The sequence below is a fragment of the Fundulus heteroclitus genome, chromosome 5 (assembly GCF_011125445.2).
Source record: "Fundulus heteroclitus isolate FHET01 chromosome 5, MU-UCD_Fhet_4.1, whole genome shotgun sequence".
Taxonomy (NCBI): Eukaryota; Metazoa; Chordata; class Actinopteri; order Cyprinodontiformes; family Fundulidae; genus Fundulus; species Fundulus heteroclitus.
Window position 1 is genome coordinate 16,554,786 of NC_046365.1, and position 127,712 is coordinate 16,682,497.

At 41.1% G+C, this 127,712-nt stretch overlaps 10 protein-coding genes and 1 non-coding gene across 15 annotated transcripts; 5 read left to right on the plus strand and 6 right to left on the minus strand.

Moving 5' to 3' along the window:
• Positions 1 to 2,044: 2,044 nt before the first annotated feature.
• Positions 2,045 to 20,845, minus strand: LOC105915657 (tetraspanin-5). Its single transcript, XM_012849843.3, has 10 exons — positions 20,388 to 20,845; positions 15,539 to 15,589; positions 12,742 to 12,888; positions 12,467 to 12,637; positions 12,212 to 12,337; positions 10,525 to 10,572; positions 9,571 to 9,687; positions 9,426 to 9,487; positions 2,532 to 2,577; positions 2,045 to 2,421 (listed from the first exon to the last, which is right to left on the minus strand). Exons 1-9 carry the CDS (start codon positions 20,469 to 20,471, stop codon positions 2,565 to 2,567), a joined length of 819 nt encoding a protein of 272 aa, XP_012705297.1. The 5' UTR covers positions 20,472 to 20,845; the 3' UTR covers positions 2,045 to 2,421; positions 2,532 to 2,564.
• Positions 20,846 to 26,026: 5,181 nt separating this feature from the next.
• On the minus strand, positions 26,027 to 42,740 carry acer2 (alkaline ceramidase 2). Its single transcript, XM_012849841.3, has 6 exons — positions 42,292 to 42,740; positions 41,903 to 42,017; positions 37,387 to 37,528; positions 36,289 to 36,426; positions 27,354 to 27,491; positions 26,027 to 26,306 (listed from the first exon to the last, which is right to left on the minus strand). Exons 1-6 carry the CDS (start codon positions 42,403 to 42,405, stop codon positions 26,120 to 26,122), a joined length of 834 nt encoding a protein of 277 aa, XP_012705295.1. The 5' UTR covers positions 42,406 to 42,740; the 3' UTR covers positions 26,027 to 26,119.
• A 2,198-nt stretch (positions 42,741 to 44,938) lies between these two features.
• On the plus strand, positions 44,939 to 48,822 carry rps6 (ribosomal protein S6). Its single transcript, XM_012849844.3, has 6 exons — positions 44,939 to 45,038; positions 45,595 to 45,726; positions 46,881 to 47,091; positions 47,734 to 47,880; positions 48,215 to 48,372; positions 48,690 to 48,822. Exons 1-6 carry the CDS (start codon positions 45,033 to 45,035, stop codon positions 48,783 to 48,785), a joined length of 750 nt encoding a protein of 249 aa, XP_012705298.1. The 5' UTR covers positions 44,939 to 45,032; the 3' UTR covers positions 48,786 to 48,822.
• A 1,337-nt stretch (positions 48,823 to 50,159) lies between these two features.
• On the minus strand, positions 50,160 to 53,310 carry LOC105915655 (perilipin-2). Of its 3 annotated transcripts, none has more exons than XM_021309159.2 (6): positions 53,159 to 53,308; positions 52,827 to 53,034; positions 51,882 to 51,964; positions 51,555 to 51,804; positions 51,346 to 51,482; positions 50,160 to 50,546 (listed from the first exon to the last, which is right to left on the minus strand). In XM_021309159.2, the coding sequence occupies exons 1-6, from the start codon at positions 53,219 to 53,221 to the stop codon at positions 50,217 to 50,219; spliced, it is 1,071 nt and encodes a 356-aa protein (XP_021164834.2). In that variant the 5' UTR covers positions 53,222 to 53,308; the 3' UTR covers positions 50,160 to 50,216. The 3 variants fall into 3 exon arrangements, with proteins under 3 accessions (XP_021164834.2, XP_021164835.2, XP_021164836.2); XM_021309160.2 differs by having other exon boundaries at positions 50,287 to 50,546; positions 51,339 to 51,482; positions 53,159 to 53,309; XM_021309161.2 differs by lacking the exon at positions 50,160 to 50,546 and adding an exon at positions 50,937 to 51,024 and having other exon boundaries at positions 53,159 to 53,310.
• A 1,225-nt stretch (positions 53,311 to 54,535) lies between these two features.
• LOC105923827 (WD40 repeat-containing protein SMU1) lies at positions 54,536 to 73,714 on the plus strand. The gene is made up of 12 exons (XM_036137008.1): positions 54,536 to 54,941; positions 59,526 to 59,736; positions 61,115 to 61,267; positions 61,359 to 61,475; positions 64,723 to 64,845; positions 65,304 to 65,423; positions 65,649 to 65,765; positions 65,911 to 66,038; positions 68,228 to 68,354; positions 69,774 to 69,935; positions 71,284 to 71,436; positions 71,622 to 73,714. The coding sequence occupies exons 1-12, from the start codon at positions 54,916 to 54,918 to the stop codon at positions 71,718 to 71,720; spliced, it is 1,536 nt and encodes a 511-aa protein (XP_035992901.1). The 5' UTR covers positions 54,536 to 54,915; the 3' UTR covers positions 71,721 to 73,714.
• A 248-nt stretch (positions 73,715 to 73,962) lies between these two features.
• dnaja1 (DnaJ heat shock protein family (Hsp40) member A1) lies at positions 73,963 to 87,202 on the minus strand. Its single transcript, XM_036137011.1, has 9 exons — positions 87,081 to 87,202; positions 84,884 to 85,036; positions 84,607 to 84,799; positions 82,883 to 82,987; positions 79,566 to 79,793; positions 79,360 to 79,474; positions 79,076 to 79,191; positions 78,748 to 78,848; positions 73,963 to 76,888 (listed from the first exon to the last, which is right to left on the minus strand). The coding sequence occupies exons 2-9, from the start codon at positions 85,013 to 85,015 to the stop codon at positions 76,655 to 76,657; spliced, it is 1,224 nt and encodes a 407-aa protein (XP_035992904.1). The 5' UTR covers positions 85,016 to 85,036; positions 87,081 to 87,202; the 3' UTR covers positions 73,963 to 76,654.
• A 36-nt stretch (positions 87,203 to 87,238) lies between these two features.
• Positions 87,239 to 93,948, plus strand: aptx (aprataxin). Of its 2 annotated transcripts, XM_036137012.1 has the most exons (7): positions 87,243 to 87,402; positions 88,191 to 88,237; positions 88,464 to 88,751; positions 88,871 to 88,930; positions 89,009 to 89,235; positions 93,306 to 93,409; positions 93,520 to 93,948. In XM_036137012.1, the coding sequence occupies exons 1-7, from the start codon at positions 87,273 to 87,275 to the stop codon at positions 93,675 to 93,677; spliced, it is 1,014 nt and encodes a 337-aa protein (XP_035992905.1). In that variant the 5' UTR covers positions 87,243 to 87,272; the 3' UTR covers positions 93,678 to 93,948. The 2 variants fall into 2 exon arrangements, with proteins under 2 accessions (XP_035992906.1, XP_035992905.1); XM_036137013.1 differs by lacking the exon at positions 88,191 to 88,237 and having other exon boundaries at positions 87,239 to 87,402; positions 88,581 to 88,751.
• A 434-nt stretch (positions 93,949 to 94,382) lies between these two features.
• Positions 94,383 to 94,456, minus strand: trnai-aau. The gene has a single exon. It is a non-coding gene; the product is annotated as a tRNA-Ile (tRNA).
• Positions 94,457 to 95,326: 870 nt separating this feature from the next.
• On the minus strand, positions 95,327 to 99,671 carry scpp1 (secretory calcium-binding phosphoprotein 1). Of its 2 annotated transcripts, none has more exons than XM_036137020.1 (9): positions 99,457 to 99,671; positions 99,002 to 99,056; positions 98,718 to 98,762; positions 97,689 to 97,742; positions 97,554 to 97,580; positions 97,395 to 97,436; positions 96,431 to 96,472; positions 96,286 to 96,342; positions 95,327 to 96,196 (listed from the first exon to the last, which is right to left on the minus strand). In XM_036137020.1, exons 2-9 carry the CDS (start codon positions 99,053 to 99,055, stop codon positions 95,699 to 95,701), a joined length of 819 nt encoding a protein of 272 aa, XP_035992913.1. In that variant the 5' UTR covers position 99,056; positions 99,457 to 99,671; the 3' UTR covers positions 95,327 to 95,698. The 2 variants fall into 2 exon arrangements, with proteins under 2 accessions (XP_035992913.1, XP_012705249.2); XM_012849795.3 differs by having other exon boundaries at positions 96,286 to 96,345; positions 99,457 to 99,670.
• A 4,048-nt stretch (positions 99,672 to 103,719) lies between these two features.
• On the plus strand, positions 103,720 to 116,397 carry sparcl1 (SPARC-like 1). Its single transcript, XM_012849845.3, has 11 exons — positions 103,720 to 103,857; positions 104,758 to 104,813; positions 104,899 to 104,964; positions 106,297 to 107,328; positions 108,895 to 109,003; positions 111,052 to 111,173; positions 111,251 to 111,371; positions 111,477 to 111,613; positions 114,379 to 114,527; positions 114,980 to 115,128; positions 115,384 to 116,397. The coding sequence occupies exons 2-11, from the start codon at positions 104,760 to 104,762 to the stop codon at positions 115,410 to 115,412; spliced, it is 1,968 nt and encodes a 655-aa protein (XP_012705299.2). The 5' UTR covers positions 103,720 to 103,857; positions 104,758 to 104,759; the 3' UTR covers positions 115,413 to 116,397.
• Positions 116,398 to 122,293: 5,896 nt separating this feature from the next.
• Positions 122,294 to 123,690, plus strand: scpp9 (secretory calcium-binding phosphoprotein 9). The gene is made up of 8 exons (XM_036137024.1): positions 122,294 to 122,409; positions 122,511 to 122,525; positions 122,610 to 122,732; positions 122,819 to 122,890; positions 122,978 to 123,043; positions 123,129 to 123,254; positions 123,352 to 123,402; positions 123,498 to 123,690. Exons 1-8 carry the CDS (start codon positions 122,365 to 122,367, stop codon positions 123,555 to 123,557), a joined length of 558 nt encoding a protein of 185 aa, XP_035992917.1. The 5' UTR covers positions 122,294 to 122,364; the 3' UTR covers positions 123,558 to 123,690.
• The last annotated feature ends 4,022 nt before the right edge of the window (positions 123,691 to 127,712 follow it).

The following is a 127,712-nucleotide window of genomic DNA, read 5'->3' on the forward strand; positions in this document are numbered from 1 at the left end:
AGGAAAAATACTTTAAAAATAAAATGTATTATTATTATTACCTCTATGTGATTCAATTTTTAACCATAACTTGTGAAGGTCTCAGAGCTTTCTTAGAGGACATCAGTGATCAAACAGCATCATGAAGACCGAGGAACACAGCAGACAGGGCGGGGAAGTCTAAAGCAGGGTTAAGGTTAGAAAACAATAGCCATAGCTTTGAACATGTCACAGAGTACTGTTCGATTCATAAGGTGGGACTGGAGTTGTATCAGACAATGGAAAGAGGGCGACACAACTGCAAAGCTGCCATGATATGGACACTCACCTAAACTGATCGGTCAGGCAGAGAGAGAGGTAATCAGAGAAGCCATGAAGAGGGATGTTGTTACTCTGGAGGAGTTGTAGAGAGCACAGCTCAGGTTGGAGAATCTGACAACTGTTAGTTATGCACTATGACGAGACTAAAGTCTGACTTCTGGGTCTACATGCTAGACAATAGGTTTAGGGGGAAAAGGATGAATCAAATCACAGTATACCAGGTGAAAATGGACAAAGTCCGGATGGAACGCCTATTGTAAATCTGTGTGTGACTTTATAATGCTCTGTAAAATCTAAATGAATTATCTTGACCTAGCTCATCGTCATTTATTTATTTATTTATTTTATTTTTAGATATAATGCTCTTGGTTCATTTATAAACTGTTTGTAAGCTTCCTTTATAATTTCACTCCCTCTCCATAACAGCAATAAAATTTAAACAAAACAAAAACGCATACAAGGAGACATTTATTCCGGTCTTTGTATATATTTACATCTTTCACAATGTAAAGTCACTGTAAAAAGGAAATACACCCTCTTTCAAATAACGTTCATATAAGAAATCATCTAACCCTCAAAGGCTATTCATTTTTACAGTTAGAACAACATATAGACATTTTATATTTTATGACCCAATTTGTCTATTTTTGTACCATCCCACCAACATCTGAGAGCTGAACCAGGAAGTATCTACATTTTTTATTTTTGAAAAAAAAAAAAAAAAAAAAGGATGGTCAATATTTACAAGAAGTAACATAGGAAAGAAAAACAACACACATTGAATGTGTGCAGAAATCACAAATATGGCACTAGGGTGGCGAGAAATCATGAGATTAGCAAACGCAGACAATCATAAGATTGTAGTGTGTGTGTGTGTATGTATATATATATATATATATATATATATATATATATATATATATATATATATATATATATATATATATATATATATATATATATATATATATATATATATATATATATATATATATATACACACACACTCTAAAAGAATCTTCATGACATCCAGTAAACAGGAAATAAATGTTCAAAAATGAAGTTTGAGGATGTTTCAGTTCAGCCCATCGTGATGTAGATAATTTCACAGCAGAGGGAAAGTTTTTAGGAAACCTGCGGCTCGAGCACGAAATGACTTTTGCTTGCAAACACGGAAACAACCGTTTCCCTGCACCGTCTGATTTCAACGCCCTCACCGACCAAAACTGCTGGAGGAAAAGCCGGAAGGCTCGGTGAACTTTTGCAGCGCTGCAACGTTAAGCAGGCTGTGAATTGCATCTACATGCTGTTAATTGCCACCGAGGGGAATCGACATGCGGATAATTATGGCACTTGAGAAATGGCTTTAAAACCTAAGAGGCTGAAACATTTCTATCACAACTGGCTTGATTTCATCAAAGGACCGGTGTGATTAATATTCAAAATTGCGGAAAATAAAACTAGAACATGAAGTGCAATGCTCTCCAGTTGCTCCTCCCTAATTAAAACACAAACAAAAAGCTGAAATGAACTTCTTCTCACCGTTTTTGACGATGATTAAAGTGCTTCAAGCTGAATCTGGATTACGTGCCGCGTCAGTGCATTCGGACCTTTTCGGTCACCGAGGAACTTTTTAAACTTTGCAAAGCCTCAAAAAAAAAAAAAAGACATCAGTGACATAATGCTGCAAACCCACAGAAAACTCTTCGCTAAAGTCTCAGTAGTTTAGAGCAGAGTCAAGTGAAACGATTCAATAAACACTGTAATATACTAAATCAGATCCGTTTAGGCGAGCCAGTGTCCCATCAGAAGGCAAACGGCATGCAGTGCGTTTCCAGAGCGTCTCCCATGCAGCCGTCAAGACGCTGCATCCCTTTAATTCCTGCGTGCACCGATCCTGTCCCTCTCCAGCTCCTCCATGCAGTCCTTTTACCTTTAGAGCTGCTTGTATGGGGATGAATTGGACGCAGTGTTAGCTGCTCTGCATCGGAGCTTCCCGTAGATTTCAGAAGTTGCATTTCATTTAGGACGACTCACATCGGTTCTTAATTTATTATTTACACAGGGCTGGGTGGAATCTGGGATGAAACCTGTTTATCCCTTTGCTGCTGGTGTCCAAACCTGCAGAGAAAGAACAAAGGAAAAAAAGTTCAGAGCACGCACAAAAGGACGGGAGGTGGAAACCCAGAGGCAACGGTGCAAGCAGACAGATTTATTCAGTAAGCGCGTACCTGATGCATCCTTCCTGCAACAGCGTGTAGGTGTCAGGTGAACAAACTGCACATAAACAGAGGACAGGTTGACAATCAGAACGCCTCCTTAGGTGAACAAGGCCTGATGAAGAGTACAGTTCCTTGGCCACGTCCATCACTTTGCATCCACAAACTTCAATGTTTTTTTTTATTGCAATCGTGAGTGATAGAACACCACAAAAGTAAGACATAATTGCAAAGGTTTGGGGAAAAAGGAAAATAATAGGAGCCCCGTTTTTTGTCAACATCCTTTATAAATAAAAAAAATCCAAAAATGATTCTAGGCCAGCTAATTCAGTCTCAGTCGGACTGAATGGAGAACGTCTGTCGATATGACTTTTCAAATCTAGCCACAGATTCTCAACTAGATGTAGAGCCTGGACTATGACTGGGCCATTCAAACATGTGAATATGCTTCAGTCTGAACCATTCCTTTCCCCTCTGGCTGGATGTGTCGTCCTGGGGGAAGGTGAACCTCCATCCCAGTCTTCATTGTTTTAGATTTATAGAGTGTATGACTAATAGGTGTCGGGTCGACAGGTTCTCCCGTCTGAGTCATGGATCTCAGTGTAACAACGGGCCTGGCGGTTTAGGTGGATGGCCGTGTCTCGTTTTACATGTTCAGATTATGGATTGAACTGTGCTCTGTGAGCTAGTCAAAGCTTTGAAAAAAAATGTATAACCTAATTCTTGCCATTAAGATCTCCACGAACCTTCTCCCTGATCATGATATTGGATTTATATGGGATTTACTAATAAGGAGACTTCTGAAGGGAGTGGAGATCATTTCTAGATATCAGTGCAGAAGGTGGATGAACACAAATGCACGCTGCAATTAAAAAAAAAGTTGTCAAAATTAGGAATAACGTGCATCAGTTTCTTCGACTTTACAAGTAAGCACCCCTTACTGACCCCCCAGCATGTTTTACCACTCCTGCCACGTTCGAAATGAAATACTAATGGCCACGTTCACACCGAACGCCATCTTTTCTCGTTGATCGCCTGACGTCGGTCACGTGACATTTCGCCTCTGTCAAGCAAACAATGCAGCCAGTTTTCCCTCTGCTAGCTTCACCGCGTCATCAAACAGGAGGAGCGTCTGTCCGGTTCCTCGTGTCTGATCAGCTCAGCGTGGCGGACATGGATTTTACCGAGCGAGTCACGGTGCTATATGGAAAACTGAACAATGGTGCCGCCCCACCCTGGGTCCACCAGAGACGCACCCAGTACGCGGAGTACCACCACCTTCTTAGCGGGCCTCACCCACCCGCTAACTGCGGAGACGAGATTTTTTCCAGAATTCTGATGCTAAACAAATGGCTGGAAAAAACATGCAAAGAAACAACTGTAACCTTCATAGACAACTTTAACATATTTTGGGAAAGAAGACATCTGTTCAACAGAGATTGTTTCTCTCTAAATAGGTCAGGTGCAAAACGGCTGATTTCAAACATCTTCTATTCTGTGAACCATGCGTCATCAGCTTTGTCCCAAAACAAGGAACATCCAGTGCCAAAACAAATGATAAGCCCAGTGCAGCCCGAACAAGCCAAGATAAAGATGGCCAGAAAGATGACACAGAATGAGGCGTTGTCAGAGCTACAGGACGATTCATCCCAGATCTCAGCAGGACAACGAAAGGACCAAGAACCTCCATCTTCACAAACACCGGTCCAGACTGGACCCGCCTCCCCTTCTTCTCCACAAAGCCCAGAAGTTCCTTTTCTGGAATTTTCTCATAACATGAACAAAGTATTTAAGATTGGCCTACAGATGACATCCTCTCCACATAGCCATTCTGCTGTGAATAAACCAGGATTCTCCAAAGGCCTCAGAGCCTCAGATCCTCCTCCTCCACGTATCACAGAACACTCTGGTACTGAGGAACTCCAAATTACTTCGCTGTGATACAGATTGGGCCCTGGCCACACGTTTATCAGACATGAGAGTTCCCAGCATCAGCCGGGGCCTTTCGCCGGAGATTATGGAATATCTGTGATAATACGTGGCAGAAATAAGAAAAACAAAAGGATAAACAGGAACAAATACTTAAAAATCATAAACTGTCAGATGCAACCTGTCACAGAGACATCATCAACCACTAAGTCATATAAACTGGGTTTATTAAATATTAGATCTCTGTCAGGAAAATCCCTTTTAATTAATGACTTCATTATTGACAATGATCTTGATGTAATGTTTTTAACAGAAACATGGCTGCATGAATTTAGTGAAGCAGCTATACTGATGGAGTCGACTCCTCCAAACTACAGTTTTCTTTGTGAGAGCAGACAGCAAAGGAAAGGTGGAGGAGTAGCAACATTGTTTAATGATTCACTAAAGTGTAAAAAGGTGTTTTTAGGAAAATTTGACTCTTTTGAACATTTGGCTCTCCAGGTAAAGGGCCCGGTACGAACTATGTTTCTGAATGTGTACAGGCCTCCTAAGTCCACATCAAACTTTTTTAATGATTTTAGTGACCTGCTGTCTGTGATATGTGTTGATTATGACTGTTTCATTATTGTTGGAGACTTCAACTTTCACGTTGACAACCCTGAAGACAGAAGTGCAAAAGAACTGTGTGACACACTTAGAAACTTTGGTTTAGGTCAACACGTTAAACAGCCAACACACAAACAGGGACATATTTTAGACTTGATCATCACTAAAGGTCTAAAGATTTCACAGGTCAATGTAACTGATGTTGCCTTATCCGATCACTTTTCTGTTACCTTTGAAAGCATAATTACCAGCGACTCATTTAGCCAAAGGGACATCGTAAGAAAACGCACCTTTAAGGACAATGCCGCGGAAACTTTTATTCAAGCTTACTCTGATACTTCAACCTTGGGCTGCAACTCAGTAGATGAGCTAGTAGATAACTTTCAGTCTAAAGTCTCAGACATCATTAACTGCATTGCTCCAGTCAAAGTGAAGTTTTTTCCCGGGAAGAAAAAATCTCCTTGGAGAAATGCTCCATCAGTTAGAAGTGAAAAAAGGGAATGTCGAAAAGCTGAACGCAGGTGGAGAAAGAATAGACTCCTAGTTCACTACGACATCTATAAAGAGAGACTTTACAGATATAACTTACAACTGAAAAATGCAAGAGAATCTTTCTTCTCTGAGATCATCAAGAAAAACATTAATAATGCTCATGTCTTATTTTCCACAGTTGACAGGCTAACAAATCCTCCTGTGTCCGTGACTTCCGAACTCCACTCCACCAGGGCCTGCAACGAATTTGCTAACTTCTTTACTGAAAAAATCCTAAAAATTAGAGGATCACTTTGTACTACCATATCAACACCAGAACCAATGCTTTATTCAGCTGGAACTATTTCTGACAAAATGTCCCATTTCAGCGAAATAAACCACAAAAGCTTAGAGCAGATCATTCAGCAGTTAAGTTCCTCCTCCAGCTGCCTTGATGTTCTACCCACAGCTTTCTTTAAAAAAGTTTTACCTGTAATAGCGTCTGATTTGACTCAGATAATAAACGCGTCCCTTCTGTCAGGTGTTTTCCCCCAGTCCCTAAAAACAGCAATTATCAAACCACTGCTGAAAAAGAACAATTTAGACAAACTTCTACTCCAGAACTACAGGCCCATCTCAAACCTCCCCTTTATCAGTAAGATTATTGAAAAAGTTGTATTTCAACAATTAAACACCTTCTTAACAACGACCAGCCGCTTTGATGGTTTCCAGTCAGGTTTCCGTGCTCACCACAGTACAGAGACCGCCCTTATCAAGGTTTTTAATGACATCCATATAAATACAGACTGTGGAAGAACCACCGTGCTGGTACTATTGGACCTCAGTGCAGCATTTGATACTGTTGATCACTCCATTCTGTTAGAGCGCCTGGAGAACTGGGTCGGCCTCTCTGCTACAGCTCTCCACTGGTTTAAATCTTACTTAAAGGACAGGGACTTTTTTGTATCAGTAGGTAACTTTACATCAGAGATGACAAAAATCACATGTGGGGTTCCCCAAGGGTCCATCCTGGGTCCCCTCCTCTTCAATATCTACATGCTCCCTCTAGCCCAGATAATAAAAAATAACAACATCAGCTACCATAACTATGCAGACGACACACAGCTCTACATCACCATGTCACCAGGTGACTATGAACCAATTCAAGCACTGAGTAAATGCCTAGAAGAAATCAATGCATGGATGTGTCAAAATTTTCTTCAGTTGAACAAAAACAAAACAGAAGTAATAATATTTGGACCAATAGAGGAGAGATCAAAAGTTAGCACACAGCTTCAGTCGCTTCAGCTAAAAACCACTGATCAGGCCCGAAATCTGGGAGTAGTGATGGACTCAGACCTGAACCTCCAAAAGCATCTAAAGACAATTACAAGGTCAGCTTTCTACCACCTGAAGAACATTTCTAGGATTAAAGGACTGATGTCTCAGCAGGATCTGGAAAAACTAATCCATGCGTTTATTTTTAGTAGAATTGATTACTGCAACGGTGTTTTTACAGGTCTGCCTAAAAAGTGGATCAGACAGCTGCAGCTGATCCAGAACGCTGCTGCCCGCGTTCTCACTAAGACTAAGAAAGTAGAGCACATAACCCCAGTTCTAAAGTCCTTACACTGGCTCCCTGTATCTCAGAGAATAGACTTTAAAATACTTCTGTTAGTCTATAAATCTCTAAATGGCTTAGCACCTAAATACATCACAGACTTGTTATCAGCGTATAAACCCTCCAGACCACTCAGGTCTTCTGGCTCCAGCCTACTCTGCATACCTAGAACCAGAACTAAACAAGGAGAAGCAGCATTTAGTTCCTATGCTCCACTTATCTGGAACAAACTTCCAGAAAACTGTAAAAGTGCAGAAAGCCTGAGTTCCTTTAAATCAAGATTAAAAACACATTTGTTTAGAATTGCCTTTGAATGTTCAAGTTAAAATGTTTTACTGTTTTCAAATGTTCTTTTTTGTTTCTACACTATCCCTACTTGCTTTTATTCTGTTTTATTTTCCAATATTTTAATCATGTAAAGCACTTTGCATTGTCTCTGTACTGAATTGTGCTATATAAATAAATTTGCCTTGCCTTACCAGAAGCTGCATCTAGACGATGTTAAGCCACTTAGTAGTCTATATTATCTATATTGCAGTAGCATGATTGCTTAATAGAAAAAATAATCCACATTTATTCAGTTTATTCAATCCAACATTGAGAAATAATCTTTTTTGTGTGTTTTGCAAAATCATCATGCCCAAACTTATAGACACCTCTAACAAGCCTTCTGAAATATATTTCTTTAGTTGTATACTTGCAAGAGTGGAAGGGACGTTTTTTTTTTTATATCGTCTAAGACTTTTTGTTTCCCTGCAATATAAATCTGGGGATCAGCAACTTTAAATTAAGACCATTTTGATTTAAATTTAAGATCTACTCAAATTATGAAAACTAATATATATTTAATAGCTGACATTTTTAATAATTTATAGTTAACTTAATACCATAAGCAAGTTCGATGTAACTTTGTTAAATACTTTTTGTTTCAGTTCTGGCATGTGCTTTGTGTGCTTGTACACCCACAGGACACCTTATTTAAGCAACCACCCACAGTATATTGAATCCTTCACAGGACACATCGGCTTTTAGGCAACCACTGACATCCCTGTTGTCAAGCCAAAAACTCTTTAAATATAAACCTTCCTAACACAATCGTTCTGATTTTCATTTCTATCACATAAACATGCAATTTTAGGATGACAAACTCCTTTTTGAGTGGGCTAATTGCTTCCTTTTCTTGTGGGGATTTTTTTTCCACACAGCAAAGTAGCACCCAAACCCCAAAGTCAGAGCAACAAATCACGGAAGAAACAAACGCATCTAGTCAATGGGAAAAAAAAAAAAAAGTTTCATTCAGTCAATGCTGGAGGAAGCAAGAAATGAGTAAACACGAAAAAACAACAACTATGTAATTAAAGACCCAGCATCACAAATCTGGCTGCATTTAAAATTTGTTGGGGCCTATAATTACGACGATTATGTACATCATATAATTATGGTGCGGATCAGCAGGCCATTACTCTTACCCGCTCTTCAAAATGGGAAAAACTAGAGAACGTGCTATTCAAGTAAATGCTAGTGAAGATTCTCAGTCATCCAAGTTATGGTCATTCCAAAAAAAAGTAAAAAACAAAGCAGCTGGACTTGTTTTCCATAGTTGAAGACGTTTCGCTTCCTCTCCAGGAAGCTTTCTCAATTCAAAAGGTCTAGAGTAATGATGAGTACCAAGCTTTATACTACTGCCCAAACAAAGGCCTTGTAATGGCTTAGATAACATGCAAATTCAACAATTGGGACCTGTTTCTGTTGAATTGTCTAAGCCATTACAAGGCCTTTGTTTGGCAGCAGTATAAAGCTTGGTACTCATCATTACTCTAGACCTTTTGAATTGAGAAAGCTTCCTGAAGAGGAAGCGAAACGTCTTCAACTACGGAAAACAAGTCCAGTTGCTTTGTTTTTTACTTTTTTTGGAATATTCAAGTAAATTAATTTCATTTAATTCCGGTCTGCCTGAAGAAGAGGCATATGTGGTGTCATCATCTGTAGTCGCCCACGTCCGCAGTCAGAGCTTTAAACAAGTTAAATATAGCAGGAACTGCGACCAACAAAGCTTGATCAGAAACGATCTCTATGTCGTCATTTTGCACCGTGAGAAAGATGGTAAGGGAGGTAAATATGCCATCAAAGTCTATCCTTAGAGAAAAGAAGCAACGTGTTCAGTGTCCATCTATGCTAGTTAAGTCAATTTATTTTAAGGCTTATTGCTCATCTTTACCAGCAGTGCCAATAACTGAAACTCACGGCCCGCTTGTTCTGAACGAACCACTGTCACTCACCAGCTCTCTCGCACAGCTTCAATGTCGCTCACCAGATTCTGTGCCAAGCAGATCCCGAATATCTAAAAGCAGACACAAACGGGTATAGCATTATGAAGGACGTCAGACACAGGAAGACCGTCGGGCGCGGCCGGTCCGTTCCCACCTGCAGCAGCGCGATCCCGATAAAGATGCCCGCCACCACGGTCAGGTTGTCCTGAAGCCACTTCTCAAACTGTGGCACGCAGCCTTTGATGTATATAAAGTTTCTCTGCTCAGAGTCCTAAAATAACAGGGGGGGGGGGAAGAAACATTCGTGAGTTAAATCGGTAGCCGCAGAACATGGTTCATTTTCATTTTAATAAGCAGCAGTGTTGGGATTGTTTGTGCTTTGTGATCCTTCGAGTCACGGGAGCGCACGTTCTCCCTCAGAGTGAAATCCCTGCTTGTTAACAAAAACTCAGCTCACTGTTTTCCTGCTCCGAGTCTTGTTAAAACAGCACTACTGCAGCTCACATGTGAGGCCAAGAAAACAAACAAAGCCTTTTCCTCACGATTTGCTGCCATGGAGGCCCGCCAAAGCTAATTATTGGGGCGGGGGGGGGTGCTAGGAGCTCAATTCGCATCGCATTGCTGCCGCGTGAGTAATACCACACACCGCCCCGAGTACTGATGGGGAGCCAGCTGCTGCATTCTGAGGACAGAGGAGCTGGGAGGCGTACAGAGAGAGGATTATTGTGACCAGGGTGGAGCTGCCGATGAGCTCATGGAGCCCGGGGCCAAAGAACCAAGAGCTATTCACACGCTGCTCTTTACACTCTTTACACTTTTATTCCCACAATTACCTACTGGATGAAGATCTTACAAGACTCTACACTGTTAGGCCCAAAATTACACCCCTGGCAGATTTGGATTTCAAACATACTTTCATTCCACAAGGAACTTCTGAAAGGAAATGAGGCCGGCAGCTCCCGACAGATAATGAAACTACTAAAGGGAGTACTGCTTTTTTATTTATTTTATGTTTGCTTTGGTTACTCCTTGAATCTGAATCTGCCAGGGCTTACGGATCAGGTTGGACTTCGCTGTAGATCGTAGTTTTTGCGTTTTACAAACTCACCGTTTTCGCTCGGATGTCGTATCCACACTGAGTGTTGATGACGTCCTCCTGTGAAAATAGAAAACGGTTTACTTTGTAACTCAGTCACTGCAATTTGAATAGAAATAGAGAAAATGAGGGATTTGGAAGATATTTGAAACTTTGGATTAATATTTTTCATAGTAAAAATGGGTAAATTCAGGTAAAAAGGGGTGAAAAACACAAAAGAGAAGTCCCCTTTTAAAGATTTATAGATATCCTTTGATATAATAGTATTTGTTAGGCTGTGTAATGTGTGACAGACATTATTTGCTCTTTAATTTAAAGGTTTGATTTTCTTAAAGTCATATTTTTTTTTAATGTTCCATCTACCTGCATGTCTCTCTCTCTCTCTCTCTCTGGATAGCTGATATAATTTTTCAGAAGTTTCTAAAAGTTTTATGTTAATAAAACCCGAGCTTTCATAGGGAGGCCTCTAAGTGTTGACGATGTTTACTGACTAAATTTAAGGATGCTTTTCAGGAAAATTATACAAATCTCTGCTTCACGGGTATATGTGATGAAACATAATATCCTCATAACCCTGTACATTGCTTATCCCCCAACTTTAAATGGTTTATGTTATGAAAATGTTGATTTTAGAATTTCCACTTTGGTAGCAAAACAGCAAAAAAAAAAAAAAAAAAAAAAAAAAATCAAAACATGACTCCTGAAATCAGATATTTGGTCAAATCAGCTGGCATAAATGCCTAATAATGTTCAGATATACATTTTAAGTTGGGCAGAAAGTAAAGATCTTTTTTAATTATTTTATTTTTTTTTTTATAACTTTTGAACAAGCAATCTACATGTGTGATGATAATATCCCAGAAGAGCCACTTCAAGCAGTATTGTTTTGGGTCCACTGCAGCTTTTAGAGCAGCTGGGAGTATTCTGTGGCCTGCAGTTTGCCACATTGCAGCTAGATGTCACTGCATCCTTCAAACTGGACTTTTGATTGATTTGACAACCCATTTCCTGTGGAGCTAAAACATGACATGTGGTAGCCTTTTAGTTATGGTCACAGTTGTGTGAAAAGCATTAAAAAAAGACAATCAAAGCGCTGTCTTATATAATATGACTTAATAATCAAAACGCTCGAGCAGATGTATAAAGATTTGCCGAAGTGTGACTCCTTCTTGTGCCGCGCTACCATCTTCTTCTCTCTGTGCATGTTTTTCTAAAGCGCGGCCTTGCTGGAGCGGCACGTGATCAGGCGGGCGAGTGTTGCAGCAACTTTCATTAAAGAGAGTGTTTTGCTGCAGCATTTTTCTGTCACGGCCGTGCTTACCGAGCAGCCGTAGGAGAGTGTTTCTGTCTGAAAAGGGGAAGGGGGGGGGCAGGAAAGCACCTTGGTGAATGCCTCCTCCCATCTGCTTTTGGACTCTGCTATGCTGAGTCTGAAAGAACTGAACGCTGACGCCCAAACGCCCTTCTGGAAGCTCGCCATGACCATTGACATCGTCAGGCGGCCTTCTTGAGGACACAATGAGCAAAGCTTTCCGTCACCAGGAAAGACTTTCACAACACGGTTTCAGCTACTGAGCACGTTTCAAAGAATCTAACTACACGAAAACTCTTAAAGGAAGAACAGACACATTGTAATTGTTGGTATGTCCCACTAATGAGATGAAAAAATGCTTATATATATATAAAAAAAAAGACATACAGCTGGATCTTTGGTGCAACAGGAAAAGGGCACTCCACATTTCTCGCGACTCGGGTTGGAATCGGTGCAGTTGAAGTAAATGTTCAAGTTCCAGTCGTCGGCTCCAAAGGCTCCACAGCACTCCCACTGCAAGGTCAGAGAGACATAAAGAGAGCTTTGAGATGTGTGCCGAGAGGTCCCGCAGCAGCCAACGGCCAAGGCTCCAGCAGCATCAGGGGGAAGTAAGAGAAGCGACTGCAGAGAGCCGGCGCTCACGTATTCCTGTGTGAAGTCGATCAGGTTTTGAAGATCGATGTCATCTCTGTAGGCGCGAATGTTGTTGTTGATGAAAAAGTTGAGCTGATTCTTTATCCAGTCCTTGAAGACAAACGCCAGGACTCCTGCGGTCAGCTCCAGGAAGAAGATGATACCCAGGAACACGGAGAACTGAAATAAAAAAAATAAAAACACATTCAGGATTTTTAAAGATTTAGAAGGAAGTAAAAGTTGGAGGAAAAATAAAGGTGGGAAAAAGCCAAGAGGCAACATACAAACTTAAGAAGAAAGGAGTTCTCCCGGAGCGCTCCAATGCAGCCAGCAAAACCGAGGATGAACATCACTCCCCCGACCACAAGAAAGAGCCACACGGGGTCAAACCCCCCCAGGTCGGTGATGGACGAGATGTTGGAGAGAACGCCCTGGGGAGGAAGCACAGAAACTCATCAGCGAGCGCTAGGGGTCAGCTTTTAGCAGTCATTTTAGTCAGCTCGAAGGTAGAACCTGCTCCCAAACATATGGCATCCCACTTCTACTCAAGTGGAAATCAGAATCCTGAAGGAGGACATGTTAGCAACATTATCGTTTGCCTCACGGGGTTATGTAAAGTTGTTTGAATAAATTAAAAAATACCTGAAAGTAAAGATCAATGCAATGAATTAGGCTTGTGTCATTGCCAGCTTACTATCAGGTCAATCATATAATCATATAGCTAATATTTTAGCTAATGTTGCCTTAATGTTAGTAAACTACATTAACCATAGGCTAACATTAGCTAACCCTAGCTAGTGCTAATGTTAGTAAACTACATTAACCATAGGCTACATTAGCTAACCCTAGCTAGTGCTAATGTTAGTAAACTACATTAACCATAGGCTAACATTAGCTAACCCTAGCTAGTGCTAATGTTAGTAAACTACATTAACCATAGGCTAACATTAGCTAACCCTAGCTAGTGCTAATGTTAGTAAACTACATTAACCATAGGCTAACATTAGCTAACCCTAGCTAGCGCTAATGTTAGTAAACTACATTAACCATAGGCTAACATTAGCTAACCCTAGCTAGTGCTATGTTAGTAAACTACATTAACCATAGGCTAACATTAGCTAACCCTAGCTAGTGCTAATGTATGTTATGTCATTTATAGCTAGTGATAACCATGTTTAGAGTTCAGAAAGTAACCCAGGGCTGCACAGTGGTGCAGTCGGTGGCACTGGAGCCTTGCACCAAGAAGGTCCTGGGTTTGAATCCCAGCCTAAAGTCTTTCTGGATGGCGTCTGCATGTTCTCCCTGTGCATGTGTGGGTCCTCTCCAGGTACTCCGACGTCCTCCCACAGTCCAGACACATGACTGTTAGGTTAATTGGTTTCTCTAAGTCGCCCTCGGATGTGAGTGTGAGGTTGTTCATCCTGTGTGTTTCTATGTTGGCCTGTGATGAAGTAGCAGCCTGTCCAGGGCGTACGCCGCTGGAGATAGGCACCAGCGACCCTGCACGGATGAGGGGCCACAGACAGCGGATGGATAATGTAATGTATTGTTTGGCTAATGGTAGCCACTATTATCTAATGTTAAGGCATGTAATGCTTAGAAAATTATGTCCGCTATCAGCCAACGTTAAAGAATGCAATTTACTGCTTGGCTAATCTTGCTGCATGTTGAGTCAAATGTTGTAAACGCTATTCAAATCATAATTCTGTGACTAAAGAGGGGGGGTAAAAGGTGCGCGTCGCCCCTGACTGCAGATTAAAACAAAATCCATGTTTACTGTTGGAGACTTTGTGACAGGAAAACATTCAGAAATTGCTTGTTATTCCCAAACCAGTCTGGCAAAAAAAAAATAGCAGAAAGAGGATCCTATTTTTGCTGGAAAGCAATCATCTCTGATTTTGAAGAGGAGAAAGAAAAACCTCTCTGTAAGGGAAATGCGTGGTCACTTTGCTAAGCGTAGGGCTGAAAAATGTAAGAATCAGCTCCTCGCTTTTGTCCAGGATCCTCAGGCTCTATGTGGATGTCAGTACATCTAAGAATAAGGAAGGGAAGCTTCTTTTCCGTTGCTTCATAGACTGCTGGCTTACAACTGGTTAAAAACACATTTTAGGAAATGAACCTGTATGCCCAGTGTTGTGCAGACGCTTTTAACTATCACCTATGTTCTTCATATGTAGGGTGATATAAAGTATTCTTAAATAATATCTCTTGAACCTATCTGAACGTTTTTCGGAGCTTTTCTTTGGCTGCTTTTCATTGTTGTTGCTGTTGTTTTTTTAATAAATGAACTTAATTTCGAAACGTTCGTATCTGACCTTTCTATTAATTGAGGTTTGAATAAAGAGAAAGTGGAAAAGTGAAAGAAGCAGCATAAGACCTAAAAACAAAAGCTATCGCCAGCAGATTAACAACGTCCTGATTTTAAAAAAACAGGAAACAAGCCCAGTTAAGTCCTGACAAAAAGACATGAGACAGCCATCGTTCTTTGTTCACTGTAGGCCAAGTTTACAGCTCACAATTTCTGAAGAATACACCTTTGGGGATTTAAAATGCTATTTATGTGGGTCGTGATATGACATTATTGGTTATTTTTCATAGTTCCAGCTAAAGAGGTAGAACCGATTGTCACAGCCTTTGCAAGAGACATAGCACTTAAAGATCTAGCCTAATGTGGGTTCTTTTTTTTAACCTAAAAGGCCAAATTCTTTCACATGAGAACAATATGTTTTGGTAGTAATCCACTGAGATTCATGAACAACGATTAAGAGGAAATTATCCACGAAAGTTTTCCGCATAGAGGCTGGAAATGACGGAGGGCATGAGTGGAGCACAATGAATCAATCTGTAAAACGAATCGGATCAGATCCTCTCATTGTTCTTCAGGATGTCTCGCAGGAAAACATGACATTCCTTCCTGATTCAGTAAAGCCGCGTCTACATTCCAACCCAGACATTTGGATACAAGTGAGAAATTAAAGAAAACTCATCGGCTGATTATTTGCAGATGTGGCTGGGTGTAATGACTCGGGTAGCTGAAAAGCTGCCGTTTCCCCCAACATCCTACATATGCGAAACACCCACCTTTTCACTCCATGCCCACAAGCCGATGCCAAGGAAGGCTACTCCCAGGAACTGAAAGAGAGGGGAGGTCGGAGAGAAGGGGGGGGTTATTCAATGTCGACGGTAACATGTTAGACATCACACAGAAGCACATGGAGAGAAACCACTGGAAGACTTTCCTGGCTCTGTTCCATCGCTAAATATTTCCCATCTCAGTCTGCAGAATCAGCAGGAAGCGGCCGCATTAGGAAGCATCTTTAAACAGCCTTATGATCCCAGGAACGCTTTCTGACTCCAAAGCTGGGATCACAGCATTTATGACATTATTTGCCGTATCAAGATGATAATGTCAATAAAACTAATGGTTATCGGAGCATTATACAGTATTTTAACAGTGCATGGTAATTAGTGTCCATTAAATAGTGCTGGTTTCCCTCCTGGACCTGTTGCTCCCCCCCCCCCGACCTGATCTGGCATAAGCCGAAGACGATGGGCAGAATAATTATGTGTAAGTTAAAGACATATGATTATTTGCCGTTAATTACTGAAAAGCCCTTTATTTACAGTCTGTCTGGTTTTATGTTATTCAACAGACGGTAATTGCACAATCACAGACGTTATCAAGGTATCACTGGATATCAAGCTTTCAATGTTTTTAAAATGCCTGGACCTTGATTTCTTTTAGCTTCACAAACCTTTTCGCTTTTTTTCAATTTTGAGACTTTCAGATCTTTTTTTCTAATCCTGTTTCGTAGGCATGAAATCACACATACAGATGCTGGTAACAGTTGTGTGCCATCTTGACTAGCACCCCCTTCTTTTTTTTTAAAGAAAGGTTGATCAAAATGAATAGAGTTTATTTGAAGATCAAATGATTAAGACGGAAACCTTTACAGGTTCTCTCTAAACCACAAAGCGTCCCAGGGATTCATCTTCGGATCACTACGTAAAGAGAACAAAATGCTCCAGGTTACAAAGGCGTAAACGCAACATGTCATGTTTTCATAACAGACCTGATTGACATTTCTATCTTCTTTTTCTATCTGTAGTAGGACAAACACATTTTTACAAACCAGGATTTTTAAATACATAAAAAACTACATTGCAACCATATGCTATATGTGGTATTTGAAAAGGAGATGCCCCTGTCAGAAATTGGTAATTTTTTTTAAAAAAAATCTTGTGCCCTTTATTTTTACAGTGACTGTAATTATGAAGAGTATTTGCAACATTTCTCAGCCACCTCTTCCCGCCTCTCTGCGCCAGGCGGGAGCTTCTCTGTACGGCTCTGACTGAGAGACTTCCCTGCAGAGGAGCGTTTCCTCGCTCTCGTTCAGTGAGAGTGTTTGTCGCTCTGATGAGAATGCCATTGCTGTCAGCCCCTTCCTGTTCTAACCTTAGCTCTGACAGACATACGTCCGTTCGTCCTTCATCGTTTGTGCACAACAGGCCACTGAGGAGAGCTGCTCTGACGGGTCTGCCGTGTTGGACCAGGGCAGATTTATTTGTGTAGCACTTTTCAGTACAAAGACAACGCAGAGTGCTTTACATGGTTAAAATATAGGGAAATAAAAACAGAATAAAAACAAGTTTGGAATACAATGTAGAAAAAAATGAAAGTAGAATAAAACATGGGAAAATGGAAACTAAGAGCCAGAGTAGCACACTCCCGGGTCATCCATTTGATTAACTGTTTCCTGCAGAGTCATAAACCCATCCCATAATACGATTACAGGGAGACAGTTTTATTTGGTCTATAGGAACAAAAAAAAATATGACTTACACTTCTAGGGGAATGCTTTTTTTTTTTTAGGGGATTGTGTTTACTCTTGGAGTGGGACGTGCGATGAGGCGCAATGTCAGCTGGACCCTTTTTTTTTTTTTTTTTTTTTTTTTCGATCAATGAGTGCATATGGGTCAACCAGAGCTCTGAACAAACAGGCCACATCTGCTTTCACTCAGAGGGGAAGTTGGGCCAAGCAGCGAAATGACAGAAAAGGCCAAATAATCAGTCAAGCCAGTTGTCCAAAATCGCTCCGGGTGCTGAGCGGACCAGCCAGGCGGTGTCCACTGATAACCTGGGCGTGGCTCGGAAGCCGTGAGCGAGGCAAGTTTGGCTTTATGCCGTTATGCTGTCGTTGATTTTGATCTGCTGTTAGTCTCAGAATGAAAAAGAGTTGGCCCTGAATAAAATTTCGCAACTAGTTGAAGCAAGTCCTCTCCAGTGCCCCCTCCTAGTGGTGCCATTGAACATATCTGAGTCTAACCTGTCGTAGATTCCCCGCAGCGTCTTAGATGATATTGGTGGACAATCTTAGAGCGCTAACCTCAATAGGAGAAAACGCCCCATTGCATCTTCAACACCAACTGTGGATGACTCCAAAATGAAGAGGAATGCCCTTATCTATGTCAGGGGGCGTGAAAGGGGCGGGTTGACATTCAGCTGAGCGGCTGTCTCTCGGCCTCCAGATTCACTGCCACTTGCACAAGGTCTTAGGACCCCTTCAACTTGCCTACATTTAGTCCCCCTGCAACTACAAATGGTTAAATATTTAGAGTGGATTTTATATGAGAGGACACCACGACTGAGAGGTAGGAGAAATAGTTTTCACAACTCACAATCTGAAAAGTGTGGTGTGCATTTGTACCCCCCTTTATCTGTGTTACACCTCAATGAACTGCTCAGTAAATAAGGAAAGAGAGTCTGCCGGTTTTGGTTTTTATGAATCAAGCTGTCCTGTGAGGACCTTAGATATCGGAAATCAACCAAGACGTCACCTTTTACCTAAGCTGGCAGGCTGAGCATTATTCACAGAAGGAGCAAAGAGGCCAATGAATGTGTATTCGCCATTATGCTAGTTCCTACCACACGATCCCACTTAACTCACTATTTTTTCTCCCAACTGGTTTCTGCCATTACCATTACACGATGTTCCACTCTTGACGAGCTTTACCCTCTCAGCCATGAAAAGCACAAATCACCTGCATGCCCTGATGCGTGACACTCTCACAATAAACCTTCCTATCAAATGTCGCTTTCACGCTCCCCGGATGCACCTGCAACATTGCGCGCCCTGACATTTCAGTGACGACTGCAGTTTGACGTACTGTGCAACCCTATCCAGCGTGACCACAGCCCTAAACATGCTGCCAAAGCCGCAGAGCGGATATTTATATCAAACCAGGCTCGTACGTTCGAGTGGCCTAGTCAAAGCCTGCACCTAAATTCAATTGAGCATCCGTGGCACAACTTGTTCACAGGGACTCTCAGTTCAGTCGGATCTCCAGAGGCTGGTGGAGGCTTACCTCCAGATCTGCAGCTGTAATAGGCAGTTCTATAAAAGGACTGACTCAAGGGGGCTAAAGACACAGGCACACCACACGTTTAAGACTATTATTATTATTTAGACACCATATTCCTAATTGTGCCAAGGTTACCATATAACGTAGAAAGGATTCCGGGATCAATGTGTGCTTCGGTGCTTTTCACACTGAGCCTGGTTCTCCTGGAGGTTTTCCTTACCGTTAAAGGTATACTATGCAACTGGGGTTGATTTTCCAGCGAGGTTCCCCCCAGATGGCGAAAGTAAAAGTGCACTGTCGTAAATATGCTCAGCTGTTCTCCTGGTTTGTCCGTCAAGCCAGGCGCGGTTGTTTTGAGCTTAGCAGACAAGCGAACGCAACAAAAAGTGGAAAAAACGGCAGTACAAACAATGACTAACACAGTGAAGAACAATAATAATAAAACTCGATATGCTTGCATGTTTATTTGACGTTAACACGCGGTACTTTGTTGTTGCTTTCACGCGTGCATATAGTGAATGGCAGGGCAAAAACACATGGAGTTCTCGCTGTAAAGCCGAGACTTCTGTGAGTGCGGGCCGTGAGCTCTTGCAATTGCAAGTACGGTATTTCCCCCACAGACCCCCAAGGCGGCCGAGAAAACCTTTGTTCGACCTGAAATGACTCATTTAATCATCCAAAACGGTATGGAACACATTAATTAACTGAAAAATGTTGCATAGTATGCCTTTAAAGGGGAGTTTTCCTCTCCACTGTCGCTTCGTGCTTGCTCAGTATAAGGGATTGCTGCAAAGCCATGGACAATGCAGACGACTGTCCACTGTGGCTCTACACTCTTTCTGGAGGACTGAATGCTGTTTGTGATGACAATCTGTTCCAAGTCTTGTTAAAAACAGCCCTACTGCAGCTCACATGTGAGGCCAAGAAAACAAACAAAGCCTTTTCCTTGCGATTTGCTGCCATGGAGACTCGCCAAAGCTAATTATTGTCATAAACCCATATGCTGGATTTCCTTAGATGGGAAACTTTTTGACCAACCTGTATATTCTGATTGAATTTGACTTTGTGAAGTGACTTGAGATGACATGTATCATGAATTGGCGCCGTATAAATCAAATTGAATTGAACTGAACTAGAAACAGTAAAGGCAGCTGGAAAACTGACATGTGAGTTTCTGCACACCCTCTCTGAACTGGTCTGGAGTCAGACAGTGCGTGCACTGTGCGGTCGTGGCATATTAACAAAGCCACAATGGCTCTCGCCCCCACAGCGTGCGGCCAGGTGACGCGTAAACCCCGGAGGCCCACGGTGTGGCGGCTGTGGTGTTTGTTTTTCCTCCGCAGGGGCTCCACGCGTGGAGCAGAGACTGGTGACAGGTCCGTGCGCGCCTCTCCCCGCGCAGACATCGCCGTGAGGCCGCGATTCCAACCAAAGCGAGAGGCGCGCATAAAAAAGGAGCAAGTGCGCAGGGAACAAAAAACCCACCATGTCAAAACATCACGGTGTGACAACATAGAGAGAAGTCACCGTGCGTAACAGAGAGAGAGAGGGAGGCAGGGTTACTCACCCAGAATATGATGTTGAATCCGAAAATGAAATACTTGATGCAGCAGCTCACTTCATGAGCCTTGAAATGCTTCCCGGACATCATCTGGACGGGCTTCGCTCTCAGAGGCACGTCCGCGCCGCTGGGAGGATTGGCATCGACGCCCCTCTGGTGTTTGACAACAACCTGGCGGCTTGGTCGGGAGGAGACACCCTCTGATGTTGGCGATGGCTCCGGATCTCAGCGGCTCGTCGGCGCAGGAGGAGGAGAAGGAGGAGGCGGCGGCGGCATCGCTCTGCGTCTCGGCGGAGAAAAGGCGCAGACGGGAGCTGCGGACGGGCGACACGGCGCGGAGAAGAGTCCAACGCCGGCAGCTGTCGGACGCTCGGGAGACACAAAGAGGTCAGCTTGGAGAGAGGAAGCCTCTGAGAGCCTGGTTAGTGCTGCGGGTCCTCCAGCTGACCCGTAGTTCAGACCAAAGACAGCACTGTTGTCATCTGAGGGCCATTTCTGGGAGCCAATCAAGTGGTGCTGCCGCTTTGGAGGGCGGGACTTCCTCTAGAGGCCACGGTCTAATTTGGGGATATTATTCCCAAATGTCTTCTTTTTTTTTCATTACATAATATTAATAGAGATAATGATAATACAAATGATCTAACTTGGGATCACCCCTGAAGCTGTTTTTCGTGACGTAGATTGTTGTTTTTTGAGCAAGGGACACGCTGTCCTACCGAGACAGATTACTGCGAACTCTCAGGACAGATCTGGTGATTCAAAGTGAAACTCATGGGGACGTTTTTTATCTGGTAGATCTGAGCTATTTATGGCACGAAGAGAGCTGTTTGGGTTAGTATTTGATCTGAGTTTATTATTTTCTCTTTAGTAAGATGTGCATTATTTTTGCTATTCTGTTAGGAAGCTGCTTGATGAAACCTTTACAATGTAGGTTGGAAGAATCCTGAGGCTGTGTAATGATTATGTGACTTTATCATTAGTAATAATAAAATGGTTGTTGCCTTTTTTTTTAAAACCGGAACAACGTCGCCCTCTGGTGGCATCTTCTGTAAACTGAACCAAATAGTTACAAACTCAAAATAATGGACATGGCATTACAGGACAGATATTTTAAAACACGCTCAAAATGCAACTGTCACTACCGCACATATGATCACTAACTTTTTAGTTACCAAATATTATTTAATAGCTTAAGATAAGTGTCAGTAAATTGTCCATTTGTAACTTTACAATAGTGAGTTGTGAATCTATTATTATACCTTAACACCAGTGTTGTATAAAGTACTGAAATCTCGGAGTCAAGTAAAAGTATAGGTACCAATCCAAAATATGACTCTGGTAAAAAGTCCAAGTCACTGACTGAAATGTTACTTGAGTTAAAGTCTTAATGTATCTGAAATGCCTTGTACTTAAGTATGAAAATTACTGTAAAAATAGATGTACTCAAGTAATGTAATAAAAAGTATAAGTAAAAAGTAAAACAAAGCAAATGCAGTTTGAAGGACATTTTTAGATTTTGGTAAACTTCGAAAGTCAAATTCACTTGAAATAATATAAACAACCAAGTGCAGGAGAAATTTAGACCAAGTTTAGACAGAAAATACAACCTTTTTACAAGCATTCAGTTTTCCTTCTTCAAGTAAGGTCAGTGGTAAGGTCAAGTTTAAATTGTACACAACCAAGTGCAGACAAAATTTAGACCAGGGGGTGTACTATACTAAGAATATGGTTAAGTGATAAACCAGGTCTAGTTAACCTACAGGAAACGGTAAACCCGCTAATAGATACACCTGCAGGTTATCATTTAGTTAAGAAAATTAGGACTCTCTGCTATTAGATGCTTTACCTATACCACAAGGTTAATTTAACCTGCTTTACTACTGAACCAGCTTCTTATCCTGTTGGTGGTGATGAACAAGCCCAGGCAAGTCTCGACTTTGTCGCAGTCAATCAGTAGGTGGGGTCAAAACAATTGCGTGCGTGAGTCTCTCCCTCTCACTCTTTTTGTAACAAGTAACTAAACCAAACATTGAAAATGTATTGGAGTAAAAGTATGCAATTAAGTTCGGAAATATAGTGAAGTAAAAGTAAAAGTTATCAAAAAATGTTATACTCGAGAAAAGTATAAAGTACTCCAAAACATACTTACGGACAGTAGTGTAGTATTTTTACTTTGTTACTATACAACACTGCTTAACACTTATGTTCCTTACTGCATCAGAACATCTGGATCTGTACCAACAGAAGTAGAAAAGAACATACACATGGTTTTATTTGACCCCAGCGGGAGTTTGTCAACATCTCGGGGTTCTTGGGTGACTTAGGTGTTCTTCTGGTGTCCACTGCTCGTCTCTTGCCTGTATCCGTGAAACTGTGGCATCTGAAAACAACTGACAAGTACACGGCAGTGAAAAAGTATTAACCCTTTTAAAGATTTCTCCAGTTCCTGCCATTCTGTCACTCCTAAATGTTTCAGTTCATCCAAATATGACCTCAGCAAATACAAAAAGGGCAGTTTTTAAATAATAGTTAATTTATTAATCGGAAAAAGCTGTCCAAACAAACCCTCCTGCATCAACCATACATTAAACGTTATTAACCACATTGTTTTGGTAAGCTGAGATTATTTTCACTTGCCGCCCCCAGGCCTGATTACTGCCAGATCAATAAGAAGAAAAAATAAATAAATAATAGAAGGATCCTATGATATCCCACATAGTTTAAATGACACGAAACAGCAACAAATAAGGGCCCTAGACTAAAACGATTCAAGAACGGGTGAGATTCAAAGTCATTGACATCTGCCTGGAAATATTTATAAAGCAATTCTGACGGCTTTGAGACTCCGGTGAACCACAGATAAAACCATTATCCCCACTAGGAGAAAACATGAAAACCTTTCTGAGAGCAGCCGGCCGACTGGAATTGCTCGCTTAGTTGTTTGGGAAAATACTGTACAGGACCTTTTCAGAATGTGACGTAAAACTAACACATCTCAGAAAAAGAACACGGTACCAACAATCAAACATGAGAGTGGAGCGATGCTCTGGGGATAACGTGCCGAAATGGATACAACCATGAATTCTACAGCAGAAAACCCTGAACGACAACATCTGCCATCCGTTGAAGACCTTGTCAAAATCCATCTGGGTTAGACAGCAGGACAGTGTTTTATAACACGCCAGCTAGTCCAGTTCCAGTTCTCTGAGTGATTGTTAAAAATGTAAGAAGAAAAAAAAAGACTATAAAATAAATGAAGGTTTTGGAGTAGTGCAGTAGAATGGCAGACTTAAATTCAGATCAGATACCCGCTAATGCGACCAAATAAAAAACAAAACGATTCTGCACAGAAGAGCCGGTCAAAGTTTCTCCACAGAGATGTGAAAGACCCATTTCTGCCTGATGACAGGTTTTGTCCAGAGGGGCACGAGTTGTTAGTTGCAGAAGCAATGGCTTTTTCACATTAGCCCAGGTTGGTTCGGATAGTTTTCACATTATAAAAAAAAAAACTGTGTTTATTATTTAATCGTGTTTCCTTTTATTACAATTTAATAGTATGACACAGTTAGGTGTAACACTAAAAAATGTAAAAACAGAAACATCTCTAAAGGGCTTTTCTTCTTTTGCAGCAATTTAACGTGACACTGAAAACCTTTAGCAAATCCTAAAACATACAAACTAAAAAAACATGGGAACCCAATGTAGAACCTTGAGGTTTTACCTAAAAAAAATACTTGATTTCATCACTCCGTAGGCATCAAAAGACTCTCAGCAACCGTCATGTTCATTTATCTCAATATTGAAACTTTATGACACAGAGATTCCAAGACGGACAGTGAACACAACAATCAAACAATGTCCAAAATTCGCTTTATTTATTACAGAAAAATTGAAAAACACTAATCTGCTACAAATATCTGTGTACAAAACAGGATCGTTTATGAAAATAAATATTTCTGTGCAACTTATCTGTATTAGGACCAGAGAGAGAGAGAGAGACACTCAGATTCATCCAGATTCACGCCAATAACAACCCTTAAAAGTGACGCTCTTTTTACACGGGCCGCTTCACATGACGCCTATTCGCCTCTTTCACCGTCAGCGGTTTCATTTCCACCGCGCGGCACCATTAACTCATCCTCTTCAACCAGCTGGATGATTCAGTGTGCTGTGCAGTTCACTGCAGGTACTGCTGGCATCTCTTCACGTCGTCAATCCTTCCAGAGGTTTCTCTTAAATATACATTTACAAAGAACAAAAGGCAGAATCACTGTAAAATGGAAACAATCATTCTTTCCGGGGGGATATTTATCCTCCCTCGCAAAAACAAAATAAAGAAAAAAAACAAAACTGAAATATATTTGGCTTAACAACAAAAATCTTTTTTTCTGAAAAGAAAAACACAAAACACATTGCCTCTTTTGTTTTTGTGAAATTACCACCCTTCATTCATCCTTTAATAACTGCACAGCTCGTTTAGCATGTTTAGTCACTTAAAGTCTTTGCATTAGAGGCGTCGTTTCAACATGTCAAACAAATATTAGAGAAGTAAAAGCTTAAACCATTCTCATTATTTTGGGGTTAGCATTTCATTTAGAAACAACCAAAATACATCCCTCCATTTTATATGCTGGCTATTTCTACTGATTATTTCTACTTTAGTTTTGGTTTTAGGACGAGGTAAAAAAAAAAAAAAAGAAAAGTTCATCTTTCCAACTGTTTAATATCCTCTCAGCAGACTACTTACTTATTTTCATTAGATTGTTTCACAAAACACTTAGAAGAAACTTAGTGAAACAATGCTCATTCATTTTGCAATTGGGGCTACAATTGCAATAATTTCCTATTTCCCTTGTCTTGACTGAAAGGTCTCATTTTAAGAAAAAAAAACATTAAGCAACCTGGTGAACTTTTAGCTAATGTCTGACAAAAAAAACAAAACAAAACAAAAACCTCAAATCTGTTTTTCTTTTTTGACACTTTTCAAAGTGTTCATCACAATTAAAGGTACCAGCTCCTATAGCAATACAGGAAATAAATTATTTTCTTTGGGAAATAACTGAGTATTGCATTGATGTTGAGCAAAAACGTAAATAAAATTAGTAAAAAATAATAATAAAAAAAAATGAGAAGTAAGGAACACATGAGCTAAATAAGAGCCTAAGGCTTTGTGTGAATTATGTTCTTGTAGGAACGAGCTTATAAATCCAGTCTTCTGTGATTGGCTTGATTTTAGTTACGTTTAATTCAATCGGAGCTTCGCCGTTACTAAACCTAGCAGCGACGAGTTGCTATAGTAATAATCATCGAGGCAGCACAATGCTTAATACTGAGGTTTCCCGACATTTAGAAAACGTATGAAAGTCACAGATACCGACCTAACTGTAATACTATCACTCTGAGGAGGTTGCATTATATCTCATGCAAAGCCTGAGCAGATGTGCAGAAACACCGTAAAGTCTAGATTGGCTTTGATATGTCATTTAAAGAGATACCCTGCATCATATTTCACAAAGTAAGGACATCAGAGTTGCATAAATCCCCGCTCTTTTCGGGATTCAAAGGAGACTCCGGAGCGGGAGAGGGTTCACTCTTTGAAATGTGCGCCGTGTGCGTCCTCCGGTCAAATCACAAAGGACGCGACGGGGGAGGGGAGGTGGGGGGGACACGACTCGCAGACGGGCCGCCGTGTCCAGCTGGTGTCAAAGGAGTAGCGCTGAGAAATCCCCAAGGAAGCCTTAAGTCACCTTGATGGCCGACTTCTTGTGGACGCAGAGTAAAGAAATGTACGGCACGCCGATGAAGGCCCACTTCTCGTTGGGCCAGAACATGATGACGGGGCCTTGCTCCGGGGCCTCGGTCGCCACGTGGAAGTAGGCGAAGCAGACGCAGCCCAAGTAGGAGGCCAGGCAGATGAGGATGTGCCTGTGGGAGCAGGAGGAACGTCAGTACGCCCGTGTTATGTATAGAAGGATGCATTTAGGTTGCAGCATTTAGTTCTTATGCTCCACTTATCTGGAACAAACTTCCAGAATATTGTAAAGGTGCGGAAAGCCTGAGTTCCTTTAAATCAAGATTAAAAACACATTTGTTTAGGATTGCCTTCAACTGTTCTAGTTAACTGAATCACCACTTCTTTGTTCTAATTTCTATCTACATTTTATTCCTACTTGCTTTTATTCTGTTTTAATTTGCTATATTTTAATCATGTAAAGCACTTTGCATTGTCCCTGTACTGAATTGTGCTATATAAATAAATTTGCCTTGCCTTTTTCTCCACTGCCTGACAGCTGATACCCTTAAAGTGGCTCCAAAAGGCTTCTATACTTTCTTAGAGTTTTCACCTTACAACCTCAATGTATTTCACTGGGACTTTATGTGGTAGACCAACACAAAATTGTACATGACTGATCTGGAAGGAAAATTATATATGGCTGTAAATAGTTATTTATAAAAAAAAAATTAGAGATTAAATCCAGTGCAACACGTCGCCTGGGGTATGTCTGTATGAGCTCTGAAGAGAAACGTGTCAAGATACTGAAAATGTGGACAAAGAGCATCTTTTAAATATACATTTTCAAGTATCGGCAAAGATTCTGAGTTGAATTTGAGTCTGGACTTTGACTAGGCCGTTCTAACACATAAATATGCTTTGATCTAATCTGTTGTAGGTCTGACTTGGTGTCTAGTTGGGAGGGTGAGCCCTCACAAAGTCTGACATACTTTCTTTCTTTCCCTGTTTTAGCTACTTCCATCTTCCTCGTCTACTGTGATCGGCTTGTCCGTGCAGAACAAAAACCGTGCACACAGCATGATGCTGCCGCCGCCGCCGCCGCCGCCATGTTTTACCACAGGGACGGTGCGTCCAGGGCGATGTGCAGCGTTAAGTCTTCTGTCTTGATAATTTCTACCAGCTGTGACTTTCTTACAGATGCGACAGCCCGAGTCTGCCGAGCTTGGCTCTGAGCTTACCAGGCACAGTGTAGATAGGGGAAGTTGACCGATGACCACATTTCGCAGAATATCCTGTCGCTGATCCAGCAGAGCAGAGCCAGCGCCCACCAGATCCCGGAGATCAGCCCCAGCTTGAACACACGGGGGTTTTCACACCTGCAATGGAGAGCGGGCTGAGAAACGCGTGCAACTCTGAGAGCTCCCACAGAAAGGAGCCGTCCCTTCACGTTACGCTCCCAGTGAATAGAAGGTCAAGCCTGCGTGCGTCACATCAGACACCAACACAACAACGTTTGTTTGTGCCGCGCTATGGCTCAGAAATCACTGATTTGAAAAGAACACAATCCTTTTTTTCTACATGCTGTCCTTTTTCGACGTACATTAGATGAAAGGTTTATCAAATCTGCATATTGTGTGTTTGTTTTGACGTCTATTATGCAATTCTTTCCATGTAAACCCCAATGTTTCTGTATCTGGTATGTTTGGCGTGTGTAGCTATACTGCCATGATGCATAGTGAAACACTCTGATGCAATCCGTCCTGCGCTACAGACAGGTACAGAAAACAGACGGATAAATAAATCAAGTCATTCCTCTTTACTTATACTTGCAGCCGACTGAGAGCTGAAGCAGTTTTCTTTTTTTTGTGTCCTTTCTGGCAATGTGCCATTAAGAATTGTCTTTTGCCATAGCGCTCCGCTTGATTTATATATGCAAGAAGCTTTATTACAGTTTATGCTGGGACTATTTCATGTATGGACACAGAAACAGGGAGGTAGAAGAGGGAAAAAAAAGGAGAGAAACAGATGAGACAAAATGCCAAAAGGAAGAAAAGGTGAAAGAAAGAGGAGAGAGAAGGGAAAGAGCAATATAACATTCTATGAGTCTGCTTCTACACCTGAAAGGAGAGATATAAAAGGAACAGCAAAACCAACCAATAAAGTATTACAGGTACAAACAACCAATGTATTGATACCATCACTGAAGACCATGCAGTATTATTTAATATGAAATGTGTAAAGTGACAGCTAAAGATAATAATAGCAGTCTTCAATAAATGTCTTAACTGAAAACTCTTTGCGTTGCCTTTCAGCATCATGCCATTTTCTAACCAGCTGCTGATGTTGTACAGCGATGGGAAAAACTAACAATGCTTCCATGGGATTTTAGGAAAATGACAGCATCCAGATCCTGTTGATGAAAGACACCGGGCTGTTACCGTCTTTACAAAAAGCAGGAGCCACGACTACCAGAAGCAAAGCAACTGCTCTGCAGGGGCTAATCAGCCCATTTCAAACCTATTTGACGTTTCTCCTTCTGCAAAGAAAAGGATTATCTGAAGCGGTCTGTCTTTCTAGCAATGAACACGCCAGCAACTTCATCCTAAGGTGAGACTGTGTAACGCTTAGAGGACCTGCTAAATTACAAAGAGCTACGCCTTAGACTCCACAGCAGGCCTCATCCATCCGTAACGTAACAAGACGGGAGCTTTCCTTTTTGGCTCAGCGCTTTCTTCCCCACAACAGAACAGAGCGGGGTCTAGTCATGCTGGCTAGTCATGCTGGCTCTGGTGACGCATATCGATACATAAGGACATATTGAAACTAATAAAAAGAAAAAAGAAATGGCCATGAGATCACTTTAAATCTTAAATCAACTCCACACAACATTTGATCAGGGTTTTCTACCCTCACATTTCTCTCCACGATGATCACCAGTGTGACGCGTGCCACAGAACATGAGGCGGAATCAGCTACGCAAACGTTCAGGTACAGCTATAATAATTATTATAATATTAATAATAATAATAATAATAATAATAATAATAATAATAATAATAATAATAATAATAATAATAATAATAATAAATTTTATTTATAATGCACTTTACATTTAAAAAAAAAATCTCAGAGTGCTACAGAGCAGAGGGCTATAAATACCCCCCTGATAATACAAAAATTAAAAACAGCATTTTATAATCACTATTACCCAAACAACACAAATAAAATCATAATAAAGTTTCTAAAAGGCTTCTTTAAACAAGAATATCTTAAGGCCTCCACACTTTGTGGGGCTCTCAGGGTCTCTGGGTGGGCTCCAGAGCCGGGGGGGGGGGACTACCCGGGAGGCCCTGTCTCCCATAGTTTGGTCCTGGGTTGGTGAAGGCAGTATGGCAGCTGTGATCTATAAAGGGGAACTGTGTGCTGGTGTGTGCGCGCATGCTTTTATAAATCAGATTTTATGTCGCGTGTACGCTTTTAGTACGGATTCTACGCAATGTCTTATAAACGCCGCCCCTGATCTTTTATACATTAAACCCACCGAGTGTCTACTTTGCCATGACTGTGACTTCGATGTGAAGACAAATTGCACCGTCTAATGAGAACGTGGTTTTTTTTCTCCCCCTTTTTCTTCAATAAAACCCGAGACCTAAAAGTCCTCGTCGTTGCACCATGTTGAGAGGGATGGTTCTGTGCAATTCCGACAGAAATAAACGCATCCTCTGACCTACAAAGACGTGCTAATCCAGGGTGCCACTGATAAGCTATTCTTAGTCTTGTCCTTGCAACAGTGAGGCGGGGACATGGAGGCCCGACTGGGACAGAGCTGCACTGTGACAGAGCTTCGCCGTCGCTTCTGATGGAGTCGCCCCGTTTCACTAGTGCCTTTTTTTGCTGCCGCTGTCTTAAGGCGGGAGGAGCGGTGCGGCCCTCTGCAGCGCTATCGGGTTTCACATGAAACGTGGTTTTAGTTTTAGACTTTGCTCACAGTGACGCCGACAGCGCAAACGGAGACAACTGGGCGGACGGCTGGGGTTTCCGGCTGAGCGGACCGCAAGTGTTTTGTGTTCTGGAGAAGGCTAAAGTCCGTGTCGGCCGAGGCATCCGGGGAGGTTGCTGCAGGGATGACTAAGGGTTAACAGCTCCTTTTATAACCAAAGCATTCTCCCTTTCTCGGCTCGAGGTGGCACTTGTTCTGAGTCCAAGGGGGGAGAACATGCTCCTCTAAGTCTGCAGCCATGGTTCTCGGCCAGCAAATGGTAAATTACTCCCTCTAGGTTGCTGCTTGATCTCAAGTAGAGCAGTCAAAGTAACTCGGTGCCTCGTTCTCCTGTGATGGTGACATGGCGGTGGAGATGGATGCACTGCTTGGGGCCTCTTTACGGCGGCACAGGATCTCCTCTGGTCTGATATGGAACAGAAAGAGCGGAGCCAAAAAGCAAATGTCTACATTTACCGGTCCGTCTGCAGTCACATCCTCGCCGATGCTCATCAGATATTAATCCTGCCTGAAGAATAAGATCCTGGATCCAAGCTGAAAGGAAAATGAGCTACCTTTGAATGGGAGGGGGGAAGGGTTCAGGCTCAGCCCAGGAGATGACTGGGTGATAGGTGAAGAGCTCCATCATCTGGGATGGACCTTCGCTGTTCAGATTTCTGATCAGGATGTCTCCTGGGCTCCTACTTTTAAAGGAGCGACGACCCAGAATTTGCTTGAGAGGCCATTTACCCGCTGGCAACGTTATGGAACACCCTAGATCAGGGGCCACCGACCCGAAAACTGAGAGCTACTTCATAGGGCTGTGCCAGACGAAGGGCTACCTGTACTTACTTTTGAACTAAAGAGTCAAAGCTCACCTTAACTTCATGCAACATAAACATGTTTTTATGCTTTTAAATCTATGTAAATACAAGTTTGATTAAAAAAAGAAGAGCAACTGAATAAAATATTTTAAATGAAGCTCACTTGAGGGTTTTGCTATGTTTTGAACAGGCTTGAGGGCACCACTCATGGTCCTTGGGGGCTACCAGGTGCCTGCGGGCACCATGTTGGTGACTCCTGCACTAGATAGAATGAGCTGGAGAGCTCCCCAACCCAAGCGTTATACATTTCCAGCAAACATGCAATACGAAAAACAATAAAACCCGGCAAAAAACAAAAAAAACAAAAAAAAAATGAATTTCCTATCAAGAGAAACAAATCTGCTGCTCGGCTTGGTTGGTAAACTGTCTCTGTGTTATGCAATTGTCTCTAGGAAACAGGAAATGTGTCGCCATTTCTCATTGGCAACAAGAACTACTAAAATAAAAAGGAAAAGAGCCATTAAACCATCATCACAGCTCAGATATACACCAACTGTGTCTATATACCCATGGGAGAACATTTTGACGGTGCGTCAGGGCGCAGACCACTTGGCCCCCGTGACTTAATGTACAGATTGTCCACAGTCAGCTAACGCCTCTTCCTGCCAAAAAAAAAAAAAAAAAAAAAATATGAGCAGGCAGCAGGATATCTGCTGTCCTCTCACATTACAACAAAGATAAGACAGAAAATAAGAAGCGAGGAGCGCTGCTTGGGAAGCCGTATCTGGAGAATTCAAGAAGAAGCCTTATTTTATGCATATTCCAAGGGGATGTTGGCCCAGTGAGGTTATGCGCTATGAATGATCCTGCATGGATAAGCGGGTATAGGCAATGGATGGATGGATGGTTTGAACCATCAGAAACATCCTTGTAACTTAAAGTCATCAGAATTCAGGAGATAAAACAGAAATTTAACATGGAAAACAGAGAGATGAGAAGAGATACATCCCAGTAATGCTCGTCCGGTTAAGTATTTATTGCTTTCCCATCCAAATTCCCAATCTAAGGCTAGGAGGTAATCACTAAATGATGACTTACATTGCCGAGCTGTTTGCAGGGCTAATCCCCCCCTCACACCAGTCACCCTGGGTAATGTTCGGAGCTGAAACACTCCTCACAGAGTTACCTCCAGAGACCGATTAAAAACATAAAGTAGACTACTTGTGTCCATGTCCTAACCTACATAATAACGCTTTAAAATAAATGTAATCTTTGTTACATTTACCTTTCATTCATCCATGATTTTCTTTTCTTGTGGAATAAGACACAGCAGAAAAGTGAGCTTTCTAGCCTCAAAGCTGGATGAGGGACTACGTTTATCTTGTGACCACACAGAGTGCAACGGATTGTAAGGGGAGTAAAAAAAAAAAAAAAAATCACCAGCCACAAACAAAAGATAAACGTGGAGAACCACCCAATGCTGCCTGTTACGTATAAGATACAGGATCTGTGATGCTATGAGCCTGTTTTTCTTTTAAAAGTGCTGTGAAATTTGTTAGAGTGCATGTCTTCTTAAATGCTTTAAAATTCCTGTAGATTTTAAGGGAGACCTATCATGAAAAATCCACATTTTTTAGCCCTTAAATACATTCTGCTGTGTACTCCGAGTCTCTAAGAGTGCGGAAAAGTTGAATTTAGTCTGTTGTAGTCCACGCTGACGGATGCCGAAGCTACAAGTGGATAATTCATGGTTTGACTTGGCCGAGGACCGAAGCAGCAGCAGAACATCGTCAGGCGCGCGTTGATGGATGTAGCGACCTCGGATACACGAATGGTAACGGAAACAGACGACGCAACAGGGCAGAAACAAAAACCCCAGAGCTTATATAGAACTGAGATTAAAGGGAACCACACAAAACGCAAGTGAGTGCAATTAATAAAACTGAAACAATGGCAAATCATGGCAGGAGAAGTGAAAATGTTCAGTCGTATTGAACTTTGGATTCAAAATTGAATTATTTAAATGTGAAACAAAGCACTGAAAGCGTGATATGTCCCCTTTAAGTGAAAGTAAACCATGAACGGTTCTGATAATGAAGTGAAAATGGGAAGACCCTGGCCTAGGGACAACTAAGACGAGAAAGATTGTCCAAAGAAGAGTGGTCAAAGATCTGTCTCTTGGAAGACTAAGCGCTGTCCTATGGACAAAAAGGGGGTTGGAGGACAGAGAGGTCACCAATATTTGTACCAACAGTTACTTTGTTGTTACAAATCTTCTCCGTTTCCAAGTGGCCTTCCTGCACAGTAATAAGACAGGAAATGAGGGCCTGTGGGGAGGGGGGGTGGTATGCTGCAAAGATCCCAAGGTTGGAAATTGAATCCTGGATGGCCTCCAAAAAAGGCTTTTACAAAGACAGATCTAAAATCAAGTAAAATGTTCTTAAAGTTAATATATTCATCCTTGATTTGAGCCAGTAAATAAGATTATCTGCCAATGGAATGAGTATCTTTTACCCCTAAAATAAGATAATTAGACATCCTGCACTTGAAATAAGATGATGGAGATGAATTGTTACTATTTTAAGTGGAAAAATCTTATTCTATTGGCAAATCATCTTATTTATCTGCTCAAATCAAGGACAAATACACTCATTTCAAGAAAAGTTTACTTATTTTTAGCTCTGTTTTTGCAGTGCACAACGACTCCACCATGATTACATCTCCACCAAACCAATTGCTTCTTATCATGGCGTATTTTCCTTTCTGAAAAAATGTAGGCAAACTAAAGTGAGATTTATAATTTTGTGTATTTTAATTCTAGTTATTTCTTTGATTCGGTGTGACATTCTGGTACAGACGAACTAATATCCTTGCTTTTGATAATCCTTTGGTATTTGATGGAAGTGACAGCGAAATCTTACAGCAAAACAGTGACAAGAACTTCTGGCTTTACCCTTTCCCTTAAAGTAAGCCTTTTATTGGCCGTGCAGATACAGAGCACGTAGCTTTTTATGCCGCTGGGACTCCGTCAGGGCGGGAGGGGTGCAAGAGTCACACTGTCAAAAAGTCAACAACAAAACAGTATGTTCTCTCTGAGGACAGAAGTCCACAGTCATGGCTACAGGAACTCTGTCTGGCCTCGCAAAACGACAACAAGGAGCTTCACAACAGATGACTGGTGCTGTAGCAATGTCCAGAACTAGCCAGGAGTTAAACAATAGGTGACCTAATGTTTCAGGAGCGATGGCGGTAAGGGTCAAGGGAGAAAAGCACAACATGTGGGCAGCAACGCCATTAGAGGCTCACAAACAAGGAGCTGGTTGGAAATGTGCTTTCAGGGAGATTCAATCACATTAAAGGAATGTATTATTCAAATCCCAATAGAACGGAAGATTGCATGTTAATGTGCTAAAGACAGCAGAGCCATTACTGATACTACTGATACCGGTGTTCTGGTGTTCTGGTTTCATGTTATTGTTACATGAAGCACTGTGCCGGAGCCAGACGTCTTGATTAATGGTTCTTCGGCGGTTCTGAAGGTCTTTCAACACTCCTCTTTTTCAGCTCAGCGTTTGATTATTTTTAGGGGAAATGTATTTGTTTCAGCCCTCTGAACTCGGCTCCATAAATCATTCAGGCATAAAACGGCTCTAAACCCAAAGGGTGTTGTGCCTCTTTCAACATTCAGTAAGCACTTACTGCCATTTCATCCTAATGTACTCCCATTCTCCTTTTACGTTACTGCTCATGTAGCTAGGTAGATTTTTCTAATTGGGGTGATAAACAATGAGAAGAAAAAAAAAGCGCAAATCTCCAGAATCTTTTAATATGTAAATGTGAAATACTTTCTCAAGATTTGAACTGAAAGTATGTGTTTTTTTTGCTGTTCGTGTTTTCCACCACTCATCTCCAATAAAATCTGACAGAAAGTCACCCCTGATTAAACCTAAAAAAACTAAACACCATTTACTGTATCCCCACAATCACGTTTTCTTACAATAGACTATGAGCAGATTATAGATAATACTAAAATCCTCAGTATTAAAGTGGTATAAAACCTTTTCAAGGCAGGTACAACCTGACGTATGGGATGTATCAGACATCCCATGGCAGACGGCGCCGTCTGCAACTTGAAATGATTTGAAACGACCAAAGTCGCAAAAGTGCAAAATGTTGATTTATGAAGTGCACTGCATCAAATGTAATGTTTTTATATTGAAAATACTGAAGATCATTCTGGTGGTGGTTGGATAGGCTAACTATATACTTAATTCATTCATGTGACCATCTCCAGTGGAAGGTACACCAGCCCATCACAGGGATTATATACAGTGAAGCCCAAGATTATTCATACGCCTGGAAGATTTAGGTTTAATTTTTTTTCTTTTAAGCTTATCTTTGATAGGATCGGTGACAGGTGTCTCTCCAAAAACAATGAAAACAATATAAAAGAAGGATCAATTTTGTAATAATTATTTTTTATTCTTTTATCTACACCCCTCTCCATAACTAACTGAACAATCCTTAGTGGTGTTACAGCATTTAAAACCTTATAACAGCTGGCCAGCTTTTTGCATGTTTGCATCCTAGAAGTGTGAGGGCCTCTTTGCCATCACCCTAATCTTTAGTTCCCTCTTCCACCAGACTCAAATCAGGACTGGCCGAGCCACTAAAACACATTAAATATTACTTCCAGTTAAAGTGGCCTTTTGGTCAAATTTAAATACTATCTGAAATACAAACGTTTCATGTGCAAGAATCATTTCTGTTCATACTCCAAAAAAAGTTACATATGAAAAGTTGCAAAGTACAAAATGGAGGACAAAAAAAGACCGCCTATCATGTTCAAGCCGGATTTGGCTGAATGTAAAAAAAAAAAAAAAAAAACTGTTTTGAGAAATGCACCATCACAGCTATTAACCATTACGCAATGCTGATTTAATTCTGGTAGCCATACCAAAACAGTGAACGACTGGGGGCAGAAAAAAAAAGGTCCCTCAGCTAAAAACACTTTAGCCATAAAATGTCAGAATAACAGGAACAGCTCAAAAAATGTTTTGCAGCTTGTATTTGGATGAATAATTCCTACACACGCACAGCCATGGCCATGACTCACAGCAGCAGAGAAACAATGAAAGGGACAGAATCACAAAAAAAAACAAAAAAAAAAAAAACAGGTTAAGGTTGGAAACGAGTCAGAGAGAGAAATCACACAAACAAAGCTTTGTGTTTTTCTTTAAGATGTTTTGTGAATTTCTTGCTCACACAGATTTGCCATTGTTTCTTATTGACTCGTGCAGCGCAGGAGGCTTGCGTTTTCCTTTTGTGAGCAAGTGTGACGTGTGCTGGGATCTGATGATCTGCGCTCACCTTTTAAGCTCGGCGATGAGCAGCACTGTGCAGGGGATGCCCAGCGTCATGAGGGACAGCGAGTTGACCACGGGTTTAACGAAGGCCAGCCCGGTGGTGATCCCAGACAGGATGCCGATGACCACTTTGAACCTTAAACTATGCACAGAAACAACAGAAAAAAAAAGAAAGCAATAAAAATATGAGGCGGTCTCTGGAAGGCAAGCTGACACACTCTTTATTCAGTTGTATTTAAAGTGCTGATAACGCACCGCTGTGTTTCGGTCCTGGTCAAATAAGATAACGTAGCTTTTATTAAGCAAATCAAGGTTATTAACCCTTGTTTTGTTCACATAACACCTTTTGCTGTAGTTCCGGTTTGTGATTCAGTTATGAAACATTTTCTTTCCACTGGATTTTAACTACTTCCTGTTATTTTTCTCTCCCCTTTGCTTGAGGAATAATAATATAAAAAAAAAAAAACACATTCAAATAATTCCCATGCACTTGGCTCAGCTACTAATGAATGAGGTGGCCTTCCTGATCACAGGGCAAAGGTGCGTATCCGAAGGGGAGTTTTCAGGAGAACCGATCAGTTTGGTGGCCTGGTTTTGTGAACCGGGACCATTTGGTTTTGTGTGTCGTGGTGATAAAATGTTGAAAGCAATGACAGAATCAATAGGCAATTTGTAAACCAGTGTTAAAACGTCCTTCCTTGTATTAAAGATCCCACGCTGCAGCAAAAAAAAAAACCCACATTGGTCCTTTTGACACTCAGTTACAACAACTTGGAAACTGGAGGGGGTCCGGTTTATCCGACACCGACATTTTTAACTGCTCACACCCAGTTCTCTCCGTGCGTTTACATGAACCAGCCACAAAGTCTCCGTGACAAAAGGAGAAGACATGTGACGCTGCTTTTATAAGTGTCAGCTATCCTAGACAGTGCCTATATTTAGATACAAAAAGCCATGGCAGTAAATGCACCATGAGACGAGGAAGTGACCCATAGTAAACTCCAGTTATACACGACACGACATTAAAAAAACAAAAATTTTCTTTACGTTGTGATCGTTCACATTGAATTCCCACGGGTTTCATTCGGGCGGATCGACGTACCGGTTTCTCCTGAACATCTTGGGCATGTGTCTCTTGGGAAACCACATGGCGATGGCGCACATGAGCACCCACAGGATGGCCAGCTCATCCAGCATCTGGCCGAGGAAGCTGAGCGTGGCGTGAAAATACGCCGAGCCGATGCCTGTGAGGAAGGAAGTCAAGTGGAGGTTAATGGGGGGCTATAAGTGCGTAGGACACTAACCGAAGGACGCGTCTGCTGTCTCTAGAGCTGAACAGCTGGTGGGACCGCTTGGACAGCATGAGACGGGTACGAAGCGAACAAAACTGCCAGGTCATGAAACTGTGAAGGCGTGACGAGACCAGCACCAGTTGAAAGATTTTAAATCAAGCCGTGTTGACTTATCCGCCGAGTCGTCAAAACAATTAGGCCATTCTTATGGTTACAGTCCAAAACTGAGAGTCGCCATTATCTGACATTTTACCCTTCATTCAATTTTACGTCACAAGCTGAGCTGTGGATGCCAACCGAAGATCATTTTCTTGTTTTTCTTTGGACTTTATGAGCATTAATCAGGGGCTATTGTGTCTCCCTGCGTCATTCTAAAGGTTTATGAAGACATTAACAAACAAAATACTCTAAAGCCCTTGTAATGTGATGACAGAGAAACGTCCAGAGAGACTGCAGTAACGCAGCGCTGCCCCTTCCCCACCTGTTGCTGCTCACGGCCAGTCAGCCGGCTGAAAGAAGGAGCCTTAAATCTTTTTTTTTGCTTAGAAAAACCTATTTATATATTTCTTAATACATTTCTGGTTGGGCAAATAGGAGCTCACACATCCGTTATTAGAGTAACGCTGTTTTAAAATGACACAGAAGCAGGTCTGTTAAGCTGCCAACCGCAGGGGGGGGGCTGCCCGGTTAAATAGGCTGACAAATTAACCAGCCAGCACCGCATTGTTAGCCTCGTGAGACCATCCTGATCTCGCGAGCTTTCAAGGTTTCACTCGCAGATCAGTCTGGCTACTCTCCGTTAAAGAAAATTTGGAGCCGTTCACCAAACGAACGTCCAATCAGCGTTGGCTTTGAGGCGGGTTGAGGAGTGATGCAACGAGAAGCGCGACAGTTCAGTCTAAAGAACATGGCGGCTTCAGCCCATTAGCGTGGCTATCGAGCAAGTTTTATCAGAATTACAGAGTATTTCTTTGCTGAGCTAACGAGCCTTTACCTGCAGCAGCAAGAGTAGCTTGGCTTGTGGTTGTGTTTTCATCGTCGCTCTGTTACGAGCGACGACGAATCTGATTGGTTTATTTGGCCCGTCTATCACCAACATAGGCCAATCAGCTAACCAGTATTTTCGCCCCTTCCCAAAATTACTTCAACGGAAGGTTTCCAGATGGATATGCGGAGCAAATCTATCTGGCGGAGTCAGGTAACCGCATTGTGTAGAGCAGCAAAAAAGGTCCGATAAGAGCCTGATAACTCCTACTGAACTGAGCGGCTATATATTTGCTTTAGTCTAGCTTTAGAACTGAAAATATTGATAAATGATTGCTGTTATTAAGGTTAGTATAAAAATCCAACCAAATTCAACTAGCCTACTGGCCTGGGATAGATTTCCATCAATGAAATGCTTCATCTCACAAAACCTGGTGGGAAAACGGCAGTGGAGGAAAACCACGAGGAAGAGAATAACGTGGGTTAATCCCTGCTGGTATTGCCAATGTAAGCAAAACATTAAGGTTATTTATTTTTCTAATATTGCTGGCAATACAGGTCCTTCCCAGTTCTACTTAAGGATACTCGTTCCAACATGACATTCCTCCAAACGCGCTCTTTGAGCTGATAACTCTACAACGGCATGAAGAGTTACTGTTGATGCGAAAGACACGGGCAGGATGGCTCCGTTTGACCGTCCTGCCCTTATTTGTTATCACTGTCCAACAGACCTTGTGATCTGAGTAATCTGCCGTCATAACAGACGTTGCAGGAGACGGCGGCGTGTTTGAAAGACTTTTTATCCAAAGGCCCATGCTGTCGTCGGACAGGACAGGCCTGACTGAGTGGTTCTCGACAATAAATCGCCTTTTCTGTCCCTTTGAGTTGCTGACTGGACAAAACTAGAACATTAGGAAGAGGAGGAGGAGGAGATACCCGTGCACACATTCTGATCATTTATGAAATCAGTGACGAAGGCGACAACTTCAATATTCATTTTTGAAATGTATAGAGGACTAAATTGTAAAAAAGAAAGAAAAACAAAATTTTTTAATCACAAAAAAAAGATAAATATACTGTCCTTTCTGCCCAGGTCTGAGATTACATCACCTACAGACACCGATGAAGACAAAAGGAAACTTGATTGTGCTGTTGTTTCACTTTAGATGCAATTAAATGACCTGATTAAATAGTCACTCAAGATTGTTTTCCTCATCCCGTCCACAGGCTGAGGTCACCTCTCAGGAGGTGACGGGTGGGGGGGGTGGGGGGGGGGTGGTGTTGGCTTATCTTTGCTGACTGTGCAACCTGTTTGTTTTCAAACAGCGCTGAGGGAACGACGCGCTCTGCCTGCATTTCCATACAGCAGCACCACTCGCTGCTGGGTCACAATCAGCTGCAGTCTACAAGCTCGGTGGGTCACCAAGTCAGGACAGCCGAAATCCCTGCATTCTGACAATATCTGCTCAAGACTAAGGTTCTAATCCATCACCTTTAAACCGGTTCAGAACAATGACTCTTTACATCCTTTCCCGTTTTACGACGACTACTGGCGATCGCATCTTTTTTTTTTATCCAGCTGGTAAACTTTTACATTTCCAACCCTCCTCTTCTGCTGGTTATCAGAGCCACTTGATTTGATTTGAAGTGTTTTAGAGACTGCATTTCTAGGGGGAATTTGTGCACAATCTGCTTCACAGCCAAATGGAAAAGAAGAGTTTAGCCAAGTGTTAAAGAGTTATTTACCAAGCCGCAGCAACTTCCCATTGTACCGCTCCTTTGGTTTAAATTCTTTTTAATAAGACGGCAGGTAAACGCACCAAAGTGGCCCCGCTTTAACCCAGAAGTAGCACGGCAATGCAGCGTGGCCCATCCCCCACCTGTTGCTGCAGACTGCCACCCACTTGGGTGAAAGAAAACTTTTACACTTTCTTCCTCCATTAAAACTTGGACAAGTTCAGATGGTGGGGGGGGGGGGGGTACCACCGGTTGCGGAAAATACCAACAGTCCTGCTGTGGCGACTAAAAGAGTGCCACCTTAGACCTGCATTAAACTGCAGTTGTCTGTTAAACAGCTGACTGCAGGCTCTGATCTGAGCACATAGCCTGACTAATCAGCGAGTTGTGTTTTGCTATTCTTGTGTTACTTTATAGACAGCAGACTGGCAAAAATTTTAGTAATTTTGTGCAAAGTAAGTTTCAAAGGATGATGGAAAACAATTAATGCAATATTTAACAAGACAATTTCACATAACTGCTGTAGTGCTGTGTGTTTATCGATATGTATGTGAGGCTCCGACTGTCAGTAGTGATAGATGCATTTAAAAATAAAAAGAAGTGAACGTTATAGAAAAGTTTTTTTCTTCTCAATAAAGACCTCAGAATATCATTATCATATCGATCATTACTACTTTTCTTAGGCCACGACTTTGGTTTCGAAACCTTTCACCTTTTGAAGTTCAGACCTACAGGCCCTGCAGCTGCTAACCGAAGCATGCGCTGAGAAGCCGGTTGAGCTGTTTTTTTGTACCTTTTTGTCTGCTTTTACAATTAGGACAAAGACTGCTTCCAGGAACCGTTTTGAGAAGGGCCGCACGATATCAGGAAACCGTGTCATTGCGATGTGATCGATGAATAGTGCGACGGCGCTATCAGCAATCATTTTCCTGGCTCTTTGCTCATTTTTCTTTCATCACCACCTTCCCAACCAGTCGTTGGAGGACTTTTTCTTATTTCTTTAGAAACGTATTGTTAGCATGCAGAATTTGCGGGGGACATACCATCCAAGCGGGCATATAAAAATCGCAGTTTAGCGCGCATGGACACTGCAATTCGATTTATTGAGCAACTTGAATTTTTAGATTGAACGCAGAGATAATCTAAAACACACACACACACACCAGCAGAGTGGGTGCAGTTGTGGCTCAATGACAACATCATTAGGGCTCCCCTGCATATTCAAATTGATATTTAGTGTTAGGTGGAGCAGATGGTGGATATAATCCCCCCCCCCACACACACACACACACACCTCAGTTTAATATGGGTTCTGATCTCAGCTTTTATCCAGCCAGTCTGGGATTACATCAACACACAGAGGACGCTGAGGCAGATTAAGCAGGGATGGTAGCAAACCCCCATAGAGTCTTTGCTGCACCCCGGCTATGGATAAAGTTAACTACGTGTGCGTGAGAAGAGACGAAGTTGCTATTTTCTGCTTCGCTGTGTTTGTTTGCAACTATAAACAAACACCAAATGTCTGTTTCCTTTTTGAAACTCGGCTCATCTGTGCTGCCTGCGCGTCCTCGCCGTGGCGTAAAACGAGGTCATGATACAACATACCGACCACCACCAGCAGGATCCAGATGAGGTAGATCCCACTGTTGAAGTGCTGGGCATATTCCCGGAACAGGCACATCAGTATGGGGGGCAAAACAAAGAACAAGACGTTGCTGATCTGAAACGACAACAACAAAGAGAAAGGGGAAAAAAATGAAGCTCTGAGGAAAACGGCATCATCAAAACAACATGTTGATCGCTGGGGTCCAGCAGAGCGGCTGAGGTGGAGAGGATGACATTTAAAGCAGGTGGACTTTTTTTGTGTGTAAAGTCTCTGTAACTCATGAGAAGTCACTGGTAACTGCTAGAACGCAGCAGCCACTACGGAGCAAAAACGGGAACGCGGCGACTGTCAACAAAAGCGCATCACGCAGCGACTTCGCAGCACCGACCGTGTTGTAGAACTCAGCGATGCCGGGGTAGATGAGGTAATTCCCCTCACACCAGTCCACGTCGGAGCTGCCCGCCTGCAGCTGGTCCCAGAAAATCAGGTTCACGGCGCTCATGTCTGGACTTGTTTGCGTCGGATGGACAAGCGGCGCTGCGCAGAACCAGCAGATCCTCCGGCAGATTAGAGGAGAGCAAAACAAAAGCGGCAGCCAGAGAGCCGGGAGCCGGCTAACAGTTTGGTGTCTGGAGCCTGGACGAGTGTCGGTGTCGGGAGTCGCTCCTGTGCTGCATTTTTCACGCCGTCCTTTGCTTCCACAAAGCCTGCTCTTATCTGCGCTCTTCGTGACGCTCAGCCCCGTCCTCTGACAGCTGCTAACTCTGGCCTCGAAGATTGCGCAAGCGTTGCAAGAGGTCTCACTCCTCTCTGCTTCCTTCTCCGGTGAAGCCGGAAGTGTTGTTTTTTTTTTTTTTCTCCTCACGTTTAAACAAACAGAAAAATGTTGTTATGTATGGTTATTCGATGGGATGTTATTATAACTTATAACCAGTTGCGGATCATTTTTCACGCGTTGTCCCCTTCATTCTGAAGCTCCACCACGTGACTTCTCTAAACGCAATAATGCTCTTAAAAAAAAAATACTATGAATAGCAACACATTTTTGATGTATCTTTTTCCCCACATTTTGACGCCATTAATGGTTGTAGTTTTTACCGTGGGGGTTATTATCCGATGCCGATAGGACCAACAGATGTTGATAGATTTTTTTTTTTATGAAACTAAAGAAATGGATTGATGTCTAAATCATTTTTTTTTTTTCATTTTCTTTATGTGCCCCAGGTGTCCGCAACTTACCTGACTCCGCCAGATAGATTTGCTCCGCATATCCATCTGGAAACCTTCCGTTGAAGTAATTTTGGGAAGGGGCGAAAATACTGGTTAGCTGATTGGCCTATGTTGGTGATAGACGGGCCAAATGAACCAATCAGATTCGTCGTCGCTCTGTTACGAGCGACGACGAAAACACAACCACAAGCCAAGCTACTCTTGCTGCTGCAGGTAAAGGCTCGTTAGCTCAGCAAAGAAATACTCTGTAAGTCCGATAAAACTTGCTCGATAGCCACGCTAACGCTAGTTTCATCGGCTGAAGCCGCCATGTTGTTTAGACTGAACTGACGCGCTTCCCGTTGCGTCACACCTCAACCCGCCTCAAAGCCAACGCTGATTGGACGTTCGTTTGGTGAACGGCTCCAAATTTTCTTTAACGGAGAGTATCCAGACTGATCTGCGAGTGAAACCTTGAAAGCTCGCGAGATCAGGATGGTCTCACGAGGCTAGTCCGCAACAGACTCAGACTAAAGCTAACCGTGTGAAACTGCTTAATTTTAGGAGGGAGTGGGTAAGAGAAGTAGACTATTCAGTTACCTTTATCAGAATATTTTGGTACCCATAAACAAACCTTTTCTTTTTAGGAAATTAAACACATTGATGTCTGAATAAACCCCATAAAACTACAATTCTTTTTTTATATATATATATTAGTCAAATAGTTTCAATATGTATTGAAATATTTCAATAGCACGATCATATATACTTATTTACAAGAATATTGAAAGGTAAAAACAATTATTATCACCATTATTAGTAAAGTAAACAATTTACCAAACATCCTTTCACTCAATCTTTGAAAAAGAAGAAAAAAATATTTTTTATTCATTGGTAACATCTCTGCCATTTAGTGTATGCAGTTCCCGGTATTGGAGAACCAGATAAGAACATTTTGAGAATTTCTTTTGAAACGTTTTGTAACCAAGTGACTCAACTCGGAGTACTCCCACTTTATGTAGGCCACAAGGCGATAGTTCAACCTTTTCTCTGGCGCCATCTAGTGGCCAATATTGTTTACGCTTAAACTGAACAAATATCGGTTATTATTGAAATATACTTGTCTTTATTTGTTATCTTTCACTTTTTCCTTCACCAACTGAAGAACAAGAGTTCGTCAACAACATCAAAGTCAGAATCAGTTTTATTCGGCAAGCTTTGTGCACACAAACAAGGAATTTGCACTCCACGTTACTCTCAATGCAGACATTTGAAATGTACCATTCAAAATATGTACGTATGAATTGTTTTTACAAAAGGGGAAGGCAGATAAATACGACAGATTAATATCCAACGTATTATGCAAATGTGTACATGGTATTTTAATCACATTTTTATTTTATTTAGCTATTCATTTATTACATTATGTAAATAGTTTTCTATAGTTATTTATTTATGTTTTTCAATTGTCTTCTAAATATTTTACCATTTATTTATTTGTTTTATATTAAAAAATTTTAGAATAACAGCAACTCACTTTCATGCCTTTTTTTGTCATCTCTTCTTAAAATCAAGCCTGAACGGAGGACACGTGCTGCTGGAAAGTATATGATTTTATGGGACATATCATTTTGTAAATAGACGTGCTGCTACAGCTCGGATTACGTACGTTCCTGCTAACTTCCTGCTACTTTTATCTTTTTTACTGTATGGTGTGACGTCAATAGACGATGTAATTAATTAAATAAATCGTATTTTATTTATTTTTTGTTTATTATTATTATTATTTCTTTTTATTGACGTGTGTGCACGCCGGCTCATGTCAGCGTTCTCGCGAGATCGCGTTGCCCTTTGTGAGATCACGAAGCGGATATCCTGCCTCTTTCCCCTGGCAGACCGTCGTTGGGTCGGTTTGGCAAAATGAAGGTACTACCATGAGTTGCTCATATTTTTGCTTAGAAAGCTGCTGTAGTTAAAATAAACGGGTTAAAATAAAGCAGCCGTGTCAAACTTTAAATACGTCTAGTTTAATGCAGATATTGTGGCTTTGTAGCTGAGGATGAGCTTTGATTGTGACGAGGGCTAGCTGGCTAGCCTGTCGGAAAGCTAGCCGTGGAAACATGGCCGCACCGTGGGCCGACTGTGTGCTCCCAGGAATGGAGAATATGTGAAGTTTTATGCAGCGACTGGAAGCGGGCAAGCTTCGGTGTGCCATTGTAAGCAGTCTGCGCCGGTAACGCTTTCGGCTCTTAAACTGTGGACCCTGCAGAGGAGCTAACAGGCCTCTGGTAAACTTAGCCTGTGTGAACCGCACCGCTAACACGTCCCACAGTTAACGCTGTTTTCGGACGTTTACGTGAACGCTCACTTTTCCAGCCACGTTAAGCTAGGGTCACGTGTAGCTCTTTGCTGTGAAGTTGCCAGTTTGCTGTGGCGGCCAGAGACCCTAATGCTTGTCTTTTTTTTTCTTTCTGTTTCGCAGCTAAACATCTCATTCCCTGCTACCGGCTGCCAGAAGCTGATCGAAGTTGATGATGAGAGGAAGCTGCGCATCTTCTACGAGAAGCGTATGGCCACTGAGGTGGCTGCTGACCCCCTGGGAGATGAGTGGAAGGTAAGTTGTCTTCATACTCTGTGTGGTGGCACACCAGGAGACCCTTGTGACCGATCTGTGGTCGTCAAGGGGGGACAGCGTGTTGCCAGAGGAACCGTGGAGCAGCTTTCCAGATGCAGTCGGCCAGGTTGATCGTGGCCGATTGAAACGGCAGTGCTCTCCCAAACCCTTCCAGAGCGACGCGGGCAACCTCTGGTTGTCTGGGTTGCGGGATGGGATGGTTGCCTGTTTGTCAAGTACTGTCAAAGCAATGCTTAGTTTCTCGTTGGCCTCGCACACCCTAGTTGAGCAGTTCTTTGAGGCCGGTGGGATTTGTCGGAGCCAGGCTGACTGATCAGGGAGAATGAAGGAGCTAATCGCTGACATTTTAGTCGTTAAGAGATCTGTTTTGTACCACATTGCACTTTTGTGTTATAGCTATATATATTTTTCTTTTTGAAGCAAAATAGAAGTCGGTTTGTGTAACTGACAGAAAATGCTGCTGTATTAGGATGGAAGGCAGCGCTGACAGGGACCGTCCTCGATATTTAAGTTCAGATATTTGTCCAGAAGGGTGTTAAGTCTGAGTCAAACGTTCAGATGTCTGTTCTATCGCTTAAAGGACTCCTTAATATGTTCACATTTTCTATACTAGCCCTTCAGTAACGCCTGGTTCCATTTTAAAACTGTTATCTATTGCTTAAAGTTTTTATACAATTTTAATATTTAAGAAGGCATAGAGGGATTTTAATGTTTGGCTGAAACAGTCAGCTGATATGTAGGTTAGTGTTTACTGCATTAAAGTGTAGATTAAAAGTTTAACAATCTACATGTAAAAATGACGGAGTAAAAAACCCATTACTTTTAATATGCTCAGATTAACTCTAATTTATTTTTTGAGGATTGATCTCAAGATTTAGACAAACTTTGTCATTTTTTTTATGTACAAAACGAAATTTAGATGCCTACAGTTTACAACAATATGAGATTGCAAGTTAGATTAAATAACATTACAATATAAAGTGCAGCAGGAGACAGTTTTTTTTTTTAAGTGTGCAGAAGAATATTCCATGTTTATAGTATAAAAGCGTTTAAATTCCCTGTAAGAAACCAACTTGGTTCAGGAGCCCACACAGCTGCCGCTGTCTGACTGAACCTGCCGTCTCTGTCTCCAGGGTTACGTGGTGCGCATCAGCGGGGGCAACGACAAGCAGGGCTTCCCCATGAAGCAGGGGGTGCTGACCCATGGCCGCGTGCGCCTGCTGCTCAGCAAGGGCCACTCCTGCTACCGTCCCCGCAGGACCGGCGAGCGCAAGCGCAAGTCTGTCCGGGGCTGCATCGTCGACGCCAACCTCAGCGTTCTCAACTTGGTCATCGTCAAGAAAGGTAGCGTGGTGAAAGTCCTAAATGTGAAGCTTTAATTATTTAATGCTGTTAAATAATTCACTGTATGGATGGCACACCATGGAGACCCTTTTGACTGATTTCTAGTCAAACTAGGGGGGACAGTGTGTTGCTAGAGTAACTGTGGAGCTGCTTTCCAGATGCAACCAGGTCCAGCGACAGTGGATGGTTGAACTGCAATGCTCTCTCACTCTGACTTAACTCTGAGTTTTATGTGACCTTAAATCTTAACTTCTGTAGTTCAGCTGTCGTTTTCCTCCCCCTCAGGAGAACAGGCGTCTGAGCGCTTTGGGTTCTTGCTTCTTTTTTCCATTGCTGTCCATAAATTGGGAAGGCAGAGCATACCTGGGTTGCCTTATCTATCGTTCCTTATTTAAAAAAAAATCCAGTGCATGTTATACGTGAAAAGTTAAGTTGAACATTCCCAGGAAGCAAAACCATCACTTGATGCCTTATCTCTGGTAGGAAACCGTAGCTGCTGCTCTGCCAGAACAGGAACCATCACCGCCTCTCTTCCTGTCAGAAATTAAAGACGTTAATCCTTTTTTAGATTTTATGAAACTTAAGATCTGCTCTGATTGTGACGAGCTGATTTCACTCACCTGCTGATGTTTTGACGTTAAGGTGAGAAGGACATTCCCGGGCTGACCGACAGCACCGTCCCTCGCCGACTTGGTCCCAAGAGGGCCAGCAAGATCCGCAAGCTCTTCAACTTGGCCAAGGAGGATGACGTGAGGCAGTACGTTGTGAGAAGACCCGTGACTAAAGAAGGTGAAGTTGTCAGAGTGTTTGAATGTTTTTAGACGGGGATTTGGTTTTGTAGCCAACCTGTACAATTATAGGTGTATTGTAGTCTATCAGTCCTGTTAGAGAGAGAGATGTAGAAAGCTGAGAATCATTGCAGCTTTGAGCCGCTGGCATAAAGCTCAATGAAGAGAACCATAGAGGCACGACCTTTAGTCCTATCAAAGCTGTGGTTACAGGTTTCAGGTCAGCAAAGTGACACAGGGAGACTCATTTGTTTGGATCTATTCTGAATTTATTACCGCCCTTTCTCTTTCCTGCACTGTTGTTAATGGCCTCCTCCCTCTTTTCACTCTTTTAGGCAAGAAGCCCAGAACTAAGGCCCCCAAGATCCAGAGACTGGTGACCCCTCGTGTGCTGCAGCACAAGCGCCGCCGCATTGCTCTGAAGAGACAGCGCACCCAGAAGAACAAGGAGGAGGCGTCTGAGTACGCCAAGCTGTTGGCCAAGAGGATGAAGGTACGACCACTTTTCACCTTCTTTCACACAAAGGAGGGAAAATGGCCTTTATTTACAAAATGCTACAGTAGACCCTAAAGCTTCAGGGATTGGATGTCACAATGTTGGCCAAAGTTAATAAACATTTTACATTCCCACACTATATAGAGTTGGACATTCTGCAGAGTAACATTTTAACTTTAGCTTAATGGATGGATTTTAACTTCCTTGTTTGGCTAGTTGTAATGTTCTCATTTAGTCTAAAACACCTAGGACAACTCTCTTGTTCTAAATGTTTTGTTTTCTCAACCTTAAATTGATCTTAAATTGTTTAACAGGAGGCCAAGGAGAAGCGCCAGGAACAGATCGCCAAGAGGCGCCGCCTCTCCTCTCTGAGGGCATCCACATCCAAGTCAGAGTCCAGCCAGAAGTGAAATCCACAAGTCAAATAAAATGTTTTGCTGAAAAACCGCTGGGATGTGATGTCTTGAATTTAAAATGTCTGTTTCATACAAGATTACAACCGCTGAAAAGGTTTCATTTGGTTTTTGATTTGATTAAACTGAGCCAAACTACAGTATGATGCACTGACTAGATGAAGCCAGATGTTAAGTTCCTTCTAGCTCCATGGTTCAGTGTGCCCAGTGTCATTTATAGCTGCTGCAGTTTATTCAGTTAATGTTTAACCATGCCTGCAGAGTTATCCTTTCTGGTTCATATTCTACCTGTGGTTGGAGTGAAAAATACTTTACCTGTGTAAAGGATAAGGCATTTAACACACAATTCAGACACTGCTCAATTTCTTTAATCCATTAAAGGTGACTAAAGTGCTAAAGTCTTAGCACTACTTTAATGTAATTGGTCTGAGTGGGCAAATTTCAGGTGCTTTGTAAACATTACTGATTAGATCACGTTAGATGTTTTACATTTTTGAATTAAATCATAGGTTTCAGAGCTTTTCAAGGTCATGCACTAGGACATTTAGTCCAAACTCAATGTCCAAGGCAAGAGGACAAGTACCTTTATTCTCAACAAGATGAACATGGAAGATGTGCATTTGTTCATGAAGCTTTTAGGCAAAGCTGTGGGAGTATCATGCTGGGAAGACAGGATCTGGTCAGTTGATGAAATGTGCTAGTGAGATGAAGCACTGAGGCTTTGGATTTGCTCAGCATCAGGATAGTCCTACTGCGCCATCAAGTGAACAATATCAGGCTGTTAAAAAGAAACAGTATGAGGCCAGTAAATTGTGGCCATGATCGTATAGCTTGATTGAAAAGGAAAGTGGGTGGAAAGGTGATAAATCTGCTTTTCTTCATAAGTTTTTATTCCAGAATTTCCCCATTGTGGTGCAATAGAGGAAATTATGACTTTTATATACCAGGTAAATCTTGGAATCAAGTCTAATTTTAGCTAGTATATACACACATGGGGATACAAAGCTATGGCTCAGTGATTTACAATTAAACTACCAGAACACTACTCACAATTGATCTAAAATACTTGGACACCGATGAAATGAATGAGGCAGAGGAGCGACAGCAATTTTAAACAAGCTGAGTCTGTTGAAACACTTAGCTGCCCCTTTGAATCAGGACAACTCTGTTTTTGCATTCGTTTTGTGGTATAGCTGGCTTTCAAGTCTTTGAACACCACACAATGAGTTTCGGTGTTAAAAGAGAAAAAAAAAAAATTGGCTCACTGGACACACTGCTAAATACAGAGCAATCCTGAAGGAATTCTACAAAGGACCTGATTTATAAGATGATAAACAAGCTGGCCTACAGAAATGAGAATCAAACTTCATGAACTTTAATTTTTAATATTTCAAACAGTTTAAATCCAGAAATAAATAACAGTGAAACTTAACGACCCACACAACTCTTGACAAAACAGCCGGTATCAAACACAGACGTCCTGGTGGGCCTCATCCGGAAAGATGGCGTGCTCTGTGAACGAGCCTGGCCCTTGGACAGAGGCGAGGCCCCAGCAGCGCTGACACGGCCTCTGCGGCGAGTTTGTTCTTGCCGGGATGACGGACAGCTCAGGTTGTACATCTGACTAATGAAGAAGAAAACAGAGACCGCCTGATGCTGCAAGTACTGAGGTAGTCCTTGGAGGCTCCACACCAGAGTCTGACAGCTTGTCTGGAGGTCCTGAACCAAAGTGGCAGATCTGGATAAGCTCCCCGTGATCTGTTGAGGGGCGAATAAAATGTTAGGCAGCCACAGTGGAAATGCTGGTGTACAGGTCTTGCTCAACTTTTTACAAGCCAATATGGGACCGTATTTATCCCCAAGCTAGACTTAAAGAAATGAGGATAAACACCAAAAGTGCATTGTGTCAATATCCATGTTTAACAAAGCGTTAGTCTCACTACATGACAAGCCTTGCTGCTAAACCAGGTCCTGGAAAAAGAGGAGTCTCCCCTGTCTGGACTGCTGAATAATTGTAGTAAAGAGCTTGAGCCCTTTAACCACCAGCTTCTCCTTACAAGTTCTCTATATTTATAAAAAAAATATATAATAATAATAATAATAATAATAATAATAATAATAATAATAATAATAATAATGTGACTCAACTGAATTACCCTTGCCCCTCTATTGGCCAGCCGCCTCAGACCATGAATATAACTTTACCACAGGGAAACATGGCGATGGCAGCATCATGCTGTGGGGATGTCATTAAGCAGGTTAGATAGACATAGCAGAAGGAGCAAATTCTAATTTTACAATTTTTTGGTCAAAGCTGAAAACCACGTCCTTCTACATCATAATTATCCTCAATTTTGTTCATCCGTCACAACATACCCTGAAGCTCGTGGTTGTAACATGACAAAGTGTAGGACTACTTTAGCTAGCCGCTGACACTTAACCCTAAAGTACCTTGAGAATGTTTCCAAACCAAAAGATTTAAAAGGGTCAGTGGGGTTGAAAAGATCGTTAACTACACTCCGGGGTCTTCCCAGCTCAAACTGTACTCACAGCACACCTGAACAGAGTGGATCTTTGAGCCGACCGTGCGGTAGCTCCTCCTACACACTTTAGCCGTAAGCTTCATCACTCTGCCGGGGTAAGTTCCTGAGCGGATCGTGGCCTCAAAACCTTCCACCAAGCGGGCATCTTCCTCTGGAGAGGGGAAACCAAAATTAGTCAGAATGGGACAAAGATCTGCCACTGGGTAGAGACTCCCCTGTTTACCTTTCTCCTCTTCAGGTGGTGGAAGCACCTGGTCCACCAGAGCCTCTGACAAAGTTAGAGCCGAGTCCAGCCCCACACTGGCCACGCTGATAGCCCTCTCCACCAGCGACAGGGTCCCACCGTCCTCCCCCTGATGCAGCCTGCTGATCATCCACGTGACCGTGTGTGGCACACTGCCAACAGTCCCGCCGGCTGCAATACACACCACATCCCGAATCTCGTTCGCCTTGTTCTTGGCAGCAGCAACAACCTGTGAGATTGAGATCAAACCCATTACAACCATCACTCTCTTTCAGTAGAAACACGGCGTTCTTTTATAGAAGATACCTCATCCGGGGCCTTCAAGAGAACAGGGAATGAAGTCTCCAGCCAGTCAAGACCTTTGCATGCAATGTCATTTGCAGCAGAGACTACGGAGAAAAACCAGAAGGTGCTTTAAAGACGCGGTCCAGGGATGCGCTTTTGGAAAGACATTTATATTCACAATTTCAAGCTGGGTAATGAGGCATGCGTTTCCACTGTGTGAAATCAGAAATAAAAAACTTCAAGAAAAGGTCCACGTGCGTTTTTGGTCAGTGGAATAGGACTGAGCCGATCAGCTAGCAAACATTATCAAGTGGCAGATTTTAATTGAGGCTTTTCACCGCTGATGAATTCCTGCAGAAGTAGCAAGTAATGCAAGACATGTTACAACAACTTATGCCTTCAGTCAGGACAAAGTACATGTAGAAACCATGTAGTGCTTAAAGCTGATTTTATCTTAATTAAATGCACACAAAAAAAATTAGGACATGTTATTGCAAGTTTTAAAACCTGTCAAACTAAGTTTGATTTTACAAAGGGAACTGTCCAATAGCATCAGTATCAACTTAAATTTTGAGACTGAAAATTAAGGGTTATGTAATAGGAAGGCATCTGAATTGCCCCTAAATGTGGATTTTAATCGTTTTAACCATTATAGCAACATGTGGATTTGAATAAATAAACGCAATTAAAAATTGTTTAATGTTTGTCTTTTTAAAAAAGTACACTCATCTGCATTATGTAAAACATGATGGGCATTCTTAAGAGTCAATTTTAAAAAAATTTGTCTAATGAGTTTAGAAATTAACTTTTTGATTTGCTCTGCTAGAGTAAAATGACTTCATAATTATGTAAAAGTATTGAGATAAACCTGCCGATGAAGAAGTCTAAGCTTCAATCATCTTCTCCGGCCCTGATGATCCTTGCAGCGGCGGCGGCAGCATAAACCCTCCCTCACTCTCAACTCACTCTGCGGCTCCAGCTGAACAATGACGGGCGAAGCTCTGCTGCAGGCCGCCGAGCTCACAGCGATCACTCCGCCCTCCAGCGCCTCGCACAGGGACCTCAGGCCGGGGCTGCTGCCTTTAGCGTCTCTGTACAGGACCGACAGGGAGGCGCAGGCTGAGCGAACCACGGGCAGCCTGGCTACCCGCGCGGCTGCATTCGGCACTACTTTCTGAATAAAACGAGGAAATGAAATGAGGGAAAGAAAAGGTCACCAACCAAAAAAAAAAAAAAAAAAAAAAAAAAGCCAAAAAGTCAGAAAAAGTTAATTAACGTCCGGAGTTTATTTCACTCACCTTGTTGTTATTGTTCACGGGCATCGTATTGCACCTTTCGAACACCAAAAATGTAGTTAACATGTAAACCGAGGCTTCCTGTGAACACTTGACCTGCTTGGGAAAAGGTTCAGAGCAACATGACGCTCATTGCTCAGGTGTGCTGTTGAGGGAAAGCTCCCAGCTCAAATAGCGCGCTGGTGTCATTAATCAGCGCTCACCTGTTGTGACGGCTACCCCTCTCGCGAGAGCTTAATCCATCGCCCAATAATAATAACTCTACTCGAGAATGACCCATGAGAAACTTTGAGATGCAAATGGCCGGTGCATGACGTTCTGAAATATTATACATTTTTAGGGACCTTAGATTATTTAATGATAACATAAATGGGTTGCAGGACTGAACCCTCGTGGGGGAAGTTCCCATTAGTTTGTGAATCTTTAATGCAATCACTCGGCCACCACAACTAACAGCAAACCTGCATCCGAGTTGATTTAGGCTACACAAATCCCTGTGATCTCCTTAACTACACGACAAAGCTCACCGAACAGGGATTTTAGATTTTTGCCTGCCATTACAAGTGAGTTGGGCAAATAGGGCTTTTAGCTAAAGTCGATCCAACACCCGATGAACAGATCTCTTGCTGCTGTGCAGGTAACAACAGTTTTGATTGGTCCGGGGAAAGGCAACATGGGAAATAGGAGGAAACATAAATCATGTAGAAATGTGGACATAACAGATAAAGCCCATCACCCTCAGCTACTTTATGTTCTTATAAATGTCCTTGTGAGGTGTGTTAAACATCATTAACCATTGCATAAATATATAATTTCTCTAAAAGCAATGAAGCAAATATTAAATAAAACAACCCCGGATCAAGAACACAAATATGCTAACAATGTAAAAGTCTAATTCTTGCTTTGATCTTCTAAGCATCTAATGATCTAATGAGCTTCTATGATTTAGTATTCTTATTTTTAACGTGTTTCTAGACGTATTCTGGTAAAACACAAATATGTACCTGCAGTCTAGACAATTTTAACATTGGATACAGACAGGTATAGGCTGCGTGAGCAGGTTACATCAATCAATATATAGGAATATATGAATTATATTCCTGATTCCTGAGATCATCATGACTTTGAGTGGTCGTACATTAAATTCGCTTGCTGCTGAACAGATGAACCTTCTTAGTGAAGGTGCAAACATGAGACGATCAACACTCGCAGCTTTAAGACTTTAAATCCATTGTGTTTTATCAGAAAAAAAGAAAGAAAGAAAAAAAAAACAGAACCCCCGCCATTAAGGACAGACGCGTCCAACTCTGCATGCCGATATTCATGACAGAGATGGATTTGGGTGGGTGGGTGGAAGTGCTGCCGCACGGTGGATGCACGCTCCGACCCACGTGGATCTGTCCGTGCTGCTGATGCTGATGCTGCTGGGACTGCAGCTGCCGCATCCCGCGCCGCCCCGCACTCAACGTGCTCCGAAACATCTGTAGGAAATCACCTTGCGTCACGGCGAGGGAGGCGCGACTCTTGACACCTCTGTGTGCGTGCCGGGGGTTTGAGACTGCACCCCCCCCTCCTTTCCCCCGACCTGCGAAGAGTATAGGAAACGCACGAGACGGACGGCACGTGCGGTGGGTGGTCTCCGACTCGCAGACTTCACGTGGCTCCAGCAGCGAGAGGCGCTCGGAGACAAGCCTCCACAGCGTCAGTCCGGTGCAGCAGCAGCAGCAGCAGCAGCAGCAGCAGGAGGCAACATCCCAAACATGGCTGTGGAGCTGGAGCCCACTGAGTAAGTTCACGGCCGGCCGCCGAAGCGCGATAAATCGGAGAAAATGTACATTAAAGGTCAGGGACGTGCAGAGACCGTTGAAGGGGCAGGTGCTCAAATTTAAAAGAGGGCACATGGGGCACGGATTTAAAACACGATACAGAAACATACCTTGCTATACATCCGGCTGAAATGTACCAACCCATACTATAAAGAATGTAACATGGAATCAAGGGCGTAGGTTTGATTTGAACTTTGATTTGAACTTTAACCCTAGGGACACTTCATTGCTCTGACATCATTGGTCCTACGCAGTATGCATGCTCCTATTTCTTTATGCTTGACTTGAGCGTCAGGGCGCGTTTCTTCTGTCTAAAGAGAAAAGCAGTATATCTTGCTACATTTATACAAATTTTATAAGCACGACACACACTAGATGCTGTTTGTTAATCTGGTGGCCTAGTGGTTAGAGCATTGAGCTTGGGTCCCAGAGGTTCTGAGTTCAACTCCCACAGACTACCATTCTGGGTCCCTGAGCAAGACACTTAACCCCGATTGCTCCCCTGGCCCCGCACACTGGCTTGGACCACTGCTCCCCGAGGGGATTGGTAAAGATGCAGAAGTGAATTTATCCATTGTGAGATCAATAAAGTTCTATTATTATTATAAATTATAAAGCAGCGTCTGATCTGATGAACGTTGAATTGAGACTTTTTTCCCACTTTGAAAAAGTTTGCATTTGAACTTACCAGCAACAGAGACCTATCAATTTTTACCATCTGCAACATTCCAAACACATTTCTTACATCATATATCTGAAGAGTAGATAACAGCTTCTCCTTACCTACATCTTCTCAGACAATTAAATTATTTCCCTAACAATAGTGAGTTGTCGATGTTTAAATGTGCAGTAAATCTTAATACATAAGGAGCATGGAGGACCCAATACTGTACTTTGAGTAAGATTGGTGACACCAAAACTGAATTGTTTCATGAGTGGTTGTCCATTTCATCACTCAAATGAGAACCACATACTATTGGTATATACTAGTAAGACTAATAAAGAACAGCAGATAAAACTTTAAGATACGTTAAGGCCTATATTAAATAAATTTTACGACCATATCAACAGATTAAATACTTTTTACTTTTTTGGTGTACCAAATTACCCTCGTAATGAAGTAATATTTTATGGATTAAGTCCCTGATGATAAGAATGTCTAGCTCCGCCCCTGGTTTGCACTAATTTACTAATAGACAGTGTGGAAATCTTTGTACAATAAAAGCAATGTAAATAGTGTTCCTCGGTTGTATTTGTCGTAATTCTAATTCTAGAAGTAGAAATAGTGAAATAAATAGCACTATCATTTTGTGAAATCCTAATTACGCTATTATAAATAAGTAAAAGTCTAAACAAAATATAGCAGTTGTTTAGGCAGCATATAGTGTTGTTGTGTTGTATATCATATAAAAGAAATATCACCTGCTATTTATACCTGAACTGCATCAGAGGGTCAACAAAAAAATTAAACAATAATAGCAACGAAATATTGGTAAAAGGGAAACCCTCACCTTTTCTTTTTCAGGCAGCTGTGGCTAAGAATCAGAATTTTTAATAGCCTACAGTCTTTGCTTTTCCATCTTTCCAGCCGGCTTCAGAACTCCAGCCTGGCACAAAATATTTAGTTTTATAAAACAGATTAGGTTTCTGTTGATAAATGCATTATACTAGATGCTATTTTGAGATGCTAACGTTGGTTACTTACATTTCTCAAGTTCCATAAATCAAAACTCTCTCGCCTGCTTCTTTACAGAACTGCACTCAGCAGCTTTCACCTATTTTACTGCAGATAATTCGTTTCTTAACTGGGACTAGTTCCGTAGCCTAGTATTAATTGTGGTAACCACAGTATTCCTGTATGATAACTGTAAAACTGAAATCTCCGCTCCAAGCAAGCACGCACACGGACAGACTAGAAAACAGCCAATCAGAAAGAGGGAAGGCGGGATTTAAAGCAGTATAACCAATGACAGTGGAGTTAAACAGCACAGAGCACATTCAAGTGTGCTGCAGATTTAAAGGGGCAGGACCACTGAGCTATATTATACACTGGAGTGCTGATTTTGCCGAAAAACTGAAGTCACTGGCCGCCATCTTGCTACTCCCTACTCTCACAGAATCCCATAGAATTTGGTTGCAACAACAAGCAGTTTTCTGACTGTGTGAAAATATTTCACAGGTAATTCTACAGTCAGTGGATGTACTAACACTATTAACTACTAGGAAATTAGGTGCTGAAATATTTTACATGTTATTCATATTAAATATATGTATATATAAGTATGTGTATATGTATATATGTATACACATATGTAAATATATGTTTTTGTACATTGTTATTTATATATTTATAAATGTTAAACATATATATTTAAATTAATAAAATGCAAAATATTTCAGCACATGACTTTCTCAGTACTTGATAGATTTAGAACATAACATAAAAGTATATGGCATTTGACATTTTAAAAGTCTTAAGCCCCCCCTGAACATGAGAAAATCCTCGTTATTCGATGCTGTAGCGCACATATTCCCTAGTTACTGGGGGGAAATAGGGAGTACCAATATGGCGGCTGGTGGCTTCAAAGCGACTCGTTCAAACAGACGGTGATTAGCACTCCAGTGTATTATATAGCTCAGTGGGCAGGACAGACTGGCCAGCGTGAGGCAGCGGAGCTGGGAGCTGCGAGAGGAAAAGTAGGGCAGAGTGAGGGTACGTTATGTGGATCATGTAACCAGCCACGGTAGATCTAAATTATTATTCTTTTGGACATGCACCATGCACACACACACCAACAAACACGCACAAAAAAAAAAAAAAAAAAAAAAAAAAAAAAAAAAAAAAAAAAAAAAAAAAAAAAAAAAAACCTGACAAAAGGGCACTTTGGGCACCAAGGGGCAAAGGGGCAGGTGCTCAAGCCCCCCCCGCCCCCCCCTCTGCACGTCCCTGTTAAAGGTGATGACAGAGTGAACAGAGATGTCTGGAATATGTGGTGGTCCTTATTGCGTTATGTTTTGCGCTTTAACTTGGGAAATAAAACCATCGCGTGGTTTTGGGAACATTTTTAGATGAAAAACAAACAAACAAACAAAACAAAAAAAATAAAAATAAAAAAAATAAAAAAGCAAACGAGACTTTGAGCTTTTCTTTGTCATTTTATTTTAGCAGCTTTTGTAGGCATCTCTTGATAAATGGTAATTTTTTGCTCGTTTTGCTGCAAAACGTGGATTTATTTTGATAGCCATCATCCACGATCCACATGTGCCTGTTGATCTAACGAATGCTCCTTGCCTGCAAAGGATGTGTCAGGATGCACGCAGCAGCCTTTTAAATGTGGAACTGTTGCTTTTAATTCACATGCAGGATATCATGAATTTGATCACACAATGTTTTTGAGAGGCAGTAGGTGATTTGTTTTCCCAGCGTGTTCTTAAAGTCGTCATACGCCTTGAACGTTTACATATTTACATACTTTGGGTTTTCTGTCAGGGGCAAACAATAGAAAACAGTAGATGATAATTGTAATTGGGAAAGAACCGGTTGCAGTTTTCAAAATGTTATGTTTTATAACCCTGCTAAACATGTATAAGTGTGGCTTACATTTGTACAGAGCCACCTTTTGCTACAAATATAGATCCAGTTCTTTGGGGTATGTCCCTACCAAACATAGAGACTAAAACCTTTGCCTATTCTTCTTTGCAGGATAGCTTAAGCTCAGTCTAATTTGACAGAAAGTATCTTTGAACCTTAAATTCCAAGTCTTCCCACTGATTCTCAACTGTAATCAGGGCTGGACTTCTGATTAACTATTCTGAAACCTTAATCTGTTTTGATCCAAGCCATTACCTGTAGCTCTGGCTGTGTGTTTAGTGTTCTTCTCCTCCTTAAAGATGAATCTCTACCCTCGGTTTCAAGTCTTTTCGCAGCATCTAGCTGACAGCCATCGCCCACAGCATGATGCTCCCATAACCAGGTTTCACTGCCTGCTGTGTTCAGGGTTTACTAAAAAGTTCAGTTTTGGTCCCTTCTGACCTTCTTTGCTGTCTCTTCTAAAAGCTGCTGCAAAAAACTTTCAAAAGTGCGTTTCACTTTGCCTCCCACTATGTATGGACTGGATTAATGTAGAGCATGATTAATATTTCTGTGTATTGCCCATCTGAGCCCTGGACTGAAAATCACCATGGAGCACACTCCACGTTTTCTAGACTTTCATTCATAAAAACGAACATGTATCATTTTCCACCCCCTTTGTAATTTTGCACATGCTTATCTATCACATAACCTCCAAAAGAAATACACCGAAGTCTGTTATTGGAGAAGGAACCAGTGCTTTTGCATTGCATTGCATTACATGACTGCCCCGCAGGTGCAGGTTTCTTGGCAAAAGTGCTGAAGTAGATCAGTCTTTAGCAGGTGGCCTTAAATAGGCCAGAAATCCACGCGTTGCCTTGGACCAGTGGGGGTGCTAGGTGGCCTGCGGCGTCGCGCGAATAAATCTTGGGGAAAAAGTGTTTAGAGTTTCCTGTTCTCTGTGTCTCTGCAGCGTGATCCGTCTGATAATGCAGTACCTGAAGGAGAACAACCTCTACCGCACGCTGACGACCTTACAGGAGGAAACCACTGTTTCTCTCAACACGGTGCAGAGCATCGAGAGCTTTCTGGAGGACATAAACAGGGGCCACTGGGACTCCGTTCTGCTGGCCATCGAGTCTCTCAAGTTGCCCGACAACACGCTGATCGACCTCTACGAGCAGGTGAACTTTTAGCGGGCAGTGTTTGATTGTATTACAACGCCTTGAACGATGGTTCACGTGCCTCGAACGTTTCGCGTACTGTCCCGTTACGGCCAGGAGATTTAATCTGTTTTACCAGGATTCTACGTAGACCAACCCAAAGTAGTACATCATCATGAACAGGCGGGAAAATGGCACAATTTTCCACATTCGTTACAAATAAAAATGTGAAAAGAACAATATATATTTGTATCCAGCCCTTTTCATTTCGATGCTCCTAAATTGAATCCAGTCCAGCCAACTGTCACAGTGGAGTCCACCCGTGTGTCATTTTATCTCGGTCTGAAGGCGGCTGTTCTGTTTTGGCCTCAGAGGCTGGAGATAAAGTTGAAAAGTTATTAAAAAATATATATTTTAACCTTTGATAATAAACCTTTGATGATATCAATCAGAAGAGGGAGGAAAAAGGCCCGTGACAGTTCTGAAGAAGCTGCTGAGATAGCCATCCATGCAGCATCCATTCAGCAAATTCAGCCGTCATGGTCGATCAGGAAGAAGAAAGCCACTGTTAAAGGATGGCTAAAGATCTGCACTGCAAAAATAGAACTAAAAATAAGAAAATATTGCTTGAAATGAGAGTATTTTTCTTTGATTTGAGCAGGTAAATAACATTATTTGCCAGTGGAATAAATTTTTTTACACTTAAAATAGGAAAAATTCATCTCCATCATCTTATTTCAAGTGCAGTATATCTAATTGTCTTATTTTAGGGGTAAAAATACTCATCCCATTGGCAAAAAGTCCTATTTACCTGCTCAAATCAAGGACCAATACATTCATTTCAAGAAAATTTTACTTATTTTTAGTTCCCCTTTTGCAGCGTGTCTGCAGTTTGCCGACAGGCCACACAGGTGAAACAGCAAACATGTGGAAGTAGGAGCATGGGTCATATGACACCTAAAGTTAACATTCTGGCCAAAAAGCAAAACGTTATGCTTAATGGAAAACTAACACTGCACGTCATCACCCCCCCAAACACACCATTCCCACTGTGAAACACGGGGCGGGCGGAATCATACTGTGGGGGGTGCTGGCAAGAAGTGGGGTGTTAAACGCAGGGAAGTTGACGTTTTGAGATGCTCTCTGTCCAGTCTGCCTCTAGTTTTGGAAAGCATGTAGAGTTTCTACTGCCAAACACTCGCAGCTGGTATTTTTATTTGTGAACAAATTGAAAATCGTGAACATTTTCATCCCACCTCACAGTTGTGCACCACTTAGTGTCGGTATTTGACATGGAACACACTCGTTTATAGTTGCAATGTGACAAAACGTGAAAGCGTTCGAGGGGCGGCGACCGTTTTTGGGAAGATCCTCCGATCACCACGGATCTCCTCCACAGGTTGTGATGGAGCTCATTGAAATGAGGGAGGTGGGCGCCGCCCGGTCGCTTCTCCGACAAACCGACCCGATGATCGTGCTGAGGCAGACCCAGCCAGAGAGGTTCTCCCGCCTGGAGAAGCTGCTGACGTGTCCTTACTTTGACCCCCGTGAGGTTAGGAACCACAGACGCGTCATTTCTCCAGGACAAACAAAACGTACGAGGGCGTAAGGTCCGAGTCACCATCCTTTCACTGTCACCGCAGGCGTACCCAAAGGGGAGCAGCAAAGAGAAGCGACGCAGAGCCATAGCTGAGGCCTTAGCGAGGGAGGTCAGTGTGGTGCCTCCTTCCCGCCTCATTGGGCTCCTGGAACAAGTCAGCGTGAGTACAGAGATCGATATTCTTCTCAGCACTCGCTCCAATTACATGCCAGGGGACTTCATGTTATTGATGTAGCACTCTTTTATTCGTTTCCTCTCGTTTTTTTTTTCTGTCATCGCTTTAGTTTTTCGTCCTACGGCGTATTATCTACACCTTTATAGAAGTTACGTGTGCCTTCATAGTTACTGTGAAACACCTCTGTCATCTTCTAATTCTGCAAAAACATAGAGGGTTGCTCCAACATAAGAACCGGTCTGGTTCATTTGCTAATTGTTTCCACGTTTTTTCCACCCGCATTCAGAGTGTGTGCGTTAATCAATCGAGCAGTCTCATACGGAGTCTGTCTGTCACCCACGCTAGGGGCCTGCCCAGACGTCTTGGATGCTTAGACAGATGAGTTTTGGATCCCAGCTGGGACCGCATGTCGGTATAACAGCAGATAATAGAAAGGGGTTAATTGCCGGGTTTATCAATGGGAGGATTCCTATTTGATGACAAGGGAATACAGTTTCTTGGAAGCTGCACAGGAAAGGTCTCTTCTTGGTACTGTTAGATTCACAGGTATAAAAACCAGTGATGTGTACAAAAACAAAACAATGGATGTCCTAGCAATGTCGCTAATAGGCACATCTGATCAGACCTTTTCTTTGTGCATCCAGCACATGTTGATCAGAGCAAAGCTCCAAGAATACTCTTTCCCTTCTGACGAAGCTTTGAGGTCCTCAGCGTTAAAGCCGCCTCTCTCTCTCTCTCTAACTTGGAAAAGGGTTCTTAACCTTCAGATCGCAGACTTCAACTAAACCTGACCAAAGGAAGGACATGGTTTCACACACGGAGCCTACATCAAAACAACACTTTAAAATACTTTTGAAGACTGCTAATTATCATTGTGATCATTTCAATCCTGTAAACATAAAAGCCATTCAATGCATAAAACAGAATACCAATTGTAGCATGTGTAGCACGGTCATTGTTAAAATGAAACTATAAAAGAATAGTGGACTAAAACTTAGCTGGAAAGAAACAAAGCCGACATCACATAAAAAACTGGTCTGCTGGCTTAACAGAAACTCAAGGAACTCTAAATGAAAAAAATAGCATTACCTTTTCTGCAAGATTTGGGGATGTGGAGGAGAAAAGGTTCAAAATGTCTCATCTTGTTGATAATTACTTACTTGAATTGATTTCTGCTACTAAAGGCTGCATAATAATTTCAGTAATATCTTTTCTGTATTAAACTGAAGGACTTCAAAGCATTCATGTAAGTTTCAAAGAGTTTGCCCAGCTCATGTCACTCCTAAAACATGATGTACTTGGGCTGTATAACAGGCCACATTTTAGATTTTTATTTCATTTTAGCACACAAAGGATCCCTTTTGCTTGGAGATACTCAACAGTCACTTGGTGACTATCAAAATGAGAACGTATATTATTTGTTATTTGATCAAATCAAATCAGTTCTCTGCCATGTAGCAGTTGGAGTAAAATGCATACATCAGCACACGCTAAACCCCGGCTCTGTAAAACACTGAGGATTCTGGGAGAAATGATTGCTTGACTTTGCTCAGAAAGTTCAGTCCCTGCTGGGCCCGTTTCACGATCCCGCTGGTGTTCTTCTACCCATTCCGACAGTCAGAGCTCTCTGAACTCAGGAATTTAAAGGCATACTATGCAACATTTTTCAGTTAATTAATGTGTTCCATACCGTTTTGGATGATTAAATGAGTCATTTCAGGTTGAACAAAAGTTTTCTCGGCCGCCCTGGTGGTCTGTGGGGGAAATACCGTACTTGCAATTGCAGGAGCCCTCGGCCCGCACCCACAGGCTCAGAAGTCTCGTGCAACACCGCGAGAGTCGGTCTTGCTTTACGGCGAGAACTCCATGTGTTTTTGCCCTGCCATTCACTATATGCACGCGCGAAAGCAACAACAAAGAACCGCCTGTTAACCTCAAATAAACATGCAAGCATATCGAGTTTTTATTATTATTATTATTATTTTATTTAGTTTTTGAATGTTGGCAAGGCGGTAGCGTGAGTTTGGCGAGGCGGCCGCCAAGATAGCGCTGCGGGAAACCCTGATGTTCATACCTTCATTGTGTTAGTCATTGTTTGTACTGCCGTTTTTTCCACTTTTCGTTGCGTTCGCCTGTCTGCTAAGCTCAAAAGAACCGCGCCTGGCTTGACGGAGAAACCAGAACAGCTGAGCATCTTTATGACAGTGCACTTTTACTTTCGCCCTCTGGGGGGAGCCTCGCTGGAAAATCAACCCCGGTTGCATAGTATACCTTTAATGTAATTTTCAGGTTTGATGGGTTTGTTGAAAGACAAGAGCTGGGAAGTTGCATGTTGAATGATGAATGCTTTATTTAAGTAAAGAAAACTAACAAAGGATGACAGGAACCAGGAGAACGACATGGATGAGACCAGAACAGGGTAGTATGACGGAGGACCTGATAACTAGTAATGGCTGAACTAACTAAATATAAAGGGAGGAGACGGAAGGAGCAGCAGGTGGAGTAGATTACACAGGTGGGATGAGTAAAAGTCAAGTAAGCAGAGGGAAAGGAGGGCAGTGAGCTGGCAGGGTAGAGGATGAACTGAATCTAAAAGGGAGACATGAGAACGGCCAGATATGAAGAAAAAAACTTGCTAAACTAAGGAAGAGAAAGCATAAAATAATAACAATAATTCAATAAGATCTACTGGAACTACTGAAATCATAAAGAAAAGAAGCAAACAGGAACCAAATCTAACCAGATGCACTATTAACATAAATACTGAACAGAAAACTGAACTAATGACAGAAACAAGGATCTAAGGATAAACAATAATGAAAGTGCAAACATAAACAAGATTACAGGATCCCCGGGGAGATACAAAAGTAATCAAACCCCTGGGGGATCCTGACAGTAGTTCTCTCTCTCTCTCTGCATAGATGTTGACATGTTGTGACCCCCAGAAGTCGGTGATCATCTTTTGTTTTCCCCCATGTTGTCTATATGCCAACAGTCCTCTAGTTCTTCCATGTAGATTGGTTTATCATTCACACGAAAGAGTCAAACTCTTCAAATTTAATGTTATTTCCTTGTACAAACTCTTCAAATTTAATATGTTATTTTCCTTGTGCAATCACAGTAGTGAGTAACTGTAAACTGCAATGGACTGAACACACAGCCATGAGGGGCTCCTGTGCCCAGCTTGACGGTGTGATAGCGCTAACTTTTTATGTTGTTATCCCCGTTGCAGTACGTGAAGCGCCAGATAACTTCGGGTTATCTCACCCCTGAAATGACCATCGACACATCTGAAAGCAAGGAGCAGCGTGTGGAGAAAGAAAGCTTCCCAACCCAGCTGTACCGCCACATAAAGGTACTTAACAAAGATCCGCACATCGTTGTATAGATCTGTGTCAAAATGTTTGGGCAGTGAATGTAGAATGTGGTGGTTTCTGGTCCATTTGTGGTGAGTATGAGCGTGTTAAGTTCTTAGTGCATTTCCTTTCTTTTGTCACCCGCTTCACATCCTGACACAAAACTAATTGCCTTTTTCACCCCAAGAAACCTCTTCCAGTCAGTTTTTGCTCTCGGCGCTAGCCTCTAGGAGCTGCAGGCGGCACTCATTATTGCTTTCCAGTGACAAAAATGATAAGTGAGAATGGTCTGCCCACGCAGCTGCAGAGCACTGGAGAAATGTATTTCTCCCCGAGGATGACCGGTGTTAGGTTCTTTTTTTTAATTCTGTTTATCTGCACTGCAGAAGAGGCTGTTTTTTTTTTTTTTTTGTTGCCAAGTTCTCAAAGCCACTCTACGTGTGATTTAAATATGCAGTTTGGACGCCGTTCTCATGTGGAATGTGCCCGGTTCTCTCCTAATGGCAAGTATCTAATCACCGGATCAGTGGATGGGTTTGTCGAGGTCTGGAACTTCAACAGTGGAAAAATTTGCAAGGTAAACATTTTTTTTTAATTCTATTATGTATTTATAGGTTTTATTTGCATTGATTTTAACATTGTTTAAACAATGACCTAACTTCTTGAAATAAGAAGAAATATTACAATCATTCCAAAACCATATGTGTGTTTGTCAATATCTGCTTGGCTTTAGGTTTTTAATGTTTCTTTCTTATATTTGGGTCTCTGTTTTGTGTATTTGTGCACAAATTGGTTCCTGCAGGACCTCAAGTATCAGGCCCAAGAAAGCTTCATGATGATGGACGATGCTGTGCTGTGTATGTGCTTCAGTCAAGATTCAGATCTACTGGCCACAGGAGCTCAGAATGGCAAAATAAAGGTCAGATTGGTCAACATTTCTTTTTTGTGTGGTATAAAAGTAAAAATCCAGTGTATGTGTCTTTGCTTTTGACATGCGTACTTAAACAGAAACGATAGCTTTTGCTAATAATCGTAACATATGTCCTTGCGTGTTGACGGGGAAGGTGTGGAAGATCCAAAGTGGCCTGTGCGTGCGGAGGTTCGAGCATGCTCACAACAAAGGTGTGACTTGTCTGAGCTTTTCAAAGGACAACGACCAGATCCTCAGTGCCTCATTGGACCAAACCATAAGGTGGGATATCATGGCATCCACAGCGGGCTCAGAGACGTACCACATGTTTAGATTGATTTAACGCTACATACAGTGCAATCAGCATTTATCTGCACCCCTTGTATGTATATGTATAACATGGAAATATTTAAAAAAAATGCAACCTTTATTTTGAGGCATTTTTAAGTGACTGTGCTGTTAGCAAAGTTACCGGTTTCATGATTATTGGCAGCACTGTGAGTTTCTGTAAAATACACACAACTGGAACATGTTTAAATTCACACCTTACTTTTCCTGTTTTGTCAAGGAATTTTTTTTTTCTATTCATAACTTCTTGTTTTCTTTTGGGTATAAATATGAAGCGACACAGAGGCCCATGTCTCTTACTAGTCGCTGGCCACTAGTCACGGCAGCATGGAATCTTTAAAATAAAAAGCGATTTTAAATAAAAGTCCGTTGGAAAATGGTCCAAAACATGCAGCCAAATCAACACATTAAGGGTTCACCGGGCCCCCAAGTCAACCTGCTTCCTTTGACATCTTAGTCCCCAGACCTAAATCCTATAGAAGACCCGAGGGGTGAGCTGAAGTAAAGGGAACATTTGGGAGAATGCAGGACTGGAATGATTTAGTGAGACTGTACAGAGTGTCAAATGTCAAAGATCCACCTTGTGAAATAATATATAGAGGACCAAGTGCTTTCCTATGGGTAAAAATGGGGTTTTACCAGTTAATAACAGCAGGGGTGAGTTATTGTTTCACAGGTGATTTTGTAAATAAATTAAAAAAGATTTCTTGAGGATTATTTCCCCGCTGAATAAATATACTAAATTCCCTTTTTTTGTTCTTTGTTTGAAGTTATGCCACTGCATTAAAGGTCTCGTTTAGTTTGAGGCGTTTCAGGCATCTTTAGCAATTGTGAGAAGGGTCCTGTTAATGCACATGTTCTGTATATACAGATATATACAGATTGTAGACTTATACATTACATTTAGAGCACCTAAAGTACAACACCTAGTGGCAGGAGAATCAGCTAAACTCTAAGAGATTTGGATAAATGTAAAAGTATGACAGGAATAGAAGCGAGATACGGTAGATTCCCATTGCTATTAGGAATAAGGGGAAGTGATTAAAAATGAATTTAAAGATCTACTTTCCAATGTAACCAAAGTATAAGGAAGACAGCGCTGTTCAGCTCCTGGAGTCTGGTGCAGAAGCACGACTGTCTGCAGTGGGAGGAAAGCGAGAGATCTTCCTGACCTCAGACATGATTCATAAAGGTTTGGAAGGTGCACATATAGGCATCAGCACAGCTCAAGGAAAGCTGTAAGTTTTTTTTTTTTTTTGCTAATTTAATGTGTTTTACTTACACAGCCCACCGTAAATTCATAGGAAACAGCAGCGTAGGCGTGTAACGAGTCAAGGGGAAAAAAATGTATGTAAAAGATCGGTGTACTTATAGTGATGCTCGGTTGTGGTATTGCGCTTCAATGTATTACTCTTTCCCAAAGCGACAGGCTATATGTGGGCATTAACAACACAACTGTACACAAGCTTTGCATTTCAAACCTGTGGAAATCCTATTCCCTACTTTCAAAGTAAAACAAGCTTCGAAGTAAAAAAAAAGTAGAAGCTGTGATAATCCTCATCCGTTTTTATCCGCTTGCATAAGCACATCTGCAAGGCTGCAGAGCCTCCGAGGTACAAGGATGTCTGCACCTGACTTCCTCCACACACACACACACACACACACACACACACACACACACACACACACACACACACACACTGAGTTTTCTTTCATTTTGAGGCGTTGAATGTTATTTCTGACTCCTGGGGGGTGTGGGCTGAGTCTGGAGTTGGAGGCACATGTGCTGTGTGGGTGCAGCTGAGGTACCATGTGCCCAGGCACAAAGCTGCAACGTGTTTCTCAAGCTCGCCGACCCTCAAGTCGGGAAAATTCTATGCACATCGTAAACCATCCGCCGGGAGACAAAGGGAATCCGTAAGCGTGAGGCGTTTTGTCACGGTTTAGCTCGTCTGCAGCCGTTCACCCGGCAGGAGCTAAAAATAACCCGCCGGCCACTCGTTTTGTCTGCTCTCAAGAATAATCCGCTCCTCCAGTAGGACGAGTGATAATAAAAACGAGTCATTGTTTGTATGCAGGCCCAGTGTCCCTTATGTCACTCGCTTCTTCAACATCATTTTCAGAGTCCATGAACTGAGGTCAGGCAAGACGCTGAAGGAGCTGAGCGGCCATTCGTCGTTTGTAAACGATGCGTTCTTCACTCAGGACGGTTTTCACATCATCAGCGCCTCATCCGATGGCACTGTTAAGGTAGGCTTCACATAAACCGTCCAGATCCACACTCCTGTTGTTCCATCTAGGATTCAATTCAATCTAGGATTGAAGAACAGGATAGATTCTCAGTCATCCATGTCATGATCATTCCAAAAAAAAGTAAAAAAAAACACAACAACTGGACTTTTTATTTTCTGAAGTTTGAAGACGTTTCGCTTCCAATCCAGAAGGCTTTCTCAATTCAAACCTTTCTCGATTTCTTTTGAATTGAGAAAGCTTTCTAGACATCCTAGATTTTTTTGGAACAAAAATCTAGGATGTAATTTATGGTTCTCGCCAAAAGTTATACACTTATCAGCAGGATAGATATTGTGGTGTTTTTAGAGCTTTTAATGATGCGTTGGGAAGGTTGCTGTTTTTATGGAGAAATGACATTGCATCATATAACTTCAGTTACTTTTTAAACACTAGAACTGGATTTGCACGTTTGAATTTGCTGTAGATATGGTTTTCCTACCCATAATTATACACACAAGCCTAAATCTAAACATGCAACCCTATTAATATTTGGCAGGATTTTTCTGAGCACATCGACCCAAGCGCTTGTTTGTCTCCATCAACACGTTCCGGGAAAAATTCTGCCTGGCAGACCGGGTACCGTTCATATTAATTGCTTTAATTGGTACAGACCCAGCTTTTAAGCATATTCAGCATTTTCAAAACATTCAAGACCATTCTGAACGTTTTTCTTTTTTTTTTTTTTTTTGGCCAGATGAGAAAATAAATGAAAATATCCACAGTGACAGTCAACTTAAGCTGAATAGACCTAAGAAAACTGTGAAACATGGTGGTGGAAGTGTAATGCTGGGGGGTTGTTTTGCTGCCAGCGCTGCTGGTGGTGGTTTAAAGAAGAACAAGGAGAAATTTTGACAAAACTGGGCATTCCACCTGGACAACCTCTCAAACACACTTAAAAATAGTAAAACAAGCTAAGATTAAACTACTGAGTCAATCTGAACCACGCTGAGAAGCTGAGTCCTTATAAGAAAGCCCATTAATATGAAATGTATCATTCATTCCTGATAAGCTATGGTGGGCTGGTGACCTGTCCAGGGTGTACCCCGCCTCTTGCCCAATGACCGCTGGAGATAGGCATCATACCCCCATCACCCTGCATGGGGAAGGTTTAGATAATGGATAAATGGATTGGTGATAAGAGGAGCGATCAAATATTCAACCAGAGTTATGATACCCTCGCTGATGTGTACAGTGTAGTTATTCTGTAACTTGCTAAGGGACACTTTGTGCAGGTACTTGTATGAGTTTGGGCCTGTATGTACAATTGTGATCCTGTTTGGATGAGAGAAAACCAACAATTAATTCACACGCGCCCATTTCTTGTTTCAAAAATGCACTCAAGGTGAAAAAAAATACTCTTTGGGTATTTCCTCCCAGATTTGGAGCACGAAATCCTGTGAATGCGTTCGCACGTTCAAATCCCAATCAGCGACGCCGGACGCCCCGGTCAACAGTGTGATTCCCCTTCCCCAAAACCCCGAAGAGTTTGTGGTGTGTAAGCGCTCCAACACGGCCGTCATCATGAACATGCACGGCCAGGTGAGAGCTCCGCAGCCTATCACACCTCCTCCAGTCAGCATGATTCAACTATATTATTTTTAAAAAATTAAAGAAATCAATGCGAGGTTTAACAGATTTACTCTTCATGAGGCTAGGAAAATATGGACATACAGTATGCATGTCTTGTAATTTACTCTTAAATCATTTAATAATGATTTTATTTCTTGTATTCAGTTAATGTTGACTATTGCATAGAAAATCCTCAAATCCACAAGTTTTAGAGACTAGAAAGTCTAAGTTTTATGCTTCTTTATGGGGAATATTAATGCTTTTGTTTCATCTAAAGATGTCTTAGTTTAGGCTGAACTTGGATGGGACTGAGGTTAAAAAATCCAAGTGGATGGGCTAAAACAGTCATATTCTCATAGGCTAAATTAGAAAGCATCTAGGCTAGGCTGATTTGAAATAAAATTTAAAGCTGACTGGACACCCAGTGAGTAGAGCAAATTAGTTTGAGCACAGTTAGGCACAAAGAGGAAACCATGTATTGCTGGTATGATTATTACAACAGTGGCCACTATTAAGAGCGACGGCAGTTTTAATATGGCTTTTGCCCGTAGAGTAATAGTTAAACGGTCATCCTGCCTTCCCTATGACAAAAAGCGCATGATTTCCAAAGCTAGCACAGCTTCAAATGAATACAAAGAACACGTATGATGTGAAAAAGTTCTCAGGGTAAGCAAGGATAAGCAAGTATGCATGGACCAATGGATGGATCGATAGATGGATGCACAGAGGGATAAATGTATTTAGACAAAGAGAGAGGAAATAAAGTCTGGCAATATAACCGTCCTTCCATACTTTTCAAAACATTTTTCCAGGCCTTAAAGAATCAAATCAGATGATGTACTATTCCTCTATCGGTCAGACATTTCAGGACCCTAATAGTGATTTGTTTAACTATTAGGCTCATCCTTTGCTAAAGAGAAAAAAATAAGATGAAATCTAACTACTGTTTTGCACAACTATTAAAGTATTAAATTCTTCAGTGCTGTCAAAACATCACTAACTTCATGTCAACATAGTAAAACTGTTATTAGAGATATCCATATTTGTCCAACCTCTACGTCTGCATGTATTCTGAATCTTTTTTAATTTTTTTTTGCAGAACACACTTTCATGACTTTTAGCTTTTTGGTCAACCTGGTCTAAACAGAGTGGTAGCCACCTGTTTTTAATGTTTTTTTTAAGAAAAAATAAAGTTACTTTCCAAAGTGTTAAAACTGACAGGAGAGTTGGGGGGGAAAAAAAAAAAAACTTTTCTTTTCCAACTAACTCAGAGAGTGGGTGGTATGGATGGTGAATTGTGCTCCGTCTTCCTCCTCAGACAGTGAAGACGTTCTGTTCTGAGCAGCCAGAGGGGGCAGGCTTTGTGTGCTGCGCCGTGTCGCCCCGCGGGGAGTGGATCTACTGTGTGGGGGAGGACTGCGTGCTGTACTGCTTCAGCTACACGACGGGGAGGCTGGAGAAAACGCTGACTGTAAGGCCCCTCTGCTGATACCCAACAATTACGTTTGAGCAAAGCCGTCAGCGTTCCTCAGCCGCCCATAACGCTGTCTCGTTGTCGAGCTGAGATCTTTCAGCAGAGGCAGTGAGGACAGCCTGTGGGGAGGGAGGGAGGAGAAATGGGAATGCGTACTGATCTGCATTCCTCTGCACACCCAGGTTCACGAGAAAGGCGTCATTGGCATCGCTCACCACCCACACCAGAGCCTGGTCGCCACATACAGCGAGGATGGCCTGTTGAGGCTGTGGAAACCCTAAAGTGTCTCCTGCTGCCTGCGGTGGAGGAGCTCGGCAGTCGTCTGCAAAGTTCAAAAACACTCTTAAAGGGACAGTTCATAGTTTTTCCTGTAAAGTTCCACAAAAGTGCTATACACAGCATCTTATCTGCAGTACGTGTTCATACAGTGTGGATCACAGATTAGAAACTCACACTAGATTTCATCGTTTAATATAGTAAAGCCAAAGAGCCACCTGCGGCTCTGGAACTGCAGGTTGCAGACCTCTGATCTAGCAGAACTGTGATCCACTTTCAATACATAGCTGAAGCTAAAAAGAGCTGCAGCCTGGTTTTTAAATCATTGTTAAACTATAACGAGAAAGGTAAAAAAAAATTTAATTGGTCCAATCTGTTATGGTGTCTGTAACCAGCGCATATCATCAGCAGAAACGTATTTAGCATTATGCTTTAAGTCCAGGAACCAGGACCAGTCCTTCTGGGGCACTGGCCCCCTGTTGGCCCCCCGTCTAGAACCCACCTGGAAATAACTTGTATCCAAAAACTGCCATAGGGGTTTAGGCAAACACTATTTAATGAAGCTTTTCACATATGCATTGAATGTTTATTTACACAACAACGCAAGCTGGAGGTGGTGCACCACCAATGGTCTTCCTGAGCGAAACCAGAACTGAAACTCTAACATGAAACCACGTTAGAGTTTAGGTAAATGTTTGTCCATATGGTTGGTGGTGCTCCACCTCCTACCTATTCTAAAGACTCCATCTTCTACAGGTAAGAAACTAACCGCTCATAGCCTTTTATCAGAGCCTCACTTCAAAAACCCTGAACGGTCACATTAAGAGTCGGGTGGAGTCGGTTTCTTTTTATATTGTCCCACAGCCTTCACCAGCAGTTCAGTTACTTTTTGTTAGTATATGAGCGTGAATTAAACGTTTTTTTAAAAAAGCAAGAAAATTCAGGATGCAGCTAAGAAGAACCAACCTTATATTTCCTTTTTTTTTGCCCTGACGTATAAGGTTCAGATTTTTAGTTATTTATACATCGTTTTTTCTAAGCAACTTGCCAGTTGACCGCTCTTTGTCGACACTTTTTAAGTCCTCCATGTTGCTCCTTGTGAGTCCAACTTCACTAGTGCCATTTGAACCCAACACTCTCATCTCTTCTGTCTATAACGGACATGGAAATGCATGATGGTGAACTGTTGTGAGTTTATTTACAATAGAGACTGCCTAATGTTTGGGCATTAAACTATATCAGGTATTTGATGCTTTATTGGTTTTGTTTTGTAAATGTGCTTTTTCCCCCCACCCCCATGATTCTCTCTGTGAATAACCTGCATGCTACCTCAGCTCACCGCCTCGCCATGGAGCTGCTGTAATTCACAAATATGCATGCTAAGTGGCAGATCCAGCCTCGTCTCCTGTGTGTTCGTGATAGCCGGACCAATTTGTGGTAGCGTTCCTGTGCATGGCTGCAGGTGACAGACCGCCTCCTACCAGGGTTTATTGTGTGTGTGATATTAAATGTTATTTATTACTGTTGCGCAAAGTCACTGCACTCTATTTTTGGTATACTATATTGTTTATATTATACACGTCTGGCACAGGAGAAAAAAGAAAAATAAATCCAAATAAAAAAATTAAAAAAACGATGTGCTTCCAGTGCCATTTGTTAACTCCTTGGTTAGTGTCAAGTTTGTTCTGCAATTACAGGCTTCAGCTGCCGGAGGCTGAATTTGGGCAACGCGCCAGTCCACAGGGGGTGATGGTTAACTGGGTCAGCGGGATGTTACATTTTTATTTTTTGGAGGATAACTTGAACAGGACATGGACACAGGTGTCAAGCTGCAAAGAGGGTTTCAAACGTACGTTTCGGTTCACTGGTCTTTTAATGAGACGGCTGTACGGAGCGCTGCCCCTCCCCCACCTGTTGCCACCTGGCTGAAAAGAGCCTACTACACTTTTTAGTCCCTTGATTACAAAAAAGATAAATCTGTTAATTTCTTGATGGTGAGGAAAAACCTAAGGAGTGCAGCCCCTTCACTCTTGTCTAGATAACTTGGTATTACAGCTGTAATAATATTAGCAGCAGAGAGCCGCTTCAATATCCTAAAAGAATCGTTTTAAATGTTTGTGTTAATACCAGAATACTGTTACACCACAGTATGTTTCCTTACTTAATTGAGAAGCTCAAACCGGCCTGTGCCCAGAGCAGATTTTGCGCCAGCGCCTTTTGGGAGACATACATATCATCTCACATCAGTTTAGTAAGACCCCAAAATGACATTTATTAACAAAACATGATAAACAATCTTGGTCCGAACATCGATCAAGTTAAATTAATACTCAGGTTAACTTACTGTAGTTCTAACCTCTCAGATATAAACCCGCTTTCTAGAGAGGAGCTCTTGAATGTTTCCTCCGGGGAGCGCAGCTGGTCCCCAATATCCGCTCCAAAGAACGCTGCATAATCAGAGTCGCTTCAAGTCCAGTTATGATAAGGCGTTGAAACAGACAAACACTTCAATGAGGTATCAAACTTCCCAAATTTAAAAACACACCCGCCTAAACGGCCAAGATCTGCTGGGGTTTTTCACAAGAATAAGACACAATTACCAATCTTCGGTACCGACAGCAAAACATCAATATTCAACTCTAGATAGATTTATTCTCTAAATTCCAGATTTGAATGCTTTAGGGCTGGTTCACACGGCAGGATTTTAAAATAGTCGGAAAGATCGACACTCACATTTCATATGAGATCAGTCAGATATCAGACGGGAAGTCTTGCGAATCCTCTCAAGCTCAAACGTGAGTTCAGAGTAAAACAAACATGGACGACGGGGAAGAACAATGACTATAGTCTGTGGACTGATTTTAACAGAAACAAAAAACATAACAAAAAGAAAAGGCCTTGGTTAAACAAGATCCAGGGTTATATTTTAAAATTATTTTTAAGAGAAATGCCGATATTCGGCCCCTTTCGGAAGGGGAAGATCGGGGCGGAAATTTTTTTTTAAATCCTGCCGCGTGAACCAGCCTTTATTTTCTTGATTTAAAGATCATGCCTCTATAGGAGAAATCCTGACATTGGTTCATCTTCATTTGACAACATAGGTGCAACAGGCACTTTATACCCAGTGGTACTTTTTTTTTCTTTATAACCGTCGTAACAACCAGCAACATCCATCTTTTAAACCTAACATAATTACGCGTGGAAAACACGCCGTTAAACGTCCGCTGCCAAACCCAAGACCGCGCTGACGCTCAGAAGTGAGATACAAAAACCTAAAACATTAGTTTGAATTATCGACCATTTAGTGGCTTGAGCCTGCAGCGGTACTGCCTCCTTCGTTCGCACCAGCGTCTTTCAGTCACATTTTTAAGATTGTTTAGAAATGTTCTAAAATAGCCCTTTAAAGGGTAGGTCAGCATAAAAACTTTTAAATAACGCTCCGCCTGAACTCTGGGTCCTCGGAAACAACCGGCAGCGGTTCACCACCACGGATTAAGCAACAGCAGATTAGAGAAGGCTTGTTTTAAATGAATATTGGCATCAGTTTTAGTGTAAAATGCTTTAAACGCAGAGTTCTTCTTCCTCTACAGACACTGTGATACCAGCCCTCATGTTTAAACACAGTGTTTTAGAAAAAAAACAACAAAAAAAAAAACGATTGAAATATGGTCCCAGAAGGAATGAGGAATCCAAGATCAAGTCCAAAAGACAATTAGTGGAAATAAAAAGGGAGTCTGGACCAGAGCCTGAAATTCAGTTTTCAAAGTAAGGGGAAGTCCACCCTTACAATTCTGTTTTTTTTTTTTTTTTTTCGGGAGGAGAGGGTAAAATACCTATAAGTCTGAAAAGAGGTCTTACCCTGTCCTACTCATACCTTAGAATAATATGCATCTTTAGTTTGTCACTTCCTCCCTTCCCTGTTTGTTCTCCTCTAGCCAATCATTTCCCTTAATAACACAGGAGTCAACAGGAGACGTTTATTAATTCATTTCCTACAATCCGTTTTCATTTAGGTAACTACCACAGCTTGATGTCTTTCTGTTAAGCTTTTTAAAAGCGGGACACGCCGCGTCGTAAATTCATTAAACCAGAGACGGCAAAACTTTTGCTTTGGCCAATTCGTTTTCTGCGATAAAAGGAGACACTTTTTAAAATCCCTGTTGTTCCCTGTTCACATTGCAACTGTGCATTTTCAAGAGCTTTAGCCGTCATCACATCTTTTGCTGAATGCCGTCTTCTTTTCGCTGCCGCTGTGTGAGAAACACCGTCGGCGCGGCGCTGCAAAGTTGACCTTTTATAACACGGGCTGGTAAAAAGCTCAGCACCGCAGGTTTTACAAAGACGGCAGTTAATTTCACCATCGTTGTGTCCCGGCCATGGATATATTTTGAGCCGATTAGCCTGAAACCCGTCTTCGTAACCTTACCCTTGCTACCTGACGGAGGATCCGGGTCATTCCCGACATCACTGGCTTCACTTCTTTCCTGTTTTTTTTTTTTTTTTTCGGGAGCGGGTTCCCCCCTCAGCTGATGTAACAGTGGATTTACGTTTTAACCAGTGGTTGGTTTACGTTACGGTTAATAGCTCTGAATCTTTGTGCGTCGGCTAACAAAAGAGGTAATCCGCCAGCAGAGAGAGAGAGAGAGAGAGAGAGAGAGAAGTAGAGCGGGCAACAGTGAGATGAAACAGTTGAAATGCTCTTCTTCGTTTTAATTTTTGATCCATACGGTCACGTTATATATCCTGCTGTTATTATATGCGCGCAATACCCGCTCTGAATTTCAGGCCCTGCTGGACTCTTCCGATTTCGAGCTGGAGGGGAATTTTTTAAACGTAGACGAAGCAACAGCAGGAAAAAAATGTGCACAAACGTCCAACAAGGTGCATTGCATCAGAAACGGGGGATTGTGGAACAGGCAAAGTCTCGACGCGGGGGGACCTAAGACGTGTGGCACTGGACGCCGCTGGTGCTGGGGTAGTCGTCCTCGTCCATGTAGTAGTACTGATGTCTGTGTCGTCTCCTGCTCTCAAAGTCACAGTCCTCCAGGTCGGCGTAGATGTAGAGGTCCTCGTCCATGCTGTCCGTCTGCTCCGTGTCCATCTTTCCGGGCAGGTAGCGCTCCAGCTCCTTCAGCTTGTGCTTGGGGAGGAAGTTGGCTGGTGGGAAGACCACCTGGTGGAGACAAGCGGGACGGAGATCACACCGGGAAGTCATCGTATAGATCAAGCTTTTCACGTGTTGTCATGTCACACAATCTTTGTTAGGATTCTTCAGGATTGTAAAAGAAACCGTCTGAGTTTGAGCTATTTATTAATGAATAGGCAAAAAAACGTCCCCCTCTAAACAAAGCAGGACGAGACATAACACCAAAAAACTTGCAGCTGCAGCCGTAGCAACATTTGGTTGCCTCTGGGAGGCTGTATCAGCACACTTTGTAAAAACCTTTCAAAGCTACCCGTCTTTTCTTCCTTCTACATCCAGGGTTCCTACAGCACAAGGCAAGTTAAATTCAAGACTTTTTAATGCCACTTGAAATAAAAAGCTAAGATCAAATTCACGATAAACAAGATAAACCTGGTTGCGACAACTTCACCCAAATGTTTATTTTAACATAAATCATTACTTTCTGGCCCAGTAGACATGTTAAAAATTTTGAAAAACATTTCATATAGGAAGAAAGCTAAAAAAACACAAATTACAGATATATATTTTTAACAACTACTGAACTGAATTCACAAACTTTGTTTTGTTCCCTACTAAAATAAACTATAAATCAGTTTTAAAAACCACAACATAACCAGTGCCAACTCTTTTTCCCAGCTATGGTCCGGCTGCAACAGTTTTTTTTGGTTCCGCTATCGGGACGGAACCAATAATTGTTAAATTGAGCCGTTCAGTAAATTTAAAAAAATATAATTGTGTCAATTATTTTACTGTTTGGTAAGGATTACAAAAATAAAATAAAATCCTATTTATGACCTGGTAACAATTTTAAGACCTAAGAAAGACTGATTTAAGACATTTTAATGCCAATTAAGGCCTTAGTTTTATATTACAGAATTCAATGCCTTTTAAGACTTTTTAAGGATCCGCGGGAACCCTGTACATCACAATTCTGCTTTACTTTGTGGTCGTCTGTCACATAAAATCCAAATAGTTGTTATAATGGGACAAAAGGAGAACAAGAGTACGACAGGGAACACTGCAGGTCTTTTCCCAGTTGTGTCGTTTGCATCAATGCAAATGTGGACTTTCAGTCCACGGTGAAAAGGTGCAACGGTTACGTAAACAGCCCGACTTCTCTGATTAGTCCAAAAGAGAGCCATCGCTAACTAATCTAACTTCACTTCTGTGTTCAAGGCCCTCGTATCTGTTTTCCTTTACAGGTTTTGGCATCTATAACTTACCAGATGGTTGTGTTATCTACGGCTTAGCGGGGCTTAATCTGCATAAGCATGCAGCAATAACTGCAGAAAAGAGCAGTAAAAAAAAAAAAAAAAGAAGAGGGGCACAAACATTATGATGGGACCCAGTTCTGTGGAGCCCAAATCCATGTTTCATCCTACAGAGAGGAGCATTTCAGGTTCTGCCCAACGACCAAAACTGGAACCAGGCGACTAAAATGCCATATTTACGGCATCAGGGAAGAGCAAGCAGCAACAAAAAGTGTGCTGAAAGCTTTCTGTCAGGAAGAAAGTTTAATGGAGACTTTATATTATTCATTCATTATTTCCCCCTGTTTTTCTGTCAAAAACATCATTACAACTAAATCATTACAAACTAACTCCTAACTCTCACTTGTAATGCTCAACTGGCCTGGCTGAACAGCCGATAAAAACACTTTTAAATCAAATGTTCGTGGGGGGAAAAGATTTTTAATGACTATTGTTGAAATGCCTTTATATCACTTAAATGTTTGCCCTGTTTAGGCCTTTTTTACCGTCAGAGATGCATGTTCTGGTGTTGGGGGAACAGGCAGCATTTGCCTGCTTTCATGTGATTAAATGAAACCATTTAATTAGAGTTCTTACCGAAAAGTGAATAATAAGACGTCCCTTCTCAAAAGGTCTGCGATACAAGGGCATCCCCTCGTTGAGGACGCACTTGGTGTCTCCAGGCTTGATCAGCTCCCCTGTAGTTAGAAATACAAAGAGGGGAAGAAGAGAACAACATGGATGAAATATTCCATCGAGGGTAAAATGTAGGAACCACAAATAAGACCGAATAAGGCCATCCACTTCACATTTCAAACACGTCGAAAACATTACAAACGCTCAATGATTTTTCACGTTAAACCACCATGAGTAAAATGTGAGGAATACCCACGGCGCTGAGTTTGGAGCGAGTTCCTTCGTTTACCTGGGTGAGACGTGACGAGGAGAGTTCTGCTGTCCAGAGTCTGGACCGGCCTCTTAAAGCCGCACAGAGCCTCCACCAGCTGCAGCTCCATCGACATGAGCAAGTTCTCTTCTTTCCTGAAAACAAGTTCAACCACACAAATCCTGTCAGTTGTTTTACTTGTGTATTCTGCAAATGTTAGTTATGATGGAATGATGACGACCATTCACTTAAAAGACGTCCTGCAGCTGTGAAATCAGCAACATGGCGCCCAGACAAACATCAGCTGTTTTGTTTTTGTTTACCTGGTGAAAATGGCGTGTTCCTGCTGGTCGAGGACGATGATGATGTCGCCTGGTTCCAGCCCTGGCTCCTGGTCCCCCTCGCCGTGAAAAACTATTTTCTGTCCGTCTTTCATTCCTGTGAAAAACATCGGCTTCAGACTCTGTCCGTCTGCTTCGCTGTTTTTGCCAACATTTGCCCATCAGACAAAAAGATCCATTCGTCAAACCTTTGTCGATGTGGACCTCCAGAATCTTCTTCTGGCGCAGGATCTTGCGCCCGGCGCACGTTTTGCAGCGGTCCTTCTGGCTGATTCTCTGGCCCTGTCCCTGGCAGTTGTGGCACACCGTGGACACTTGCTGCACCATGCCTGGAAGCAGCTGATGCATGCGCACCTGCACTCCTGTACCGTGGCAGGACATGCACATCTGGGCGGCTCCCTTACGACTTCCGCGACCTGCCAGGGATGGAAAACAAAGAGAGCCATCAGCGCTGAGGAGAACGGCGGGAACAGATGATCATTTCACTGGCAGGGGAAGGCGGTGGCATCAGGATCATCGCCATTTCTATTGAAGTTATTTTCAAAATGTCTTATATAAGATAGCCTCGTGAGACCATCCTGATCTCGCAAGCTTTCAAGGTTTCACTCGCAGATCTCCGTTAAAGAAAATTTGGAGCCGTTCACCAAACGAACGTCCAATCAGCGTTGGCTTTGAGGCGGGTTGAGGTGTGACGCAACGAGAAGCGCGTCAGTTCAGTCTAAAGAACATGGCGGCTTCAGCCGATGAAACTAGCGTTAGCGTGACTATCGAGCAAGTTTTATCGGAATTACAGAGTATTTCTTTGCTGAGCTAACGAGCCTTTACCTGCAGCAGCAAGAGTAGCTTGGCTTGTGGTTGTGTTTTCGTCGTCGCTCGTAACAGAGTGACGACGAATCTGATTGGTTTATTTGGCCCGTCTATCACCAACATAGGCCAATCAGCTAACCAGTATTTTCGCCCCTTCCCAAAATTACTTCAACGGAATGTTTCCAGATGGATATGCGGAGCAAATCTATCTGGCAGAGTCAGGTTATATATAAGCAGCTCTGGGGCCGAAAAACAAAACAAAACAAAACAAAAACAAAAAAAACAGAAAACTGTTTATTGCTTGGAAAACTAATCAAATTCAACAACATTTTGAACTTGTTCCAACCAAAAAGCTTTTATACAATGACTCGGTTTGGCACGCGGTGCCGCTAAGTAAACCAGCGAGTCTCTAATATAATCCGCCCGTCAAAGCCAGTTAACCTCCAGCATCCCTAAAGCATGCAGACCACAGAGGAGCTGGAGGTGGCCTTTGATGAGTCTGCTGCTGAATGGCCGGCTGAAAACATCCCCGCTGTTGGATGCTTTCCACAGATTCTCGGCCAAAGGCGGACCTGTGAGATGGGATGTTTCAGCGGCGGTGGAAACTAAGGACAGTAGATGAAATGTGGGCATTAAGCTAACACAAAGATCCTGTCAGTGAGCCTCTGGGTGGGTTACAGGATCTGAAGGAGAGTCTGAGACGGCGACTTGTTGACGATGGTTGTGTGAACTGATCCTCTACGGCTTCTGACTTTAAGCACCACAACTAGTAGTTTTACGCCGGAAACTGGAGCTTTCTTGCTAAGGATTTAGTTTGTGTTAATGACTATTTGCTCTGGTGGAATAATCTGTGTTTATGATAGAAAAAAAAGAAAAGAAAAAGATAAACTGATTTCCTGTGAAAACCCAGCGTTAGCTTTTGGAGATGGGGCTAAAAATGCTGGAGGCAACCTCTAACCAAAAATAATCTAACTTCCAATTCCCAACTTCTCTCATCATCACCAAAGAGTATTTTGAAAAGGAAAGAAAAATGGCATTTTATAGCAAGGTTGGGAGATTTGCCGTCTCACCAAGGCCCGTTGTTCTTTGACTGATTTATCTAAAGAGCCGTTCAGTGGTTTCAGAAACAAGTCCTATTCCATTCTAGGTCAGAAATACGTGGAAATCTGCTGTTTTTTCCAGGATGTTCCATCTTATTTCTATAATTGTAGAAACACTCGACTCTGTTTCCAGTTCATGAAGGTAGACTGCAACATGACGACCTGGCAGAGTAAACAGAGGCAACCTGACAAACAAAACCTGGACACTGAAAAGCCTGCTGGGAAAACCAAAAACAACCGGACAATGTGCAGAAAATTACATCCGGAGGTTCTCTCAGGTTCCCGATTCACGTGTTTAATTGACGTGACGCCGACTGTAAGATCGCTGCGTCCCCGTGGAAATTTACCCCGGGCTGATCCAACCGACCACCGGCAAACAGAGAAGTTGGAACGGCGGTGAGAGTCAAGCTCAGTGTTAACAGAAGCACTTTTGCCTTATCTGCCAACATTAAAGCAAAGAAGACGGGGAAAAAATTTTAAACACGGCGTACGTCAAGTCAGTGAAGTTATTTCAAGGTAACTACGGACGAATCGACGCTAAAGCTTAACTTAAAGTATATATTAGTAACTTAAAGTGGTCACTGCAGACTGCAGTGGATGTTGTCATTAATGGCAGGAACTTACAGTGAAATTCTGTATTAGGAGAGCAAGTTTTCCATCACACTACCTATTAAACACTTTGTGCATAATCGGAGTCCTGTCAACTGATCACAGCCAGGGATGTTTTTTTTTGATGAAGAACGGGCAAAAAAAACTTCCCCTTCTAAGCAAACAAAGCTGGTGGAGCCATAACCCCAAAACACTCGTAAAATCCCGACAATGTTGTCGGAGCAAAAGCGTCTGCAGCCCCCGGAGCTAAGGGCCGTTTCACGTTGGGACACATTGAGATTGCTGATTGCTCAGTTGGTGACGAGCCTCTAGAACTGACTGTCGATTCAGAGGAAGAGTTTATTAAATTTCCGCTCCGGAGAGCAAAGACTCTGCCGACAGAGATTTCCCCTGGAAGGAGGGACATTTTTTCTTTAAAGATTCTCTCCCAAACTAAAAGAAAACTCCCTAGCTCTAGCGCTGCTATTGGGAAGAGAAAAGCGGAGCAGGGAGGAAAACTAAATGTTGCCTACATGATGCTCTACTCTAGTCTCAGTGAAACGTGTCTATCAGGGTCATATTGAAGTGACCCGCGGAGCTCAGTGCAGTATTGTCCCCAACTTCCTGCACCGCCGAGCAGGTGCCTGCTGCAGCGCAGATGGAAACTTTCTTTTTTTGGTGTGCAGTTTGCAATACAAACACAAATGGGTTTCTGATTACGGCGACACTTTTGTCGAGTTTGCTGTGCAAAGGCCGACGCTCTTAAAGCACTGTTATGCTTCAAAGACATATTCAAATTAAGCAAACAGAAGGCAAAATAGAAAGCTACATGTGTCCAATAAGAATCCTATTGCTTTGTTTTTATAGCAGGCGTTGAATAGTGGATTAAGTTTTGTCAACACTAAAGGCAAATTTAGTGTTTAAACACGATAATTCGGTGAGCGAAGCCAAGGTGTATGTAGCCAACAAAGTTATGCCAGCATTAGTCCTTAAACTGCAGAGGAACTCACCTTCACATCGCTCACAGATGCAGTTCTTCTGCACTGCGAGTTTTCTTGTTGCTCCATTGTAAAGATCCTCCAAGGTCACAGTGATCTGATGAACAATATTTTTTCCTGTGGAGAAACAAAAGACATCAATGTCAAACATTTCACAACAATAAAACACCTTAATATCTGCTTTTTTTTTTTTAAGAATATGGCTGTTATGTTTGGACCAAAACAATTGGAAAAGATTTTTTTTATCTATATTTAAACTTATGATAAATCTGGGTCTGTAAGACCTACCTGGGTCTGTCATTCACCTCGGAATACGTGTTATATTGAGTAAAATCTACTTTGTTGTTTACTTTTCCAGACTGATGTCTAGTGTTTTTTTGAAAGACGAACAGCAAAAAGTGTCTTGACCCTTTGTAATGCCGCCCGCTGCTTACATTTATATTTAACCCCATGATTGGCTAAAACCAACCTTTGGTAGGCGGGTACTAGGTGTCGAAAAATTTGTTTTCATCTGCAGTATGATGGAAATCAGTAGAAATCAATGCACGCATGCACATTATGGCTGCCTGCAGTTTTAAAAAGGCAGCTAGCAGAGTACAGTTTTAGTAGCCTGGCCAGTTAGTCATCTTAAAACTCTGCTTTAATTCTTTTTTTTTCTTCTCAATCCAAAGTATATATTTGGACGCACTGTATATACCTCATGCACCTTTTCCTCCTTTTGGCACCTTCTTTTGATCATTGAGCCGATGTGACACGTGAATTTCTCCGCTGTGAGATCAATAAAGTCTATCTTATCTTATGCCCCGTGTGTCTGGTAAGGGTCCGTACTCTCTGGTCTAAAAGAGACCGGACCAATCACAGTGCGGGAGACGGGACTCTATAGTGCGTCACTCTCAGCGCCAGAATTACCCATAATGCAGCATTGCTTTTCTGTAACCTTAACAGTCAAGATACATACGGAGATTTTTGTTGCTTGGTGCCTTGGAAAATTAAGAAAGTAAATAGAAGTACACCATGTATCCTCAGAATTTTTAGACAAAAGGTTTTTGCGTCACATCTGTAGCTATCCGATTGGTTCTAACCTGTTGACGCTGATCCTGTTAGTCCCACCTTTGAAATCAGGCTCTACCAGCTCCTTCATTCAGGCCGTATCAGTCTGGCTGGCCAGGCTACAATTTTAGCTGCTGACTCTTCTGAACATAACCACGGCTATAATTCAAAGTCCCCGCAAACAACGGTTGAACCTTATCATCTGTCCATAGGAAAACTTTATTCTCTGCCACCTGGAAGGTTTATTAGTTTTGGTGGGTTTTACGCAGTACGAATGCACATGTTGAGTTTCAAAATCGTAGCACTACTAGTGGCGCGGTGTGGAAATTACACCATTTTTAAGTTTCTACTGTTGCTGTGTAATAAAAAAAAAAAAAAAACGGGATTAAAACGTTGTTGTGTAAACAGAGACTGAACAAAAGTCTCGTTTTCAATGGATCGTTGTCGCGTAGAGAGGACCTGAGGTTAACGGGCAGATAAACGGACTTTATTATGTCTATTGTTTTTTTTTTTTTCTCTAAACAGATTATTGTATAATTATTCTTTTTTGAACAGACGTCCCAACTGTTACCATACCAAATACAGATTTTTGCTTTACATTTTCTTGAGATACAACAGAATCTTTGTCACTTATTCGGGAGACGTTCCGAAAGACACTGCAAGCTTTTCCAAACACTTGGTCTCACCTTTTCGCTCTCTGTGCATCCGACTACCTCCGCCGAAAAACAGGTCGAAGATATCCATGGGTGATGCGAAACCTCCGCCGCCGCCGCCACCGCCTGTTCCTCCTTCTTTTATAGCCTTTTCACCTCCACGGTCATACACCTCTCTCTTCTTGGCGTCTGACAGCACCTCATATGCCTGTGAGATCTGTTTAAACTGCAGCCAAAGCAAAACGACGGGGTTAAAAAACATTTCTGCTGGAGCTGTGGGGGTTATCGGGAACGAAAAGAGGGGCCGTACCTTCTCTCCTTCGGTCGGATTTTTGTCAGGGTGATATTTTAAGGCTAATTTGCGGTAGGCTTTTTTAAGTTCATCGGGAGTTGCATTGGGTTTAACACCAAGTGTGTCGTAAAAGCCTGTTTCCTTCACCATCTTTGCCTCTATCAGAGGATCCTAGAAAATGGAAAGGGAAAAAAAAAACATTTGTTTAAATCATAATAAAGTAACTCAGCAAAGTAACTGTGAAAAATGTATTTTGTCTGTCAGCGCAAAGCAACATTATGGCAAGTATTTCAATGAAATGCAAACAATTTGTGCAACAACCCAGGTCTTACGTATGGTTTTACATAAGCAGACACATCTAAATTTGCTTCAGCAGATTGTTGATTTCTTCACTTTTTAATAATCTTATGAATATATCTTTTTGGACACACCCTTGTGAGGACCTCCTCAAATGTTTAACGTGTCAAAATAGCAGTTAATCATTTACACTTTCTCTAAGGAACAACACATGAACAGAACTTGTCAGAAATCTAAAATATTGTCTGAAAAGAAACGAAACATGGCAAGATTTTAAAATTGTCGTCTGATTTTCAAAGCCTTAGAGACACCATACGTAACGATAAAAAAAAAAAAAAATCGTAGATATAACAGGTTTGCTCGTACAGTGCGTTATTTCCAATCAGACGGCGAGCACAACACACGAACAGATTTCACTCTGGATCATTCAGATGTCAGATGAGTAAATCTTGCGAATCCTCTCATCATTAAACGCGAGTTTAGAGTAAATAATCGTGGACGACGAGGAAGAACAACGGCAATAGTTTATGGACTATGAAGCCAAATCATGGCAAAAAAAGATGAATGAACGTATCAGTTCTTTCAATAACTCACACCATCTCATCATTAATTGCATATGTTGAATGTAGCCAATTAAACATAAGAATAACTTATAGCTTAACCGTACCCGATTAAACTGCATTTTCATACTTCACTTGATTTGCTGCCATGTCCTTTTAATGCCTGTCAGGTTGCATCAAGACAAGTAATAAATGCTCCCCTTCCGTTTTATTTTTGGTGTTGAATGAGTATAGTGTGAGAATACAGCTTTAATTCTCCGTCAAATAACACTCATATCACTCATGAATTGACTTTGTCAGCCATTCTCTGTCTCTTAACTTGCTTTTTCTGCAACAACAACGTTGTTTATTTTTGTTGCTTAGGGTTTAATATTCTCTGTATGCCTTTCTTAAAGATTTCTAACTCCAACGCGCACTTCCAGGCTTATTTCCTGCCGTTGCCATGGTGAATGGCGTTATCTGCGTTCCTTTGATGAGGGCTTCTTTCGTGCTCGCGCTCAACTCAGGGTTGATTGGACGCTGAGTTTAGCTACCTGATTGATATCACCTGGTCTGAAACCGAAAAAACGCAATTAGCGACTCGTTTATCACAGAATTTAGACCTTTAAATGATGCAACTTTATTTTAGCATCATTTGAAGGTTCATTTAACGCCCCCCCCCCCCCGACTCGCATTGTTTATTCTAACATACGCTTCTGAAAGTTTCGCTGACATACCTGAGAACATATCTATAACCACTGGGCACCGAGTTTAAAAGTAATAATCACAGATTCATTAGCGGACTTTAAGTCCCTTTTATAGGCATTTCTTACAATAAAAACAATCCAAAATAATTTGATTTCCTTTTATAATTCGTCAGCTGCTCGTTCAGGACAATTGGCATTCATGGGGGGGATTTGATATTTATTGGTATTCACAAATCGAATCACGTTGCACAAGTTAAGTAGTTTTGTAGTGTGTCTGTCTGATCGCTGTTTGTTAGATCGAATCTGGCTGCCATGGGAATCTTAAGTTTCGATTCACAGTGACAACACAGGTGAGACTAATTTTAAAGGTTTCTTGGATTCAATATTTCTGGGGCTTTTTAAAGAAGAAACTCACAGGGGGGCAAATTAAAAAAAATTAATAAATAAAAAAAAATCGACGGCTGTCAAAGATTAAATGTGTCTGGGTAAGAAAAATACGCCGCTTGCATCGGCAAATAAACTGAAACTGATGAGGCCTTTCGTAGCTAATTTAGCTACCTGGTCGGGTCGAAGCTAAAACGCTAGCTACGTTGTCTTTCCGACCTTTGGCCAAACGAAGCCGCGCTGACAGCGACATAAATACAACATGTGCGATAATAACCGTTTTCCAACCTTATACGAAGACAACAGGCGGCAGCCTCACAGCAAGCCTTTCTTCCAGAATCTTCTGACCCGCGTGCCAAGCGAAAACACTCCAGTCCAGCCCCGTTCGCGTTGTAATCTCGCGATAGGTTAGCCTTGCCTAGCGGTGGAGGACGGGGATGTAAACGTTGCTAACACCGAAAAGGTTTTAAAAATGATAAAATGCCTACTTGCTGGCTTATCAGCGAGGAGGATAACCATCAACCAATTCAGCTACCTCATTTACAAGCGGTTGTTGTCGGGCGAGGCCCAGAAACGACTATTAAAGACAAGAAATGCTCTCGGCTGCAAGGTAACGCTATTCAACACCAGTTTGTATGCTAACATAAATGTAGACACTCCTCAGTGGTGCTACTTAGCTTGTAATTATAAAACATTGTTTCAAGTGGTGTTAGTACATTTATTATCATAAAATATTTCAAAAATAATAATAAAAAAACGGGATAAATATTAACATTTTAAGTACTATTTTGAGAAAACGTTGTTTTATCCCACTCTGTACATATTTACATTTAGTGCTCATACGCTTAATCATTGCGCGTCACTTAATTTGGCTTGGAAAATCAACAAGCAGTGGGAATTAATTAAGATTTGGGTCATAAAAATGCCCCAAATCTTACCTTTATCTTAAATACACAGTGTTTTCTGGACAGCATTGCAACCTGTTTCTATTGAGTTGGGTTCTGAGGACCGGTTTAGCCAGTTAACAGGTGAAATATACTTGCTTTGATCAGAGGTCATAATCACTCATAACTCTAAGCAACCTTTTGTAGAGGGGTGCATCTATCGGAGCCACAAAACCACAGTTCCTTTAAGTGGACTGTAATTGGATCTGAATCAATTGCTCTAAGCTATCCATGGTCAAAGCAGATCTGAAAATGGCTCATTTTTGTATCATTAAAAAAAAGATCAAGTCAACAGAGTACAAAATGGCAAAGGAGCAAAATGAGCTGCACCTATCCGTGTTCTTATTCTGTGAAGGTATTGCGATGATGAAGGTATACTAGTGATGGTCACATCGTAAAGACCCGTTTTCTAACTGAGCTCTTGTCTTATTCAATGCTGTCCCTTCCTACCCAGTTGAACTGAAAGCTGAATGCAACAAAGGTTATGTCAAAGTTAAACAGGTAAGACTGCGAAATTCGCAAAATCTGCAAATACTGATTAAAAACACAGCATTTGTTATTTCAATTTTATCTTTGTTGTTTTGCTGTAGTTTTCTGTATTCATTGGTCTTCCTTCTTTATCGTTCTATTTAGGTAGCTTTACAATTCCTAATCTGCTTTGTAAATCAAACTTCACACGTTTCTTTTGTTATTGTTTTTTTTTTTTTTTTTCATTTCATTTATAAAGCTGGGCTTAAACCCCACCTCAGTAGACTCTGTGGTGGTGGGGAAAGGCAATGAGGTCAGAATAAAGCCTGGACAGACGCTCCATGTGGTCAATCAGCTTTACCCGTACACCATACAGTTCAGAGAAGATCTCACTGGCCACAACAACAGCAGCAGCAGCAGCAAAAGACCAAGAGAGCAGACGTCGGAGGACCGCGACAGCCAGAGAGATGCGCAAACTCTGAAAGCTGCAAAACAGAACAGCAACGGCTCTCCGTCACTGAGTCGTGGCGAAAACACAAAAACGAATGTGAGGAACAGAAACCTGTCCTTGTGCTTAAGATGTCGGTTTAATTGTCTTGATTGTGTTGCAGTTTTACTTGCTGCGTGTCTAACTACATTCAGTTTAAGAATTGCTCCTTGTTTTAGGAAAATGCTGGACATTGGAGCCAAGGTCTGAAGACTTCAATGCAAGATCCTCAGATGCAGGTCGATGGCTAAAACAACCGTTCTTGCTCATTGCTGGATTTGGACCCTTCGTTGAACCTATTTTTTTTTGTTTTTCAGGTTTACAAGGATGATAAAGTTGTTGTGATTAGAGACAAATACCCCAAAGCTCGCTACCACTGGCTAGTCCTCCCGTGGCAGTCCATTCCCAGCCTAAAGGCTTTACGCGCAGAGCACTGTGAACTCCTCACACACATGCAGCAGGTTGCTGACCGCATGATCCAGCAATGCCCAGAGTCCAGCTCGCTGCGGTTCCGCTCCGGTTACCACGCTATCCCGAGTATGAGGTAAAGTTGTCTTGTTGTGGCTGTTACTGAGCAACATGACTGCTGCTATTTTGATATTTATGCTCACTATTTTTAAGTGGGTGGTGCATCATTTTCCTGCAGCGAATTAGAGTTACAACAATCAGGCTAAAATCGGAGGAAAGCAGGAGTCTTAGGCTACGTTCACACTGCAGGGAGATGCAAACCAAATCCGATCCTTTTGACCATATGCGACTTATATCTGTCTTTTTCACCGCAGTGTGACCAGCCCAATTCACCCCCCCAAAAAATTCTGATTTGTGCTGCTTCCGTATGTGGTAGTAATTTGTTACATATGGGATTTTTTTCAAAGTGTCCGCAGTCTGAACGGTCATGTCGCATTTTATCCGTCTTTCACGTCACTCTCCTGGTTCCACCTACACATCCACACCCACAGGGTTTCCGCGGGGCATTGAAAGTCATTAAAAGTCATTAAATGAAATGTTTTAAAATTAAGGCCTTAATTGTCATTAAAAGTCATTAAATGTGATTATCTGTGGCATTAAAAATAGCTTTTTTTTCTAAAACAAATACGGTCATAAAAACAGTTTCGTCAGATATATTATCAGATATAACTGATTCCGCGTTGTGCGCGGAACTGCTTCCGGTTGATCGTAAAGCCGTATGTTTACAATGTTCGGCAAAGATGCTCGAGGCGGAGAAAGAGCTGGGGAATGGGGAAAATGCTAAAAGTGGATGGAAAACATGGCCGCAGCCTGTCGATGGTAAGGATGATGAAGGAGTTTGCTGTGTGTGTAAAAAAAACAAACAAAAATTAAGATGCACAATGGGTGTCAATGCTTCACGATCTCATTTGAAGTCGGACAGTGTATTTCAGGGTGTATGCGGCGCATACCCACTTATTTCTCAGTCAGCATTTTTCGGGAGCGATATTTGTGTCTTTTGTTTGAGCGCGCAGTGAGACAGGTATTCAGCGTTTAAACATCATACGCGCTCGCGCTCAAAACTGATAAACTTTTCTCAATCCACTATCCTCGCTCGCGTTCGGTTCCGTGTCTGCCCGTGACATGATACTTCCACGCTCACCATCAGCTGTGCGCGGCTCGCTAGATTCTGTGCGCTCTGACTTCAAAAAAACTGTCCACCTCACCAGCCAATCACAGACAGGTTTCTTTCCATCCAATCAGAGTAGGGCTTGCAAATACTGCATTCAAATGGATTAAATGAAAATGCTGCAGCTTTTGGCAGAAATTAATAAACATAACGGTGGGATTTAAGAAAAAAAAAAAAACAACAACCAATAAACAGTTTCATATTTTAGCCTAAAATATTTAGTTTGGAATAATTCCTTGAGTTACTAAATGAGGTATGAAAAATCTTTTTGTCTCTTTTCTTTCCAGCTTCTGGGTGATGATACAAAAGTTTCTTGTGATCATAATCATCATCATTATTTAAAGAGCACTTTAACACGAGGTAAAACAAAATAACATCTAATAAAATTACTTGAGTAAAGACTCAACAGTTTAAAACAACAACAATAATAATAAGCTGTTTAAAACCTTAAAAACAAACAGATGTTCTTTAAACTGAACTCTAAGATAAACAGGTAACCATTGAAGGGAGGCCAGGATCGGGTAATGTGCTTTATTTTATGTTTTTCCATTAAAATGTGTGCAGCAACATTTGAACCAGCTGTAGACATCTGAGTGAGGACTGACCAATTCATAGATAAAGAGAATTACACTAATCCAGCCATGATGAAATGAAGGCTTGGAGTAGTGTTTCCATATTTATGCCTTGAAAGAATAGGTTTCACCTTTGCTTTGTTCCTTACATGATAAAAATGACTTAACTGAGGTCTTTTTTGGCTGTCAAGTTTAAAATCACCGTCCATTTTAAAATCGAGGGGCTAAGCATTCATTGTCAGGGTGTCTAAATCAACAGGATCAACAGTTCTTTGGGTGTTTCAGCTGGTATATTTGACAATTCATGATTTTCAAAGACAAAGTGATTTGAGTTTTGATGTTCTCCTCGTTATTAACTTTAGCTCTTTCTATAGATTCTCTTTCTCATTCAATTTAGGACTTTCCATATGCCTTATCATCTAGGTCTATATTAAAAAACCTACAGTAAAGTAATGAAATGTTGATTCTGGATGTAGTGTAGAAATTCCTTGAATATAAACCAAAGAAAATTGTACATTACCCGCCAGAAGCTGGGTAAAATCTTAAAAAAAAGAGACAACAGTATTTTCACGCCTCACGTAGTAGCTCAAGGAAATATTTTAATCTAAATGTTTTAGGCTAAATTATTTAGGCAAAAATGAGTAAACCCTAGTGATGGATTTTTGGGTAAACTAAATATAGCAGTGTTACATGTCATTGTTTCTAAAACAGCATTTTTCTGAGCTGCGTCTAAAAGGGCAAACATTGAGAGTATATCCACTTCTCCAGGGACCACTACACCACTGCAGACAGCCACAGATCAGCTGCAAGGGGCAGACAGCAGCTAACAATGTCAAGTTACTTTTCTGTAACCAACGCAGTCACGTCCACATTAGCTATCGCAAACAGCACAGCAGCAGCTGGTGCAAGGTCTACCGCCACTAACGTCGGGAAATCAGACGGTCTGCGAACAACATTTGGATCCAATGCAACACTGCATGATCGCATGATCGCATGATATATATATATATAAATAAATAAATAATATGGGTACTTGTTGATGGCATTAAATTTATTTCTACGAGCATTAAAAGAGCATTAAAAAGCATTAAATTAGGGTTACTCATTCCTGTATAAACCCTGACCCAGCAGTAGCAGTTAGCGCTCCATAAAAGACCGTCATTAATAGCTGCGCTGCTTCCTTAACTTATTTCATCTTGCCACGATGTGGGCTTATTATTGTCAGCCTCCATTGCTCAGCAGCTTTCTAATAATAACAAGGAGAGATGTCGGCCGGTATCCGTTTTTTTTTTTTATACCTTCTCTTTTCGAGTTTTTTTTTTTTATTTCTTTTTAACAAAACTATATTGAACACTTCTAGAAACAATTAAATTCACCATTACATCCGTAAACAGTGCACTGCTGTATGACGTCCCCTTCTGTTAGCAGCGCACGCGGGTCGCTTATAATAGTGCTATGAACGGCCACCAAAAAAAAATTCCATTTCATCAAAAAATCAGCACTGAGCATCAAGACCTGCGGTGTGAACGTAGTTTATGTCAATTCTCCACAGGTGTGGAAACGCTTTCAGAAAACTGAGCGAAAGTCTGGTTGTTCCCGATTCAAGCCTGTTTGCTGTTGCCATGGCCGGGATAACTGAGAATTTGCACAGGCTAATTAGAGTTAATTTTCACAAATTTGATTCGAGTTGGGGCTTTTGTTTATTAGCACTATTCTTTAAGTCCTTTTATAGATGGGTACCTACGGAGTCCGGGCATCTCATCAACCTCTCCGGCTCGTTCTAATGTTCCAATCAGGTTTTCTGAGCTCCCATTGTTAGCCTACTTTAGTTGGAGTACTACTGGGGAAATTTATAGGGACGCATGTCGGGTTGTGATTAGTAGGCAAAACAAGTGTGGTAAATAAAGTCTGGACATACAAATATTTTTGAGATTTAAAAAGAAAACAGAATCTTAAAAATATTTGAATTTCCAGACTTTCTTCTGTCTCTGTCTAAAGGTTATATCCTTCCTTGCTTCGATTCTCGCTCCCTCTGGTTTATTTTGGTTCCGTATCTAAAGCCTGAGCACTGCAGCAATAGCTGCCATAAATTCACAATGATCTTTTGTATTTAGAATATAAAAATGTATCTGCAATCTCAGAAACTCTATACACTTGAGTGCTTATAAAGTTGAATTTTTGTATGAAATATGTTTGAGAAACGTGAATTTTACACTCAATAGTTTTACCAAACATTAGCTCTGTACTTACTTGACTTTGACTTTTTTCTGTCAGGTTCACCTGTAAAATCTGATTGAATACAACAAGCCTACTTTAAATAACTTTATTGTCCTGTCGCTACATTTTTCCCCCCAACACCTTATAGCATTTTAGTTTAAATTTATACCTGTGCACACTCTCTTACAGTCACATTCACCTCCATGTGATCAGCCAGGACTTTGACTCTCCTTGTTTAAAGAACAAGAAGCACTGGAACTCTTTTACTACAGAGTACTTCATTGATTCTCACGGTGGGAGCAAATTTATTCAAGTTGATAGTTTCAGCATAATTTACTGTATTTAATAGTTGAGCTTACATAATTTGTAAGAATGCATGTTTTTTTTTCTTCCCCCCCAACAGATGTCATTCAGATGCTAGAGACAAGTGGAAAAGTCTCTGTTAAAGAAGCCACCAGCGAGTTGCTGAAACTACCTCTCCGCTGCCATGTGTGCCACAAGGAGTTTCCCACTATCCCGTCTCTGAAGGAACACTTAAAATCTCACTTTCCCAGACACTAATGTGACCTTACGCATACAACAACAAAACCTGTGTTCACGGGAGATTTTTTTTTTTGTAATTTTCTAAAAATGTTAGGTTGTGTTTTTTGCAATTGTTCAAGTTGCAAGCTTGTTAAGTTGTTTGTACAAGTTTGAAAACTGCAGTATCTATTTTTTTTCCAGAGTGCATTTGTCAGTTCTAAGTCAAATGTTGAATATTTTTTTTATTTGTACATTTGCAAAAAGGTTTGTTTCTTTAATATCATGCAATAAAAGTTTTCTAGAAACTAGATCCTTTTTTTTCTTCCCCTCCCAGTGTTTTCTTTTTCAGTAAGTCAGTGAAAATAGACTGCCTTTATCCTGATAGAAAAGTGTGATGCTTTATGCCATCCTCAAGGCAAGGACATCCTTACAACCACATTTACATAAATATGTCTTCATGCCATATTGTTTCCATTTGCTTCAGTACCTAATTTGCATATTTTGCAGGATAATTACCGTTCTAGTTTCAGAGGCAATCATCATTGTCATAAGCCTTTCTCGCCATCTAGTGGTAACACTTAAAAACAACAGGATTAGAGGGAAAAATGGCCAAGACCGTGACCTGCGGTTACTGAATGACATGTGGATGTGGGGGTCAAACTCAACATTTAGCATTATTAAGCAACGCGATTTTATTAGATGTTATGAAACACGGAGAAAAAAAAGTTTATTAAAGAAAATAAGTGGCCCGTACGGGGATCGAACCCGCGACCTTGGCGTTATTAGCACCACGCTCTAACCAACTGAGCTAACCGGCCATGTTGTCAAACTCGATGACATAAATGAATATATCACTACATATGTATGTTTTGTTCTTTGAGGATTTGTGAAGTGACAGTTTCTGTGAAATCTGTAAAGTGCATATGAGCCCCTTTTAACCAAAAACCCCTAAAATGTCCAGTGCAACCAAATGACCTACCTTATAAATAGTCTTCTGAGACGTCTGAGTTGGTAGAAAACGTTTGTGAACACAGTGTTGTAAACAGGTTGATTTAAAGTAGGATTTGATTATAAAACAATGTCCTAAGAATCTTACGTAGATGCAAACTCTCATTCGTAAATGGAAAGCATATTGCAAACCCTCTAAGACAGACGTCCACCTAAATTGACTGGCCCGCCAAGGCAAGCATTATCCAGAGAAGTATGAGACCTATCTGAGATCCACTGCTCAGGTGGGAGAAACTGCTGACTGGGCAAATATTATGTTATGCTCTCAACAAATCAGGCCTTTATATTAGAGAGTCAACAAGAAAGCTATAACAAGGCAGCTAAAAAGTTAAGACTGGGCTGATGGTTCACCTTCCAGCAGAACAACAGCCCTAAACATACAATCAGGTGGGAAGATTAATATTCTAGAGGATAATTACAAAGGGACGTCATGAGGTTCAGATGGTTTTTGGTTAAAAAACTAATGTTTAAAACCATAAATCCCATTTCATTTCCCTTTGCTATTATGCCCCACTATGTGCTGATCTTTCATATAAATGTTGGTTAAGACAAACATATTGGCCACATTATGTTTGTGGCTGTCACATGACACATTGTAAAAAATCTTCAAAGATTATCATTATGGTGCAGGGAATTTATTAGCAGCCATTGCTTTGCGTAGAAATAAATGAATACAGTAGTACTTTCCTTAAAAGTTTAATAGTCAAGAACATGGTTGCACGATTCCCCACTGAGGGACAATAAAGCCTGTTTACTCAGTATGAATGGGACGGCCTGTGTACTGATACTGTGTTGCTGTGTGAGGGTCAAAGTGTGCAGATCTAATGGACAACACAACAGACCTGAATACAATGGTTATATTAAATTTATTTCTGACATAATATCAAAGCAAGGTACATGTGTAGGATATACTGTCACAGTAAGTTTCACACAAAAGAGTGAATCAGCGGCAGGTAGCATTACGGCAGATTCAATGTTCAGAGGCGAACATTCCTTAGTCTCTAAGCTGGTCATTAAGTGAAATGGCATGACGACACAAAGGTTGCATTTCATCATCGCCTGAGCCTCAGCTCTCTATCATCCTCGTCTGGCACCATCAGATGCTCCACTGGTGAATGGGCGTCATCTCCTATACTCTGCAGGAAATACTCCTCGCTTTCGCAGCTCTGCGTACTATTCGCGCAGTCTCTGGCCCTGACTTGTTCCAGTTCGGCGCTGTCGCTGGCGTCGCTGTCCTCTGTGCTCTGGCTGGCTGCGCTGCTGTCGTTGCTGTCGTTGCTGTCGCTTGCCTCCTGGCTCTCCTGGCTCTCGCTGCTGGCGCTGTCGCTCGCTGGCGCCGTGACGTCGCTGCTCTCGCTGGTGTCCGTGCTGTCGCTGGCGGTTTCGCTGCTGTCAGCGGGCTTCTCCACCAGCCGCTGGTTGGTGTGAGTCTGCGATTTGTCGCTTAGCTCGTGGCTCAGGAATTCTGGTTGACCTTTGACCTCTGTGCTTGTTGTGTCCTCCGCGCTCACTCCCTTGACGACGCTCGCAAACACTCGCACCCAGCTTTGCTGCAGGGTTTCAAAGAGAAAACGCTGTTACCCCAAGAGGGATTCTGGTAGAGTTTAAAATCAAGCGAGTATAAGACGTTTCCTCCAACCTTTCGGACGTTCTCCTCACTGCCCATGCTGTTGTCTTTGGTTTCCTCCAAGGAGTCCTTCTGTGCAGAGATAATGAAATAGATGAGTCGACCTGAAAAGCTACGTGGAAGATTTAGCAAACGACTATTTTTCATTTCCTCTCACCGCGTCATTCTCATCCGATTGGCTGTCACTCTCCTCTGAGGTCTGTTTTTGAAGACAAGCACAATTTCAGACGGTCAACGCAAAGTTTCGTGGTAGTGCAGCAAAACTAGCGGGACATTTGTGTTTCATTTAGTTAAAGGTTGAGTTGCTATGCAGTGTTCACGGTGTCTTGCAAACTGACTTTTATATTTTTTTTTATATATGACAAATTGTAATATGTTTTACTTGGAACACAAAGTAGCACATAGATATGAAGTAGAGGAAAATCAGATATATGCATTGTTTTTTTTTAATTTTTTTTTTATATAACTCAGAAAATGTTGCCGTGCTTATCTTGTCAGCCCCCTGGATTATCATACCTCTAAATAAAATTCTGTGCAGCCAAACCGCCTTCAGAATGCACCCAATGGGGAAACAGAGTACACCATTATTAAACGTACCCTCACAGCTATTCTGTGAATGCTCAGCGGTTTGGTTAGCAGACATCAGACGACGATCAGCATTATGAAAGCCAAGGAATAAAGTTGTAGAGAAGTCTAAAGTAGGGTGGCAGAAAAGGAACTCTGCACATCACCCTCAACTCAACATTTTCAGGGTGAAAATTGGCCGTGGCAGCATCGTACGGAAGGGATGCTTTCACTGACCAGGGACAAAGAGGCCAATCAAAGTTGACTGGAACTCCTGCCAAACGCAATTTTACAAAGTACTCTGATTTTTATTTGTGAGAAAAAAAACACAAGCAAATAAAAAATAAATTCTGAACTTATTTGTTCTTGTTTATTATACCATAATTTCTTGTCAGTTACAAAAATTTGGGGTCTGGACCTTTTCGCTCAATCTTCAAACGTATTGAGAGAAAAATGTTAAAGGAAGTTATGAATGTATGGATAACATCTGGGATGGTGGAGATTGAGGACTGTTTAGTGAGTGGTAAACGGTGAATACTCATAATTACATCACATACCTTGTCCTCTGAAGTGGATTCTGCTGATTCAGATTCTGAACTCTGTTTACAAAAAAGACACATTTACAGCCCATTTCAGAAGGTTTTATGTGGTATAAACCATTTAAAATACACTTTCTTCATGGATCAAGCATAGGTCTAGAATTTGAAATGACTCACCTGATTGGAGGTGTTTTCCTCAGAGCTCTGCACCCCCGAAGAGTAAAAGCAAACACACACATTTAACTAAAATACGAGAAAGAATATTTTTTTCTGAAATTGAATATTTGTGTATTTTTATTTTTATTTTTTTACCTGAAGTTCTGATGTGTTGTTTTCAGAAGATTCTAAAACTGGCAAACTTTCAGTCTGGAAAAGGAGGGAAAAAAGTTAGGCACACACCCCAGTAGTTTTAATTAGATTTGATTATACATTATGACGGCAATATCAACCACCAAAACACTCATTAAAAGCCTCCTTCATGGCAAGCTCAGACTCAGGCAGAGCTATTGCTGCATAAATGTGTGCAGACAGATATACATCCTCGTAAACAATGTAATGCCCTCAGTGCGAGCTGCCTGGAGGTCTGTACCACGCCTATTGTTAGGCTGCCTCCTGAATCTGTCAAAGGAATGCAGATTCACTTGCATGGAAATAAATTATTGGATGGTCATGTTCCTTCATAGCACAAGTCTGAGGAAGTTTGGATGTAATAAATGTGTATCTAGGAGGGTTCTTGCTTCAGGAACCCTTTTCCAAGATCCAGAGTCGCTTTCTGACACTATTCTCAAAGGGAGGGGAGTAGTGATTCAGATTTTACCCATGAACCTTCAGGGTGGATCTTTTTGGGACTTTCTATGCAAAAAATTGTTTTAATTGCTGCCATATATTTTATATTTGTACTTAAAATGCCTGTACATTAAGAAAGAAGTGGAACCAAAGTCAAATTCCTTGTTTGTGTGTTTACAAACCTGGCCAATGAAGCTGAATCTGATTTAAAAAGGTATGCTAAAAAGCAAGACAAGTTATCTAACACTAAAGTATTTTTAAGCGTTTATAGCAAATAATAACTAATATTCATGCTGTACATTTTAAAATCAATATATTAACAACATATATTCTATTTGGATAGTAGTAGAGGCTGTGATGCACTCCTTAGTCTTATTATTTTTCTGTCAGAAGAAGCAACAGCTGTGCAAAAAGTTAGCTAAGAGGAGTGACCAAGTCCGCATCAAGATTTACATCTGGCAGTTAAAACAGTAAAATTGCTCTGGTGAAGTCGAAGGTTCAGGGTAATTAAGTTCAGGGAAGCATGATGAAAATAATCTTTCTAATAATACTTACAGAGTTTGATTCCGACTCAGACGATACCAAAACGTTGTGTAAAATCTGTTAGAACAAAGCAAAGAAGGACAACGATCACAAGAAGAATGCAGGCATTCAAAAGGTTCATAAGCATTCATAATGCTGCTTCATTTAATGGATATCTCAAAAGAACATCAGAGCTCAAGACCTAAAGCTTGTATTGTATTTTGATACTGAAAGTAAATCGTCAAGTCAGAAATTTTGACACCAGAAATGTTGGCCTGTTTTAAAGTGTTTACTTTTTAATGGGGTTTCGTACTTACTGGGTTAGCAAAAGCTGCTCCAATAAGGCAAAATGTTATAATGACAACCTTCATTCTGTAACAGAACAACAGAAGCGTTATATTAATCAATTCAGTCCAGCTTGTTCACAAAGAACACGTTTTCCCGCAGGTCATCTCTTGGTGCTCTGTTGAACCAAGCAAAAAGGTTTCAGTTCCAATCCGTTACGTTTTAACTGTTTAGTGGCACACCATAACATCACAAAATCAAGAAATAAATAATACTAACGTCTTAAATCTGCTTGTGAGCATGACAGCATTGCTTTAAAAACACTTATGATCAAGAGAGAGAGATTTGAACATCATCCGCTTAACTTGTTGACGCTGACGCAGGTATCAGAAATGACCAGATATGAATTCGTCCTACCGTTAGAGAAAGAAACTTAAACATAATACCTCAGTGTGAGAATAATGCCAATAAATGGAAGATCATTTACCTTTCAATCCCTCAGATTCAGTCTGTCTAGGAGATATCAGCAGCGGGCCCAGGTACAGAAAAGGACGGCAGCACTGAGCAAACTCCAATGCCTGTTCTGAGCTTTGTACCTAAGCTTACGGTTAATGCACGATGTATTGCTGCAACACCCCAAACACTGCTGTATATATGAATCCTCAATTAAGAGGATTACATCACTTCCTTCCGGGTCCCTCTCTCTCTGTCTCTCTTTCTCTCTCTCTCTCTCTCTGTGCTGTTGCAGACACATGTAGGTGTATTTGTCCCAGAAAGTGAGCTGAAAACAAACTCAAACTGGCATGATGATGATGATGATGATGATGATGATGATGATGATGATTGCAGGGTCAAAGAACCACACATTCACTCTCATAAATTTTCCTCCGCCCCCTCTCATGTCTAAAGAGAAATATAATTTAGCCAACCAAACCATAGGCTTGTGGTCTGCTGAAAAAACAAACTCACCCACACTGAGAGAGAGAGAGAGAGAGAGAGAGAGAGAGAGAGAGAGAGAGAGAGAGAGAAGGAGGGAAGCTTGTTTCCGGCAAGTTTTCGGACTGAAGTTTTCATTGTTTTTACATAAATAATTTAAAGACAGCAATTCTACCTCAAGACAAGCAACATCATTAAGTAATTGATTAAAGACTTAGCTAAGGTCAGGCACTTCCATTCAGACTAATACATCTGACCAGTACACTGTGCGGAGTATAGTCGGAAATATGACTCATTCTTAAAAATAAAGCATGCATATAGTACGGATCCCCGATGGAAAGCCCTTCTATATTTTCTCCCCGAGGCTCCTAATTGCTTCCAGGATGTCCTTATATGGTCAGGCCCAAAAATAAGAACGCACAATTCCCCGCTTAACCCCAGACTGGATTTCTTTTGAGCGGATGAAACTTGCAATTAGCCTGGATGTTCACCAGCCTGGAGCAAGCCACCAAAGCCACAGGGCAGGGGTTGGGTGGAGGATGATTGATGCTTGTTGTGGCGCACAGGCTGTCAACAATATGTGTTCACGCCAAGGTGACAGAGTTTTGCTGTTGCACGGTCCCGCTCCACCACACAGCCAGTGCAACCAGCGCAAACAGACCTAAATGGGCTTCACGGCAGAACCTCTGTTTTTCACTTCAGTAAAAAAATTGGGTGCTTCTCTTGTGGATATATAAGCGGGATTGAGTTCCATCTCTGTCCTCAAGATCACCCATTACCGCACATTGCTTCTTTTGGGCAGAAAGTCTGCACAGTACTGGGCGCTGTTTTGATAGAATTGGGAACAGTTTTAATAACTGGAATTGTAATCCTCTCAGTGTCTGAAAGATTATGGAGTTCAACAAGGTTCAGTATTTGGATTTGTTTTTTTTATTATTTAGCCATATATAGTGCAGGGTTCTGATGCAGAGCGGGAATGTTTGGAAAAGATGGAGTTTTTTTTTTTTTTAGAATGAATATCTGTACATTTTACTGACTTTATTCAATATCCTATTCATCGTTTGTAGATTGGTTCATGTGGGTAATGAGTCTGGGAGGGAGTCCTCTAGACCTTTTATGCTGACCCGTGTCCAGAAAACCTCCAAAGTGAGGTAATTAAAAGGAATCATCAGGTACCCAAGACACCGCAACCTGACCCCTCACCCTCAATCTCTAATGGTGAGCCCAGCCGCTCCATGAAGGAAGCGCTCTCCTTGTCCCATTCTCTAAAAAGTGCCATCCCTCCATTTCAGATTTCAACACTGACCACAATAAATCACTGCTATAAATTCCTTGTGAGTTTTTTTTTTTTTACAATTGCAACAAAAGGACTGAGCACTCTGAGACATTTTGAATTTTAATATTAAAAATGTGTTTTAACCCTGCAGTATGTGTCATTGACATGAAAGTTTTTTAAGAACGTTTTAAGTTTCTTTCAAAAGCCCTATAAGAATAATAATCAATGCAATGCAGTTGTTTTGGGTAGAAAAAAGGTTAAAAAAGGTCTAAGGAGCAAAATCCAAGTCTGTCAACTTAGGAAAAATAGCCACGCCATTTTTAACTAAGACACTAAACTGAAAGCAGCAGCATTGGATGATATGCAAATTGGAGGAGGCGTGAAGAACAATTTGATAATTCACATTAAAAATCACAATGAGGATACAGTACACCGTTATGAAGAAAAAAATCTCTTAGAAAACATTTAAAATCCTGTTCGTTCCCATCTATGTAGGGCCTGTGGACCTTGTTTATATCCTGTATACCCTGATACACCCAGACAGTAGCACGACTGTATACATACACACACTTTTCCTGGGAGTACACTGCTCCTTCAGTCAGTCTACTCGGTAATGACCCAATATTAGATTGAGGTCTTAAATTGTTACTGTTTGCAGAAAGCTGCTTTTTCTAAACCACACACACCCTGCTTCCCACAAACACACCGGGCCACCTACCCAAGGCTTACGCTCTGGCTATACATCTGCACAAAACAATGGTTTTTGCATTTAACTTGTGCTCTTGGGTGGGGTTTTAAAGATTAAATCCGTCCTGTTTTCCATCTTCTCGAAATGTTTCGTAATTCTCCAGGAGTGCAGTCTTGGTATACAGTGACATCTAGTGGCCAACATTATGCACAAGCATCCAGACCAAATTAACTTTTCCACACTTTTTCATGGTAAAACCACACATTTGCATGTCATTTAATCAGAATCAGATTTACTTTAATAATCCCAGAGGGAAATTGCTCAAAGACGTTATGTTATAGGACAAGTCAAACTAATGTAAAACTATCCAGTGGAAGGGCTCAGTTTTTTTTTTCTGTATAAAAATCCAAAAATCTGTCCTATTATTCAGCACCGCTACATCTGAAATCCACCACCTTTACATGTTACTGTGGGGATTGTGTACAGTGTTGTGCTGGGTGAGCTTTCCTCCACACATACCACCTAGCATGTAAGCTAAACCTGGTCTCACCCGACCAGAACACTCTCTGTGGTAAACTTCAAACGACTCTGATGCCTTTCTTCCAACTATCGGTTCCTCTTTGTTGCTTTACCTTGAAGGCCATATTTGAGCAGTGCACGACTAATATATTTATCTTGTAAACAGATTCTCCTGCCTGAGCTGGAGATCTCTGAAGCTCCTCCAGATCTTCCACGAGTCTCTTGGCCGCTTGGCTAAACAAATCTCTCCTTTCCGAGGCGTGTTTTTTTAAGTGCTCACCTCTCTTGTGCTCGTTCCTTTTTTTGGATGATGGGTTGAACGGTGCTCTGTGAGAATATTGGAACATTGTTTCATAACCCAAACGGTCAAAACTTCCCCCAAACTTAATCCCTGACTAGTCTAGTTTGTTTTTGTCACACACGGTGATGTTCATTTTCTTTAACAAACCTTTAGAGATCTTTACCGAAAAGGCTGTATTGAAACACAGATTAGAGAAAACTAAGTAGGGGACTTCTGAAGGCAACTGGTTGCAGTGAAGATTATGTGGGATCATCTAAATAGACGCTGAATGCATGGGCATGGCAAACTGATTTTTATTTGTTACATTGTTTTGAAAACCATGCATCTCTTTTCGGGCTGCATGTCAGAGTTGTTAGCACTGTTGCCTACCAGTGAAAAAGGTCCCCTATTAGAACTCCAGCCTGTGGTCTGTGTTTTGCAGGTTCTCCCTGTGCAGCATGGATTGTCTATAGGCACTCCCACAGTCTAGGAATATGCAGGTTAGATTAATTGGCTACTCTAAAATGTCTACCTGTGTTGCCTTGTGATGATGGACTGGCAACCTGTCCATGATATACCCTGCCTCTTGCACAGTGGATGCTGAAGATAGGGCAACATCCTCCCTACAAGCTAGAATAGACCATGGGTGGATGGATGGATAGTGAAGCATTAATAGTACATGCATTACACAAATGGGATAGTTTGCATCATTTCTCATAAAATTTATATGAAATGCATCAATGTTTGTGTTTGTAATGTGACAAAACGTGAACAATTTCAAGCTGTAGGAATATTGGTGTAAAGGCACTGAACATTTTAATCACATGCAAACAGTCTTAGCGTTTGCAGTTTTTAATGCACCTTCACTGTTTGTTACAGGTGAAATGCAAAATACTGTTTTTAAATTTCTTGCCCGCTGGAGAATATTATGTCCCTTTTAAGGCAGCTGACAATCCTGAAGTTCAGTGTGTGTGCCTCCATGTTATCCTCTGTGCAGCCCAAAGACCCTCCCAAATCATTGGCATCAAAGATCTTAAAAAAAGAACCCTCCTCTGTGTGTGGTTCATTTCAGCTTGCGTGGACAGTGAATGGAGCGTTGAATACGAAAGGACATCTTCACGGGTTCAACATCAGCACGTTCTGGTGTTTTTTGCAGGACTCTCGTTTGTCTTGTCACTGCCAGAAGCAGGTAAAACCTAATTGCGAGTGTTTGTATCCCTTTTATTCAGTGCATCCTAAAGGTGTGTAAAGAAATAATGTTTTAAAAAACACAAACTTAAACTGCTGTGTGTTTCTAGTGCCTACTGGCCTTGTTTAAATGTTTCCTCATTTAAGACTTTTTATTTTAATGTTCCTGCTCTACTAAAAGTCATGTCTTGTGAAATTGCTTTTTTTTGCACGAAGACACACCTGATGTGCAGTTTATATTGTAATTTGCCATTATACTATAGACTGTAAAGCAAATTAAAATGCTGCATACGGGGAGTTATGCACACATTTCAAAAAAGAAAAACATACAGATATTATATTGAATAGTTCCCTAAACGATCATATTTATGTTGAAATAATGTGAGGCGTATTTCTGTATTACTAAGTGATCTGACGGAGGTTTGTTTGTACCACAATCTAGCTTGGCACCAAAGTGAAAAAAGATCCAAAGATGTTGATTAGTTGAATACGTTCAGTGAGTTTTTAAACACACAGTCCTGATGCCCTCCCCCATGTCAGGGGTATTTTCACTGAACCACAGAGCTTTAACTCCCCTGGACGGAACCACCGATGTCTCTATTGTTTCCCGTCCTGGCACTCAGTTTGTGGATTCAGTCAACTTTTTCCAGTCTGGTAGCTGCTGATGTTTACTTTACCCCTGAATGTGACTTTTCAGAGCGAGGCCTATCTACTGGTCCGGTAACCATGACAACGGTGGAGCCCACCAAAGTTGCTGGCTGCATACAGATGCATCCGCCTCTTTTTGGGGGAATAAACGCCAAGATTCAATTTTCTCTCAGAGTCATAGACATTCAGTCTTGCTGGGAATTTTAAATATGTTTTCAATGACTGACATTTCCTCACTCTTGTGACGTTTCAGATATGAGGCTCTGCTTGGTGTTCGTTTTCTTACTAGGTGCAACATTTGCTCCATGTGTGAGTAGCAAAGTATTACACTCATCCCTTTAACATGCACAGCTTGTTAAAATCAATAAATGATCAATGTTCCCGTTGTGATTAGGTTAAAGGCAAATCTCATGGAAGACGTCAAGGAATGCAGAAGACCTCGCACTCAGCCAAAGAAAAGGTAAAAAAAAACTATACAAAACACTGAAAAGTTTCATTATTCAAAAGATACTTCAGTATCATGCAGTGCCTTGTAAGTATTGATGACACTTAGAGTTCAGCACATTCTGTGATGTTACAACCGCAGACATCAATACATTTTATTGGGACAGTCCAACACAAAATAGTGGATAATAGTAAAGTTTAGGGAAGGCTTTTCACATCGACACACTGTATTTTATGTGTTTTAAAAATTGCTAAAAAATCTGTCAGTGTGGTTGAAGACAACCTGTGAACAGCAATTTTCAAGTCTCACACAGATTCTTGTTTGGATTTATGTCTGGACTTTGACTAGGCCATTCTGACACATACATATGGTTTATTCTAAACCACTCCTTCGTAACTCTTGCTGTAGGTTTAGGGTTGTTGTTCTGCTGGAAGGTGAACCTCTGACCCAGTCTCAAGTCCATTGCAGCTTTTAACGGGTTCTCTTTTAGGATTGCCCTAAAATTAAGTCTATGTTTGCATACATTTTAAACACCTTCCCAGTCCATACTGAACAAAAAATAAAAAATCCCCAAAACATGAAGATGCCGCCACCACAATGTATTTCACAATACTTGGTGTTGTCTTTATAGACCATTAGGGTCAGTTTTAATCTAATATGATATAGGTAAAGTTATACACCATAATGCTTATGTCTTTCCCAAGCGTGGCCAATTTTAAAACTATCTTTTTATTGCAGCAGCCTTCCTTTATTCATTTCTGTTATTCAAAAGTACATTTTTGTCATGCAAGAACATGAGTTGTCCTGACCCACCTGAGCCGTGGATTTCTGCAGCTATCGTGCACCTCCTTTTGGCTTCTCTTAAAAAAACTCTTGTGCAGCCTGTCAGTTTAGCAGCACGGCCACGTATCGGTAGGCTTGCAGTTGTCCTACAATCTTTCCATTTTCAGACGATGGTCTGAACAGAGCTCCATGAGATGTTCAAAACGTCCAATATCTCTAAGGTCTTTAAAGAATAGGTGGATTTATACTCAGATTAAATTGCAGAAGAGTGGATTTAATTGAAGAGTTACATAATATGTTGAACTGGACCGTACACAGGGGTATCAGAGTAAAGGGGCTATGCCGCAACATTCAGATTTGTGCTTGTCAAAACTTTGAAAACCTAGGCATTCTTTTCTTTCTACTATTAAATTGAGTCATATTTTGTGTTGCTTTATAACAAATTACACCAATAAAATACAAAAGTTAGTGGTTGTGACATCACACATTGTGAAAAAGCTGAAACGGTATGAATACCTTTGCAAAGCACTTTAAGCCAAACGTTTCTCCTCTCTCCTGGGTAAGGATGTCGTCACAGTGGAGGACAATCTGCCACAGGTCTTCCCCACTTTGGTCACATTTGAGGCCAGCAGCCGGGAAAAGGAAGACGAGGAAGTGAGTTCTGGGGATAATACTAATGCCAAAAAATGGGATAAAGAGGTGACAGAAGAACAAGAAAAAGCCCCTGCAGTCTTATTAAGTGAAGAGGAACTGGCAGACCTTTTGGAAAAGGAGGCGGAGGAAGATGAAGAAGCAGAAGCAGAAGCAAGAGAGGATGAGGATGATGGCATGAAACTGGCAGTTACTGAGGGTCAGGTCACTTTAAATGATGACAAGGAGCCAGATGACAGTTTGGAAACAGAGAAAAAGAAAACACATAAGGAAGAAAAGAGGGATGACGCTGAGGAAGAAGGTGGCAAAGTGGAGGACAAGGTGGAAAGACCTGTCCCCAAACTGACTGAATGGGACGTGCCGGTGGGATTGCTGGGGGAAACAGAGGGTAGCACAGAATCAGAACTTTCATCTGATCTGGATTACGCTGCTGATAGTGGAATACTAATACCTGTTCAGGTAGATCTTAACACATCAACTGAAAACCAAGAGTCTCCTTCAGAAAAGGATCTCCAAGATCAGAAAAAGGAGGAGGTGGGCCAGAAAGAATTGTTCATGCAAGACATGCAATCTCCTGAGGCAGGAGACGGGGAAGAAGTGGCTGAACAGAACAAGGATCCGACAGCCAAATCAAAAGAAAAGCAGCCCAGCGAGAAAGAACCAGAGGCAGCCGTGGACGGTCGAGAATTAAAGAGCAGCGGCGTGCTTAAATCTGGTTCACGGCGGCCTGAAAGGGAAGAAGAGATGGGCAAGAATGAGAGTGGAGCTTTCACTAAGAGAAAGACAAGAAAGCAAAAGAAAAACAAGAGAGCCAGGAAGCACTCTCCTCAGAGGAACGAAACCCATCCTGCACAAGATCAGAGCCAACTGGACCGTCAGGAGTCTGAAGGCAGCAGCACCGAGAATGTGGTTCACAAAGCAAAGAGGAAACGGACTGGAAAATGGGTAAAGTATTGGTACAATTGTTGTCCTTAAACTAGCTCATCAATGTTTTCCATTCAGTAAGGCTCAAGGAAAAAAAAAAAAAATCCAACCTCAGTTCTGTGAATTTGGGTTTTACCTCCATTATTTTGATTGTTCAGATAGCACAATTCAAACCGAAACTCCCAGAAATCAGACGAACACATAAAGGTAGATCAAAAAATATCTTGTGACATAGCCAAGGAACAGAAATCTGACACAAAAAGTGAACTATACACCATATATCCTGTTAGATTGAAATGTATATAATGTCATCCAATCATAATACAATCCAATCGTAAGGTTGTCGTGGCTGTGAGCAAACAAAGCCTGAAATTCAATTCAGTTTATTTATATATTAGTATATGAAGACACGTCGTCTCAAGGCACTTTGAATCATTACAGACAGATTAGTTAAACGTTTTTATCTAAGAAAACCCAGCAGATTGCATCCAGTCATTGACCTCTAGCATTTACCCCTCCTGGACGTGCATGTAGCCATGGTGGACAGTCACCTGCATTGTGCCGTTGGCTATGCAGCAATCCCTCATACTGAGCATGCATTTAGCGACAAAGGAGAGGAAAACTCCCCTTTCACAGGAAAAAGCCTCCAGCAGAACCAGGCTCAGTGTGAACGGCCATCTGCCATGACCAACTGGGGGTTAGAGAAGACAGAACAGAGACACAAAAAGCACAAGAGTTGTAAAAGTTGTCCACGGGAGAAACAGGGCTTAACACCGAAAGACAGGGCCAACTGTAATATGTACAGAACATGATGATGTTGGCAGTAGCCTAAGCCTATAGCAGCATAACTATAGAGATAGCTCAGGATAACCTAAGCCACTCTAACTATAAGCTTTGTCAAAAAGGAAAGTTTTAGGATTAGTCTTAAAAGTAGACAGGGTGTCTGCCTCACGGACCAAAATTGGGAGAGGAGCCTGATAGCTAAAGGATCTGCCTCCCATTCTACTTTTAGAGACTCTAGGAACCACCAGCAGACCTGCAGTCTGAGAGCGAAGTGCTCTGTTAGGAACATACGGGGTAATCAGAGCTCTGATATATGATGGAGCTTGATTGTTAAGGGCTTTATACGTTAGAAGGAACATTTTAAACTCTACTTCTTGGGTTTAACAGGAAGCTAAATAGTAATCTCTCTTTTTAATTTTAAGCAGAACTCTTGCTGCAGATCTCTTGAAAGTTAACGCAAATTGGCATGAACAGCCAAATTAATAATTTTCTGGAACAATACTCAAACCCACTCTGTTAATTGTATTTCTTTGTAAGTTTCTCCATCTTCTTATAATATTAAAAAAGGAAAGCACCCTGGACAGCCTCACAGCCTACAAGGGTTTAAAAGACAGAGGAGTACAATGTTTTATTATAATACAAAAGCAAGAGAAAACATAATGCTCATATAACTCTTAACCTAAAGAATCTTATTTTCATCAAAAGTGACAACATGTTATATTTTTTATCTGCAATATATTGAGTTTGTAAGTAGCATTCTAATGATTTTTTTTAAATTATGTTTTTTAAACCATTTGTCATTAGGGTCCTTTAGTGGGAGTGAATCCAGTGCAGATCAGAGCCGGAGTGGATTTGTACCCTAGGTCCAGATCCTCTTTTAGTGGGGACCTACACCTTTCAGAAACTCCACCAGGTTTGTGCTTAATGCTTTATTATTTGTTATAGAGAGAGAAAAACAAAACAAAATGCTCGTAACAGATATTAAATGTTAGACTGAGGGGCTGGAAGACAGAACCGTCATTTCCCAGCCAGTGCATTTATGTGGGCCTCATATGGATTAGGCTCAGACTGGATGTGTGCTAAATGAGCCTTGTGCTCATAATAGGCTTCTTGAATGAGACCCACTTGAGTTGACTAATACAACCCATAATGGCCAGACCAGTTGCACAACACATTTAAGGTCCATATGGGCCCCACTTTTTACCAAAAATGGTTCTGCATCAAACTGATTTAAGCAGTTTAAATGGTGCCATTTGGTCACCCACCAACAAATCCCACCTGGGGCCCATTTTGCAGCCCAGTACCTAATGGGTTGAGACAGGAAAACCAATTCAGGTTTCACCAATGGCATTTGAAGTTGTGAATGTTGTAGTTGCAAAGCTTTAAGAATTGAAAGAAATTGAAAGAGGCCAATGACAGTAGCAAATTAGTTTATCTAAATATAAACATGTGACTAAACATCTAGCACAAGTATGCAAAAACAAGGTATACAACTGGAACATATGATGTAAGTAAATGTCTTAAGCTTTAAGATTTTACTTTAAGAAATAAGGCAAACATACTATAGTTCAGCATTTTCAGAAGATTTGGTAAACTGCTATAGTTAAGTTATGTTGTAGATGTAATTTAAGTATCCATCCTGATTAAAAATACATGAACATTCCTATTTTGAAGGAAATATTAATTACATTTTGACTTAACTCTTCTCTGTGCTGCAAGTTTATGTGATCTGTCACTTACATGGAAATTTAAAGAATTTATGCTGTTTTGAGGACATCTCTTTAAAATTCACGCGGTTTTGAGGACGTAAACCCTTAAAATCCTGATAGAAGAAATGAATGTATAAGAGTGCAGATACTTTAAAACGGAGCGGTGAATGCTTTTCACAAAACACAAAAGTTTTTATTGAAACATTACTCGGTCTTGCGGTTTTTCCAATCATATCTATTATGTGTCGTGTAATTATGGTGAGCAAACATTTACATTTAATATATATTATAAAGACACAAGGCACAAATGAGCATGTTGTTTACATCTTGCTTATAAAAAAAAAATAATATCATGTCAAAAATTATACTTTTGGCCTTTTCTACAAGACATTTTATGATGGATGGCAAATTGTTCATTGTAAACAAAGATACTGACTTAGAAAATGTTGTCTTGACCAATGGGGGCACTAAAGCCACTGCATCTAACATTTGGCATTTCTGTTTCTTTTTATAAATGTAAACATCTAAATATTACAATCCACTTGTTCATGCCTCACAGATATCTAAAATTGCAGAAACTAAAATTATACAGACTTGCATAATTTTTTTATGAAAAATTCTCTTGTATTTTTTATCCCTTTTCATCTGTTTATTATAAATGTGTTTTTTTATTTTAACCTTTTAAAAGACAGAAATCCTAGAAGATAGAAATTTGTTTTATAATCTTAAAAACACGGATGAAATTGTTAAAAAACAGAATTACATTCAAGCGGAATGTGATACTCAAGTTTTTGCATACAAGTTGAATTGAGTTACTTGTATATTAAAACTTTATAAATTAAAATGTATCATGATGAAAGACAAAATGAACTATAAAATAGCGTTCGTCCTTGGAAATAACATTTCTTCCGTGGTCTCTGACAAACAGCGTTCACCATCCAGTGACTAATGCCCAATCCCAACAATCTCACAGGGGAATCCGCTGACCGGGCCACTTTGCTCCTACTTCCACATGAATAGTGCCCACATTACTTCCCAGTCACTACCAAAACACAGCTCTGCAGGCTTAAGGAGTGAATGAGGCAGATCAGGTTGAATTTAATCACTGTACCAGCTCTAATGACAGAGGAATGCAGCAGGTGATGCAGACTGGCGACTGCTCACTTGTTCCCACAAGAAGAACCCGTCAGAAAAAGGAGCAATTTTGCTGTCATTCTGATTTATGGTGCACAATGTTTGCTCTTTCTACTAGATCCGTGTGACAATTTCCGCTGCAAGCGTGGAAAAACATGCAAACTGAATGCGGATGGTAAACCTGGATGTGTGTGTCAAGAGCCACTAGAGTGCCCGCCCAGCGTGAATACATTTGAACAGGTAAGTAGGTGTAAAATGTCGCCTGTTTCAGCTGCAGAGCCTAATCCGTGGCGTTTTTTTTTTTTATTTCCGTTCAGGTTTGTGGGACAGACAACAAAACGTATGATACGACCTGCGAGCTCTTTGCTACCAAATGCAAACTGGAGGGCACAAAGAGAGGCAACAAGCTTCATCTGGACTACACTGGCCCATGCAAATGTGAGACCTGGACAGGTTTTTGTTGAAGCAAAACATTTTAAAAATTGTTGGGGAAAAACACTTTGACTAATTATTGTATTGTTATTATGCATCTTGCTCTCTCAGTAATACCGCCGTGTGTGAAGAACGAACTGGTCCAGTTTCCTCTGCGGATGAGGGATTGGCTGAAAAATGTGCTTCTGCAGCTCTATGAGCATGACTCCACATCACCGGGCTTCCTCACCCCAAAACAGCGTTTCAGAGTAAGACACACGCCTGAGTAAGCTTTTACAGTAACTGCATCCACCTGACCAACATTTTCTCTGTGAAAAGGTAAAGAAGGGATAGAAGATACATACAGTATATATATATATATATATATATATATATATATATATATATATATATATATATATATATATTTATATATATATATATATATATGATGAGGGTTAGGTCTTGTAAACTTCTTTTAAACAATGTTGCTTTTATATATATATATATATATATATATATATATATATATATATATATATATATATATATATATATATATATATATATATATATTAAGGCTGGGCAAGTTAACGTGTTAATTTTTAATATTTAAAAGAAGTTTACAAGACCTAACCCTCATCATTGGAATAGGGTGAGGGTGTGTGCAAAAGATTTTGGACAAGAACACTCAAACAGACACATAGATCTGCTGCTCATAGAACAGGCCTTTTGCCTGTTCTATGAGCAGCAGATCATCAGAGGTGGGTCGAGTAGCCAAAAGTGAACTTGAGTAAGAATAGCACTACTTCAACATATTTTTACCCGAGTAAAAGTAAAAAGTCACCAACCAAGAAATAAATCAAGATAGAGTAAAAAAAAGTATTCGGAAAGAAGGATACCCAAGTACCGAGTAACTAATCTGACATTGGATTTAATATTACAAATTATGTGGTCTTGTAGACAAAAATATAAAAAGCTGTGTGCAAATTCAGGTATTTTAAAGATTAAAATAGTATAATATACAAAAATTACACGATTACAAATCAATACTTACAACAGGTAGGTACTTACAGTAAGTTAGAACAATACTTCCAAAAATGATATCTACTGTTTACTGTATGTTCACCTGACCTCCAAATGGCTCAACGAGGTCAGCAGATAGAAAATCACATTAAAACAACAAATCTGGTGTACAAACAAGAATTCTCACTTTACCATAAACTGAAGGTGTGTGTCTGGTGCATTTTTGGTTAAAATTAGTATGTTCTTTAGTCAGTGAAGTTACTCACAGTTGGCGGAGTAGCCAGAAATTTTACTCAAGTAAGAGTAACGATACTTCTTGATAGTATTACTCAAGTAAAAGTAAAAAATACAGCACAGTAAAACTACTCCTAAAAGTTAATTATGTTCAAAACGTTACTCAAGTACATGTAACTGAGTAAATGTAATTAGTTACTACCCACCTCTGCAGATCATACATTGGGAAAGCTTTGCACAGAATGTTCTTCTACACTTTCAGCATTTGTTATTTTTTCTGGAAAAGCTCTGAGAAACGTGATGTACATATTATGAAGAGCTGGCTTAATGCGGACAGTAAACACAGGGGAAAGTCTGAATGAGTTGAAAGGAGAGAATCAAATAAATACTAATGATCAATTTTATTTTAGAAGCCTTCAAGTTTAAATGAAAGAAGCAGTGATTGGAGTGTGTATTGTTACAATAACTGCATGCTCTGAACAAATCAAAGGCAGCCAAGACAAATTTGTCTGACAGCTGCACTGAAAGCATGAAGGCAGATTGAAATGAGCATGTTTGAAACTGTTCACATGAAAACTTCAAAACAAGTTTGCGTAAAAGATGAAATATCAATTTGATGAAGTTCTGAATCAGAATTTAGTTTGTTTGAGCATAAAGTCAGCAGAGTGAGACTTCATTGGGGATGCTCCAAGTGTAAAACGAAAACAAAGCGTCAGTGCTTGCTGCACATTACCGTAATTAATTTTACCTAAGAGAGAGAGGCTGGGCGGAAGTCCTGCCTTTGATGAAACTTGAATCTAGTTGTAGGCTTAATTAATGAATAAATCCTCATCGGTATGCTATTCTAGTTTGAATTAAGTAAGGGTACAACACCTACATTTTTCAAAACTGGAGTGTGACGTGTTTTGTTTACAGGTCAAAGTGCATTTCAGTGCCTCATCAGTTTGCTATTCTAGTTTGTTGAATAATAACTGTAGGCGGCAACAGTGGAACCAAGACGGAGATGAGCAGAATTCTGATAAATCTGAAGATGAAATAAGGCCTAAAAGGAAAAGAAATGAAGCAGCAGCAGACGTTTTTATTTTCCCCTCCCTGAGAAACAGAAACTGATCTCCAGTGATGAGATGTGAAACGTATGTAAGAATGCAGATGCAAATTAGGCCTGAAAGCGGTCATCTGTCATGTTATTTTCAGATTAACTTTGGCTAAAAAAGCCTTCTGAATAAATAAAACACGTCTTGTCACTTCATGTAAAGATGCAGTTGTTTAACTGACATACTCTGTATTTAGTCACCCACCTGAAACTTAGGAAATTCTCGCTCTTGCGACAGTGGCGCAAGAGTTAGGGAGGTTGTCCTGTAACTGATGGGTTGCTGGTTCAATCCCCCACTCTGACTGTCTCAGTCAAGTGCATGGCAGCCTTGCTTCTCTCAGTCTGCCCCAGGGCAGCTGTGGCTACTAACATAGCTCACCACCGTCAGGGTGTGAATGACTGATGTTAGTGTAAAGCACTTTGGGGTTGTCAGACTTAATAAAGCACTATAAAAGTACAATTTACCATTTATAAATGACAAAGGTACAGTATATGAAAAATAATAGAAACCTTCTGCGGTTTCATGGACCTTTTAGAATCACCAAGTCATTTGTGTTGCAACAAGCTGAAGAATATGTTGTTTTTGACCGACCTTTAATGATTTATTTAACGTGTGAGAAACACCAGCTACAGATTTGTTGCTTGTTTGTACGTGATCTGCTTGTCCTTCTTTGTTTGTAGGTGAAGAAAATCTCTGAGAATGAGCGGCGCCTTCAGGCTGGAAATCACTCTGTTGAGCTTCTGGCACTGGACTTTGAAAAGAACTACAACATGTACATCTATCCGGTGCACTGGCAGTTTGCTCAGCTGGATCAGCATCCCTCTGACAGGTACATCTCCACCACCTGTGCTGGACTCCCAGATGATTGGAACCAGAACACAAACAATGAAAAAGTAAAAAAAATATTTGGTTTTAGAAATTAAAAATGATCCTTTTTGTTTCTCCAGTCTGATTCATACTGAGAAACAATTTGTCTTGATCTCAGAATGAATGAGTTAGAAAACCACAATGTAGTGTATCCTCTGGATCTTTCTTACTGGGTAATTGTTGGCTGTTATTTAGAGTAATGATTATCAATCAACACTGATTATTAATATTCTACTAAGGCTAATAGAAGGTGTTCAATTTAATTAAACTTTCTATTAATCTAGATATTAGGAAAACGCATGTCAACATCCAAAATATGATCAAAATCCAACATGTAAAGGTATCACAGAAACAGCCTTGCTCTATCCATCCAGCCCTCTTTATGAAAATCTCCCTACTGCTCGTTCTCTTTAGGGTCCTGTCCCACTCAGAGCTGGCCCCACTCAGGGTCCCCCTGGTGCCGATGGAGCACTGCACCTCTCTCTTCTTCCGGGAGTGCGACGCTGACAAGGACAAACAAGTTACCTTGAAAGAGTGGACCTCCTGCTTTGGCATCAAAGATGGTGAGAGCGGAATCACTGATGAAACTAAATCATCTACTATCAGCTCATATATTCATTTCAGACCGATTCAGCGGGGTCTGAACACGGCTGTGGTGACGACGTCACAAACATTTTCCTCTTAGTTTGGTAAAAAATAAATAATGGATGTGTTGTTTATCTGGAAATGCAAACCTCTCCTCGGTCTACTGACAATACATGAACGGCTGCTGGTATTTCAAAGCTGCTCACATTTCCTTCAAACCTGTTTCTCCACAGAGGATATGGACGTCAACCTGCTTTTCTGAGCTTCATCTCTGCTCTCCTCTGCCGCACATGCTTTTGGAAACTTTAAAAGGAAACTTCCACGCATCACTTTAACTTTTGATATCCTGTTTATCATGAGGTTAAAGGAATAAAACGGTCTGTAACCCCAACCCTTCCCTGCTTTAAAAGCAAGCATTTATGATTATTGCTGTTGTTGGGCTAGGTTTGGTCATTTAAATTGGGAATTTGTCACTTGGAAAACTCTTTCTGAGAGGATTAGGTTTGTGTTCAACTGGCATACTTCAGAAAATGTTTTCTAATCAATTCCACACGGGGGTAAAGTTGACTTATTAACAGAGGAGACTTTGTACAGTATGTGATGCTGGGTTTAAAATAACATGCGTAGAGATATTCAGAGTAGAATCAATAACTCAAATAACTAAAAGTTAGTGTTTCCTCAAACCATTGCTTTGTAATACTACTGTGAATGTGTAACCGTTTCACTGAACCTGGTAGTGAATGTGGTAAATGTCTTGTGATTTTAAGTAAAAGCTGAATTGGCTGCAAAAAAGAAAAAAAAAGAAAAAGAAAAAAAAAATCACAAAAAGATATAGAATATTTTTGTGTATCCTGTCATTATTAAAAAATAAAAAAGACCTGTGTTCCTCAGTTGTCCAGAAATAAAGTTGTTTTCACACTTGGGTGGCACCAGTTTATACTTTTATCTTTGGACGATTTCTATTCAGACACACAAGATGCTTCGACTCGCGGGAGACATTTACAACCACAGCAAAACAAAATGCCGCAGTCAGTTTTCCAGTTTCTCTTGCTATTTTATGTTAAATCGTTGTTTAACTTACCAAATGATGCACCCATAACAAACCGACTTATCTACTCCATGTACTTATCATATAAGGTATTAGCGGACAGAATAGAGTAATGATAAGCTCTGTTTGAGTCCTTTTACACACATTTTTTCCTCGGTGGGATTTACTTGTATTTTGTATCGTTGAATCAAAGTCTTGGAGTCTTTTGTCGACAACGCTGAGCTGATTTTTGGATAACTCGGCAACAGAAAGGTCTCGGGACTTCCTCTCTTGTGCCGATGCATCTTACTCACTTATTTATCTTGCTGTTAGCCCTTATGACGTGAACTCAGTAACTGAGTTTTGCAGACTGTGAAGATTAAGATTTGAAAATCAAAATTCATTTTAGTCTGGAGTTTTTTTTTTTTAATAACTGATTTAGAGCTGTTGAGTTTTCTGCTTGACTGCATGACACGACTGTGTGTCTTCAGCAACAATAGGCTTGGAAATGCAAGTCACTCATCGGTGGTTTTGGTTTACCTCTAAATCCTAAATAATGGTCCTCTGTAAAGCAACAAACAGAAAAGGAGAAACCTTAGTCACGGTGATAGCAGCGTGTTGTTGTTTTCCCCCTGATAAATTATTGCATTCTGATTGGACGTTTGTGCTTGACCTCTGAATGTGCCTCTCTCTTTATAAGCCGAGCGGGAGGCAGCCGGTTACCTGCTGACCGTCTGCCGTGGCTGACAATAAACATGTTCCGCGTGCTCTGGGTTATTCTTCCAACTCTGGCTGTCGTGGTGCAGGGTGGTGCGTCCTCGGGGAGTGCTGAGGACCTCCTCAAAGGGGGAGCAAAAAACAATGGCGGGGGTGCTGCAGCCGCCGGGAACGTGGCCAATGCTCAAAACGGAGTTCCGCTGGCCGGTGAGGCCGTCATGGCGCGCCTCGTCCAACTTGGTGGGTCACTTTTCATCCAGCCAATAGGAAACCCCGGTCAGCCCCCGTTGCAGCAGCTAATTCCCATTTCAGCTCTCCTGCAGGGTGGGACCTTTGTTGTGGGACAGGGCGGAGGAGCAAACGGGAATCTGCAGCTGGATCAGCAAGCCGGGGGTGGGCCAGTGGTGCTGCTCGCTGCGGCGCCCCAGAATAACGCCGGAGTAGGCCCTCAGATGTTCTCGGTGTCTGGGCCCAACAACCAGCCGCAGCAGCAGCAGCAGCAGCAGCTGGGCGTGGCTGCTACCGGCGGCGGCGGCGGCGCGCAGGCCAGAGGAAGATTGAGGTTTCAGCGTTCAGTGGCAGCTCGTCTTCGGAGAACGCAGTCTCCCTCTCTGAAAGCCGAGGCGGAGGAAGAGGAGGAAGAATGCTCCGGGATGGACACAGAGGAGAAGCAGCAGTGATGAGACCATGCTGCTCTGACTGATGCAACCTTTATACTCTCAGATCTGTCATATAAACAGCATTCAGAAATTGTGATCTTAAGAAATAATTGTTATCATAACTACTGGTCAATAAATTGATTGAAATTTCAAGTGCTGAGACTTTGTCGACTGTTTTGTTTACATTTAATCTGTCTCTCAAGGTATACCCAATTAAATAAAAAAAAAAAAAATAGCAACTCACCATGGTTTATTTTTATCAGAGTTGAGTAAATATATACACAAACTTCTATTTCCAGTGTATTCTCAGCGTGAAACCTGGTCATTTGGCTCTCTGAGCTTGAAAAGCAAACACGCCACAACATTTACATCACTGCTTAGCAGGGTAACTGAGTGCTGCTGATTAAAGGCCATGACGGGATAAAAACAAGCAATCCAATCTCCTACATGAGAGAAATTATTATATTCACTCGGGGAAAGACCAGTTTTCACAAAGTAAACCTCCAAGCAAGAGAAAAAAAAAAAATCCTCTCAGGGAACACGACCGCGGTGTGTAATTAAATGTCCAGACCAGACTTCCCACATGGTGTTTACGTATGTTACTGTGGGCAGCCTAGTCAGCAGCCAAGAAACTGTTCCCAGACAGTCTGTGGATGAGAGCAAAAAAAAAAAAAAAAAAGAGAGTCAGCTATATGCAGGAAATACATTTAATGATCACAATATGCTGAGATGAACAGCCTGTCAAAGCTCCTAGAAGTAATGGAGAAATTATATCATGTTTTTTTCTTACCCTTTTTGGTTTAAGTGCATATAAGTTAGGTATTTATAAACACAAGTCCTAATTAAATTATTTTGCTTCGTGGCGTGGAAGCTATTCCGTATGATTACCAGAATTAAATCACAAGATATTAGTGAGTGTTATGATTTATATCGACAATGTTGAATTTTAGTTCGATGTCCTAGTTGTAATGTTTTAATGGCAGCTATAAATCTAAATTCAGTTATGATGATCTGACGATGGGTTTAGGTGTTTCAGGTAATTGTTCAGTCATTCTGATCAAAGTGACTCACGAGCTCGGAGGTGTGCGTGACGGATATCTTGCGCCTTTCTAACATATTCATCTCCCTTTAATATACAGGTTGTTTTTACTTTCTATTGTTACAACATGAAACTTCAGCGTATTTTATTGGATTTTTATGTGCTAGAAACCAGTGCAAAGCAACAAACTAACTGTGAAGTGGAAGGAAAAATCATACTTTGTTTCCAAAGATTTTTTCAAATAAAAGTCCAGAAAGCATGGCATCCATTTTTATTTACCCTGTTTAAGTCAATACTTTTGAGATTCACCTTTAACTGTAATTAAAGCTGTTCCGTCTTTTGGGGTGTCTCTCTACCGGCTTTACAGGTCTTGAACCTGAACTATTTGCCCATTCTTCCTCGTGTAAAGCTCAAAGCCAGTCAGATTGGATTAAGAGTGTCTGTTAACAGCAGTTTTCAAGTCTGGCAACTGGACTGAGGACTGGACTATGACTTGATTGTTCTAATACTTGAATGTACTGGGATCTAGGGGGATTAAGAGTTTAGCTTTTGACCAACGTGGGAATATTTTAAGGGTTTAACTCATGTGTGGAGACATTAATGATTGTAAGTTAAAGTGTATGAGAGGTATGATGGAGCCATTGGTTTTTCTATCTTCAACATGCTCCTTTTCTAACCACTTGTGTTAACTGGCACATCTAAGCCATTTTTATTTCATCGTTTATTCAAAATACATAAATACATGAATTAAATGTGCTTTGATCTAAACAATTCCTCCACCTCTGGTGGTTTAGGGATTTTCTCCTGCTGCCTCCCAAGCCTTAATATCTTTTGCTGCCTTCGGCAAGTTTACTTCCAGGATTACCATCTATTTGGTTCCATGTATCTTCCATCTAACCTGACGAGCCAGATGAATTTCGTTCCGCTTAGCTCCGTCTAGCTTCACTCACATCCATCTGGGACCTCTCCCATAGAGAGTGATTTCTTCAACTAATTTTATTGTCCAGCCAATCAGGACGCAGGGCTGGAGTTTCATAGATGTGACGTAGCGGAGAAGCGACCGTGACGTGAGACTGTTTTGATAGCAATGGCGGCTCGTCGAGGAAGCAAGTGTTAACATTGATGCTGCTACTTCTTCTGTGTTGTCTAATCTACCTGATATTGTTTCATTAAAAGAACATCAGAGAACGTCTCTGAAGGCTTTTGTTGGTGGAAACCATGTTTTCGCCCTTCTCCCGACCGGATTTTGGCAAGTTTTGTTTTTTCCTGCATCACTCTCATCAGCGTCACGGGTTAGCTTCGGTGTGAGTGGTTGAAATAGCACGTTGATAAAGATGACAGACAAGTGGCTTATCCAATCATATGCAAGGATTTTTGATAAGGCCCAGCCTTCAAAAAAGGCAATTCCTATGGATCTGTTCCAGATGGATGAGTGGAGCTAGATGGAGCGAAATTCATTTGGCTAGGGTCAGGTTATCTTCCATCTTCCAGCTTTGAGCAGCCTTCCCATCCTTGCTGAAGAAATGTACTCCCACAGCATGATCCTGCCGCCCTATGTTATACTATGCAGATGATGTGCTCTGCTAGTCGTCCGCCACGCATAAGGCTCAGTTCCACTGACCTTTCTCGGTTTGGCTTGCCTGCCTTCGGCTCCTCCTCGAAATGTTTAGATTTATCTTCTTCATAAAACTCTAAATTTTGGAGTTTTATGAAGGAGATAAATGTAAACATCCACACATGCATGAGAATAGCTCTGACGCCATTCAAGCCCAGGTTCAAAATCCTGGCAGGGCAAGCAAGAGCTCACTTCTCTCACTGAAAGTAAAAGAAAAAATATGATTGTCCAAAAATTTTCTGTTATTAAATGTGTTCTGAATTTAAATCATTTAAAAGTTTGAGACAGCTGAGTCCAGATGGGAAACATAAAACAGAAAATCCAGCTTTCCTCCATTTGCTTTTTTTAAGTCAGACACTTCAGAGCGTGCACAATATTATTGTTATGCTTGTTTTTTGTGTACATGACATCATAACTTTACTCAGTAAATTAGGGAACATCAGAAATTAGAATGGATGTTCAGCTCCATTTTTCAAAACAAAAAATATTGTCAAAAGATTCTTGAATAAGACTGAATTCATTTCATTTGAATCAAGGCATGCAGATGTTGATACAACTACGTAGCCATATATATATATATATATATATATATATATATATATATATATATATATATATATATATATATATATATATATATATATATATATATATATATATACATATATACTTAGCATATGTATGCTAAGTAGTTAAATAGTTGGACTTCTGGACCTTGGCATCATGAAATATTGTCGGAGTGGCCCTCTTTAAGTTTTAATTGAATACCCCTGCTCTAAAACATGTCAAACAGCACAGAATGAGGATATTCATTTTAATATTTTTTTCTACTATGACTTTACTTGTGATTCTATGGAACGTTTTAGTCGATGGAAGGAAAAATACAAACTAAAATAAAAACTGTACGCATCACCTTCTTCCACACTGCTGGAGAGTTACAGCATGGAGGAAACCTAGCTGGGCCTGTTTCTGGCCTCTTTGTGTATGGTGAGGAGGCTTTTTGACCAGAAGTTGGTTTCAAATGAACCGTGAACTATTAAATTGAATAAACTGCTGAATATTGTCCGTTTCCGACTTCTGAAAGTCATGATATAAAAGTTATGTTGCTTGCAGATTATTTTGTACTTGTATAATAGTTCTAATACCACATACTAAATACAGCTCCTTCAACAGTTATTGGGGTTCCAGGTAAAATTTCAATGAATTATTGAGTCTTGGTGGAACACAAGATGGCCCTAATTGGTGCAGATTGTTCATGGTGAGCTTCTTAGATAAGATAAGATAAGATAAGATAAGATAAGATAAGATAAGATAAGATAAGATAAGATAAGATAAGATAAGAAATGGGGGGCAATAGGGATGTGATTAATCTATAAATGTGCTAAGAGGACACTAAAATATGACAAAAGACTTGAAATGAAAAGTCCCTCCGTTTGGAGCTGACAGTTCTAAACAGCATTGACTCAAGCAGGCCAAATACAACTATTTGCGACACACCTCAGGTTTTTCCTTGTAAAATAATTTTAAAAACCATGCATGCCTTTTCTATTTCCCAATTATGGAGGACTTTGTGTTGATCTGTCACATAAAGTAGAAAAAAAGAGTACACTGAATTTGTGGTTGCAGCATGACAAAATAAAGGAAAGGGTTAGACGTATAAATGTTTTTACAATCCACTTTAAGTAGACGTATAAATGAGCTTTTCTTGCTCTGATACAAAGCTACGACGTTGTCATCTGTTTTCCTGCTGAAACCACAATCCTCAACATTTAAAGGGTTCTTAATGGTTTGTAAGTCAGTGCCGTCCGCAAACCCCTAAAGCTTCCCGGTGAGACACTAAATCGCTCCGTCATCTTTTTGTGGTCATTCACCCGCGTGAATGAACAATAGTGACCGAGGTAAAATCTTTTTTAAAAAAAAAAGGTAACTTGTGACTTTTACCATTCCTTAAAGCTTTTCATAATGAAGATGTCATTTCCCAAGTTCCCATGACACACAGGTGACAAATGCAGAGTGCAAAATTAGCACTTTTCTTCTTTCTAATTGGTTCGCAATAATCTCTGGGACCCATAAAAAGGTGCTCCCAAAGCAAAAAAGTTACAGTTCTCCTCCAACACCTGAAGGAAGAGTGCTTTTTGCAGATTTCGAGGTGCAAAAATGAAGTTTCTTCTCTTCACTGTATTTGTGGCGGTCGTCTCCAGCGTAAGTACCGTCTGTCTACATCTCTCTCTTTAGTTTCTGCTGTCTTTCTGTTACACTCCATCGCAACATCTTTTTTTTTTGTTTCCTCTAATCTCCTGCAGGTCAGTGGAGGCAAGGTGAGAAACAAACAGTATGAATCAAAGCCTGATTTGTGATATAATTGGCTACAGACAATAAAAAAAATCTGTTTTTTCTTGTAGACAGCAAAACTGTTGGCAGCTATGAATGCTGGGATGCTTAACGGGATGATGGCTGGAGGTCTGAACCCACCTCTGGTAGCTGGAGGTGGAATGGGTTTAGTTGGGCAGCCTCCATTTGCTCAGGTCAGTCCAGAAGCTCATAAAATTGTTAGTTTGACACAAAGTTATGTCACATGTTGAATATATTTTCATTTATGTCCTTCTCACAGTTTGTTCCTGGACTTCCTGCCTTTGCTGTTCGAGCTCCAATCCCTAATGTGTTCCCTGCTGCTGTCAATCCGGTTAGCAGTCGTGTCAATGCCACAAAACTCATCCTCTGTTTTTTTTTTTACACTTTCACAGTTCATATTTGTGTCTGTATTGTTTAGTACCAGTTCCCTATGATGGGCGCTCCCCAAATGCCCCAAATGAATCCTCCTCAACAATTTCAGATGGTAATCACTCACTTCCCTCTAAAGATGGTTGCGTTTCGTTAACGTTAATCAGCAGAATGGTGAGGACCTCGTGTTTTTCCTTTAGGGAATGGCGGCTGGTGCCATGCAGCAGCAGCAGCCTCCCTTCCAGGCTTTTCAGGCTCCCGCTCAGCCTCCTTTTCAGGCTCCCGCTCAGCCTGCCGTTCAGCCTGATCCGCTACGTAGGTTCAGGGTAAGAATTAACGAATGAGCATTTGTAGTGCTCTGTAGACAGTCTGTGAGATGCTTTCGAACTTGAAGGGGTTGAATGTCTCTCTGTTTATCTGCAGCGTCAGACTGTGAAATCTAAAAATGCAGGGCAGTCTGCTGTGGACACACAGGTATAACGATTCACTTCATGTCATTTTTTGTGATCCTGTTCTGACACATGCATGGTCATTCATTATTTTCCGCTGTTACCTACATATGTCAACAGGTTCCACGTCCCCCCGAGTCCACAGCGGTTCCTCCCTGTGACAACAAGGCAGCTAGCTAAGTTCACAATGGCATTTATGTCAAGAGCCACGATGACATGAAGAGGCATCTCACGTTGTCTTGCTCCAATTATCTCAATCATTTTGATCAAAATAAAATCTGTCACTTTTTGCACGTTTGATTTCTAATAAAGAAATTATCACGACTGGGATTTATTTGAGTGTAATTTGTTGTGGCTCATTGCTGCCATCTAAAGGTAAAAAATTCAATTTAATGAAAAGAATTATCAAAAGCAAACAAAATAGCAAACAGAACTCTAAAAAGCGTGGTGTCCATCCATCTTCTCTTCAATTCAAACCTGCTTCTCTGTTCCGGCTGAAGAAATGCATCCCATGATCCTGATGCTGCCACCAGTAATTTCCCAGCATCTCTCCATCTCTCTCTCCCTGACCTGCCTGGTGTGTTCTTTGCTCTTTAAGATGTTTGTTGCCTGATCTTCTCCAACAACCCTTTGACGGCTTCCCAGAACAGCTGGATTTATACTGAGATCAAATTACACGCAAATGGGATTTATGTACTGATTAGGTGACTTCTGAAGGCAGCTGGTTGGATTTATGGGTTTATTTAGGGACATTGAAGTGAAGAGAGTGGTGGGAAAAAGCCCCCAAATTTAGATACTTCACACTTCAGTGCTACTTTGTTTTACTTTCCCACAAAAAATCCCAGTAAAACAAATGAAGGTTTGTGGCTGTACTTTGACAAAATATGAAAAAAAGGGTTTGAATACTTTCACAATACACTTTAGGTCAGCAGTGGCAGTTAAGAAGCTTTAGAATAGAATAGAATAGAATAGAATAGAATAGAATAGAATAGAATAGAAATACCCTAATTGTGCCACAATGGGGAAATTTAGGCTTGACAGTAGAAAAAACACGTAGACAGGATACATAGGAGTTACACACCAGATTGAGTAATTTGATGTGAATTTCTAAGCCAAAGGAAAATGCAGTTATCAGAAAGGGAAACAAAGAAAGAAAAAGTGAAGTTATTAATTTATAAATTGGCATATTCAGGTGAAAAGGCATACATTGGGTAAAAAATGTTGCTTGGCAGACTTTACCCCTTGCTTGAGCTTTGGGGACTTGGTCACTGGGCAGACCTTGGTGAAAGTATTTTTATTCATCCTTCAAAAGAAGTTTTCCTTCACTTTGTTAACCTATAAAAACATTTCCAACCTGCAAGCAAAACATGGTCTTTCAGTAATTTAAAGAACCGTATGCTTATGTCGACTGATAGCCATGCTGGGATTCAGGTTCTCTTCTGAAATGTCCTGCATAAACAAAACCTTTCCTGGGACAGGTTTAATCTCAGTTTTAGACAGCAGTTTGAATTTTGATTGGGTAATAAACTTTGATTGAATAGAAATATTGAACTGTAAATTGTATAGTTTGTAAAGACATTAGACGTTTGTCTAATGTCTTTAGAGGATTTATCATAATCTAGAAAGGTAAAGTATAAATTAGGCTTTACCATGCATTGAAATTCTTTCAACAGTACATTTGTACATTAGTACTAAAAAAAAAAAAATACAATAATTGTGTCTTCCACAGAAAATAGTTCATCCTGGGTCATCAGTCTACATCCCCATATTTTCCTCCAAGTAATTTAAGACGTCTTTAAAATTTAGATCAGCTCTACCATTCAGCTCATTTTCCATCTGATAGCAGATAAAACAAATTGACTAAATCACATCTGCTGCACATATAAGAGTCCTGGAAACAGTGATATCCATGCTAACTTGAAGGATGTAGACTTGATGGTAAACTGGAGCAAGAAAAGGTTGGAGGACAAGTTCTAACATTCCCACGTTAGCATGCCGAGAACAACTGAAAGAGCTGTAAAATTGGCAATATTACTCCTGTTTGGTTTGCTCCACGTGCAAAACTTTATCATAAACCATTGTAGACATTTTATATTGATCAGTTTATTGCATTAAGTCTATTTTTATCAAATATGATCTGTAGCTCCAATGTATTCTACATTGTATGGGGAATAACATTTCCACTCTAATATTTAGAACACAGATAAATGTCCTTGCCACTCCTAAAAAAAATACTTTAATAAAATGCAGTCAGTGAAGCAATAACAGCACATTATCCATCAATAATTGCGAACGAAAACAGAAAAATAGAAAAGAGAGAAAAACAGTTGATTTTGCCGTCTGTCTCGCCAGCAGCCGCTCAAACTAACAGCGTTGAAATGTTTGGATTATTGAGGGCTACATGAACCATGTGACCGGCTGTCGACGACTTCAAAGTTGTGTCCTGACACTCACTATATGGCACTGGTTTACAGCAATCACTGTGGTTAGCTCACAACTTGTTACAACTTATGTGTTAATCTGTGGGACACATCTCGCTGGTGATCATTGGGGAGAGGAACGTGATCGTAGAAAACTCGGATGAAATGCTGTGCAGATTTTCATTTACGATTTAAATTGGGTTATTGTATTCATTTCAAAGGTCCTTATCAAGTAATTAGTTTCTTCACACAGTTAAACAAATTACCCCTCGAGTCACAAACACGTTGTCTTGCATTACTTACGACACACAAGTGAAAAGGAAGCAGGAAGAAGAGAAATCTGGCAAAACCAGCCCCGTTGCCATGGATAACAAAGTATATTTCTTGGCCATATGCATCAATTATATATAGTTATGGCTCCCCAGCGGAAGCCTGAATAACACTGCAGTTTTGAATGCTTATAATAAAGCAACCCAGTCTGTTGGTCCACAATGGGGAAATGTAGTGGTGTCATAATTTGGCCCCTTAATACTGTATGTGTCAGTTCTAGGTTTTATTTGGCCTTTTCATTCACATTGGCTTGCAACTCTGTCAAAAAACCCCAAAAACATGCCTTTGATTTCCCGTAATTTATGTTGAAGACACAACATTTAAAGTATGCATCTACTTTCTGAAGTGTGAAGTTATGGTGGATGATATATAAAATATTCCATTTTGACTTTAGAATATTTCATGGCTGGGATCCCATCACAGAAACACGCTGGAGTTCTCTGAGCTCCTGAGAGCGAGCCATTCTTTAACAAATGTTTGTAGAAAGTGTCTGCATGCCTGCAGCTTGATGTTAAACACTTGTGGCCATAACAGTAATTAGAACACCTGATTTCTATTATTTGGATGGCTGAGGGAATACATTTCGGCTTGTTTTTGAATTTGGCCAAATTGCAAACCTAAATTTGCATGTTAGACACCTAGACTTTAATGATACCCTTTCCCCTTTGATTTGTAAGATGAGCTTGTAACAGGTTTCAGGAATGTGCAAGCAGATCTATCCCAAAATCATCCTTTACCCAGCCTAGACCCAGATCTACTTCATTCCTGTCGGAAGAGCCGCATCTAACCAAGCACTCATATATAAACATAGTGCTAGGCTCTGATTTGGTATCTGCGTGAAGGCCAACTACCACTGGGTGTCTGGAGTAAAATCTGTGCAAGCGTCTTTGCTTTGTGAATGTCAGTTACCCCAATGGTAAATGTGTAAAGTTAGATCTCAATGTGTAACTCTGTTGGAGGTATAACTTTATGGGCAGAATTATACTTTAATGGAAGCTACAAACTAGAAAACAGCCTGACCTAAAATCTTGGTAAAAGCTTTTCCCTTTGCAGAAATGTTCACGTGTATTGTGTATTTACTTATTTAGTATTCAATTAAAATATATCCTTTATTAATCCCAACGGAAATTGAAATGCTAGTATAACTTATGTTATAGATGCCGATGACTGTATGCAGGAAGGATTTCGTGCAGCGGTCCGTCTTACAGATGTGGAGAAGCTTCTCACTGAAGACTCTGCTGTGGTATGACAATCTGATGAAGAGGATGCTCAGGGTTGTCTTCATTTATGAAGAATGTCTCCGTGTAAAATCATCTCAATAGTCTCTAGAGGGCTCCCCAGAACAGAGTCGGCTTTCTTTATTAGTCTGTTGAGCTTCTTCAAGCCAATTGCATCTGATGCTGCCCTAACAGATAAGAAGAGAAAACACACAACAGAAAATATCTGCAGCATCTTGCTACAAACACTGAAGGACCTAAGCTTCCTCAAGATGTCCAGTCTGCCCTGTCCCTTCTTGAAGACGCTATACTCAAATGACCTTTAGACTGCATTGTGTCTTGGAAAATGTAATGGTAAGATTGTCTCA

Coding starts and splice junctions, on each gene's coding strand:
- LOC105915657 (XM_012849843.3), bottom strand. CDS start 20,471: ATGATGTCCGGGAAGCATTTCAAGGCTCATGAAGTGAGCTGCTGCATC. Junction 15,590..20,387: donor GATTCAACATCATATTCTGG/GTGAGTAACCCT, acceptor CCTCTCTTTCAG/TTCCTGGGAGTAGCCTTCCT. Junction 12,638..12,741: donor ACTCCTTTCTTCTTAAGTTT/GTATGTTGCCTC, acceptor TTTTTATTTCAG/TTCTCCGTGTTCCTGGGTAT.
- acer2 (XM_012849841.3), bottom strand. CDS start 42,405: ATGAGCGCCGTGAACCTGATTTTCTGGGACCAGCTGCAGGCGGGCAGC. Junction 42,018..42,291: donor TCGCTGAGTTCTACAACACG/GTCGGTGCTGCG, acceptor TTGTCGTTTCAG/ATCAGCAACGTCTTGTTCTT. Junction 27,492..36,288: donor CTCATCGCCGAGCTTAAAAG/GTGAGCGCAGAT, acceptor TCTCCATTGCAG/GTGTGAAAACCCCCGTGTGT.
- rps6 (XM_012849844.3), top strand. Junction 45,727..46,880: donor CCCTGGGAGATGAGTGGAAG/GTAAGTTGTCTT, acceptor CTCTGTCTCCAG/GGTTACGTGGTGCGCATCAG. Junction 47,092..47,733: donor CTTGGTCATCGTCAAGAAAG/GTAGCGTGGTGA, acceptor TTTGACGTTAAG/GTGAGAAGGACATTCCCGGG.
- LOC105915655 (XM_021309159.2), bottom strand. CDS start 53,221: ATGTTAACTACATTTTTGGTGTTCGAAAGGTGCAATACGATGCCCGTG. Junction 51,965..52,826: donor TGTTCAGCTGGAGCCGCAGA/GTGAGTTGAGAG, acceptor TTTTCTCCGTAG/TCTCTGCTGCAAATGACATT. Junction 51,483..51,554: donor ACCACCTGAAGAGGAGAAAG/GTAAACAGGGGA, acceptor TCCCCTCTCCAG/AGGAAGATGCCCGCTTGGTG.
- LOC105923827 (XM_036137008.1), top strand. CDS start 54,916: ATGGCTGTGGAGCTGGAGCCCACTGA. Junction 65,766..65,910: donor CTCAGAATGGCAAAATAAAG/GTCAGATTGGTC, acceptor TTGACGGGGAAG/GTGTGGAAGATCCAAAGTGG. Junction 69,936..71,283: donor TCATGAACATGCACGGCCAG/GTGAGAGCTCCG, acceptor CTTCCTCCTCAG/ACAGTGAAGACGTTCTGTTC.
- dnaja1 (XM_036137011.1), bottom strand. CDS start 85,015: ATGGTGAAGGAAACAGGCTTTTACGACACACTTGGTGTTAAACCCAAT. Junction 84,800..84,883: donor ATCCGACCGAAGGAGAGAAG/GTACGGCCCCTC, acceptor CTTTGGCTGCAG/TTTAAACAGATCTCACAGGC. Junction 79,192..79,359: donor GAACACGCCATTTTCACCAG/GTAAACAAAAAC, acceptor ACTTGTTTTCAG/GAAAGAAGAGAACTTGCTCA.
- aptx (XM_036137012.1), top strand. CDS start 87,273: ATGCCTACTTGCTGGCTTATCAGCGAGGAGGATAACCATCAACCAATT. Junction 87,403..88,190: donor GAAATGCTCTCGGCTGCAAG/GTAACGCTATTC, acceptor CTTCCTACCCAG/TTGAACTGAAAGCTGAATGC. Junction 88,931..89,008: donor TGCAAGATCCTCAGATGCAG/GTCGATGGCTAA, acceptor TTTGTTTTTCAG/GTTTACAAGGATGATAAAGT.
- scpp1 (XM_012849795.3), bottom strand. CDS start 99,055: ATGAAGGTTGTCATTATAACATTTTGCCTTATTGGAGCAGCTTTTGCT. Junction 97,437..97,553: donor AGGAAAACACCTCCAATCAG/GTGAGTCATTTC, acceptor TTTTGTAAACAG/AGTTCAGAATCTGAATCAGC. Junction 96,197..96,285: donor GTGAGGAGAACGTCCGAAAG/GTTGGAGGAAAC, acceptor GAAACCCTGCAG/CAAAGCTGGGTGCGAGTGTT.
- sparcl1 (XM_012849845.3), top strand. CDS start 104,760: ATGAGGCTCTGCTTGGTGTTCGTTTTCTTACTAGGTGCAACATTTGCT. Junction 104,965..106,296: donor CGCACTCAGCCAAAGAAAAG/GTAAAAAAAAAC, acceptor CTCCTGGGTAAG/GATGTCGTCACAGTGGAGGA. Junction 114,528..114,979: donor GATCAGCATCCCTCTGACAG/GTACATCTCCAC, acceptor CGTTCTCTTTAG/GGTCCTGTCCCACTCAGAGC.
- scpp9 (XM_036137024.1), top strand. CDS start 122,365: ATGAAGTTTCTTCTCTTCACTGTATTTGTGGCGGTCGTCTCCAGC. Junction 122,891..122,977: donor TCCCTGCTGCTGTCAATCCG/GTTAGCAGTCGT, acceptor TGTATTGTTTAG/TACCAGTTCCCTATGATGGG. Junction 123,403..123,497: donor AGTCTGCTGTGGACACACAG/GTATAACGATTC, acceptor ATATGTCAACAG/GTTCCACGTCCCCCCGAGTC.